At 43.4% G+C, this 110,926-nt stretch overlaps 4 protein-coding genes and 2 non-coding genes across 7 annotated transcripts; 2 read left to right on the top strand and 4 right to left on the bottom strand.

The window, feature by feature from the left end:
• Positions 1-6,156: 6,156 nt before the first annotated feature.
• On the top strand, positions 6,157-22,760 carry si:dkey-185m8.2 (uncharacterized). Its single transcript, XM_014207064.3, has 6 exons — positions 6,157-6,410; positions 6,626-7,160; positions 7,836-8,059; positions 15,414-15,625; positions 15,850-16,184; positions 16,320-22,760. Exons 1-6 carry the CDS (start codon positions 6,359-6,361, stop codon positions 21,859-21,861), a joined length of 6,900 nt encoding a protein of 2,299 aa, XP_014062539.3. The 5' UTR covers positions 6,157-6,358; the 3' UTR covers positions 21,862-22,760.
• Positions 22,761-41,052: 18,292 nt separating this feature from the next.
• On the bottom strand, positions 41,053-41,128 carry trnaa-ugc (transfer RNA alanine (anticodon UGC)). The gene has a single exon. It is a non-coding gene; the product is annotated as a tRNA-Ala (tRNA).
• Positions 41,129-55,006: 13,878 nt separating this feature from the next.
• On the top strand, positions 55,007-57,939 carry ankrd53 (ankyrin repeat domain 53). The gene is made up of 6 exons (XM_045721770.2): positions 55,007-55,230; positions 55,798-55,951; positions 56,143-56,342; positions 56,493-56,657; positions 56,944-57,064; positions 57,305-57,939. The coding sequence occupies exons 1-6, from the start codon at positions 55,169-55,171 to the stop codon at positions 57,887-57,889; spliced, it is 1,287 nt and encodes a 428-aa protein (XP_045577726.1). The 5' UTR covers positions 55,007-55,168; the 3' UTR covers positions 57,890-57,939.
• Positions 57,940-61,774: 3,835 nt separating this feature from the next.
• LOC106608873 (protein TEX261) lies at positions 61,775-69,242 on the bottom strand. Of its 2 annotated transcripts, none has more exons than XM_014207063.3 (6): positions 69,010-69,242; positions 64,486-64,565; positions 63,472-63,625; positions 63,199-63,266; positions 62,356-62,458; positions 61,775-61,991 (listed from the first exon to the last, which is right to left on the bottom strand). In XM_014207063.3, exons 1-6 carry the CDS (start codon positions 69,077-69,079, stop codon positions 61,876-61,878), a joined length of 591 nt encoding a protein of 196 aa, XP_014062538.1. In that variant the 5' UTR covers positions 69,080-69,242; the 3' UTR covers positions 61,775-61,875. The 2 variants fall into 2 exon arrangements, with proteins under 2 accessions (XP_014062538.1, XP_014062537.2); XM_014207062.3 differs by having other exon boundaries at positions 64,486-64,588; positions 69,010-69,210.
• Positions 69,243-69,985: 743 nt separating this feature from the next.
• On the bottom strand, positions 69,986-93,204 carry LOC106608872 (shootin-1). The gene is made up of 17 exons (XM_082977493.1): positions 92,912-93,204; positions 91,622-91,671; positions 91,375-91,435; positions 91,137-91,231; positions 90,682-90,862; positions 90,279-90,376; positions 90,107-90,188; positions 89,908-90,002; positions 88,087-88,233; positions 86,361-86,514; positions 85,389-85,533; positions 85,105-85,163; positions 72,212-72,309; positions 72,076-72,105; positions 71,920-71,973; positions 71,417-71,591; positions 69,986-70,912 (listed from the first exon to the last, which is right to left on the bottom strand). The coding sequence occupies exons 1-17, from the start codon at positions 92,943-92,945 to the stop codon at positions 70,761-70,763; spliced, it is 1,710 nt and encodes a 569-aa protein (XP_082833619.1). The 5' UTR covers positions 92,946-93,204; the 3' UTR covers positions 69,986-70,760.
• Positions 93,205-96,195: 2,991 nt separating this feature from the next.
• trnal-cag (transfer RNA leucine (anticodon CAG)) lies at positions 96,196-96,278 on the bottom strand. The gene has a single exon. It is a non-coding gene; the product is annotated as a tRNA-Leu (tRNA).
• Positions 96,279-110,926: the final 14,648 nt, after the last annotated feature.

Here is a 110,926-nt window from a genome sequence, read left to right as displayed (position 1 = left end):
TGTGTGTGTGTGTGTGTGTGTGTGTGTGTGTGTGTGTGTGTGTGTGTGTGTGTGTGTGTGTGTGTGTGTGTGTGTGTGTGTGTGAGAGAGAGAACCAGTCCCAGCATTAGTTGTGCGATGGGTTGTGTGTAGGAGGGGTTGAGGTTGGAAAGGACGGTATTAGGCCCTTGGGTGGCGGTTTGGCCAACTTGAGAAAAGGGTGGGGAAATTGTCAGCTCTGTTTGCCAGACAGTGAAAGACAGGCCAGCACTGGGGACAAGCCATGCTCAGTCACAATCCGTGTGAATGTCTCTCTAAAGCTTTGTTTTGATACTATTAGAGATCAAATAGAATGACGTAAACCTAACACACGTTTACACTGTAGCCTCCGAATACACAATTGCTACATTATCTTGTCAGTGGTAATGGGTCACAGTGATCTTCAGGAAATAGACAACATTCAGTCTTTAAGATAAATACATTTTTATCACACATATGACTGACAAATCAGAGTTTTCAATTTTGGCTGCTCAAAACTACAGTATGAACTACTATTAATAAACATGTTATGCTTATTGTGTTGTACAGTATGTGTGTTATAAACTAGCATGATGACATTGGTATGTAACATACAATACAATATAGGAGGCGTATATGTTATCTGTCAAATCTATGTATATTATAATACATTCTAAAAAAGAACTCTCCAAAACCAAAAACAACAGTCTGATTGTCTTAGCCCCACTAGTGATGCCAGTGGCAAATATGAATCATAGCAGTGAGCTAAGCTAACGATGGTGTGCTGCTGTGCTGTCTGGAACTGAGCAAGGAGAACAAACTGTACCCTATCATGACAGCCAGGACCACAACAGAACCAAGGTGTGAAGAAAAGTCTGTGAAATCCAATATAAATGGTTATAGCGTGGACACTATACATAATTACTTTTGAATGTGTATGTATACTTACCTGCAGTATAGTAGCATTACTATTCATATATGCATTGCCGTTGTTATTGGCATTGATCGAGTTACCACAGACACGTTAGCTGCAACCGATGAAAGCCAGGACCACAACTGAACCAAGGTGTAAAAAAAAGTCTGTGAAGCCCAACAGATGTGCTAGGAAGCAGACCAAGCAGTGGCGTCATGCCCATAGAAACAGAGACATTTCAATAGGCAGAGAATGGGGATCCTGCATGTGCATGCCCCTTCAATTTAATCAATATTTAAGAAAATTGCCTGTAAGATAGTTTCTCAATTTCAGTATTGCGCATCCCCCTCAATTTGATGATGTTGTAAAGAAAAAACTAAACATGACAAATCCATTTTATGCTTGTTTTAATAAAGTCATTTACATGACAATGAAAGTTTTATAAACTCTTGATAACAATAAATGAAGATATTGACCATTTATAAAGTCATTTTCCATAAAGAAGAATTTAAACATCAGATCACAATAGGTCTTATTTACAGAATGTTTTAGGTCGTCAGGACTATGATTTGTCCTGATAATTGACGCTAAACCATTTACAAACAAAGCAATAAAACATTTGAAACAAGGACAATGACCCAACAGGACAATGACCCAAAACAGACCTCCAGGCTGTGTAAGGGCTATTTGACCAAGAAGGAGAGTGATGGAGTGCTGCATCAGATGACCTAGTCTCTACAATCACCCAACCTCAACCCAATTGAGATGGTTTGCGATGAGTTGGACCGCAAAGTGAAGGAAAAGCAGCCAACAAGTGCTCAGCATATGTGGGAACTTCTTCAAGACTGTTGGAAAAGCATTCCAGGTGACTACCTCATGAAGCTGGTTGAGAGAATGCCAAGAGTGTGCAAAGCTGTCATCAAGGCTAAGGTTGGCTACTTTGAAGAATCTCAAATATGTAATATCTTTTGATTTGTTTAACAGTTTTTTGATTACTACATGATTCCATATGTGTTATTTCATAGTTTTGATGGCTTCATTATTATTCTACAATGTAGAAAATAGCAAAAATAAAGAAAAACCCTGGAATGAGTAGGTGTGTCCATACTTTTGACTGGTACTGTAAATATATAGATATACCAGTCCAATATATAAATGCATTTTCCTGCTCCACATACTATATACAATGCCTTCAGAAAGTATTCATAGCCCTTGACCTTTTCCACATTTTGTTGTGTTCAGCCTGAATTTAAAATTACATTTCGATTTTGTGTCACTGATCTACACACAATACCCCATAATGTCAAAGCTGAATGATGTTTTTAGACATTTTTACAAATTAATAAAAAATGAAAAGTTGAAATGTCTTGAGTCAATAAGTATTCAACACCTTTGTTATGGCAAGCCTAAATAACTTCAGGAGTAAAAATGTGCTTACCAAGTCAGATAATAAATTGCATGGACTAACTATGTGTGCAAAATGGTGTTTAACATGATTTTTGAATCACTACCCCATCTCTGTACCCCACACAAACAATTATCTGTAAGGTCCCTCAGTCGAGCAGTGAATTTCAAGCACATTTTCAACCACAAAGACCAGGGAGGTTTCCCAATGCCTCGCAAAGAAGGGCACCCATTGGTAGATGGGTAAAATAAAAATACAAACAGACATTGAATATCCCCTTAAGCATGGTGAAGCTATTAATTACACTTTGGATGGTGTATCAATACCCCCAGTCACTACAATGACAAGACAGCCTACAGGGAGGAGGTGAGGGCTCTGGGAGTGTGGTGCCTGGAAAACAACCTCTCACTCCTGAGGTTGAAGAGGCACTGTTGCACCTTCTTCACCACACTGTCTGTGCTGGTGGACCATTTAAGATTGTTAGTGATGTGTACGCCGATGAACTTGAAGCTTTCCAACTTCTCCACTGCGGTCCCGTCGATGTAGATAGGGGGGTGCACCCTTTGCTGTTTCCTGAAGTACACGATCAGCTCCTTCGTTTTTGTTGACGTTGAGGGAGACGTTATTTTCCTGGCACCACTCCACCAGGGCCCTCCTCCCTGTGGTCTGTCTCGTCATTGTTGGTAATCAGGACTACTACTGTTGTGTCATCTGCAAACTTGACGATTGAGTTGAAGGTGTACGTGGCCACGCAGTCATAGGTGAACAGGGAGTACAGGAGGGGGCTGAGCATGCACCCTTGTGGGGCCTCTGTGTTGAGGATCATCAGCGAAGTGGAGGTTTTGTTTCCTACCTTCACCACCTGGGTGCGGCCCATCAGGAAGTCAAGGACCCAGTTGCACAGGGCGGAGTTCAGACCCAGGGCCCCGAGCTTAATGATGAGCTTGGAGGGTACTATGGTGTTAAAGGCTGAGCTATAGTCAATGAACAGCATTCTTACATAGGTATTCCTCATGTCCAGATGGGATAGGACAGTGTGAAGTGTGCAGTGCGATGGCAATTGCATCATCTGTGGATCGATTGGGGCGGTAAGCAAATTGAAGTGGGTGTAGAGTGTCAGGTAAGGTAGAGGTGATATGATCCTTAACTATCCTCTCAAAACACTTCATGATGACAGAAGTGAGTGCTATGGGGCGATAGTAATTTAGTTCAGTTACCGTTTCTTTCTTGGGTAAAGGAACAAAACTGGACATCTTGAAGCAAGTGGGGACAGAAAACTGTAATAGGGAGAGATTGAATATGTCCGTAAAACACTCCACCCAACTGGTCTGTGCATGCTCTGAGGATGCGGCTAGGGATGTTGTCTGGGCCGGCTGCCTTGAGACGGTTAAAACGCTTAAATGTCTTACTCACGTCGGCCACAGAGAACGAGAGCCCACAGTTCTTGGTGCCTGGTTTTCCCGTTGTAATCCATGATTGTCTGTAGACCCTGCCACATTATTCACGCGTCTGAGCCATTGAATTGCGTCTCCACTTGGTCTCTGTACTGAGGTTTGGCTGTTTGATTGCGTTACGGAGGGAATAACTACACTATTTGTATTCAACCATATTCCCAGTCACCTTGCCATGGATGAATGCAGTGGTTTGCGCTTTCAGTTTTGCGCGAATGCTGGCATCTATCCACAGTTTCTGGTTTGGGTAGGTTTTAATAGTCACAGTGGGAACAACATCCCCTATACACTTCCTGATGAACTCAGTCAACGTGTCTGTGTATACATCAATGTTATTCTCAGAGGCTACCCGGAACATATCCCAGTTTGGGAGATCAAAACAATCTTGAAGCATGGATTCCGATTCGTCAGACCAGCGTTGAATAGACCTTAGCACGGGTACTTCCTGTTTGAGTTTCTGTCTATAGGAAGGTAAGAGCAAAATTGTGATCTGATTTGCCAAAGGGAGGGCGGGGGAGGTCCTTGTAGGCATCTCGAAAGGGGGAGTAGCAGTGTTCCAGTGTTTTTCCAGAGTGAGTACTACAGTCAATGTGTTGATAGAACTTCGGTAGCGTTTTCCTCAAATTTGCTTTGTTAAAATCCCTAGCTACAATAAATACGACCTCGGGATATGTGGTTTCCAGTTTGCATAAGGTCCAGTGTAGTTCCTTCAAGATCCCAGAAATATTCCAAACGCACAAAAAGCTTATTTCTCTCAAATTTGGTACACAAATTTGTTTATATCCCTGTTATTGAGCGTTTCTCCTTTGTCAAGATAATCCATCCACCTAACAGGTGTGGCATATTAAGAAGCTGATTAAACAGCATGATCATTACACAGGTGCATCTTGTGCTGGGAACAATAAAAGGCTACTCTAAAATGTGCAGTTTTGTCACACAACATAATGCCACAAACGTCTCAAGTTTTGAGGAGTGTGCAATTGGCTGCAGAAATGTCCACCAGAGCTGTTGCCAGAGAATTGAATGTTAATGTCTCTACCATAAGCCACCTCCAATGTCGTTTTAGAGAATTTATCAGTACGTCCAACCGGCCTCACAACCGCAGAATACGTGTATGGGGTTGTGTGGGCGAACGGTTTGCCCCATGGTGGAGGTGGGGTTATGGTATGGGCAGGTATAAGCTACGGATAACAAACACAATTGCATTTTATTGATGTCAATTTGAATCCATAGAGATACTGTGACGAGATCCTGAGGCCCATTGTTGTGCCATTCATCCGCAGCCATCACTCCATGTTTCAGCATGATAATGCATAGCCCCATGTTGCAAGAATCTGTACACAATTCCTGGAAACTGAAAATGTCCCAGTTCTTCCATGACCTGCATATTTAACAGACATGTCACCCTTTGAGCTTGTTTGGGATGCTCTGAATCAACATGTACAACAGCGTGTTCCAGTTCCCGCCAATATCCAGCAACTTCGCACAGCCATTGAAGGAGTGTAACAACATTTCATAGGCCACAATCAACAGCCTGATTAACTCTATGCAAAGGAGATGTGTCGCGCTGCATGAGGCAAATGGTGGTCACACCAGATACTGACTGATTTTCTGATCCACGCCCCTACTTTAAAAAAAAAAAAGTCATATGAAATCCATAGATTAGGGCCTCATTTATTTATTTAAATTGACTGATTTCCTTATATCACTTGTCGCAATAAAGAAAGTTTGACAAAATAAAAATCCACCCCTGTCGAATGGATAAAAATGTTGTCGATCTTTAAAATAAAATATCCTGTATCTGCTGTTTCCACTACACGTCACAATCACATTTTGTGTTGACATTACTATTGTCGAATACAACTGGGTCAATGGAAACCTGCCTACTGTCTGTGTTCTTAGGGCACATGGGGTGTATTCATTCCGCCGATTCTGTTGCAAAACGTTTCTTAAATGGAAACAAACGGAATGAACTGGGGAGGGACTTACCTGAATTTGTGTAATAGAAACTCTTGTTTTAGTTGCAAAACGAAACTGTTTGGTCTAATGATTACACCCCAGTTAACAGAATTCACTCCATACTGTCCTTGTTCATTCAAGTACAATTAATTATACAGTGACGTCAAAAGGAAAGTAGTTTTGAAACCCCGTAGAGTGCACAATTAAACCAAAATGCTAATACAGGGCAGTGTGAGCTACGGAGGAGCACAGCAGCACTTACCACAAAGCACTGTTTCTCTATCTCGCCACCCAGCTCAAAATGTGGTCTGACTTCACAAGAAGGCAAACATCCTCTGCTCTCTACTTCCTGTGTTGTAGAATGAGCGTGCTTCAAAAAAACCACAGGTGGGTCATGTGACTTGAAAGTTCCACATTCTGTGTTCCGCTATGTTCTGTGTTCTGTACATTGTCATTCAACCGGCTCTGTGTGATGCCTTTAATAAATGATTATGACTCTGCATTGTTGTGCAAGACTGAGGGAGTAGCTCTTTACCCATGAGTAAAGCCTTCCCATAAAAGAGAGGCTGCAACCAAAGAAAGAGCAAGAGGAAAGAGAGGAAGAAGAGAGAGTGAAAGAAAGAAAGAAAGGAGATGGAGTCACAGGGCGAAGGGTACCCTCCCTTTTCGGTCTCAACTGGTGGTGGTAAGTTCTGTATGAAACTATAGTAGATGGTACATGATTACTTTGACTAGAGTTTGAATCTGTTTGATTTAGGTGCTAAAAAAACATACACATTTGAAAAGTCATCAGTAAACGTCTAAATAACTGATGTCACAGCAGGCACAGTTCTGCTTTCTGTCACTCAATTTACGGTCACACTATGGAAGTACAATACAATTCTCTCTCTTTCTTTACAGATGAGAGTATGCAAGGTGTTATGCAGAAAGAGGTGAACCCCTCAACCAGTGCTCCTCCTCTCCCAGAACTTAGACTAGTCCTGCTGGGAAGGAAAGGAACAGGGAAGAGCTCTGCAGCCAATACCATCCTGGGAGGAATAGGGGGGTTTGAGAGTGGCAGACCAACCGAGGAGTGCTCGAAAAAGCGAGCCGATCTAACCGGGAGACGAGTCACCGTGGTAGACACCCCTGGCTGGGAATGGTACTACCCGCTCAACAGCACCCCCGACTGGGTCCGGAGAGAGACGTTGCGCAGCATGTCCCTGTGCTCCCCCGGACCTCACGTTATCCTGCTAGTGATACGTTCCTGCGCCTCGGTAACAGAGTCCTACAGGAAGCAAATAGAGGAGCACCTGGAGTCTCTGGGGGAAGGGGTGCTGGACCATACCATGTTGCTGTTCACCAGGGGGGACGAGCTGGGTGTGGTGCCCATGGAGCAGAGGATACTGACAAGTGGGGCTGCCTTCCAGCAGCTGCTACGAAGGTGTGGGAACAGGTATGAAATTAAAATATTGGCATTTTTTGGTTGATATTGTCATCTTGGAGGAGTGTACATTCACTTTTTATTACCAAATGTAATCTGCAACATGGACTTCAACATACAAGTAACTTAGTTTAGCAGACGCTCTTATCGACTATGAAAAGCCAACTGACTTTAATTCCTGAGGTGCTGACATTTTGCACCCTCTATAACCACTGTGATTATTATTTGACCCTGCTGAACATCTATGAACGATTGAACAGCTTGAAGAACGATCTGGCCTTAATGGCCATGTACTCTTATAATCTCCACCCGGCACAGCCAGAAGAGGACTGGCCACCCCTCAGACCCTGGTTCCTCTCTAGGTTTCTTCCTAGGTTCCTGCCTTTCTAGGAAGTTTTTCTTAGCCACCGTGCTTCTACATCTGTATTGCTTGCTCTCTGGGGTTTTAGGTTCGGTTTCCGTATAAGCACTTTGTGACAAGTGCTAATGCAAAAAGGGCTTTATAAATATATTTGATTGATTGATAATCAGTGCAATAAGCTAAGGAAGGTACTGTAGGCAAAACATCCACATATCACAACACATACCCCAAGTAAAATTGTCTACATAAAAAACTACCTGGAAATCTGAGTGCAAGAAAGGCAAGAACAAGAACAAGGTTTTTATTTCTGTTTTGTTGTCTTCCAGGTACCATGTCCTGGACAATAAGAGCCGGGGAGACGGAACTCAGGTAAGGGAGCTACTGAGGAAGATGGTGGAGATGGTGGAGAACAAGGGAGGACATTTTGGGGCAGATCCTGCCCTCCTGAGGTTGGAGGCAGACGGGAGGAGGAGAGCGAGGGAACGGAGGAAGAGGCAGAGACAGATGGAGGCCCAGACGCAGAGGGGTACCATCCGAGCTGTGCTTATGAGTGAGTTCCTTAAAAGTGTCTATGTAAACTCAGTAAAAAAAGAAAGGTCCTCTCACTGTCAACTGTGTTTATTTTCAGCAAACTTAACGTGTAAATATTTGTATAAACATAACAAGATTCAACAACTGAGACATAAACTGAACAAGTTCCACAGACATGTGACTAACAGAAATTGAATAATGTGTCCCTGAACAAAATCAAAAGTGACAGTCAGTATCTGGTGTGGCCACCAGCTGCATTAAGTACTGCAGTGCATCTCCTCCTCATGGACTGCACCAGATTTGCCAGTTCTTGCTGTGAGATGTTACCCCACTCTTACACCAAGGCACCTGCAAGTTCCCAGACATTTCTGGGGGGAATGGCCCTAGCCCTCACCCTCCGATCCAACAGGTCCCAGACATGATCAATGGGATTGAGATCCGGTTTCTTCGCTGGCCATGGCAGAACACTGACATTCCTGTCTTGCAGGAAATCATGCACAGAACGAGCAGTATGGCTGGTGGCATTGTCATGCTGGAGGGTCATGTCAGGATGAGCCTGCAGGAAGCGTACCACATGAGGAAGGAGGATGTCTTCCCTGTAACACACAGCGTTGAGATTGCCTGCAATGACAACAAGCTCAGTCCAATGATGCTGTGACACACCGCCACAGACCATGACAGATCCTCCACCTCCAAATCAATCCCACTCCACAGTACAGGCCTCGGTGTAACGCTCATTCCTTCGACAATAAACGCGAATCTGGCCATCACCCCTGGTGAGACAAAACCACGACTCGTCAGTGAAGAGCACTTTTTGCCAGTCTTGTCTAGTCCAGCGATGGTGGGTTTGTGCCCATAGGCGACGTTCTTGCCGGTGATGTCTGGTGAGGACCTGCCTTACAACAGGCCTACAAGTCCTCAGTCAGGCATCTCTCAGCATATTGCGGACAGTCTGAGCACTGATGGAGGGATTGTGCGTTCTTGGTGTAACTCGGGCAGTTGTTGTTGCCATCCTGTACCTGTCCTGCAGGTGTGATGCCGATCCTGTGCAGGTGTTGTTACACGTGGTCTGCCACTGCGAGGATGATCAGCTGTCCGTCCTGTCTCCCTGTACCGCTGTCTTAGACGTCTCACAGTACGGACATTGCGATTTATTGCCCTGGCCACATTTTTTATTTTTAGTTATTTCACATTTATTTAACCAGGTAAGCTAGTTGAGAACAAGTTCTTATTTACAACTGCGACCTGGCCAAGATAAAGCAAAGCAGTGTGACACAAACAACAACAAAGAGTTACACATGGAATAAACAAGCGTACAGTCAATAACACAATAGAAAAAAAAGAAAGTCTATATAAAGTGTGTGCAAATGCCGTGAGGAGGTAAGGCAATAAATAGGCCATAGTAGCGAAGTAATTACAATTTAGCAAATTGAACACTGGAGTGATAGATGAGCAGATGGTGATGTGCAAGTAGAAATACTGGTGTACAAAAGAGCAGAAAAGTTAATAAAAACAAAATGGGGATGAGGTAGGTAGATTGGGTGGGCTATTTACAGATGGGCTATGTACAGCTGCAGCGATCGGTTAGCTGCTCAGATAGCTGATGTTTAAAGTTAGTAAGGGAAATATGTCTCCAGCTTTCACAATTTTGCAATTCGTTCCAGTCATTGGCAGCAGAGAACTGGAAGGAAAGGCGGCCAAAGCAGGTGTTGGCTTTGGGGATGACCAGTGACATATACCTGCTCGAGCGTGTGCTACGGGTGGGTGTTGTTATCGTGACCAGTGAGCTGAGATAAGGCAGAGCTTTACCTAGCATAGACTTATAGATGACCTGGAGCCAGTGGGTCTGGCGATGAATATGTAGCGAGGGCCAGCCGACTAGCGCATACAGGTCGCAGTGGTGGGTGGTATATGGGGCTTTGGTGACAAAACGGATGGCACTGTGATAGACTGCATCCAGTTTGCTGAGTAGAGTATTGGAAGCTATTTGGTAAATGACATCGCCGAAGTCGAGGATCGGTAGGATACTCAGTTTTACGAGGGTATGTTTGGTGGAGTGAATGAAGGAGGCTTTGTTGCGAAATAGGAAGACGATTCTAGATTTAATTTTGGATTGGAGATGTTGGAGGAGTGTTTACAGTCTAGCCAGACACCTAGGTATTTGTAGTTGTCCACATATTCTAAGTCAGAACTGTCCAGAGTAGTGATGCTAGTCGGCAGGTGGGTGCAGGCAGCGAATGGTTGAAAAGCATGCATTTGGTTTTACTAGCGTTTTAGAGCACTTGGTGGCCACGGAAGGTGTGTTGTATGGCATTGAAGCTCGTTTGGAGGTTAGTTAACACAGTGACCAAAGAAGGGCCAGACGTATACAGAATGGTGTTGTCTGCGTAGAGGTGGATCAGGGAATCACCCACAGCAAGATCGACATTGTTGATATATACAGAGAAAAGAGTCGGCACGAGAATTGAACCCTGTGGTACCCCCATAGAGACTGCCAGAGGTCCGGACAACAGGCCCTTTGATTTGACACTCTGAACTCTGTCTGAGAAGTAGTTGTGACCAGCTCGAAAACCGGATTGCACAGCGGAGAAGATACGGTGGTATTCGAAATTGTCAGTGATCTGTTTATTAACTTGGCTTTCGAAGACTTTAGAAAGGCAGAGCAGGATAGATATAGGTCTAAAACAGTTTGGGTCTAGAGTGTCACCCCCTTTGAAGAGGGGGATGACTGCGGCAGCTTTCCAATCTTTAGGGATCTCGGACAATACGAAAGAGAGGTTGAACAGACAGGTAATAGGGGTTGCAACAATGGCGGCGGATAATTTTAGAAAGAGAAGGTCCAGATTGTCTAGCCCAGCTGATTTGTACGGGTCCAGGTTTTGCAGCTCTTTCAGAACATCTGCTATCTGGATTTGGGTGAAGGAGAAGCTGGGGAGGCTTGGGCAAGTAGCTGCGGGGGGTGCGGAGCTGTTGGCCAGGGTTGGGGTAGCCAGGAGGAAAGCATGGCCAGCCGTAGAGAAATGCTTATTGAAATTCTTGATTATCGTGGATTTATCGGTGGTGACAGTGTTTCCTAGCCTCAGTGCAGTGGGCAGCTGGGAGGAGGTGCTCTTATTCTCCATGGACTTTACAGTGTCCCTAAACTTTTTGGAGTTAGAGCTACAGGATGCAAATTTCTGTTTGAAAAAGCTACCCTTTGCTTTCCTGACTGACTGAATGTATTGGTTCCTGACTTCCCTGAAAAGTTGCATATCGCGGGGACTATTCGATGCTAGTGCAGTCCGCCAGAGGATGTTTTTGTGCTGGTCGAGGGCAGTCAGGTCTGGAATGAACCAAGGGCTATATCTGTTGTTAGTTTTACATTTTTTGAAAGGGGCATGCTTATTTAAAATGGTGAGGAAGGCACTTTTAAAGAACGACCAGGCATCCTCGACTGACGGGATGAGGTCAAAATCCTTCCAGGATACCCGGGCCAGGTCGATTAGAAAGGCCTGCTCGCAGAAGTGTTTTAGGGAGCGGTTGACAGTGATGAGGGGTGGTCGTTTGACTGCGGACCCATAGCAGATGCAGGCAATGAGGCAGTGATCACTGAGATCCTGATTGAAAACAGCAGAGGTGTATTTGGAGGACAAGTTGGTCAGGATAATATCTATGAGGGTGCCCATGTTTACGGATGTAGGGTTGTACCTGGTGGGTTCCTTGATAATTTGTGTGAGATTGAGGGCATCTAACTTAGATTGTAGGACTGCTGGGGTGTTAAAACCTGTTATGGCTAGGGGTTCCGCTAGCGGAAGGTTTGGACAACATCCGGTGAAAGTGCAGAGCACGATATTAAAAAAAAATTGGGGAAATATTTAACTTTCATACATTCACAAGTGCAATACACCAAATTAAAGCTTAACTTCTTGTTAATCTAGACACCATGTCAGATTTCAAAAAGGCTTTACTGCGAAAGCAAACCATGCGATTATCTGAGGACAGCACGCCATCAAACAAACACATGACAATCATATTTCAACCCGCCAGGCGCGACACAAAACTCAGAAATAACGATATAATTCAAGCCTTACCTTTGAAGAGCTTCTTCTGTTGGCACTACAATATGTCCCATAATCATCACAAATGGTCCTTTTTTTCTATTAATTCTGTCGTTATATCTCCAAAATGTCCATTTATTTGGCGCATTTGATTCAGAAAAACACCGGTGCCAACTCGCCTACAAAATATCTGACAATTTACCTGTAAACTTTGTCCAAACATTTCAAACAACTTTCCTAATCCAACTTTAGATATTTTAAAACGTAAATAATCGCTAAAATTTAAGATGGGATAAACTGCGTTCAATACCGGATGAAAACAAAGTGAAGAACGTTCCAGGTCGTGCGCATCAAAACATTAGAGTGCACTTGGCTGGACCCTCGTCCTGAATAGCCGTACTTCTTCATTTCTCTAAAGAAAAACATCAACCAATTTCTAAAGACTGTTGACATCTAGTGGAAGCAATAGGAACTGCAAACAAGTGCCACACAAATCTAGGTTCCCATAGAAAAACAATTGAAAACACAGTAAACTCAACAACAACAAAAAATCCTGGATGGTTTGTCCTCGGGGTTTCGCCTGCCAAATAAGTTCTGTTATACCCACAGACATAATTTTAATAGTTTTATCAACTTTAGAGTGTTTTCTGTCCAAATTATATGCATATCCTAGCTTCTGGGCCTGAGTAGCAGGCAGTTTATTTTGGGCACAGTTTTCATCCGGACGTGAAAATAGTGCCCCCTAGCCTTAACAAGTTTTAAGCATATCCCAGTTTAGGTCACCTAACAGAACAAACTCTGAAGATAGATGGGGGGCAATCAATTCACATATGGTGTCCAGGGCACAGCTAGGAGCTGAGGGGGGTCTATAACAGGTGGCAACAGTGAGAGACTTATTTCTGGAGAGATTCATTTTTAAAATTAGAAGCTCAAACTGTTTGGGCATAGACCTGGAAAGTAAGCCTGCAAAGTTCTGTCAATCTCTTGAGTAGATTGCAACTCCTCCCCCTTTGGCAGTTCTATCTTGATGGAAAATGTTGTAGTTTGGTATGGAAATCTCAGAATTTTTGGTGGCCTTCCTAAGCCAGGATTCAGACATGGCAAGGACATCAGGGTTGGCAGAGTGTGCTAAAGCAGTGAGTAAAGCAAACTTAGGGAGGAGGCTTCTGATGTTAACATGCATGAAACCAAGGCTTTTTCGGTTACAGAAATCAGCAAATGAGAGTGCCTGGGGACACGCAGGGCCTGGGTTAACCTCCACATCACCCAAGGAACAGAGGAGGAGTAGGATAAGGGTACGGCTAAAGGCTATCAAAACTGGTCATCTAGTGCGTTGGGGACAGAGAATAAAAGGAGCAGATTTCTGGGCGTGGTAGAATAGATTTAGGGCATAATGTACAGACAAGGGTATGGTGGGGTGCGGGTACAGTGGGGGTAAACCCAGGCACCAAGTGATGATAAGAGAGGTTGCATCTCTGGATGGGCTAGTTATGCTGGGTGAGGTCACCGCATGTGTGGGAGGTGGGACAAAGGTGGTATCTGAGGCATGTTGATTAGGACTAGGGGCTCCACAGTAAACTAAAACAATGATAACTATCCTAAACAACAGCATACAAGGCATATTGACATTTGAGAGAGACATAAAGCGAGGCATAAAGCAATCACAGGTGTTGATTGGAAGAGCTAGCTAAGACAACAATGGGTAAGACAACAACAGCTAATCAGCTAAGACAACAACAACAGGTAAAATGGCGATGAATGGGCAGAGAGGGTCAGTTAACTACACACAGGGCCTGAGTTCGAGGCTGGGGCAGACAGATAAACAAAAAATAAACAAAATGGAGTGCCGTGATTAATGAACAGTCCAGCAGGCATCAGCTATGTAGCCAAGTGATCATAGGGTCCAGTGAACAGCAATAGATGGGACAGGGAAGCCGCGGGGTAGTCGTTACTACGCTAGCATGCGGGAGACACGGCGTTTAAAGTTAGCAGGCCGGGGTAAGTAGAAGCGTCTGCTCCGAAGTCCGGCGAAGGCCGGTTGAGGGCACAGCGGATGGAGTTACATCGGCGGACCAGTCGTGGTGGTACGGCGGGGCGCCGTGTCGACAAAGGGTCAGATGACGAAAGGGGTATTGTAGTTGTAGTAATTTTGTTTGCTAGCCGGGAGATGCGCCTGGCTCGCGGCTAACTGGTGCTAGCTTCGGGGCAGGGGAATTAGCCACTATAGCCACTCGGTAGCAGCTAGCTAGCAGCGATGATCCGGTGGAGTAGTGGATTCTAGCCGTGTTGGGGTAGAGTGCGGGAGGCATCGGCTGAGTAGCCTAGTGATCACAGAGTATGCCGGGAGGTGGGCCTGGCTCGTAGCTAGCTTTGGGGCTGGGTCACTCAGTGGCAGCTAGCTAGCTGTGATGATCAGAAGTAATGGTCCAGGGTTTACAGCAGGAATCCGGCGTTGTAGAGGAGAAAACAGTCCGATACTGGCAGGCTGGCAAGTATTATCCAGGCTAAAAAATACAGCTGGTGTCTGTGCAGAAGGTAAAGGCCGCTAGCAGTGGCTAACAACGACTAAATAGCTAGTAGCTAATTAGCTGGTTAGCTTCTGATGGCTAGCCTCTGATGGAGGTTCTGGTCTAAACAATAGCGGATCCGTGTCACATTGGGTGAGGCGGGTTACCAGAATGTATATTTCATTTAAAAATGAAAAAGAGAGAAATGAGAGGACGGCAAACCACGTCTACAGTCCTCAAGCCTCCTTGCAGCATGCCTAAGGCACATTCACGCAGATGAGCAGGGACCCTAGGCATCTTTCTTTTGGGTTTTTTCAAAGTCAGTAGAAAGGCCTCTTTAGTGTCCTAAGTTTTCATAACTGTGACCTTAATTGCCTACCGTCTGTAAGCTGTTAGTGTCTTAAGGACCGTTCCACAGGTGCATGTTCATTAATTGTTTATGGTTCATTGAACAAGCATGGGAAACAGTGTTTAAACCCTTTACAATGAAGATCTGTATAGTTATTTGGACGTTTCTGTTTTTGCTGTGTTTAGTATGACCCATTTGATTATCTTCTCTGGGTTAGAATATTTCCTCACCAGCATCACAATGTATCAAAAAACATAAAGCGAAAATGATGTGTGATAAATACGTTGTTGTCTTAAATTCAAAACCTCTGATCATGTTTTTCAATCTATATGTCATTTTACTATCCTTACGGAAAATAGGACCTAGGGAGATACATAAGCTTAAACTAATAGGAATACCTAAACAGATGTGACATACAGTACACTCTGATAACCACTAAATATTCCAACCCTGAAATCTTGTGCCCCCTCTCCCTGACAGCTGACGCTGGATCCCAGGGCTCTGATTGGGATGGGAAACAACCATTCTCCAAGGGTACTCGTCGTCTCCCAGAGCTGAGACTGGTCCTCCTGGGAGAGAGAGAGACGGGGAAGAGCTCGGCTGGGAACACCATACTGGGTGGAGGTGGAGAAGGTGCAGGGTTCTTCCAGACAGGGAGAGTGACGGAGGAGTGTGCCCGGTGCCAGGCAGAGGTCGTTTTTACATTTACATTGTAGTCATTTAGTAAACGCTATGTTCAGAGTAACTAACAGTCAGTGCATTCAACTATGGTATGGGTAAAAACAACCACATATCATACAGTTATCTTCAGAAAGCCACTATCAGCATAATTAGTCCTAGTAATAAAATACAAAAGCGAGTCAGTGTGTTGTGAGACAAGTACAACACTAATGTGTATTTTATTTTGCCATTTTAGGTAGCCATGAGGCTGGTCACCGTGGTGGACACCCCCGGTTGGGAAGGGGGAGTAGCAGGCCCCACCCCAGAGAGGGTAAAGCGGGAGATGGTGTGGGGTAGCGTGTCCCTGTGTCCCCCGGGACCCCACGCTGTGCTCCTCACCCTGAGGGTGGACACCCTGGTCGGTTCCACACCTGTAAGAGAACACCTGGAGCTCCTGGGGGAAGAGGTCTGGAGGCATGCTGTCCTCCTGTTCACCCATGGGGACCAGCTGAGGGAGGGGGTGGGCATTGAGCAGCACATCCAAAGTGGGGGGAGGGACCTTAAGTGGCTGGTGGAGAAGTGTGGGAGCAGGTATGTCTGCTGTCCTTATCTCTCTGTTTTGGTTGCTGTCGTTTCTTGTTCTTATGTTTAATTCGTAATCTTCCACTGTAAGGCGTATTGAGACATTGTGATAATGCACTTAAAAGTAAAAACTTGACTTGACAGGTACCACGTCATCAGTAATGTGAATGGACGTGGGGACGCCGCTCAGGTGTCAGGCCTACTGGAGAAGGTAGAGAAGATGGTGGCCGGGAACAGATGCGAGGCCTTCTCGTCGCTAGTGCAGGAGGTCAGCGACCTCACCAGACAGAGGAACGAGAAATTCAACCAGCGTCTCAAAGAGGTTGGTGACAAGATGCAGCGTCAGGAGATGGAGCTCAAGAGGATGAGGGAGAGGGAGGTCAAGAGCATCCGCTGGTTTTTTGATCGGAAGAAGAAAGTTAAATCTCCGGGGAAGTCAGGCGTGGAAAAAGAGGAGGATGGAGGGGAGGAGGAAGAAGAGAAAAGGAGTGATGGGAGGAAGAATGAAATGGGTGAACTGGAGGAGAGGATTAGGTGGCTGACGGAGGATAAGGAGAGAGAGATTCAGGATCTGGGCGCGGAAAACTACAGATTCATCGCTGCGCTCAATCAGAGAAGCAGAGAGCTAGAGGAGATAGTCATCAAGCTCGAAGAGAAAGAGAGAGAGATTGAAGAGCTGAAAGAGCGAGTTGATGAGCAGCAAGTGAAACTGCTCGACCTTGAGCGTGTCATCGGGGAGAAAGAACGAGATAAAAAAGAGAGGGAGGAAGAGTTTAGAGGAAAGCATCAGGAATGGAGGAGGGAAGCAGAGGAGTTGAAAGACAGGATAGCCCTGGAAGAAAAAGAAAAAGAGGAATGGATAGAAAGAGGAAAAACGTCACAGAACGAGATGTATGAGTCAAAACAGTTGTATGAGGAGAGACTTTTACAGTATGAGGAAGAGATGCAGAGAAAACTGCATGAAAAAGACGAAGAGATGATGAGAAAACTGCATGAAAAGGACAAAGAGATGGAGAGAAAACTGCATGAAAAAGACGAAGAGATGGAGAGAAAACTGCATGAAAAAAAGGAAGAGATGGAGAGAAAACTGCATGAAAAAGAGGAAGAGATGGAAGGAGTGAGACTGCTATCTAAGACAAGGGAAACAGAAAGGAGGGATGAGCAAAGAAAGAGAGATGAAAGGGAAAAGAAAGAGATAAGCAAGCTGAAAGAAATCATTGAAAAGAAAAATAAAGAAATAACTTATACACAGCAATTGGTTACAGAGAAAGAAAAAGAGATTGTGGAAGTGAGGGCGAGATCTGTTGACAACGTAAAAGAAATTGAGCGGCTGAAAGAAAACAACGAACAGAAGGAGTCTGAGGTGGTGGCAATGCAACGGCAACACACAGAGGACAAAAGTAGGAGAGATGCCGAGACAATGGACAAGTTACGAGGGAAAGAAGTGGAGATCAACAACTTAAAACAAAAGGACGGGGAAAATAAGAGAGAACTCATCAGTTTAAGGCAAACCGTTAAACAAACAAAAACAGAACTGGAAAACTTAACTGCCATGATGGAGAAGGAAAGGATGAACATGATACAGGAATATGAAAAGGAAATCAAGACGAAGGAAGAGGAGAGGAGGTTGATGTTAGAAGACAACGAAAGTGCTATCGGCCAACTGCAGAAAATGGAGGAAGAAAGTAGAAGGAACATTTCAGGCGTGACAGAATGCTTAAGGGACAGCCAGAGGAAGGTTGAGGTACTGCAGGAGCTGAACGTGAAATTGAAGAAAGAGATGGACAACCTCAGGAAGAAGTGTCAGGAGTATGAGGAGGACCAGGGGGTTCAGAGGACCACGAGGGAGAGCAGGGAGGCTGACATCAGAGAGCTGCTCTGTGGATATGAAGAGCAGTTAAAAAACAAAGATGGGGAAATCCACCATGTTATGGAAGAGCGGGACCTGGAGGTTGCTGCGTTGAAACAGACGAACGATGAGAGACAGAAGGAGCTGGAGAAAATGAAAGAAGAGGAGAAGGTGAGAGAGAAACAGGTGGATGAGATAAGAGGGTGTTATGAGAAGAATCTGAGAGAAAGACAGAATGAGCTGAAACAGACGGCTGAGGAAAAGGAGAAAGAGCTTGAGAAAAGGGAGAGAGTGTATGATGAGAAGGAACGACAACAAGCAAGAAGTAAAGAACTGCTGGATAACAGAGGGCGTGAACTTGAGACAAAAGCGGCAGAGCTAGTGAAAAGAGAAGAAGTGCTAGTGAAAGGAGAGGAAGAGCTAGCGAAAGGAGAGGAAGAGCTAGCGAAAGGAGAGGAAGAGCTAGCGAAAGGAGAGGAAGAGCTAGCAAAAAGAGATGAAGAGCTAGCGAAAAGAGAGGAAGAGCTAGTGCAAAGAGAGGAAAAGCTAGTGAAAGGAGAGGAAGAGCTAGTGAAAAGAGAGGAAGTGCTAATGAAAAGAGAGGAAGAACTAGTGAAAGGAGAGGAAAATCTAGTGATAAGAGAGGAAAGGCTAGTGAAAAGAGAGGAAGAACAGGAGAAAAGAGAGGAAGGGCTAGTAAAAACAGAGGAAAAGCTAGTCAAAAGAGAGGAAGAGCAAGATAAAGGAGAGGCAAAGCTAGTCAAACGAGAGGAAGTGCTAGTAAAAGGAGAGGAAAAGCTAGTGAAAAGACAGGAAGATCTAGTGAAAGGAGAGGAAAATCTAGCAAAAGGAGAGGAAGAGCTATTCAAAAGAGAAGAAGAATTAGTGAAAGGAGAGGAAGAGCTAATGAAAAGAGAGGAAGAGCTAGTGAAAGGAGAAGAAGAGCTAGTGAAAGGAGAGGAAGGGCTAGTGAAAAGAGAGGAAGAGCTAATGAAAAGACAGGAAGAGCTAGTGAAAGGAGAGGAAGAGCAAGTGAAAAGAGAGGAAGAGCTAGTCAAACGAGAGGAAGCGCTAGTAAAAGGAGAGGAAAAGCTAGTGGAAAGACAGGAAGATCTAGTGAAAGGAGAGGAAAATCTAGCGAAAGGAGAGGAAGAGCTATTCAAAAGAGAAGAAGAATTAGTGAAAGGAGAGGAAGAGCTAATGAAAAGAGAGGAAGAGCTAGTGAAAGGAAAGGAAGAGCTATTCAAAAGAGAAGAAGAATTAGTGAAAGGAGAGGAAGAGCTAGTGAAAAGAGAGGAAGAGCTAGTGAAAGGAAAGGAAGACCTAGTAAAAGGAGAAAAAGGACTAGTGAAAGGAGAGGAAGAGCTAGTGAAAAGACACAAAGAGCAAGTTAAAGGAGAGAAAAAGCTAGTGAAAAGAGAGGAAGTGCAAGTTAAAGAAGAGGAAAATCTAGTGAAAAGACAGGAACAGCTAGTGAAAGGAGAGGAAAAGCTAGCGAATAGAGAGAAAATGCTAGTGAAAAGAGAGGAAGAACTTGAGGAAAGAGAGGAAGAACTAGTGAAAAGAGAGGAAGAACTTGAGAAAAGAGAGGAAGGGCTAGTGAAAAGAGAGGAAGAGCTAGTGAAAGGAGAGGAAGAGCTTGTGAAAAGAGAGGAAGAGCTAGTGAAAAGAGAGGAAGAGTTGGAAAGTAGAAGACGAGAAGTAAAGAACTTGGAGGAAGATCTAGAAATAAGACAGAAAGGACAAGAAAAACAGAAACAGGAGTTGTGGAGCCGAGAAAAATGCTTGAAAAGAAAGGAAGAAGAATCTGAAAGCCAAGAACAAAACATCTGCAGCAAGGAGCAAGATGTGGAGAAAATAGAAAAAGAGCTGCAAAACAGAAAGAACCAACTTGATAGTAGGGAATATGATTTAAAAACTTCGGAAGAAAATATGAAGAAAATCAAGCTGGATCTAGAAAACCTGCAGCGACAACAAGACAACCGTCAACTAGAGCTGGATGAAAGGGAAAATGAACAAGGGAGTGGGAAGATAGAACATCAGAACCAGAGAGAGGATCTGGAAAAAAGAGAGAGAGAACTGAGGGCCAGAGAACATGAACTCGACAACAGGGAACATGATTTGAGATGTGGAGAACAAGGGTTGGAAAACCAGGAAAAGGATATGAACAACCGACAGCACGACATGGACAAAAGACAAGAAGAATTGGAAAATATACAACAAGATCTTGAGAAAAGGGAGCTTCACCTGGAGAATAGAGAAGAAGAAATAAAGAAGCATAGACAAGCTCTGGAAAAAAGAGAGAAAGGGATCAAAGACAGCAAACAAGGACTTGAAAACAGAGAACACAATTTGAAGAATGGAGAGCAAGAGTTACTGAACTGGAGAACAGAGTTAGAAATTCAAGGGAAACATATGAACAACAGGAGCCAAGACATGGAAAAGCTGGAGGGGGAGGTGGAAAACCATCAACAAGAACTAAGGAACAGAGAGGAAGGTTTTGAAGAAAAAATGCAAGAGTTGAGGAATTGGGAGCAGCGTCTAGAAAGACTTGAAACAGAACTAGAGAGGAGAGAGCATGAACAGAGGAATACGAATAATGAATTCAAGGAAAAGGAGCGAGAAGTGAACCATTTTGAAAAAGATTATGACGTGGAGATTAGAGAGCCTAACGGATTGATACCAAGCCATGAAGCACATGGAGGAGATGTATGTGACATGACAGCAAGATATGATAATGTAACACTAGAGGGTATAGAGGATTCCCATATGATGTACCAGGAAGTAGGAGTGGTGGAGAAAGAAGGACGGGAACTGCAGGGAAAAGAACCAGAGAGGAGTGGAAGCATCACAGACCGGGAAGATCAGAAGATGATGGAATGTACCTCGTCTGCAATCTTAAACAATAACAGTCAGTTTGAAAGAATGGCAGCGCCAGAAGAGAAAGAGGAGGCTAGACAGAATCTGGAAGAAGAGACGAAAGAGGAGATAGAAGAAGAGGGAGGCAAGGAGAGAAATAGAGGGCATCCCAAAGAGGAAGGGGATTCTCAGAACACAGGGAAGGAGTGTGTTCTGTTAAAAAGAGGGAGCCAGGATGAGATATGGCCGGAAGAATGTAAAAAGAGGGGGAGAATGGGTGAAGAGGAGGAAGAGGAGGATAATTATAAGGAAATTGAAGATGTAAACGCTATCTCAGACTTAAAGTTAACTCCAAGTCCAGGCCCCAGTGTAGAAAACACTAAACACATCCAAAGGTCTGAGCTGAGGCTGGTACTGTTAGGGGAGACTTGGTCCTCCCGTCACCCAGCAGGGTACACAATCCTGGGCAGAGAGGCCTCACACCCAGGTGAGTCCATCTCCATGCCATGGCGGGGACAAATCGCTGGAAGACAGGTCAGTGTGGTAGAACCACTTGGGCTAAAGTGGCGTAACGGACCAGACGGCAACACCTCCATAACCACAGACCCAACACAGCTCCAGAACATCTTCCATAGTGTTTCCCTGACCCACCCAGGTCCCCACGCTATCCTCCTGGTCCTACCAGCCTACCTGTCATTCACACAGAAGTATCGGAGAGCAGTGGAACACCATATGAGTGTGCTCGGGGAAGATATTTGGCGTCGCACTATGGTGCTGTTCACGTGGGGGGAAGCTTTAGGGGAGAGTGCGGAGCAGCACATATTGAGGAATGGGGACCTCCAGTGGCTCGTTGGACAATGCGGCGGTAGATACCATATTCTGGCCAGCAGGAAGAACAACTCTCAAACAGCAGAGCTAATGGAGAAGATAGAGGAGATGGTGGCAGGAAACGGTGACTATCAATGTAATGGAGACTGATCTTCAGTTGGGATGAGTAGAGATGAATGGAGAGACAAAGGATGGACTGGGATGATATGAGAGGGAAATAATCAGTTGTTTGAAATCTTTGTGAATAGGCCAATGGCAGGATGTTTTATTTCATGTGTATTTTTTAAATATTTTTTTATATAAAATATCATTAATTGATGAGGAGATATGTTACAGTTACCAAATACAGAGCCAAACTACAGAAGCAAAAGAAATCACTGATGAGTCGTTCACAAATGTCACAAATATTCCAACTTCAATGAATTATTCCTTGACAATCCTTTTACATACAAATATCAAACATTTACCAAACATGCTTGCTCCATAAGGACTTTTTCATGTATTACATTTCAGAAAGATCCAAAATGTTGTGGTCTTTTTTGTTCCAGTTTCGCACGGAACGACCCCTAAAACTGCTTATAGGTAAAAAGTTGGATTTACAGTATGTGAGTTCATAGTTTCTCCACAAGATAGAGATCTTGTATCACTTTCTGTGGACGGCAGATGGAGTGTTTCAAGATCCTGATGTTCAACATGTTGATAATAAATTGTATTAAATTAGTTCAAATGTATCCAAGCACCAGTACGTTTAATGAAGACGTCATAAGTGAAATATGAAGTAGCCTAATGTATACAGGGTCATAGTGAGCCAGGGCCCGTATCCACAGTATCGAAGAGTTGGAGTGCTGATCTAGGATTAGGTCTCCCCTTGTCCATGCAATCGTATTAATTGAGATTTAAAAGATACAACTGATCCTAGATCAACACTCCTACACTGAGATGCTTTGTGAAAACAGGCACATTTATAAAAAATAGAAGATAAACTGGAAAAACGAATCCCATTGTTGTAAAATGTGAATTATTAAATATTACTGAATTGTTGCAATTCATCTTTTGAGATTTTATTCAACTGTGCTTCTCTGTGTTGAAGCGAACAAGGAACTGTAGCAGTATTTACCGACACGTTTAATAGACCTAAAACATGTGAGCTACATTCATCCTTATTAGATAGGCCAACCACACATTTTGCCATGTGTTTTCACAGGAATAAAAGTAGATATTTGTCGGTGGGCATTAGCCAGCCTTTCATAAAATCTAAATGTGTCTTTATGAAGATTGTTGACCTATATTTTGTTGCTAGGAGGGCAGGGGAGCTAAGTATTGCCGCAGGGAATCTCACCAGAGACAGCTCTGCGGTTGACAGGTAGAATATGATTCTAGATGAGTGGGTTATAGTCTCTATGGCTTTAAAAGCGTCAAGCTTTTATACCAAGGGCAAAATTAAGGTGTAGATATTGGGAGGGACGAACGGTAGATGGAGGGTCCATGGGGTCCTCCCGCAGATTTGTTTGTTTTTACATTTTAAAACGCATTTCCTGCAATTCTACACAGTTTGACATGACTTATTATTCCTCGCTTGGGGGGTATTTGAGGGGTATATGGAGGGGTATTTTGAAAACACAATATAAGTGGAAGGATAACAGGAAGGCCCCTCAAGAATGTTTTTTGGGGGGGGAAACAGCTAACTTCCTGCATTTCAACACATTTTGCCATGAGTCTGAAGAACATTTTTGCAGTTTAAAAGTAACTATCCAGTGAAAATATCACTTTTAAAAGTTAATATTCTGTTAACTCATGCCCCCTATAATGTTGTTGACTCATCCTATACTCATATCTGTGGCCAAAGCATAAATAAATACAAATAATACATTAAAAAAACACCTCAAACTTGTATCTCAAACAGACCGTTTTAAAAAAGGCTTGCTATTTTCTCATAGAGGATGATGCCATCCTTCTGAGGAGGTTTCTCATAGAGGATGATGCCATCCTTCTGAGGAGGATGAGCTGGCCAATCAGTAGTCTACTCGCTTGAATATTTTTTATGACCGGTATACGCTGTGATAGAAAAATTACGTATTTACCTGATTTATTTGATATTAATGGTTAACAATTAATATTTAACTAATAGTAAGACATTTCTGTCTTACTAGTGTCTGTGTTTTTCAAATAAAATCAAATTGTATTTGTCACATGTGCCTTAATACAACCTTATAGTGAAATGCTTACCTACAAGCCCTTAACCAACGATGCAGTTTTAAGAAAATACCTAAAAAAAAAAATACCACTCTAGTTCCCTGCAGCTAATCTGGGCGTATGGTCACTAGAGATGGCTTGAGCTGACAAATGAGTTAAAGACTGCATTACATATACAAGAATGTGTATTACTAGAGATAGTTTAGGAGTAGAACAATCTCTCATTGTCTCAAGATCATCCTTGCAACTGGGAAACTAAGCCAGGGTGGGGTTAAGACAACAACCCTGTGCAGATAACGACTGGATGAACCCAGAGTGGCTCCTTGGTCTGCATGGGAGGGGTGGAACCAACCATGACAAAGCATTTTTAGTGTCAGCTATATATAGTCCTCTGTATTTGTGTAAAGGTTAGGTTACTCGGTCCAACGCTCAAGGGTGTGGGATTTTAAAGAAATTACTGGAGGGGACGAATCGACCTGTTCTGAATTTTGGAGGGGAAATGTCCCCCCATACCTCATGGCAATGTTTTATGTCAACTTAAAAGACATGTGGATGAGTTGGTAAAGCATGGTGCTTGCAACGCTAGGGTTGTGGGTTTGATTCCCATGGGGGACCAATTTGGGAAAAAAATACAAAAATGTATCCACTCACTGCTGTAAGTTGCTCTGGATAAGTGCCTCTTCTAAATTACTAAAATGTAGTACAAAAATATGAAAGCAAACAGCTTTTCTAGCTCGCAGACCTCTAGGAGAGCCAAAACACTCAATGGTAATTGTGAAATGATTGACTTGTCGTTGCTGCAAATGTTTCCATTTCTGTAACCAATCATCATACAATGCCATCGGTCTGTCATTGAGCGAGGACTGGGTGTGTGAAATGCTCTCTCAAAGAAGTCAATTTTGACAATGTGTTTGAACATCGCTGCAGGGGGCAACTATCTTTCAAAGTGTTATTTTTTTATCAAGCACTTATTGACGATAAAAAAAGAGATATGGTTTGTCCTCATCTCTCCACTCCTCTTTCAATGTCCAATTGCAATGGATGTATCTAATGGCCTGTAGGCCGCCTACTGTAATTGCTCACTAAACTTGCAAATGTGAAATGTGCGGTGAAAACGAGGCTCGTGTCTTTCCAAATGTCCACTTTGTGTCATTTAAAGTCCACTCACCGCCAACGTGGGATAGCAGAGTCACGCGTTGGTAGTTCATGGCCTTGGTCAGAAAAAAAGAACGTCGGATGCTACAGTAGCTTAGCATAGCAGGAACCGCTGTCACCATTCTGTAACTCAAATTTCTAGATTTAATTAGAATTATATTTGGAATAAATGATGATTGGGCAACTCAATATTAGGAAGGTGTTCCTAATGTTTGGCATACTCAATATACTGTAGGTGTTCTCCTGGTTGGAAACCGACTGGAAAAAGCTGACAATCATGTTTAATCTTGTTTAAACACTTATTAGCACATCTAAGTCTTAAACACTGACATGTAGGTTCTAAATGTGTCACATGTTTAATGGTTTTACAGTGTAATAAAAGCATCAGACATACATGAAATATTTGTTATTCCAAAACCATGGCTACACTACCATGGAACTTTATGCCACAAATTTGCTTTGATTGCATTTGAGAGCCGTCAGAACCATAGTCTAATAGTACTATCGTTTTGTACCAACATTCTTTTCTTTTATATTTTTACCTCATAATAATAGTGAATCATGTTATGTGATAAAACCCCATTGCACTGTATCAAATCATATCGCTTTCCCACTGCCCTCTCTTCATTCAGGGTCACTCTCATGGGCTTCATTCCAAATGGCACCCTACTCCCTTTACAGTACACTACTTTTAACCAGGGCCCTATGGGAAGAAGCGCACTATATAGGGAACAGGGTGCCATTTTGGACACAACCATGATGTTAATGTAGTGGGACAAAGGTCCCATTCACATTCCACAGGTCATCCTGTGTATCCATCTACTCACATCAGTGTACACATACCTGATAGGTGTCTGGTCAAAAGTAATGCACTATGTAGGGAATAGGGTGCCATTTGGGACGACTACTGTGGCTTTGTTAAAACAGGAGTTAATGGCTTGGTTTATTTCTATTCATGAAAATGCACACAAACAACCCACTAGTTTGAATAATGGAAAAAGTAGCTTACTGTACGTGACAGACAGATGGTAAAGCCTACACATGTTTATTGGATGCTCAATGATAAAGAACAGATGGCAGATTTTGATAAGCCTTTACAGGATGGCAAATTAAAAATAAATGTTTTCAGCAATTGATTATATGCCTGATTTTGAAAGCCTTTTGGATTGTGGAGGTAGTGGCAAGCTAACATTCTGCTACAAGGGAAGATGGGAGATCTATAGCGGGCAGTAAAGCAGGAAAAGGTAGTGGCAAGCTAGCAGGAAAAGGTAGTGGCGAGCTAGCAGGAAAAGGTAGTGGCGAGCTAGCAGGAAAAGGTAGTGGCGAGCTAGCAGGAAAAGGTAGTGGCAAGCTAGCAGGAAAAGGTAGTGGCGAGCTAGCAGGAAAAGGTACTGGCAAGCTAGCAGGAAAAGGTAGTGGCAAGCTAGCATTCTTTTACATTCTCTCTCGCTCCATTTTTGGGGTAATTGATTATATCTTGTTTTGAAAGCATTGGAAGAAGAGATAGAGGTTAGTATAGTGGAAGGAAAGATGAGAGATTGGGCATTGGAGGTAGAGAGACGTGTATAGGGGAAGGGGATGAGAGACTGGTCAGACCAGACCAGTCTCTCATGGGGGTACGAGAGCTGATGGACCATGAGGAGGGGGGCTTATCTCCTCCCTCTCTCCCCCGTCTCCCCCTCCCCTCTACCACCCCCAAAGGGCATCTCTGAATAAGGAAGCTTGCTTGGCTTGGGGTACAGGCAGCTTTCTGCATGACTATTTAAACCCACCCACCCAGCCCTCTCTTATCGTCTCTCTTCTCTCCTCTCCTTTCTCTCTTCTCTCCTCCCCTACCAGGTCTTAGGTTTGGTCCTGTCTCATAGCTCAGAACAGAGCATCCACACTATCAATTTAACATATGGATCCAAACCCAAAACAAGCAATACTGGTGTATCACAGTAATATCCTTAGCACAGCAGCAAATTGGACAGAAGAGGAGACAGGAGACAGGAGGAGGAGAGATAGAAAGGGTCATTAGGAGAGAGACAGAGAGACAGCGAGAGATAGAAAGGGTCATTAGGAGAGAGAGAGAGCGAGAGAGAGAGAGAGAGAGCGAGAGAATGGACTGTAATATTCAGGTATGAATAAGCAGACCTTTCTTCTCTTCTCTTCCCCCTCCTCTCCTCTCCAACAGGAGAGGAAGCAGATGATGTCGGCCCCTCTGGACCGCATCTCTTCTGACTGAGCGCATGCAGTGGGCCAGATCCAGGTCCTGGAATCTAGCTAATGAGTCACACCCCAGAGGGTCTGCCTAGCTCCCATTGGCTAAAAGGCCAGAGAGGGGGCGGAGGGGGTGGGTTGGGGAGACCGTGTGTGTGGGCAAGCATCTGTCAGAATAGGTTCCAAATCAAATACCGCACTGTACATTCATATCCAATACAGCACAGCAATGCATCTAAATCAGAGGGGAATGATACTCTAGTCATCTAAAAATATAGCAGGCATTTACTATGAAAAGCTACATTTGTCTGGATTTGTCTTTGTGGATATACTGGTTGGAGTGTGTGTTGAAATCCTGCTGTGCTATTGTTTGTGAGCCTCATTCGTGTCAATTGTAAACTATTGGATGATTGCAAAGCTCCATTTGTTTTTAGTCAACATATGAGTACGGCATTTTGGTATAGATATATGAAAGTGATCGGAGGAGATTTTTCTGTTGGGCTTCGCGGCTCTGAAATGCAGTGACCGCTGTTGTCCAAAAGATGGTGTCACAGTGAAGTGAAATCTCCACCCCCCCCTCACTTCGTTCTTGAAAATATTTGTTCTGCTTGTTCTTGAATCGAAAATACATTTATTCAACACATTTTATTCTCCACTTCTGTTCATTCTTCTGTAAATATTGTCCATATTTTTGGTATTTTTAAGGGTGTTTTGTTACATTTTTTATTTATTTTTGGGGTGTTAGGCTGCTCTAGGGGTTTGCTCATTATGTCCTGTGGTCTTGACTCTCAGAGTTGCAGGATCGTGATGAAAAGTCTATATTTTGGCATGATAGCTAGCTAGCTGGCTGTTTGGATTCAAATAATATGTTTGGAAGTATTAAACCAAGGACTGCATGCTGTGTCCAGAGGTAACCAAGGAAGTTCAGGCACTGCTCAGGGAATGCTCCTTACCACTGCCAAGATGTGGTGGCTTTACGTGCGCTTTTCAGCAGCCATGGCATCACCCAGGTGGGTGTTACATTCCTGGCAATGGAGGACCAGTGCCAGAGAAGGGGCTTCAATGGAGTGAAGCAGGTGTAGTGCGCTGTTAAAGCTTTGGGACTAATGTTTTTCAGACTGTGTTTGTTTCTCCTTGGCTTTTCCATCGATGCCCCCTCCACTGAACCTCCACTGCATTTCCAGCCCAAACAGCCTCCATTTCATCCTAAACTGACCCGAGACTTTTAATCTCCACCATTAAAATTTCGTGTTTGTTATTTCACTTTTTACGTGCTTTGAGATTCTTTGAAAAGCACTACACAATTTCAAAAATGTATGTATTCTTGTATTGAGATTACGTAGAAGTTTCCATTTAAAAAATATATATATATGTACACCGAACAAAAATCTAAACGCAACATGCAACAATTTCAAAGATTTTACTGAGTTACAGTTCATATAAGGAAATCAGTCAATTTAAATAAAATCATTAGATCCTAATCTATGGATTTCACGACTGGGAATACAGATATCTATGTTGGTCACAGATACCTTTAAAATAAAAAAGTAGTGGAGTGGAACAGAAAACCAGTCAGTGTCTGGTGTGACCACCATTTGCCTCATGCAGCGTGACACATCTCCTTCACATAGAGTTGATCAGGCTGTTGATTGTGGCCTATTGAATGTTGTCCAACTCATCTTCAATGGCTGTGTGAAGTTGCTGAATATTGGCTGGAACTGGAACACGCTGTCGTACACGTCGATCCAGAGCATCCTTAACATGCTCAATGGGTGACTTGTCTGGTGAGTATGCAGGCCATGAAAGAACTGGGACATTTTCAGTTTCCAGGAATTGTGTACAGATCCTTGCAACATAGATCTTGTCACGGTATTTCTGTGCATTCAAATTGCCATCAATAAAATTGTGTTCGTTGTCTGTAGCTTATGCCTGCCCATAACCCAGAAATTCTTTGGATGTGCAAACCCACAGTTTCATCAGCTGTCCTGGTGGCTGGTCTCAGATGATCCCGCAGGTGAAGAAGCAGGATGTAGAGGTCCTGGGCTGGCGTGGTTACATGTTGTCTGCGGTTGTGAGGCCGGTTGGACGTACTGCCAAATTCTCTAAAATGACGTTGGAAGCAGTTTATGGTAGAGAAATGAACATTCAATTATCTAGCAACAGCTCTGGTGGACATTCCTGCAGTCAGCATGCCAATTGCACACTTCCTCAAAACTAGAGACATTAGTGGCATTGTGTTGTGTGACAAAACTCCACATTTTAGAGTGGCCTTTTATTGTCCCCAGCACAAGGTGCACCTGTGTAATGATCATGTTTTTTTAATCAGCTTCTTGATTTGCCACACCTCTCAGGTGGGTGGATTAGTTTGGCAAAAGAGAGATTCTCACTGACAGGGATATAAACAAATGTGTGCGCAAAATAAGCTTTTTGTGCGTATTGACACATTTCTGCTATCTTTTATTTCAGCTCATGAAACATAGGACCAACACATTACATGTTGCGTTGATATTTTTGTTCTGTATATTTTGGGACATGAAGTACACTGTCCTATACAGTGCCACTATAGGCTATGACCATGCATATTTCCCTGTTTGTGAACCCAAACCCCTATACACCACAAAAGTTGTATCCTCAGCAGTCTTCCTGCTTAGATTTATGATATAGATTTTAGAAGAAGAAGACAGGGGTGAGGCGCTGTTGCTCTTCTCTCTTCTTTGCCTCCTGAACGGGACGGTTTAGCGTCACCCCCGGCGGCGATGTAACGGTTCACGGTGAGGTCAGGTGGCGGGGTTGGGAGGGAGTTACGCAACGTAACGAGCGTGACTGCCGGGGTGGTTGCTGAGTTCAAGGTGCTTTCCTCGAATGAACGAAAGAACGAACAACGTCATCGCCGTAGACCACTGCGGAGCCTTGACAGGGAGCTCTGGGGCGGAGGAAGGAAGGGAGGAAGGAAAGTAGGAAGAACGGTAGGAATGGGTTCTTCTCCCGTGTTCTTCTTATTTCTTATTTTAATATGTTTTTATATGTGTTTTTGTTCTACCTTGTTATTTTTTGTATTACATTGTTCTTGATTTGTTCTTGATTACTGCATTGTTTGGGTTAGATCTTGCAAGAAAATTTAAACAAGGGACAAGGGATAGATAGAGATGTCAACAAAACTCACATGTCCTTCTACTTAAATGCCTGGGGTGCCATGACCCTAACCCTGTGGAGAAAGAGATAGAAGAAATAGGTAGGAAAGAGGGGGAGGGAAGAATGCATGAGACCTCCCTGGGTTCAAATTTTAATTATTTTCTTTCAAATTACTTTTGTGAGTGTTTGATTGAGCTTATTCTGGAGTGTCAGATAGACAGGATTGATTTGCACTTTTAAGGGACTATTCAATTGGTTACATTATGCCAGGCAAGCTCAATCAAGCGCTAAAGTACTGTGTACAGTACAAACAGTATATGAACCACCTTCAAATACTTTAGTTAACTTAAATATGAAATTAACTTAAATATGATTGTACTATATTTTACTAGTGTCTGTAAATAAATACATAGGTTAGTCTACTATGGTGAGCGAGCGTTGCACCTTTTCATTTTCAATAAGTATTGATTACCCATTTATTTGTCTCGGCCTGCAAATTGTCCTCCTGAAAGGTAGACTATATCCTATTGGCCTATGCAAAATGTAGCAAGGGTTGCTGTCATCATTCTTGCTGCTTCAAGTTCAGTAGCCATACCTGCGCAATCAGGTTCACGTGTGGTCTCAATTAAAAAGAATAGGCTATAGCATGGGGCAGTTATCTTTCCAAGGAAATGTACTTCCTAAATAGGCCTATGATTAGGCTATTAGTTTACTACATTGTCTAGAAAGGCCTAAATATTGATCACCCATATTTATCTGGTAGGCTATAAAAATAGCTCAAGAGAAAGTGTAAGTCTCTCCAACTCTGCTCTCTTCAAACAACATCTAGCATATTGGCTAATCCAGCCCAGTAATACAGATAGCTTAATATAAGGCCATGTGAGAATCTCTGGTAATATACCATATTTCTTAAGTGTTTTTTGCGCGTTTGATATTGCCTATAGGGCACAAAATTGCTGGGACCATGGTTGGCAAGTGAGATGTGTCACATACGCCTAAAAAAACATTGCGGGACTGTGCTTGGGTTTAGGACCAGTTCTTGCGGCTACCTGGTGGGAGTCGGACAGAAAGCCAGTGGATGGTGGTATGAAAAGCTGTGGGTGCAGGCAGGAGCGGGATGAAGAAATCCAACACAGACCTCTACCGTGCACCATGACAGTGAACCCTGTAACTTTAGAACTGCTTATTACTTTGTCAGTGTGAAAAGTAGAGAATTAACTCAGGGAAACTGACAGATAAATAACGTTACATAGCCATACTGACTAAATAAAAACTCACATTGCACTGAAAAAATGTCACAATATCAATCTTCAATCATTTGGCCGACGGCTTCATCGTTTGATTTACGTCTAGTGTCATTGAGGCAAAAAGAATAGCTAACATTTGCCAACTTTTGGCCAGCTCTCTGTTAAAACGGGACAAAACAAAGGCTACAAAACATGTCCCTACAAACAACAGCTGTTAGTAATAATAATAGATAGTAATAATAGCCACCTCATATCGCTATCTGACAGGTAACTAGAGGCTAGAGCTGACCTGGCTGTGGTAGCTACTAGCTAGCACAGCTAATTCATTCATCTCAGTTGAGAGGGGATAAAAACATTACACGTCAGTTACAATACTAGCTCAGCACTGCGCATAAATACTAGTTTTGTTTTTTATGTTAAGTTAAACAGCAGTTACCTTGTCAGCTACATCAGTCAACTAAAGAGCAGACCGTTTCTGCTCTACTTGCTGGCTTTTACATCTCGGTGAAAAAGCACAACACATACACACTGAACTATGCTCAACTCTCCCGTGCTGGTCCAGCCAGCCTTCCAGAGGCTTTGCCTTCACACAGCCTATCAACCCGCACAGTGGTGTCCGCACCGTCCTAAATCCAGCCGGCTAAACACTCCAAACAGTCTACCCGACCACTCTGAGGCGTCCACATGGTCCTAAAGCACACCGTTGCCTTTTTTGTATCACATTGTACTGATAAAACCCCCTCCCCAGTGAAAGTTGCACCCTTGGCTGAATGTATCTCAGTTTGATGTAGTCAGTGTTGGTGTGTGCAATTGCATTTGCCTATAAAAGGCTTAGCTGACAGATGTCACCCGAGGCCCTACCGCTGGGGTCAAAGGTTCACCGCGGTCTGGGGCCCTCTGCTGGACACATCTAAAAACAGCCTCCAATGCAACTGGATAATCTATCCGCACAGACACACACTTAGACGTGTGTATAGGTAGAATAGAAAGTAAACACACGCACGCATGCAGACCCAACACATTGAAGCCTTGGGCACAATTTATTTTGGTGTATTTGTCTCAATCTCCTCAGCTTTTCTCTCGTTCTTTCTCGCCCGCTCTCACACACACACACACACACAAACAAGTCCAAACACTGGGCTGATCCCATCCTCATCTGACCCTCTCACCCCATCTGAGACCTCCTTGCATAAAGTGTTATGCAGCTCTGCACAGCGCTTTGCAAAGCAAATCCCGATGACAGACTGACAGAGAATTAGATAGAGAGACACGCACATATGCACACACACACACATGCATGGAGGCACACACACACACACATACGCACACACACGCATGGACGCACACGCACGCAGCACACACACGTATGGACGCACTTGTACACACACACACACACACACACACACACACACACACAGAGAGCACACAGATTTACCTCAAACCAATACAGGATTTACTCTGTATGTAATTCTATATGTAACTGTAAAACGGTTCCTCCAAACATTAACAAAGTATGTATTGAAAATGTTACTTTTATCTGCAGGTAATGTAGGGATGTTGATTGAGGAGAATCCAAGCCAGAATCGGAGAACTTTCGAATGTTCTAGAAGGGTAACAAGAGTGTATTGCCGTAGTGTATTGCAGAGTGCTACTTGTGTTATGTATGGGTTATGAATGTGTTATGTATGGGTTGTGAATGGGTTATGTATGGGTTGTGAATGTGTTATGTATGGGTTGTGAATGTGTTATGTATGGGTTGTGAATGGGTTATGTATGGGTTGTGAATGTGTTATGTATGGGTTATGAATGTGTTATGTATGGGTTGTGAATGTGTTATGTATGGGTTGTAATGTGTTATGTATGGGTTGTGAATGTGTTATGTATGGGTTGTGAATGTGTTATGTATGGGTTATGAATGTGTTATGTAGGCACTCTTCAAATATCACCAGGTGTTACCGAAAAAAAAATCCTAATTCTGAAAGAACCATCTGGCCCTGTCTGATACCGTATTCATGTTTTCTCTCTTTTCTTGCAGGTTATGGAAGGGAAAGTTATTCAATTTGGTTTTATCTCGATTACCGGGATGAAAATATCATGGTGCGAAGAGCAACGCCAGTTTCAGGAGAGGAGATTAAACATTGATTATGTATGTATAATGAAGTCACTCTTGTCTGGCCTGGCCTGGAACAACTGTTTTCCTTTACTTAGGTACTGAGTAGAGTAGATGGGGTGTATAAAAGTGGTAGCGAAATAGATGGAGAGAGGGGATGCAGTGAGAGGGAGAGAGAGGGAGGCAGGGAACAGAGAGAGAGAAGATAGGGAAGAAAGAGAGAGAGGAGAGAGAGGGAGACAGAGAGAAAGGAGGGAGACAGAGAGCACAGAGAGAGATGAGAGCAAAGAGACAGAAAGAGAAAAGAGAGAGAGAGAGCGAGAGAGAAAACACAGGGAGCGAGCAGAGATGAGTAAAACGGACCAGAGGCAAATACGAGAGGCTAGCGGAGAGGGAGGGAGGGAGAGGAATCTCATTGGCTCGGTGGCTAGGCCGTGACGAGCGGATTAGAGTGTGTCTGCTCTGGTTGTGTTTGTTTGATGTATCGGTGGCAGCAGGCCTGAGTTTGTAGCCTACTGCCTAGCCTATAGACTGGTGCAGAGTAAGAGGCTTGGAGGCTTGGGGCTCCAGCCAGCCAGGGCAGAAATGGCTTTTGTCAGTGAGTGCCCCCTTAGCTCAATCCTCCACAGATTTTCATGAGTGATTTCACAACACATGGTCCCAGTGAAAATAGACTAATTAGGCCCTATATACACAGTGTGCAGAACAGGAACGTAATGCAGAGAAGAGCAGAGCTATAGCCTAGTCAAGTCAATTTGAGAGTCAACCCGTGAGCCTGCTGACACAATGGTATTTAGGTTATTTTAGAGTAGCTTAAACACATAGGCCTATTCAATGCCTGCTTGAATATATAGGCCTATCCTATAGTTGAAGTAGTAGGCTAATCTGCGATCTCGTGGAAAATGTACACAGTGACATGGTGTGCTGGGAGAATAGTAATATAGTGCATATCCTGCTCATAAAACCATATCCATTACTGGGGATTTTTAACAGCGAGGTCAAGAGTTCACACGGCATCAAACGGGAAGCGAGAGAGAGCGCTAGAAATATGCTGCCGATGCCATGGCAACTGCCGCCCGTGGTCTGGTCTTGAGTTTATCTGAAACTGAATCTGAGAGCGAGAACTCCAGAAACCACCGCTACACGAGGCTTTATATTTCAAGCTGGTGCAGGTGATGCGCTCTGACGGAGAACATGCATGGGCACGCACTGACGCAGGCCGGGTGCTTGCTCACTCCCTGCGCACCGCTCTTAGCGCAATCCTCTCGCGCACATGGTCTGTTACTGTTGTTTTCACAACATTTCGAAATAGGTTTTATTCATACGTCTGCTGGCGAAATGGGAAAGGGTGAATGTATTTCCGGTCTATATGCTCAATAGTCTGTGCTGTTGTTGAGTTAATTATCCCTTTGGAATAAAATGATAAGGATGAATTCCAGTAGAGGTGGAAGGCAATACGCCTTTGTCTGCATTATTTAATAAAAGGAAAAAAGCATTTTTTTGTCTTATTATAAGTAACAACATTTAATTGAGAATCTTTCTTGTGATTAAAAACATGTGGAGGGTAGCAACCCTTTCGACCGTGTGTGTGTGTGTGTGTGTGTGTGTGTGTGTGTTGTGCTGTACAATGTAGCCTGTGTACTGTTGCCCTCGTTATTCCATCACATAAGACCGAGGTCTGATAAAAATAGGAAACTGACGCATGAATAGTGACTACGCCTGTCGCCATGAATGTTAATTTAGTGAACCTAACATCAAAATGTGTTTTCATCTCACCGATGTGCAAACTCACCCCCCCCCCCCCCCCCCCCCCTGGCCTAAATGTTTTGGAAATGTAGGCTATAAAAAAGCGCTTATGAAATGTATCATTCTCCATGAACTTAGTATGACCTAATTGTGCTGTGGTGTAACAACACGTGCTAGCCTCTGTTTAACCTTTTTAGGTCAACTGCCATCGGCTGTTTAAAGGGGAAAGTGCCATGGCATTTTAGTGCCAAACATCATATCTGTCTCTTGCATTCTGTCTCTCGTCTCTGTCCTCGGCGCATGACATTCTCCTCGCGTGAACCGCATGTCCAGTAGGCCTAGCTCTGTAAAGAAAAATTAAATTATAGACTATACCATCATTAAAATTACATAAAATATGCTCACATTAGCTCCAGATCTCAATTGTAAAATATCTCCATATTTCATCTCAGTCAGAAAAAAACGGGTAAAAACTGGTTAAAACAATTATTTTGTGTTGCTTCAAATTTTGGGATTGCATTGTGCTTTTGCAATTATAAAAAATGTCACCCTACTAAATAAGCTGTTTTGTTTTCCTGTAGCAGAGTAAATTGATCTAAGATGTGTGCCTGTAAATATAATGTATACCGGTAATTCATATATATTTCATTATAATAGTCTAAATAATAGTACAACGCCTAAACAACAATATATTTTTGAAAATGTTTGAGCAAATCCACGGTGGAAAGAGATAACCCATAGGTTACCTACAGATATTCTGCCTATACACAATTTGAAACAGGTAGGCCTAATATTAAAACTGTAATAGAATTGTATAATTAATTTAGCTATTGTAATACTGTACAATTCAATTTCATATACAATAATATCTCGTTCATAGCCTATGAAATTAACGCAATACGTATTTATTTACCAGGTAGGCCTATTTTGCATGCTCCCTTTGAGGTGAATAAAAATTCCATTACTTTGCTCATTTGAACATAGGGTTACATTTGAATAATTAATGACATTAGAGGAAAATAGGAGAATGAAATGATCAGAACTGCACACTACTCAATGGTTTGCCACGAGACTCGAGCCTAAATTCTTCCTAGAATGTGCACAACCACACGCGAGCAGGCGGGCACACTACATGCTGAACGAACTTGTTGACGGCCCATCGGACACAACTGCAGAAAAACAGGTAACTTAAGTAGTAATAACAATAGAACATTATTCATTATTATTATGTTTTTAAAGTGAAAAATTTATAGGCGTTTGAAATTTCAAAAATTAGTTTAGACTTTAATAAAAGTGATTTTAGAGTGTGCTGAGATTAACTGCCATTTCGCCTTGTTGCATGCACGCGGATTTGTGTAGGATATGCTATGCTTTGTGACAATATATTTGAATAAACATATAATCTCACTTTAGTTGCACTTTGACTGAACATTATGTTAACATTAATAAAACAAAACATAATTACATTTTATTTGGGTTATTATTATTATTTTCACATTTCTATTTCATCTGGTTACTAATTAACTACGTTTTTTTTTTTTCAATTAATCCCTACAGTTTTATAACAAGAAAGGAAAACGTTTCTAAATAGAACATGGAATCACTTGAATTCGACGGAGCCAAGGACCCAGCGCGCAAAGCAAGGCAGGCACCTCTGCGCAACCCATGTCCCTGCGCACGGTGCATTCACAGTTCACGGGCTCCTCGACCTAAATGCGATGTGACGGGAGAACCTTTACTGAAACAAACGGGAAAATAGTATCAGGGAAGGCTGACCGAACTGTGAACCGAGGTCCTAACACGGATCAAATTAACAACAACGAAAATAGCACTGCGTTTTCAGATCGCTTATGCGCGAAGCAGCAAATGCAGCCAGCTGTGTCAGGTCTCCTTAGCGCTCGGATGCATAGTAAATGTAGCCTACGCTTCAAGTTCCAGGACGCAGGCGGGCACCCTCGGCGAGCGTCCTGGGACCGTGGTTTCTGAACCCCAGACACCAAGATGTAACTAAAATGAGTAGTTCAGGAAATAATACTTTCTCAGTCTGCATCCCTTTGGCAAACAGGGAGAAGGCTACAATAATAGTCTACTACATTATCTCTCTTTCATCGTGGCATCGGCTGAACTAAGTAACCTAGATGATGATGCCAATTATGAGTGTCTGTCCTAGTCCTTGCCATCTTTGGCATATAGCTTGTCATTCAAAAAAGTCTGTCCACTTACATAGGTGTACATGGTGTGAGAATGCCAAGAGTGTGCAAAGCTGTCATCAAGGCAAAGGTTGGCTATTTGAAGAATCTCAAATATAAAATATATTTAGATTTGTTTAACTTTTTTTTGGTTACTACATGATTCCATATGTGTTATTTCACAGTTTTGATGTCTTCACTATTATTCTACAATGTAGAAAACAGTAAAAAGAAAGTTAAACCCTTGAATGAGTAGGTGTTCTAAAACTTTTGACCGGTAGTGTGTGTATGTATATATATGATGGCACACTAGCCTGCATGTATTCTGATTACAAAGTAGCCTATACACCTTTTCAGATGTTGTGCATAATAATAACCAGTTTGGGACCTATACTTTCCATCATCATCATTCAATCCTGTCACTCAGTCATAATTTAGAGGTAGAGATGTTACACAACTCTTTATACTGAATCTTGACATGCAGGTTCACTTAACTGATGGGTCATCAACTTATCAGCCGACGGCTCTATAGGGACCTCTCAGATGACAATCATGCTATAAGAATGGCTATGCTGAGTTAGAAATGGCACCCTTTTCCATAGTGCACTACTTTTGAGCAGGGCCATGCAATGTCTTGGCTCAGTCCAAAATGTGCCGCTATGGGCCCTAGTTAAAAGTAGTGTACTACATAGGGAATAGGATGCCATTTCGGATGCTACCCATAGTGTGCTTGACCTGGTATCGGATCTGGGTTAAGTTACTATTTGAAATCTTTCAAATGCTTCAAATGTTTGCTTTAGGCTGCCTGGAGTGCCAGGTGGGTGGGATTTACAGTTTTTGAACTTTTCTATTAGTCCATTAAGCCAGGCAAGCTCAATCAAGCACATATAATGTACTTGAAATCATTTCAAATAGTAATTGAACCCAGGTCTGAGTGTTAGAGGACTGCAGCTGGATGCGGTTGGCTCGACATTCATGATCATCAGAAGGAGTTACACAGCAGCCTGTTATTAAGAAAATGCCTTGAAGTGCTTTGAAGCCAATGTTATGTATGTCATCAGCTAATTAATTCCACTGCTGGCAATCTGGGCTGGGGTAGAGGAGCAGTAAAAGAAGGAGGCGGAGGCAGAGAAGGACGGGGGAGTAGGAGGAGGACAGGGAGATGAACAGTTCACTCTCTGTTGTTTACCCTTTTAATATTCTACTTTTTAAATGATTTTTTCCCCCAGACAATTATAAAGACCCCCCAAAAAAGAATTATAATAATAATATAAAGATAACAAGCTAATATACATTATATATAAGTTAAACTAAATCAAATAACAAATAGCAACAGGTACCAGTATCAGCAGCAAATGCAGTTAGCTAATGTACAGTTAGCATTATAACTTGGAGACAAATAGCAGCAGATACATTTTCATAAAACAGTTATATTTTCAGAGCTTTTCCAGATCAACTAGTACAATTCTTCTTCTTATTACTATTATTATTATTATTATTATTATTATTATTATTTCCTTTCCCTCTCTTTCTATGAAGCAAGGATACTCGCTGGGTCTCAGGATGCCCAACACCTTTTAAAAATCTTTCCCCCCCCCAAAAAAACAGTAAAGAAACCCATACTTTCAAGAATGTGGGACCGCTATACTCTAAGTCCATTGTACATTTTTCGAATGGAAAAACATCTGCAACTTCTTTTACCCACAAGTGAAAAGCGGGTGGGTTTTCATTTTCCCAACACACAAGAATACATTTCTTTGCAAAGTATGAAGTAGTTATCAGCAACCTTGTCTGAGTCAAGAGTAATATTTAGCATGTAATTAAGGAGGTAAAGGCTTGGAGATTGTACCAATTCTAGATAAAAAAATGATCTGAGTGGCTGTATGAATAGAGCGCCAGTTGTTCATCCTTCTAATCACTTGCCCCCAGGCCTGTGTGTTTGTGTTTGTGCGCGCTCTCTACTAAACCCTGCCACCTAAAGTTTGCAAACGGCAGGATGGCTTCATGCATCCAAACATGTAGCCTCAGTCCATTAGCTAGAGGCACGTCACAGTCAGACTTGGTCACTCCCACAATAGGGCTGTTACAACACATCTATGGGAAGGGTGAACTCTTTCTCAATTAAGTTGGATAGATTATATGGGAATTACCTTTGCTACACATTATTTGAATACATAAAGCTACCTTTTACTTGAATTCAAATTAGCTTGAATAAGTGTTAGTAATCAAAGGAATGAATTTCAGATAAAAGACCAATGAGAGGGAGGGATATGGAGATTGTGAGGTGAGGAGCATATCGTTTTATCACCAGAGTCAAAAGCATAGTGAGAGAGAGAGCTCATTCATCGTCACAGAGGAAAAGTAATACATGTTTTCTGCTTTAAAGGAGAAGCTAAAGCAAGAGGGATGGGTATGAGAGAGCGTGAAAGAGAGAGGTCCCCTTCCCTTCCCTGCTTTAAAGCAAGCGATCCATTAAGTGGAGGGCAGAGCAGGGATCAGTGCTCTAGGGCCTGGTGTAATCCATGGTAAGACATGATGAAGGAGTAGGGTTTAAAAGCCTGCACAGGCTGCTGCGGAGAGAGGGAGATGTCACTTCCTTTAAAAGCGTAAGAGCACAATCTCACCGGTATAAATGCCACATTTGCATCTGCTGAAGGGGACAGGGAAGGGAGGAGCAGGGAGAAGGAAGAAGGGAGGGGAGAGGGGGAAGAAGAGAGGAGGGGAGGGTGCTTTCGTCTTCCTTTCCTTCACAGGTTTTCATTGTCATTCATTATCACTCACAAACAGGTACAGACCTAGACTGGCCTCATATACTGGCGTCCTGTTGTGTTATTGATCCCTATTGATTTCTCCAACCGGCTAATGGGGGGGTCACGGAGAGTACAGCTAGAATAAACTCACAAAGCATAGACATACTGTATGTCAGCAAGGTCCTTGCAATATTGTACTGTTCCTAGTATAAGGTGATAAGGGGAGGAGTGGGGTCGGGTGGAAAGGGGAGGATGAGGGGGTATGAGAGAGGACGAGAAAGGGGAAAGGAGAGAGAAAAGGGTGAGTCGGGAGGAGAGGGAAAAGAAGGGAGGGTATGTCGGGAGGAAAGGGGTGAGTCGGTAGGAGAGGAAACGAGCGAGAACAGTTGAGTCCAGAGAAAGGTAGGAGAGATGAGGAGGAGAGAGATAAGGCACTTTAACAGTCTCCCCGAGCCCTCCTTTAAAGAGCTGATCTTGTAACCCTCTCAGAATGGTTTCACACTCTGCTCGTGTTCTTCAGAATTTTTTTACATTTCAGTCATTTAGCAGACGCTCTTATCCAGAGCGACTTACAGTAGTGAATGCATACATTTCATAAAAAAAAAAATTCTCCGTACTGGTCCCCCGTGGGAATCGAACCCACAACCCTGGCGTTGCAAACACCACGCTCTACCAACTGAGCCACACGGGACCCATCATATAGCACCTCTCAGAAGACTGAAGAGCCATTACCTGAGCAGCACAGTATAATGTAGTGGATATGCATAGTGTGGTGGGCCTGCTCCGATCTGTCTCATATCTCGCAAAGGGTAATGGGATAACTCGAAAGTAGTCCGGCTACAATGGGCTGCCATGACATTAAAAAATATTATGTAGGTGACATTGTCTAATGAACCCAATTACACCTTCAAATAGTAAAAATGAGTATAACCTAAAACAATACATCTGTAATTGATTGTGAAGTTTTTTTGCTCAAGAAGTCTTAGTTGCTAAATTTGACATCTAGCTAAGAAGTTTGATTCTTGACGGAGCAGTATTTCTGGAGTTTAACAATGTGCACGACAACAAGCTAGCTTAAATTTGTCCATTAGTTGGCTAACATAGCTCTAAGCCAGTCACTGAAAGGAATAGGAAGCTAACCTAGTGCACACACTCAAGGCTGAACACCAAATGTTTCCTCCATAAGCTAGATACATTTAGCAACATTATTTTACCACAATGAATGAGTTATGAAGAAGCAGCTAGCGCTGCCTGTTCTGCCACGAGTCATAGCCTCCTGTCAGTTTAGCTGCTGCTGCGCTCAGCTGACCCCAACGTTAGTAGCAATTGTGGAGAAACATTCTGATCTACGGACTGTTTTCTGACAACAGTCCCTCTTCATTTTGGGACAGAGTGTCTACAACTTCAGGGCAAACTAAGCAAGCTGTTTATTTGTCAGTAAAGGTATAACTAACTAGTTATGTTCGTAAGCAAGCTACAACAAGTTGGCTAAGCAGCTGATCAAGTCATGGCGACCGACGTGGTTTCACATAATTTTAGCAGGACCTACCCACTGGCATCGCGTAGGAGTGACCTGGATGGAAAATTCTTGAGGATAATAGCGGATGATATTGCCACTCCGATATGCCACTGCCATATCTTCAATTTAAGGCTACTAGAAAGTGTGTATCCTCAGGCCTTAAGGGAAGCAAAAGCCATTCCGCTATGCTATTTTACTGTAAACAAATAATTGACAGACTTTCAGCATGTTTATTGGGAAGGATGTTCAACAAGCACAGCACTCACAGAAATGACTGAATGAGAGAAATTGATGATAAAAAGATTGTGGGGGCTGTTTTTGTTAGACTTCAGGGCGGCTTTTGACATTATCGATCATAGCCTGCTGCTGGAAAAAAATGTATGTGTTATGGCTTTACACCTCCTGCTATACTGTGGATAAAGAGTTATCTGTCTAACAGAACACATAGGGTGTTCTTTAATGGAATCCTGTCCAACATAATGGAATCAGGAATTCCCCAGGGCAGCTGTTTAGGCCCCTTACTATTTTCAATCTTTACTAACGACATGTGACTGGCTTTGAGTAAAGCCAGTGTGTCACGCCCTGACCTGAGAGAGCCATTTTTCTCTGTTTAGTTAGGTCAGAGTGTGATATGGGGTGGGCATTCTATGTATTGTATTTCTTTGTTTTGGCCGAGTATGGTTCCTAATCAGAGGCAGCTGTCTATCATTGTCTCTGATTGGGAATCATACTTAGGCAGCCTTTTCCCATCTGTGTTTGTGGGTAGTTGTTTTCTGTTTTGTTATTTGTTACCTGACAGAACTGTTGGCTTTTCGTTGTTGTTATTTTTGTTCTAGTGTTCTCAGTATTAAATAATTATGAACACTTACCATGCTGCGCTTTGGTCGCCTCCAGTGATGATCCATGGCGCGGAACCTGTAGTGACGATCCAGGGCACGGAGCCTCCTGAGATGGTCCACAGTCCGGAACCACCTGAGACAACCCACAGTCCGGAACCTCCAGCGTCGTTCCCCAGTCCGGAACCTCCAGCGACGGTCCGCAGCCCGGAGTCTTCAGCGACGGTCCGCAGCCCGGAGTCTTCAGCGACGGTCCGCAGCCCGGAGTCTTCAGCGACGGTCCGCAGCCCGGAGTCTTCAGCGACGGTCCGCAGCCCGGAGTCTTCAGCGACGGTCCGCAGCCCGGAGTCTTCAGCGGCGGTCTGCAGTCCATGGGCTCCAGCGGCGGTCTGCAGTCCGGAGTCTCCAGCGGCGATCTGCAGTGCAGTGCCTCCGGCGCTGATCCACATTCCGGTTCCTCCTCCGACAATCCACAGTCCGGCAATACAAAAGTGGAGGGATCAGCGGTCGGAGTGGGGGCTACGCCCCGAACCGGAGCCGCCACCAAGGGTAGATGCCCACCCAGACCCTCCCCTATAGGTTCAGGTTTGCGGCCGGGAGTCCGCACCTTTGGGGGGGAGGGGGGTACTGTCACGCCCTAACCTGAGAGAGACGTTTTTCTCTGTTTAGTTAGGTCAGGGTGTGATATGGGGTGGGCTTTCTATGTATTGTATTTCTTTGTTTTGGCCGAGTATGGTTCCAAATCAGAGACAGCTGTCTATCGTTGTCTCTGATTGGGAATCATACTTAGGCAGCCTTTTCCCACCTGTGTTTGTGGGTAGTTGTTTTCTGTTTTGTTATCTGTTACCTGACAGAACTGTTGGCTTTTCGTTGTTGTTATTTTTGTTCTAGTGTTCTCAGTATTAAATAATTATGAACACTTACTACACTGAGCTTTGGTCCCCTTCTTCTAACGACAGCCATTACACAGTGTGTCTATGTATGCGGATGACTCAACACTATACACTTCAGCTACTATAGCGACTGAAATGACTGCATCACTTAACAAAGAGCTGCAGTTGGTTTCAGAATGGGTGGCAAGGAATAAGTTAGTCCTAAATATTTCCAGAACTAAAGGCATTGTATTTGGGACAAATCATTCACTAAACCCTAAACCTCAACTAACTCTTGTAACGAATAATGTGGAAATTGAGCAAGTTGAGATGACTAAACTGCTTGGAGTAACCCTGGATTGTAAACTGTCATGGTCAAAACATATTGATACAACAGTAGCTAAGATGGGGAGAAGTCTGTCTATAATAAAGCACTGCTCTGCCATCTTAACACTATCAACAAGGCAGGTCTACAGGCCCTAGTTATGTCGCACCTGGACTACTGTTCAGTATTGTGGTCAGGTGCCACAAAGAGGGACTTAGGAAAATTACAATTGGCTCAGAACAGGGCAGCACGGCTGGCCCTTAAAAGTACACAGGGAGCTAACATTAATGATATGCATGTCAATCTCTCATGGCTCAAAGTGGAGGAGAAATTTACTTCATCACTACTTGTTTTTTAAGAAGTGTTGACAAGCTGAATGTCCTGAGCTGTCTGTTTAAACTACTAGCACACAGCTCGGCCATGCATACCCCACAAGACATGCCACCAGAGGTCTCTTCACAAGTCCAGAACAGACTATGGGAGGCGCACAGTACTACATAGAGCCATGACTACATAGAACACTATTCCACATCAGGTAACTGATGCAAGCACTAGAATCACAAAAAAATGCACCTTATGGAACAGCAGCTAGACTTGGCAGCAGCTAATGGGGATCCCTCATAAATACAAATACAAAATGCTGGGCACAGACGTTAATTCAAAGTCTATTCCACATAATTTCATAAAAATTACTTGGAAACAACGTTGATTCAATCAGTTTGTGCCCAGTGGGTAGCCACCACTTCGTTTCAAATGTTTTGCAAATTCAATTGCAAAGTATTAAATCACTGTCACGACGTGTGTGTAACAAGTGCGCCGAGAGCCGGGAAGCAGGTTCAGGGAGTGAGTGTTTTAATAAATAAATGCAACTAAATACCAAACAAGAAACACAAACAACGCACAGACATGACACTGGAACAGAAACAATAACGCCTGGGGAAGGAACCAAAGGGAGTGACATATATAGGGAAGGTAATCAGGGAAGTGAGTCCAGGTGAGTCTGATGATGCGCAGGTGCGCGTAACGATGGTGACAGGTGTGCGCCAAAAAGAGCAGCCTGGTGACCTAGAGGCCAAAGTAGGAGCACACATGACAGTACTCCCTCTCCAATGAGCGGGTCCAGCCACAGGACGCCGACCAAAATGACGATCCCGGGGATCAGGAGCAGACCGGACACCTCTGCAGAGGCGTGGGAAACCTGTCAATCCGGCTGAGACACAGGACCATGGCAACCTAGAGTGCCGGAGAGAGAGCAAACCTGACGGGACCCCTCCACGGCGCGTTCGGCTCCAGCCGCAGGACGCCAACCCAAGGCACGATCCCAGGGATCAGGAGCGGACCAGTCACCCCTGCTGATGCGAGGGAACCTGTCGCCGGCTGGGACGCGGGAACCCAACAGACTGGCTGAGGCAGGGGAGCCTGGCGATCCAGCTGAGGCATGAGAGCCTGACGAGCCGGTGGTCACAGGGGAGCCTGGGGATCCGACGAAGGCATGAAAGCCAGACGAGCCGGCGGAGGCAGGGGAGCCTGGTGATCTGGCTGAGGCATGAAAGCCTGTTGCGGCTCCCGGACCCGACGTCATTCCACCTGACACAAAAAAAAACGCTCCCTGATGCTTCCCTTAGGTGAGGTGTAATTCTGTAACGAGTGCGCTGAGAGTCGGGAAGCAAGTTTAGGGAGTGAGTGTTTAAATAAATAAATGCAACTAAATACCAAACAAGAAACACAAACAACGCACAGACATGACACTGGAACAGAAACAATAACGCCTGGGGAAGGAACCAAAGGGAGTGACATGTACAGTTGAAGTCAGAAGTTTACATACACTTAGGTTGGAGTCTTTAAAACTCGCTTTTCAACCACTCCACAAATTTCGTGTTAATTAACAAACTATAGTTTTGGCAAGTCGGTTAGGACATCTACTTTGTCTATGACACAAATAATGTTTCCAACAATTGTTTATAGACAGATTATTTCACTGTATCTCAATTCCAGAGGGTCAGAAGATTACATACAATAAGATGACTGTGCCTTTAAACAGCTTGGAAAATGTCTGAAAATTATGTCATGGCATCATTTAGAAGCTTCTGATAGGCTAATTGACATCATTTGAGTCAATTGGAGGTGTACCTGTGGATATATTTCAAGGCCTACCTTCAAACTCAGTGCCTCTTTGCTTGACATCATGGGAAAATCAAAATAAATCAGCCAAGACCTCAGAAAAAAAATTGGAGACCTCTACAAGTCTGGTTCATCCTTGGGAGCAATTTCCAAACGCCTGAAGGTACCATGTTCATCTGTACAAACAATTGTACGCAAGTTTAAACACCATGGGACCACGCAGACATCATACCGCTCAGGAAGGAGACGCGTTCTGTCTCCTAGAGATGAACGTATTTTGGTGCAAAAAGTGCAAATCAATCCCAGAACAACAGCAAAGGACCTTGTGAAGATGCTGGAGGAAACAAAAGATACAAAAGTATCTATATCCACAGTAAAACGAGTCATATATTGACATAACCTGAAAGGCCGCTCAGCAAGGAAGAAGCCACTGCTCCAAAACCGCCATAAAAAAGCCAGACTACGGTTTGCAACTGCACATGGGGACAAAGATTTTTTGGATACTTTTTGGAGAAATGTCCTCTGGTCTGATGACCATTGTTATGTTTGAAGGAAAAAGGGTAATGCTTGCAAGCCGAAGAACACCATCCCAACCGTGAAGCATGGGGGTGGAAGCATCATGTCGTGGGGGAGCTTTGCTGCAGGAGGGACTGGTGCACAAAATAGATGGCATCATGAGGAAGTAAAATTATGTGGATATATTGAAGCAACATCTCAAGACATCAGTCAGGAATTTAAAGCTTGGTCGCAAATGGGTCTTCCAAATGGACAATGACCCCAAGCATTCTTCCAAAGTTGTGGCAAAATGGCTTAAGGACAACAAAGTCAAGGTAATGGGGTGGCCATCACAAAGCCCTGACCTCAATCCTATAGAACATTTGTGGGCAGAACTGAAAAAGTGTGTGCGAGCAAGGAGGCCTACAAACCTGACTCAGTTTCACCAGCTCTGTCAGGAGGAATGGGCCAAAATTCACCCAACTTATTGTGGGAAGCTTGTGGAAGGCTACCCGAAACGTTTGACCCAAGTTAAACAATTTAAAGACATTGCTACCAAATGCTAATTGAGTGTATGCAAACTTCTGACCCACTGGGAATGTGATGAAAGAAATTAAAGCTGAAATAAATAATTCTCTCTACTATTATTCTGACATTTCACATTCTTAAAATAAAGTGGTGATCCTAACTGACCTAAGACAAGGAATTTTCACTAGGATTAAATGTCAGGAATTGTGAAAAACATAGTTTAAATGTATTTGGCTAAGGTGTATGTAAACTTCCGACTTCAACTGTATAGGGAAGGTAATCAGGGAAGTGAGTCCAGGTGTGTCTGATGACGCGCAGGTGCACGTAACGATGGTGACAGCTGTGCGCCATAACGAGCAGCCTGGTGACCTAGAGGCCAGAGAGGGAGCACACGTGACAGTGTGTAATAATTTAGCAAGCTATTCTGCCTATTTCATAGAGTCATACAAGAGTGAGGATATATAAAAAAATAGGAACTATGTTTTAATTTTTGAATGGCAAATTCTCGCTTGGGAATCAACACATTTTAGGATGAGTTCCGCGTCCTACAAGACAAATCAGTTGAAGGACGAGCGTCACATAGGAGTGACGAGATCTGACGTAAGACAATGGAACCATGCAGGTTAGTACAGTATGTCTCTACTGTTCCTGATCTAAATGCCAAAGAAGCCCCCCTTACGTGCCACATCGCACCACAATCTCACTTCTCTCTGAGGTAACCCCTCCGGTAGGGGCAGGGGGCTAAGGGATACACCACAAGGGCCCAGTCAGGTGAGGATGACTCATAAAGGGACAATCCTGCATCATGGCCTCACATTTACATTCAGTTACCGATCCCAGTCATCTGACTGATTTTAAAGGTTTTTTTTAGTCCTCAGAGTTTTTATTTTAATTAGAGGGGCACAGAACGGGGGTTACATCAGACTCCAGCTCCTGTAATGATTTGATAAGAGTCGATTCCAGTTTGAGTCATTGCAGTTTTAAATCAAGAACTGAAATTAGTCAATTTGTACAATAAGACATCATTTTAAAGGTGTCACTCAAACTAAACACTCGCATGCCCAAATCCTGGGAGGAGAAGAGAGGAAGAGCCGCCACGCTAAATTATCAAGTGTCTAATTAGGTGACTGAAGTGTCTGTATACTCTGGAGACACACACAGACACAAACAGCCACACACAAAGTTGCTAGACCATAGCCTTTGATTCCCTTATTTCTGGAGACTAGCCTCAGCTGAGTAGGTATGTAGTTGGTCTTGGCTCCTCTCCCAACCCCTCAGGATCAAGTCAATCCCCCTGAGACAGACTCTCTCTCTTTGGGGTAATCTCTCCTCTCCACCTCACCCTTGCTGTGTTTTTGAGTGTTTTATTTTAGCATGCCTGGACTGCCAACTGGGTGGGGTTTGCACTTTGGGGGATTTCTATTGGTTCCATTGCAACAGGCAAGCTCAATGAAGCACAGCTAAAGAATTTGAAATTATTTGAACCCAGATCTGCCATTTACAGCATCGTGATTAAAATAATGCTCTATCTTCTCACCTATATACATGTGACCAGTGACCCATAACCCCATGTGAGAATGCCCCTAATGTACAAAACAAGTGAAAACCTGCCTTGACAGGCAATACAAAAAATACTAAATATGTTTTCTTGTCACATACACCGGATAGGTGCAGTGAAATGTGTTTATTTACAGGGTCAGCCATAGTAGTACGATGCTCCTGGAACAAATTAGGGTTAAGTGCCTTGCTCTAGGATACATTTGTTTCACCTTCATGGCTCAGGTATTCGAACAGCAACAATATATACACAACACATTAAATGAGCACATAAGAAGGCCAAAATGGCTCCTACAGTGTCAATCCTGATATATGAATGCAATGGGGTTTTCTGCAGTCATGATATGCCCTTCTGGTGAACCCATGGTGAGGGGAAATGCTCTGTGACCTGGATATAGATGCCCTGCATCCATCCATCCACACTACTCAGCAGGGTCATGGTGTCTGTGTTCATACACGCACGCACGCACGGACACACACACACACACACACACACACACACACACACACACACACATAAACGCACGCACGCACGCACACACTTCCACCAGTGGAGGCTGCTGAGAGGAACCGTTAGAAAGGAGGAAGGGCTCATTGTAAGGAATTGACGGAACGGAGTCATGCGCGGTTTCCATATGTGTGATGTGTTTGATACCGTTCAATTGATTCCATTCCGGCCATTACGATGAGCCCGTCCTCCTATAGCTCCTCCCACCAGCCTCCTCTGGAATACACGTACACACAGATGCACGCACACACACACACTAGAACTACAGTTCAGAACTACAGTACAGCTCAGGGCAGGCCGCCTTTCTGGTTATAGTGACACCCAACAGATTGACAGAACAGCCTTCCAAGCATATCAACTACAGCATCATATCAGAAAAGGGAACAAGAGAGGCGAAGAGAGAGAAAGAGAGAGAGAGAAAGAGAGAGAGAAAAAGAACAGAAAAGAAAAAGAGAGAGAGCGAAAGGGAGAGAGAAAGGGAGAGAAACAAAACGTAACTCTCTTGTACAAAAGAGCACAGTACCAGCTTAAGCAACGTCATGTCGGCATTACACAACAGTTAGTGAGGTAGCTGGGTTTGGAGAGAAGCCAAGCGCTGAAATGAGATAGGAGACTAGTTTACCCTACAGTCCAGACTGGATTTAATGTTTCTGTCTTTTACTCCTGACTGCACAATGAATGATGCTCCCTGTGGGGACAATAACGTTTGAATTGGAAACGTTGGGCCTGGTTACAGGTTAACATTGCTGGTGTTACTGTTCGCTACTGTACCTCACCCTCTCCTCCTTGGCACAGAGAGGCGGTAGTGTGTGTGTGTGTTTGGTGCAGGTTTCCCATCGATCTGTAAGACGATTGGCAGATGAGTCACTGGGCCATCGTCCTTCAACTATGTTACATCGGGCATCCCACTCACCTGGGGGGCCAGGGACTGACATGTCATAGAAAGGTCATGGTCACCTGTCATTTCAGAGAAATGTCTCTCTTACCTGAACACACCCCCTGATCTTTGACTTCACTGCCCTAGTCCCATTATTATCTCTCTCACACACTCATTGTCACGTCGGTTGAAAGGAGAGGACCAAGGTGTAGTGTGGTGAGCGTACATATTATTTTTATTAGAAAAGACGCCGAACAAAACAATACCCAACAAACCGTGAAGCTAAAGGCTATGTGCCATAAACAAAGTCACCTTCCCACAACACAAGGAGGGAAAAGGGCTACCTAAGTATGGTTCCCAATCAGAGACAACGATAGACAGCTGTCCCTGATTGAGAACCATACCTGGGAAAAACATAGAAAATAAAGAACATAGAAAAAGGAACATAGAATGCCCACCCTAGTCACACCCTGGTCTACCCAAAATAAATAATAAAAAAACTCTCTATGGCCAGGGCGTGACACTCATGTCCTTTCCCGCTCTCTGTTTTCTCTCTCTCTCTCTGGGGCTCACCCCTGCCTCTTTCGTCCATTATATTGCACTCTTCATTTACTCCTTCAATTCTTCATTAACCCAGCGCCATCGGCAATTCTCGGTTGCTCTTTAAATCTGCTTCGCCTCAGCTATTATCTTATTTCCCTCATTATTGCCCTCTCTCTCTGTCTCTGTATTTCTGTCGCTCTGTCTATCTCTCTTTTCCTCCCTCCTGGGTGCTCCAGCTAAGGCAGAGAAAAGAGGAGAAGAATGAAAGAGGAAAGGAGTGGAGAGGGAAGGACAGGAAAGTAACAGAAAGAGGAAAGGGAGGAAAGAAAAGGAAAGGAGAAGAGAAGAGAGGAGATGGGAGGGTAATGGCAAACTCTTCACAGGGACCTCATGGATGAGGGAGCAGGACACAGCAGATTAGATGTGTATCCTGATGAGGGAGCAGGACACAGCAGATTAGATGTGTATCCTGATGAGGGAGCAGGACACAGCAGATGAGATGTTTATCCTGATGAGGGAGCAGGACACAACAGATTAGATGTGTATCCTGATGAGGGAGCAGGACACAGCAGATGAGATGTTTATCCTGATGAGGGAGCAGGACCCAACAGATTAGATATTTATCCTGCGAGGACCGAGAGAGACGACGGCGTGCATCAGAGGCATCTTATAGTAGGATCCCAGCAGGGGCCTCCGCTTTTCTTTTCTACACTCTAGAAAAAAGAGTTCCAAAGGGTTCTTCAGCGGCCCTCATAAGATAGAACCCTTTTGGATTCCATGTAGAACCCTCTATTGAACGGGTTCTGCAACCAAAAAGGGTTCTTCAAAGGTTTCTCCTATGGGGACAGCCAAAGAACCCATTAAGGTTCTAGATAGTACCTTTATTTTTTAAGAGTGTATAGTGACTTACACTGTATACTATACACACCACTCACTGAGACAGAGTAAAACAAATACAGTGCATATCCTTTGGAAGAGACCTTTGATCATCAACGGTCCAAAATATTTCATTTTTTACAATTAATACATTATATTCCATGTCTTTAGCTCCTCTAACTAATGTAATGTTCAGCACTCATAGAGATACATGGTTACACAAGCGCTGAAAGCTTACAATGTAACAGCCAGCCCATTGCATCGCATCACACATTTCCATATCTCAGTTCGCGGTCCTTCATTTGTCTCGCTGGCACTGTGTTGGATAGTACCCGCCGGGTGACAGAGACAGAAACATCGTCCACCCCTCTCTCCCCATCTCACTGCCCCTCCCTGCCATTCTCTCCCCTGTGCTTCCCCCTCTCTCCTCGTCACCTCCCTCCCCCTCCCTGCCATCCCCTGCCTGCCCCCCCCTTCCCTCACCCCTCCCTCCCCCTTCACCTCGCCTCACCCCCCTCGCCCCGTGTCTCACCCTCCTTGTACAGTGACAGTGCGTGGAGGCTGAGGGAGGTCATGGTACGGTCAATGCTTAAAGCCCGGCCACATTGTGACTCCGAGCTGCAGAATGTGCCAGGATGCATTAACACACTGCCGCCTGGCTGAGCAGAGAGAGAGAGAGAGAGAGGGAGATAAAGAGAGAGATAGAGGGTGGGTGGGTAGAGAGAGAGAGAAGGATTAGAGATAGCGAGAGCAGTAGAGAGAGAGAAAGAGAGAGAGAGAACAAGATAGAGAGAGAACAATTTAGAGAGAGAGAGAGAGGAGCGAGGGCATCAGCGCACTTACACTAACATAGCTCATAGGCCCCCAGGGCATGAGGTCCTCACGAGGTGGCTCATAAAATATGAAGGCGCTGTGAGGCCTATGAAGCTCTCTTCATCTTCTCTATCTCTCTCTCATATTCTCTCTCCTCTTTATCTCTTTCTCTCATTTTCTCTTTATCTCTCACTGTCATTCTCTCTCTCTCTCTCTTCCTCCCTGTCCCTTTTAGCTCTCACTCTCCACATCAGCACGAATACATCCTTAGGCTGTTGCCCATCTTTTCACTGCAGTCACATTTCCACACTGGCTTTGTGTCTCTCAAATGGACCAGCAGTGAGAGCATGAGTGCTTGGGGATGGGAAGGGTACTGAGTCTGTGTGAGTCTGTTTGTGTGTGATTAAACGTGTTTGCATGAGCACGGACTGACTACATAGTATTTGCTTAAATGTTGAGTTTGAATGACTAATTGGCCGATCTTCCCTCAGTGATCTCACCCAAAGCTCAGAACACCGCCTCTTAGGGACCAGACTGATGATCGGATGAAAAGGGGGAGCCAATGGCAAAGCACCACAGCTGGCCACTGCGAGCCTCTCAAGCTTCGGGGACATGAGCTCATTTTCACTCCTGCCTTAAGCAGGGTCGAACAGCTCTGATGGGCCTTTTTCTAAGCTGTAACTATAGCTCAGATCAGATCGAATGGTGCGACAGTGTTGGAGAGATCAACCTGTTGGGGGTTATATAGATAGTCTGTGGAGGGAGGCTTTGGAGCATTTGTCATCCACACACACGCATACACACACACACACCACTCAAGCAAGCATCTGATCTGTGTAGCCAAACAGAAATTGACAAACTGTATGAAAGGGTCTCTGTCCAGAGACTTCTGCTAGGAGCAAACATGAGTCCACAACATCGCACACATACACACACACACGCACGGACACACACACACACCGCACTAAGTGCTCCACACGACCCCCACCATGTGGCCAAGGACAGGCTAGGGAAGTCACTGAGGCAGGGATGCATTTGGCGGGCAGACTCCAGGGTCAAGCTGGGAGCAGAACCATCTCCGGCCTGACCTTGAACCTGTACTGAACGACAGTCAGTCCCATACACAGTAACTCTTGGAACCACACAACACACACACACAGGCACACACAGTAACTCACACCATAGAAATACAATTATAAGAACTCCTAGAACAGGTATCCATCGAATTCCATGTTTTATAGATCATACAGTATGGCTTCTCCTGACCAAGCATGAGATACAGAGGGAGTCTTTCTTCTGAATGGCTATCACTGGACAGGGGAACATATACGTTACACGCGGGGCGCGTAGGCCTACTTATAAAAAAAAAAGTGAGTTAGTACAGCAAACAGGTTTGAAGTGAAGGTACAGTATTGCCATGACACATACTTTGCAAAGTATTATCAGATTTAACCAAGGTCCATCTCTCCCGGGTATAGGCAGAGTCGACTCGGTCAATAATCAATGATCAGACTAGGCAACCCTACTGATGAGAGCATTGATCACACAGAAACATAGACAAACGCCCACACCTTAGCACGCACGATCACGCACACACGCATACACACCACAGGAGGTTGGTAGCACCTTAATTGGGGAGAATGGACTCTTGGTAATGACTTAGTGTTACGTTTGGTATGGTTACATAAGACAGAAGGTCACTAAAATGAAAGGAGGGTGGTTGGTTGGTTGGGGTGGATGGTAGGCATATAACGCAAATGTCTAGCCACCCAAAAGTTGCGTGTTCGAATATCATCACGGATAACTTTAGCATTTAGTTTATTAGCAACTTTGCATGTTAGCTAACCCTTCACCTAACTGTAACCCCTAACCCTAACCTTAACTTCAACCCCTAATCCCTAGCCTAGCTAACGTTAGCCACCTAGCTAATGTTAGCGTAAGCCACCAAGCTGAAGTTGCCCACAACGAATTAGAATTCATAATATGAAATAGATGATGGACCATACCAAACATAACAGACCATTCTCATTTGGGTGTCCCAAATTTTCGTTTGCTATGTTACATCTACCCCTGAGTCCAGGTTGTTTCAGCGAGGCAGGCCTCCAGTAGTGGTTCCATACAGAATCAGAATCGACCGATTTCATACTTACTTTGCTCTGAAACCTCAGACCCAAACACTGTCAATGACAACACGCGCTCCAGCCAATGCATTGTCAATGCCTCTGCCCAGGGCTTTGGCTTGAACTATAGAAATCCCATTGGTTCTATGGAAGTATCCATTTCCCAGTATCATGACACGAGACACTCCATCCTACCTAATGAAGGCAAAAGTGTCATTCTTTATTTAACTAGGCAAGTCAGTTAAGAACAAATTCTTATTTACAATGATGGCCTACCCCAGACGACGCTGGGCCTATTGCGCCCCGCCCTATGGGACCCTAACCACGGTCAGACGTGATTCAGCCTAAATTTGAACCAGGGACTGTAGTGACACCTCTTGCACTGAGAGGTGCAAGATATATAGAGTATATATTTATTTTAAGTATGCTAGAACTGCCATTGCTGTGAACTAGGCTATTTGTTTAATTCAACACATTTCATAGCCGTTACAAAACAAAGCCCAGTCGTCTGTAGGCTACGTGAGTGAGGAACAATAACAGAAGCAATAGGATCAGGCCCGGATTCCTTCTACCCGAGGGGTTTCTTGGCCACGCCTCTACATGCACATGCACACACACACACGCGTTTCATTCAGCATCAGTAAAATTGACATAATTTATTTGCCATCCACGCTGGACTGCGATAATGGGCCATGGGCTATAACTCGAAAGTATGTCTATATTCTTGAATTGGAACATTAACAATGCGCATGTTTTCAATTAATTCTCTTTTACAAGGACAACTTCTGAATTCTGGAAAGATAAAGTAAGTGTTCGAATCAAATTGATTCTAAATAGGAACGTTTCTATCTGTCATGCATCGTTCTGTTGCAATGTTCTGTTTTGGGTTGTTGAGTAATATAAATATAATTAATTATATTTTCGTTGAGATGTTGCGCTTAAAAACAGTGGAACAATATGAAGAATAACCATAGCAACCATGGAACATATAAACAAACGCTGAAAATTATCGACCCAAAGATGCCTACTACGTGGTAAAATTGTATCCTGATTTGCTAGACTACTTTGTAGCTATACATTTATCCCATTGAAACACTGTAACATTGTAGCCAAGCTTTCGTGCCTGTAATGTATCAGAACTTATAGCGCAACTTGAAGTAGCCTAGCCTAGTGGTTGCGCACTGCCCAAGGGCAAGGAGTCGCCTTAATGCTGGGAGACGTTTAGGCTAACCAGAGCCTGGGCTTAGTAGTTTATTTAATACTATCAAACTATAATTTTGAAAAACTAAAGACGAACTTTTTTTATTCCTATTCTCAACCTGTTCCTGGACTGATTGTTGTTATTGAGTGACTGGACAATGTGCTCCTCCAGTAAGCCCAGGGTAGGTGGTGGGGTGGTGCTGGTGCGGCGATTGGTGAAGGCTCCGCCGGACAGCGACATGTTCCAGGCGGCCACCTCGGGGGACCGTGACTGGCTGCGATTCAGCCTGAAGCGGGCGCTGTCCCCAGCGCAGCTCGACAAACAGGTGAATCAAGCACTGTGTCGGCGGCTTGACTCGATGTCAATTCAATAACTCCACCTGTTGAAGTGCTAGTCATTTGTTTACATTTATGCATTCCAACACGTTATCTGTGGCTGTACTGACCTGCTGAGTGTCTGTGTCTGTCCGTGCACCGTGCTCGCCTGCATACCTATATGTACACACACACACACTAGGGTCTGACGGTGCTCCACGTGGCCGGCCTACATGGGCAGCTGGAGTGTATGAAGCTGCTGTTGGCATCCCAAGCAGTGGACATAAACGCCAGCTGCCCCCTGGGCCGCAGACCCATCCACATGGTCCTCACTGCCAAGAGCAGACCCCACTCCCATGCCTGCCTCACCTACCTACTGGAGCATGGAGCCCTGCCAAACGTGTACGACGTCTCCTCTTGCTCTGACAACATTATCCCCACGTCTATAATGAGCGTTACCTTTTAGAATGGACGATGATGGTGATAATGACAATGAAGACGAAGGTGGTGATGATGGACTTTAAGAGAGTCGTGTATTGGGTTCATTTCCAGAGCCACTGACACGGGGTTGACCCCCATCCACCTGGCTGCCACCCAGGGCCTGTGGGAGTGTACCAAGACTCTGGTGCAGGCGGGGGCAGACACTGGTGCACGAGACAACAGAGGACACACGCCACTGGACCTGGCACGCATCTGGTGCCACAGAAGGATCGCCAGGTGTGTGTGTGAGTCAGTAAGAGAGTGAGAGAGAGAGAAAGACAGAAATAGAGGTATAGAGAAAGAGATGTGTGTGTTTGTTTGAAAGGTGGGGTGTAGTAGTAGTGGTAACAGGTTGTGTACTTACCAGGTAGTACAGCCATGTCAGAGAGACATTCGTAGATCAGCTGAGGGGCGAGTGGCACCTAGGAGTGGCGCCACCTATCAGAAGACAAGTTTGTTTACTACTTCTTAGCAGAAGTGACACTTTACTTGACTGTATGTGTGACTGACTGTGTGTGGCCAGGTTTCTGAAGGACTCCATGTGGCAGAATGAGAAGAAGAGAGAGATGGAGAGGCGCAAGGCGCTGCAGAACCTTCAGCAGGACCTGTTCAACATGCACAGGAGGGCCGAGAACATAGAGAAGGTTTGTCTAATCTACTGTGTGGAAAAACACAACGCAGTTATTATTACTGTTACTATTACCAATGCTGTGTTACTATTTTCCTGATAGGAAGTTACTCATGAGTTACATAGATCTAACATTGTTATCAATGTTAAAAAGTCCAAACCCTTGAATTTAATCAAAAATGAATCATTACTTTTTTCCTAACGATTGTTACCTGGTTCTCCGCCGTGTCCATGTTTCTATGGTGACCTCCCTCAGATGGAGAGACAGAAGTTGATGGAAGAGAAGGTCACGGCGTGGGCCGATAAGAAAGGCCTTCCCCTCCTCTGGGCCGAGCCTAGGGCCACGTGGAACCAGGCTCACGCCCACTGCCTCTCCCCAGGCCAGAGGCCACAAAGCCAGAGGACCAAGGCCTGCCACAGGCAGCATCCAGGGGCCCCACCTCGGGAGGCCTGGAACATCTCCCCCAACCCCTCCAAACCCCCACCGGCCTCTGTCTCCCGGCCCCAGGGGGTGCGTCTGAGCAGCCAGCCCGAGAGGTCCCCTCCAGAGCCCGACTTGAGGCGCAGCGTAACTCTCTGCAGGGCCCGTGGGGATGGACGTCCCCAGTACACCGCCAAGTGGGACGGGTCCCCCCAGTCGGTCCCCAACCTGCCCTGGGATGTCCTTCAGAGGGGGCTGTTCTCTGCTGCCTTCCCATCAAGGATCACCTCGCCCAACCACTTCCAGCCCAACCATGTGCTTGACCTGCCGCGCCTCGGCTGCTCCCCAGGACCCAACACCTCTCCCTGGACAGAGGTGGCCATGCACCTGGCTGAGGAGCTGGAGCCTGGCCACTACTGACTGGATGGAGAGGTAGAAGTTGCCCCTAACCAATGATCCAGAGTCAGATTTATTTCATCCCTCTAATTGTTAAGGTTAGAATGGCAGGTAGGGTAATCTGATCCTAGATCTGTGGTTGGGTGCAACTTCTACCTTAAGGAGTGGTGGAGATCCACTTTCTCCCAGTCTTTACTGTAATGGAGACACTGTACTGACTCTACTATGTCACAAAGCATCACAGGCGATTGGACAGTGATGTTCTGCAAAACATAAGATTTTGCATATTAGGAGTATTATTATTATTATTATTAAAAGGTGTGATATTTGAAATATTACTGGTGGCATTAATACTGTATATTCTCGTCCAATAAAAATTGCCAGATTATGAAAGGCGTACAAGGATTGTTTAGCAATGTCTGAGCTAACTCCCGAAAATGGTTACAAATGGGTATTGTAATTAGTATATGACTATCTATTTACATTTACGTCATTTAGCAGACGCTCTTATCCAGAGCGACTTACAGTAGTGAAAGCATGCATTTCATACATTTTTTTTTTTTTTCCCCCGTACTGGTCCCCCTTGGGAATCGAACCCACAACCCTGGCATTGCAAACACTATGCTCTACCAACTGAGCCACACGGAACTACATCTATGTATGTTGTTGAATACAGGAGAAATAAGGACTACCCTGTAACTTTCCACTCTGGGCTTGCTGTCCCAATTAAGTGCTTTTGTGTCATTATAGGGCTCCCCCATCCCAATGTCACACTGGCTATGCATAAGTGGAACAACAGCTGAGTTCACCAGTCTCCAGCTACTTCTCTGTCGTTGGAGCTCCTCGGTCTCCTGCGTGAAGTTAAGGGAGGGGTGACACAGGGCTGAGACCACAGTAACCTGGGTCACTTGTCACAAACAGGGGCCTGCTGTCTTGATGACACTCCCTCAGGGTCTAGTCTGGGTCTGCAGGTGAGAGCTTGTCAAAAGAAGGTAGGGGGTGGAGGTGGGAGTTGTGGTTTTGTCCGCTTACTTTGTCATCATAACGCTCACACTTCCTGAGAATCACTTCACACCCCAGCCATGGCATGTCCTGACCTCTGCTCAACCCCCCCCCCCCCCCCCCCCGGCAACTGCTGCTAGCCCCAGACCATACACGTATAGTGAAAGCAGACAATCAATATAGAGTACCTTGCAAAAGCGGGGTCATGTTCAGTTCAGTAGTGGGAGATCAATTTTTTTGGAACGGAGAAATGACTAAACATGAGTCCAATAACAACGCTTATTTTCTGTTAGAAGTTTTTAAACAATTCATACCCAGTGAACACAACCCAGGAAAAGAATTCCACATAACCGTTCACATATTGAGTCTCACACCAGGTTAACAGAAAGGTTGCTTGTTCGAATCCCTGAGCTGACTAGGTGAAAAATCTGTCGATGTGCCCTTGAGCAAGGCACTTAACCCTAATTGCTCCTGTAAGTCAAATGTAAAATGTTAACTGCCTCACCGCCAATCCTTGATTAAGTCAGAGTGGGGTCCGGAATTATTGGCTCCCTTGATAAAGATGAGCAAAAAAAAGTGTATAAAATATACTGTAAATTAGCTATTATTTTTTTTATTTAACCTTTAACTAGTCAAGTCAGTTAAGATCAAATTCTTATTTTACAATGACGGCCGACCCCCTAACCCGGACGATGCTGGGTCAATTGTGCGCCGCCCTATGGGACTACCGATCACGGCTGGTTGTGATACAGGATCGAACCAGGGTCTGTAGTGACGCCTCTACAGTAGCACTGAGATGCAGTGCCTTAGACCTCTGCGCCACCCGGGAGCCTATTATGACTAATACAATTTCTCAGAGAAAGAGATTTTGTTTAACAAGTAAAATCAACAACACAAATATAGGGGTCAAAATGATTGGATCCTGTTTTCAATACCCTAGCACGCTCCCCTTGCGAGGATAACGACGCTGAGCCTTTTTCTAAAATGTTTTATGAGATTGGATAACACATTGGGAGGGATCTTAGACCATTCTTCCATACATAATCTTTCCAGATCCTCCCCCGTAGGGATGAGGTATGTTCTGCATTGTTCTTTCGAAGGCCAAACCCACCGCTGGTGGGCGTGCCCAAAGAGCTCTATTTTTATGTCATATGACCATAGCACCGGTTGAAATTCAAGTGCCAACGCCATTTAGCAAACTCCAAGCGTTGCTATGGTCAGATGACATGAAAATACATACGCCGAAAATACCTCATCCCTACTGTAAAATATGGTGGTGGATCTTTGATGTTATGGGGCTGTTTCCACTGGTCTTGGTGCCCTACTTAAGGTTAAAGATATCATAAACTTGACCAAGTATCAGGACATTTTAGCCAAAAACCTGTTTGCAACACAATAACCCCATGCACACATCATAATCCACAAAGAAATTGTTAATTTACCACAAAAATCTATATTTTTCAATGGCCATCTCAGTCTACGGACTCGTACCCAATTAAAAACCTGTGGTTTGAATTGAAGAGGGAAGTCCTTAAGCGCAGACGAAAGAGATCCAAGGATCTGGAAAGATTCTATAGAGTAATGGTCTAAGATCCCTCCAATTCTCCAATTTCATAAAACATTTAGAAGAAGTCTGTGCCGTTATCCTCGCAAAGGGGGAGGGTGCTGGAGTATTGAAAACAGGGCACGCAATAATTGTGATTTCTTTTTGTGTTACTTGTCAAACAATGAGACCACATCATCTAGTATAAACACATTTTTAAGTTAGCTCAGTATTAGTATTTTTTACTTTCGTTTTTTTTTGCTCATCTTTATCAAGGGATCCAATAATTCCACACCCCAGCGAAAATACCATTTATCTTCCACACAATCAGTGATGAGTCTCACACCATATAACTGCCTCTTTAATAGCATTGCTACACATCACTTCAGCAGTTTCTCTCGCTAAACTCCACCCATAACAAGCGTACAAAAATGATTGCACGTCTACTACCTTATCACAGATTCATAAGCATTCGTGGGCATGTTAGTTTGTTTCTGTTTTTTTTATCAATTGACATACAGAAAAAATCCCTTGTATTATTTAAGCTTCCTTTTTCTTCTTTTGAATGGTTCAAGAGAGTGAGCAATTAGAGAGCCATGGAGTCATTGATGAACAGTAAAGACGTATACAAAATAAAAACTCATTTGTTCCTATGCGGCCACGTACAAACATTGGCTTTGTTGGCGACCCCATACTAGTAGGGAGTTAGCGATCCAGCACACAACACAAGGGGCTGCTTCCCAAAATGGTACCCTATTCCCTTCATAGGGCACTACTTTTTTTTACCAGGGCCCATGGGACTCTGCACCATGTAGGGAATAGGGTGCCCTTTAGGACGCACTCAAGTGATCAGGTCTGGCCTCGTTTCACGCCAACCCCGTTCCCCTCTTCAACCTCCCTCCACCCGGCTCGTATTCATTAGGCCCCAAACAGAAGAAAACTGACTAAAACAGAGAGGGGGCAACATGAACTTGTCCAATAAGAAACACTCGTTTTAGTTTTGTTGCAAAACATTTTGCCACGGTGTGCAGTAATGAATACGGCCCAGGTGACTCATACCAACGCAGTTTCATTAACAAACCTTTAAAAAACAGAACAGAATAGTCTGATGCAGAAGAGGGCCTATTTGAGACGCCTACTGTAGCTGGAGAACAGGAGCCAGAGAGGCCTTCAGTTCTTTGTTTGCAGTCACCATCATCACAGACAGACATGGAAACCCTATTCAGTGCACTATATAGGCAACAGAGTGCCATTTCAGATGCAGACAGAGCTAGAGAGAAAGAGAGCGAGTATGAGAGATGTACAAGTCCTGTAAACACACTGCTGCTAGTCCGTAGCAATAGCGGGAAGCTCTCGTCTGCTCTGCTACGATGAGCTCTTTCTTCCCCCTCTCCTTTCGTCCCTTCCCAAATATACCCTTGTACCCCTACCACCCCCGACCACCCCAACCCCCCCGGGTAGAGCCTCAGTACATCTTCTGTCGACTAGGCAACACTGCCTCCTTGAGGAAAGAGAAGATGAGCAGGATGCCAGACCTCTTGCCTCTCTTGCCCTTGGTGAAGTAATTTGAGACCACGTCATCTGGAGAAGGATGGAGAGGAGAACAATTCAACACATTTCAAATGTATTTATCTAACCAGATAAGTTGTTGAGAAAGAGAGTTAAATCATTTTTAGTAAAAGAACCTGGTTGGCTAAGAGGTGAACAACTGGGGGGAATGGTACCTGAACATGCTATATCTGGGTGGGGTCCAGAAGGGAGAAAACTACATTTAACTGAACTAGTTTTATAGGAAAAACATATTTTCCCGGTAAACGTTTTTCATTGTAATTAAGTGTGTGCCCTACTGAACAGGGCCAAGTATCCGTATCATGAGGCTCTGGTTAAAAGCGGCGCACTACACAGGAAATTGGGTGTCATTTCAGACTTAGCCTTAAGAGCTCACCTCCTTGCTGCACGGTGGACGGAAGCACGTTCTCCCCCGCCGATAGCGACACAAAGAAGGAGAAGGGGACGATCCACAGGCAGATGGTGAAGTACGCCAGGACCTTCAGGGAGAAGAAGACACGGATTTGAGGAGAGACGGAGGTGAAGAGAGGAGCTACAGGGCTAGGAGTGATTCCTGACAAGGAAATACTCTGCCTTTAGAGTTTACGACTAGGGCTCAGAGTTTTTCCTGATCATAACAAAACATATAGCCAGTAACTACTAGGTCCTAAGCAGCAGACAGCTGTTGTGTAAACACCAGCCTGAGAGGCTTGTATGAAGGTCAAAACAAAAAGCAGTGACTTTGTCACGTGCAACAGAATCAGTGTTCAGAGAATACAATAATAAATCAGTGAGCCCTCTGTTTTTGAATATTAACTTCATTCACTTTAAATATTCCCATTACACATAGCAACTGTCTTTGCCCTAGGTGAGGTATTTGCAGGGTTGGGGAGTAACTGATTACAAAAAAAACTGTCTTCTTATGAAGGGGAAAGTAATCCAAAAGTAACTGCAAGTAATCTGATTCCGTTAATGAGTTTGTGTAATCCATAAATGATGTTACTGATCACAATTCTGGACAGGTAACTAGTAACTGTAATGATTATATTTGGAACGTAACCTACCCAACCCTGAGTATTTGAGCCATCACTCGTATAGTTCCATTATGTCATTTGCTAAGTAAATAAATGATTATGTACCCTGCAATACTTTGCTCATAAGAGCTCAGCAGTAATCAACACAGATTAGGCTTACCTCAGAGGTGGGTGGGTGGGTGGGTGCGTGTGCGTCCTAGGCTTACCTCTGAGAAGGGGTAATACTCTTCAGCAAAGTACTGGAAAGCCATGTAGTGATTCAACACCACCAATACTGAGAGAAAGAGGGAGAGCGGGGGAGAGAAAGACAAAGATGTAGGAGGGATGAATACGGTGTATTTTAAACAGTTAAATTAGGCCACATGATCAGGGAAGAAACCCCAGGCCCTGCATATTATCTATTGGCGTTTACGTCTAGAAAAGCTATCGCTGCTATACACTTGTTCCTGCCTCAGCTGCTGCCCGCCTCCGATGCTCACCACAGGAGAGGATGAAGTTGGGTGAGCTCAGCAGTATGTAAGGGAAGGTCTGCAGGAGGCCAAAGTACACCAGGTTGGTGAAGAGACCACAGCCCATCATCAGCCATGGGAAGCCCTCAAACAGGTACAGGCCCGTCAGCACACCTGTAGAGAACTAAAGTACAGTACACAGAGCAGGGGTGTTAGTGGTACTACTCCCCTCTGTAGAGAACTAAAGTACAGTACACAGAGCAGGGGTGTTAGTGGTACTACTCCCCTCTGTAGAGAACTAAAGTACAGTACACAGAGCAGGGGTGTTAGTGGTACTACTCCCCTCTGTAGAGAACTAAAGTACAGTACACAGAGCAGGGGTGTTAGTGGTACTACTCCCCTCTGTAGAGAACTAAAGTACAGTACACAGAGCAGGGGTGTTAGTGGTACTACTCCCCTCTGTAGAGAACTAAAGTACAGTACACAGAGCAGGGGTGTTAGTGGTACTACTCCCCTCTGTAGAGAACTAAAGTACAGTACACAGAGCAGGGGTGTTAGTGGTACTACTCCCCTCTGTAGAGAACTAAAGTACAGTACACAGAGCAGGGGTGTTAGTGGTACTACTCCCCTCTGTAGAGAACTAAAGTACAGTACACAGAGCAGGGGTGTTAGTGGTACTACTCCCCTCTGCGGTATAGGACGCATCTGAAATGCCACCCTATTCACCATATAGTGCAATGTTTTAGTTCATAGGCCTCTGGTAGTAGTGCACATTTAGTAGTGCACATTTAGTAGTGCACATTCTGAATGCGGCCTAGGACATATGGGAATACTAGGTCACCTAACAAGTAAAAAGGGGAGAAGGGGAGAGTTGTTCAGAAGAGATGAAAGTACAAGTAGATGACCAAGATATTTAGACTGTAAGACTGATCGGTTAGTGTAGAGAGGTAGCTCTTTTGAATTTGTACACTGTAGGCCGAAGTGTTCAGGGAAATGATCGGTCAAATTCACTGTGTTAGATATCATCCAAGAGAAACTACTCACCAGTATCATGTACTTTATTATTCGACTAGTGGCAACTGTGTACTCTTCTATTAGTTCTGCCAAATAATACAGGCCAGCAGCTGGTGGGGGGAGGAGAGACGTACTAATAAATAAAATAAAAACATCCAACAAAGTGCATTTACCAGCTTGTCCATAGACCGCGCTGTGACATACAAGGGATGAGATCGATTGATGAATAAGTAAACAACATTCACGGCAGTAAACACACACAAACAAACACATATACACACACAAGACCCAAAATAACCCCTGAAAAACTGAAGGTAGCCTAGACAGAACCAGACATTTACTAGCACGCTTCCAGAAAAGGCTACTTGAGGCAAATGCACTAAAACAAGTCAGAACAATTATGTCAAAAGAGAAGGGGGTGACAGCACACACACACGAAGGATCTGCATCTCGTCACGTAAGGCAAAGTACTCCATGCCCACCTGGCCTTCTAAACACAGAGTGAGGAAATCTGGACAGAGCGCTGTGCACTTTTGAACCCTAGGCCCAAGTGCATCGGACCGCTCCCTTCTCTTCGTTCTACCACCTCGCTGCCTGCAGTGCAAACTCACTCACTGTTTGAACATGAGATTCAAGAGCTGTTTTGACGCACATTCGCATTAAATCCACATGGACTATATTAATTTACCGGTTATTAGTGATTACTACATTATTGCTGATGACATTAGTTGCTAAAATAGACACGCCGGATAATAAGTGGCAGCTGTCCAGTCAGATTGGATTTTAGGATAAAACTAAAACAGCCTGTGACAAAAGTTCACTCACTTGACTTTCAAACTAGTATTATCGTCTAAGTTTACAGAGGCACATGCATTTAACAGGTCCAAAAATATGTAGAATTTGTCAACCCATCTGCACAGCTAAACCTACTAGCCTAGTAGACTGATTTTAAACAAGGGCGTAAGCCAGATGACTTCCACCCCATTCATCTACCCCATTCATTCATAGACACTAACTGCTTTAGCGCCTATTGACTAGGATTTGCCAGGGTGCTCAAGATTATCATGATACTTAGGTGCCGATGCGATATGTATTGCAATTCTCACTAGTCTAAAAGGTATTGCGATCATCAAAAATAATAACCCGATATCAAACTATCGACTTTTTCCCCCATATCACTAATATTGCCAATAGTATCTTCCGAGTTTTCTCAAAACATTAAACACGCATCGTTTGCGGTACGGTTTTGGAAACATAAGGAGTGTATCTTCATATCAGCGCGAAATACATTTAAATTACTACACACCTTTATAGGGTTAGGGTTCCCACACAGATGGGAGTATTTGCCTGTTTTGGCTTCCAGAGCCAATTCGCCTTTAAACAAAACATCGGTCCTTGGAATCAGAGTATGTGAGCGGAGCGGAGCTGGAATGAAGCGTGCCCAATTTGAATGGAGTGCGGAGCCAGATTCCCAAAGGCTGGAGCGTCTGCCTTCTCGGCAACTCCAATTTCGTTCACTTCACGGGCTCAGGGCATGCCTGGCCCAGCATGCATTTGTAGTCTACTTGTGTACTGCTTATAGCCCCTTGCTTTAGCTACTGTCATGGTGTTCGCTAAATGTTTTCATAAAGAAACTGATAAAATCAACTGCAAAATCAAGGTGACTTACAAAGATGAGGACCAAGAGCAAGAGAGGGAGTGTAGTGATGTAGTGTCCACTAAAGAATCATTGTGGAATCTGAAGACACACATATCTCGAAAGCATGATGGTTTACTTACTACGTGCAAATGCTAAAAGAAAGGAACGAGGTGGGTAGCTAACTAAGTCATTGTAGTAAAGTATTTATAAACTAAAAATCAGATCTCTTAAAAGTTGTTGATTCTTGTTCTATTATCTATACAATAGCCCATAATTGATTTTGGCCCAATAGGCCTGGCGTTATTTCCACTTATAAGGTGTTTATAAAGTTATTTTGCATAACCCTTTTGGCCTACCTATAGAAAAATGTTAAATAAAACACTGCATCTCTGCCCAGCCTGCCAATAGAGGCCCCAAGGGTGTTTTAGCATCCCCAGTAACTGCAAGAGCGGAGAGGATATTCTTCATTGCTAGCCTGCTCTCCAAGCACCAACACATGAGCCTGAAGCCACAGACTCTGGCCAAACTCCTGTTACTAAAAATTAATTCAAAAGGCACTGTAGACAGAGCCTAATAATATAGGCCAAATAATTTATTTTCGTTACATCTTAGGCTCCCTGTCTGGCTCCTGACCTATTTAGTGTGTTTACAGTGCATTCAGAAAGTATTCAGACCCCTTGACTTTTTCCACATTTTGTAATGTTTCATACAGCCTTATTCTAACATTGATTAAATTGTTCAATCTACACATCTACACACAATACCCCATAATGACAAACCGTTTTTTAGAAATGTATCAAATGTAAAACTGAAATCTCACATTTACATAAGTATTCAGACCCTTTACTCAGTTGTTGAAGCACCTTTGGCAGCGATTACAGGCTCGAGTCTTCTTGGGTATGACTCTACAAGCTTGGCACACCTGTATTTGGGGAGTTTCTCCCATTCTTCTCTGCAGATCCTCTCAATCTGTCAGGTTGGATGGGGAGCGTCGCTGCACAGCTATTTTCAGGTCTCTCCAGAGATGTTCAAACAGGTTCAAGTCCAGGCTCTGGCTGGGCCACTCAAGGACATTCAGAGACTTGTCCCGAAACCATTCCTGCGTTGCCATTCCTGCGTCCCAGTCCCTGACGCTGAAAACCATCCCCATAGCATGATGCTGCCACCACCATGCTTCACCGTAGAGATGGTGCCATGTTTCCTCCAGATGTGACGCTTGGCATTCAAACCAAATAGTTCAATCTTGGTTTCATCAGACCAGAGAATCTTGTTTCTCATGGTCTGAGAGTTCTTTAGGTGCCTTTTGGCAAACTCCAAGCGGGCTGTCATGTGCCTTTTACAGAGGAGTGGCTTCCGTCTGGCCACTCTACCATAAAGGCCTGATAGGTGGAGTGCTACAGAGATGCTTGTCCTTCTGGAAGGTTCTCCCATCTCCAAAGAGTAACTCTGGAGCTCTGTCAGTGACCATCGGGTTCTTGGTCACCTCCCTGACCAAGGCCCTTCTCCCCAGATTGCTCAATTTGGCCAGGAGGCCAGCTCTAGGAAGAGTCTTGGTGGTTCCAAACTTCTTCCATCTAAGAATGATGGTGGCCACTGTGTTCTTGCGGGCCTTCAATTCTGCAGAAAAGTTTTGCTACCTTTCCCCAGATCTGTGCCTCAACACAATTCTGTGTCGGAACTCTACGGACAATTCCTTCGACCTCATGACTTGGTTTTTGCTCTGACATGCACTTTCAATTGTGGGACCGTATATAGACAAGTGTGTGCCTTTCTAAATCACGTCCAATCAATTGAATTTACAAGAAGTGGACTCCAATCAAGGATGATCAATGGAAACAGGATGTACCTGAGCTCAATTTCGAGTCTCATAGCAAAGGGGCTGAATACTTATTTAAATAAGGTATGTTTTTATTTATTAATTTGCAAACATTTCTAAAAACCTGTTTTCGCTTTGTCATTATGGTGTATTGTGTGTAGATTGAAGAGGATTTTTTTCTTCGTCCATTTTACAATAAGGCTGTAACGTAACAAAATGTGGAAATGCACTGTATATGCTCTTTAATACGACATGTAGCCTAATTGAGCGCTTCTTACATTCACCTTTTCACGTCTTTCAAAATAGTTTTCAAGTCACATGGTTTGTTTTCAATACTTCAAAACTTAATGGTAGGTCCAGGTAGTCACAAAAAAATAGATGAGTGTTGGCTAAATTGTGATCTCGATGAATGGAGCGGTGTGCAAGAGGGATTTACGACCACTCAACTCCGCTCGCATACTCTGCTTGGAATATAGGAGTAACGTTAACCGTCGGACAGTTACGTGGCAGACATTTCTATCCAACTATTGCGTAATACGATTGGCTTTGTAATAACGTTAGTTTGCGATTTTGTAAATAGCAGTGTTGTGGTAAAGATACTCGCTAACTATTTAGTTACTAGTAGCCCCTTGCACAACAACCAGCAATAGGTATGGACCAGCAAAAGGTAGTTAACATTGGGTAAGCTTTGTCACCAGTTGCAGGCTGGATGAAACGCCGCAGGTGAGCCAAGATATTACTGTAGTGATTACAATGATTAACTTTGCACGTGAAAACAAGTAGATTTGTTTAACTCTCATGGTTGGATTGTGAATCACATCGAACTAACGTTAGCTACCTAGTTGGTTGTTAGCTCACACAGCTAGCTGTGAGCAAGCTATGTGAATTTGCCACACTACGTTATGTGCATAGCATTGTTAACTAAATTGCTACTATTATCCTAACTGGCAAGTTAGTAAAGTTTATTCTGCCATATTGTGGCACTTTGCTTGCACCCCGAGCCCAGGCCGAATTGACATGCATCAATAGGCTGGGTGTGAAAGAAGGTAATGTGGCGATGCTAGCTACTGTAGCTAACAACTTCAAAAAGTAAACTCACCAATTGCTAGTGTGATGAAAGATATCTGTATCACCAACGACAGCCAACTTAGTAAATAAATAAACCACATCTCGTTTCATGTAAAACACCACACATATATATATTAAAAACAAAAGTGACAGTAAGTGCTATGAAATAATTTAGCTAACTGCTGGTTGGTCAAAGTTCCTCCCACTGGCAGTCGGACATTGAGGAAAGAGCTGCAGTCTCCAGGATCCAGTGTGCCCCTGTGGCTACAGCGCCAGTTATGGTCGGAGGAACTCCAGTGCGTTTGGACAGGTGGAGCTGCCTGCGCTCTGTAGTTTACAGCTAGAGCTGGAATAAATGATCAGAAATGAATGTGCTGCAATTACCTGTTGGTCTTCCAGGTATGCTGTAAATGATGAAATAATAGTAGAATCTTAATAGTGAGACGGTAGTAGACATATAGTAGAATAAATAAGCTACTTTATTTCTGTTGATTTCATCTCACACACACACACACACGGGAGTAGCAACATTATTTAAAAATCCTACACCTTTGAGATTGAGGGGCAAAAATAACTATGAAAAATGTATGCTGAATGTGAAAAGCAGACCTTTCTAGTAAAGGAGGTAGATTAAATAAATATATAATGACAGAACAGCATGCAGCAGAAACTAAAATGGTGTCAAAGTGTGAAAGTAATCCCCTCCTTTTCAAATGCTTTTAACAAAGAGCAGGGGTGTGTGGAAGTGTGAACTCAAAAAGCTGCCATCCATACAGCCTCCATTTCAGACACTTTCAGAAGCTGGAGGACCTTTAAGATCACCTGAGTGCTCTTAGCTCCTCAACACCTTGGCAACCCAAGTATATGAAGTGCCTAAATGGCAGCCGACACAATTCCTCTGTTGTGTGAGCTAATTAAGGCGCTAGGGCTCTAGCTACACGGAGGTCCAAAGCGCAGAATGAGAGGAAAGGTAGCTTTCCACTCTTCAAATGAAACAGTAGAAATCATTTGGTGGTGGTATGTGTATTTTTTATTCACTGGTACTGCATGTGTGCTTTCCATTTACAAATGGCAACTGAGGCGTGATGTGAATAAAATATTGTATTATTTCCACTTTGAAGTATTTTTTTTTACATAGCTGAAGCATAGCAGGTATTAGAGTGAAGTGACCCCTATACAAAAAGAGACAAGTATTCAGAGCATCAGGACAATAATGCACCAAGAATTTCACGATAAGAGCATCAACGCAGAACCATATTCTTCTCACTCTTTGCTTTTCTCGTTGCAACATTGAGTGTGAATTAAGAGAAATTCATGGATGGGTTATTAAAAAAGGGCCACATTGCCATTCAAATATTTGTCACACCCAGCACAAGTAGAATATCCTTGTACATTTTTACTGCCACAGAAAGGTCTTTGCCATTGGCCTACTACCCTTAACCCAGTGTTTCTTGATCCTGGTCTTGGTGATCCAAATCTAATTGTTTTCCCTAGCACTGCACAGCAGTTTCAAGTCATAAACTCATCATCAAGCTTGGGTTATTTCAATCAGGAGTGTACTGCTGTGGCAAAAACAAAAATGTGCACCCCTTTGGGTCCCCAAAACCCAAAGATTAAGGTCAAGCCTTAACCTAAGCCACTCACATTTTAGTTACTATTATTATTACAAGCAAAGGTTCCACATATACATCAAATATGTGGACTGGCTGGGGGTACTGAAGGAGAGGTTTGGGAAACACTGTGGTACAGTGTCCCAAAAATAGTCAACCGTTTTCCCAACTTTCAGATGTTCTCCTGGCAGATGATCAGTTCTGATTCTCTGATACGGGAGTTCCTCTTCTCTCTGTTTTGCTGGAGCCTCCGGAGTACAGGGGTGCTGCCACTCTCTCCTGCCCAGGGAAGTGCTCCTGCTGCTGGACCGCCCGGCTGGGGGCCTGGGGGAAAGACATATGGTATATAAGCAATTTTTTATATTTGAAAAAATTCTAAAATATTGTAGGTAAGTGAAAAACATCACTACGGCTGCGTTTAGAAAGGCAGCCCAATTCTGTTTTTTTCCCCACTAATTGGTCTTTTGATTGATCACATCTTTTAACATCAGATATTTTTCAGATTTGATCTGATTGGTCAAATGACCAAGTAGTGAAAATAAAAATCTGAATTGGACTGCTTGTCTAAATGTAGCCTGGGTAGGCTAATGATATGTCCTCCTGGTCCCTCGTTTGTTATCATCTGCATCAATCTTTCTCTTTAACCAACTTTGACCTAAAACCATTTCAAGCCACCCAAGACCAGGCCAGTCCATCTTTTAATGTAGTACCATCAATTTAGTGCCCGTGGACAAAACAATAACCAGAAAGGACACTGCAACCCTTAAAAAGCCAAACTGACTGACTGTCCCCCAATCCCTAAAACAAAGGATGGAGATGCTACTGCACCTTGTATTTTGGTAGGGGTTATGGCAGTGGAGGGGGCGGAGCTGGGGGTGTCCTGTCCATCCGCCATGGCCCGTCTCCTTCTCTGTAGCACCATCTGTAGCTCTGCCTCCCCCACGTTTCGGCTCAACCTATTCCGTGACCATGCCCTCCTGTGGCCTTGGTGCTTCATGGTGTCCTAGCAGAGGTAGTACAGTCGACAATCAGGATAGGTGAGGAGGAGGTTAAACCAATCAGGTCAAAGAAAAGAAGAATTCAAAAGTACAGTAAACCAATCAGGGTACATTATTAATCCCGTCGACCTATTAGACTCACTTCTCTTGTAGAATTGCAAATGCCAACATTTACATTTTTTGTTGTTGACGTTCTTATTTAACCTTTATTTAACTAGGCAAGTCAGTTAAGAACAAATTCTTATTTACAATGCACCGGCCAAGCACGGACGACACTGGGCCAATTGTGCGCCGCCCTATGGGACTCCCAATTCTTTTCTGATCCCATCTTACCAGCATTCCTTTCAGCTCCAGCACGGCTGACTTTCTCTTCTCAATTCTCTGGTCCTGGGATTAAAAGATTCATAAATTAAAAGCATTTTAATATTAACTAAATCAATAGTCTTTTATAACAATTATTATAATAAGAAAGTTATCAAAAGTGCTCACTCTCCAGGCACGGTCATCTTCTGATCCGAGCTGAAATAGGAGACAAAATGTCAGATGTCTCACCACTGTAATTGTAGATTGATTGACTGATTGGTTGATTGATTGATTGATTTATACATGCACTATCTAGCCCTACCTGTGGTCTCTGAGTGGGTCTCAGGACAATGCCTTTCTTTATCCTCTCCATCATCGCATCCACCGCTCGGGTCTTCATGTCCAAAGTAGGATCTGGCTCTGATGGAGAAATGGACACAACACAATAAATATGCTACTTGAGCTGTGCTATGTTGAACAATAGAACTGCTGATATCAGAACCAGGGTCTTAATTTACCTCCTAAACATGCCTTCAATATCAAATCAAATGTATTGGTCACATGTGCCGAATACAACAGGTGTAGACTTTACAGTGAATTGCTTACTTACGAGCCCATTCACAGCAGTGCAGAGTTAAAAAGTAAGACAAATATTTGCTAAATAAAAAAGGAAATGGTAACACAATAAAAACAATAACAATGCTATATACAAGTAGTACCAGTACTGAATCAATATGCAGGGGTACGAGGTAGTTGAGGTAATTGAGGTAATACAGTATGTACTTGTGGGTAGGGGTAAAAGTGACTTGGCAATCAGGATATATTATAAACAGAGTAGCAGCAGAGTATGTGAAGTGTGAAAGTTTTTCTATATGTGAGTGTGTGTGTGGCGTCAATATGCATGTGTGTGTGTTCTGTGTGTTTGAGCATATGTAGTGTGTGTGTTGGAGTGTCAGTGTAGTATGTGTGAGTGGGTGCGTAGAGCCAGTGCAAGAGTCAGTGCAAAACAATTAAGATAAAGAAATATCTGTGGCGCAGCGGTCTACTGCACTGCATCACAGTGTTGTGGTGTCACAACAGCCTTGGGTTTGATCCCAGGTTGTGTCACAACTGGCCGTGACCGGGAGTCCCATAGGGTGGGGCACAATTGGCCCACCGTTGTCCGAGTTAGGAGGGTTTGGCCGGGGGGGGAGCTTTACTTCACTTGGCTCATCGCGCTCTAGCAACTCCTTGTGCCGGGCCGGGTGCCTGCAGGCTGACTGCGGTCGTCAGTTGAACAGTGTTTCCTCCGACACATTGGTGCAGCTGGCTTCCGGGTTAAGTAAGCGGGTGTTAAGAAGCGCGGCTTGGCGGGTCACGTTTCGGAGGACGCATGACTCGAGCTTCGCCTCTCCCAAGCCCGTTTTTGGAGTTGTAGCGATGAGACAAGATTGTAATCGTGAAATTCGGGAGAAAAAGGGGGTAAAAATTCAAAAAATAAAAAAATAATAGAGGTGGTCAATGTAAATTGTACGGGTAGCCATTTGATTAACTGTTCAGCATTCTTATGGCTTGGGGGTAGAATCTGTTCTGGTGCCTTTTGGTCACAGACTTGGCACTCCGGTACCACTTGCCGTGTGGTGGCAGAGAGAACACTCTATGACATTGGTGGCTGGAGTTTTTTACCATCCTCTGGTATAGAGGTCCTGGAAGGCAGAGAGTTCGGCCCCAGAGATATACTGGGCCGACGCACTACCCTCTGTAGCGCCTTGCAGTCAGATGCCGAGCAGTTGCCATACCAAGCAGTAATGCAACCAGGCAAGATGCTCTCAGTGTTGCAGCTGAATAACTTTTTGAGGATCTGAGAGCCCATGACACATTTTCAGCCTCCTGAGGAAGAAGAGGCGTTGTTGTGCCTTCTTCACAAATGTGTTGGTGTGTTTGGTCCATGATACAGTTGAAGTCGGAAGTTTACATACACTTAGGTTGGAGTCATTAAAACTCGCTTTTCAACCACTCCACAAATTTCTTGTTAACAAACTATAGTTTTGGCAAGTCGGTTAAGACATCTACTTTGTGCATGACACAAGTAATTTTTCCAACAATTGTTTACAGACAGATTATTTCATTTATAATTCACTGTATCACAATTCCAGTGGGTCAGAAGTTTACATATACTGAGCAGCAGAGTAAACAGCTTGGAAAATTCCAGAAAATGATGTCATGGCTTTAGAAGCTTCTGATAGGCTAATTGACATCATTTGAGTCAATTGGAGGTGTACCTGTGGATGTATTTCAAGGCCTACCTTCAAACTCAGTGCCTCTTTGCTTGACATCATGGGAAAATCAAAAGAAATCAGCCAAGACCTCAGAAACAAATTGTAGACCTCCACAAGTCTAGTTCATCCTTGGGAGCAATTTCCAAATGCCTGAAGGTACCACGTTCATCTGTACAAACAATAGTACGCAAGTACAAACACCATGGGACCACGCAGCTGGCATACCGCTAAGGAAGGAGACAGGTTCTGTCTCCTAGAGATAAATGTACTTTGGTGCAAAAAGTGCAAATCAATCCCAGAACAACAGCAAAAAACCTTGTGAAGATGCTGGAGGAAACGGGTACAAAAGTATCTATATCCACAGTAAAACAAGTCCAATATTTACATAACCTGAAAGACCGCTCAGCAAGGAAGAAGCCACTGCTCCAAAACCGCCATAGAAAAGCCAGACTACAGTTTGTAACTGCACATGGGGACAAAGATCGTACTTTTTGGAGAAATGACCTCTGGTCTAATGAAACAAAAATAGAACTCGTTGGTCATAATGACCATCGTTATGTTTGGAGGCAAGCCGAAGAACACCATCCCAACCGTGAAGCACAATGGCTTAAGGACAAGAAAGTCAAGGTATTGGAGTGGCCATCACAAAGCCCTGACCTCAATCCTATAGAACATTTGTGGGCAGAACTGAAAAAGCGTGTGCGAGCAAGGAGGCCTACGAACCTGACTCAGTTACACCAGCTCTGTCAGGAGGAATGGGCCAAAATTCACCCAACTTATTGTGGGAAGCTTGTGGAAGGCTACCCGAAACGTTTGACCCAAGTTAAACAATTTAAAGGCAACGCTACCAAATACTAATTGAGTGTATGTACTGTAAACTTCTGACCCACTGGGAATGTGATGAAAGAAACTTGAAGCTCTCGACCCACTCTACAGCCCCATTGATGTGAATGGGGGCGTGTTTGGCCCTCCGTTTCCTGTAGTCCACGATAAACTCCTTTGTCTTGCCCACATTGACGGAGGGGTTGTTGTCCTGGCATGTTTAGCACTGCATATATTATGGTACGGCTACATGGATAGATGTCAGACACTGATTCTGGTAGTATTGGTAAGTATGGATAAATTCAGGGTGTCTAGCAGCTAGAACATAATGGTGCTTTTTGGTAGTCAATTTACAGGCATATATTATGGTAAGTATAAGTTAAACTTGTATCTCATTATGGTAAGGTGTGAAATAAGTATAGCTAGTTGTAATTGTAATGGCTTAGCAGATTATAAAAAAAGACGACCAGTCTTTACCTGGCTTAAAAGAAAGGAATATAATATCTATTGTTTACAGGAAACTCACTCTACAATTACAGATGAGGTTGTATGGAAAAAAGACTGGGAGGGAGATTTATATTTCTGTCATGGGAAAAGAAACTCAAAAGTGGTGATGATATTACTTAATAACAATTTTGATCCGAATGTGCAAACTGTCAAAACAGATCCGAAAGGAAGGTGGATCATTTTAAATATGCTATTGGACGATAAATATATTTGGCTAATTCATGTCTATGGTCTAAATACTGTGCATTCAGAAAGTATTCAGACAGCTTCCTTTTTTCCACATTTAGTTACGTTACAGCATTATTTTAAAATTAAATATAATATTTTCCTCATCAATCTACACACAATACCCCATAATGACAAGGAAAAAAACAGATACCTTATTTACATAAGCATTTAGACCCTTTGCTATGAGACTCGAAATTGAGCTCAGGTGCATCCTGTTTCCATTGATCATCCGTGAGATGTTTCTACAACTTGATTGGAGTCCACCTGTGGTAAAATCAATTGATTGGGCATGATTTGGAAAGGCACACACCTGTTTAAATAAGGTCCCACAGTTGACAGTGCATCTCAGAGCAAAAACCAAGCCGTTAGGTCGAAAGAATTGCCCATAGAGCTCCGAGACAGGATTGTGTCAAGGCACAGATCTGAGGAAGGGCACCAAAACACTTCTGCAGCATTGAAGGTCCCCAAGAACACAGTGCCTCCATCATTCTCTAATGGAAGAAGTTTGGAACCACCAAGACTCTTCCTAGAGCTGGCCGCCCGGCCAAACTGAGCAATCGGGGGAGAAGGGCCTTTGTCAGGGAGGTGACCAAGAACCCGATGGTCACTCTGACAGAGCTCCAGAGTTCCTCTGTGGAAATGGGAGAACCTTCCGTGTGGAGGAAACCTGGCACCATCCCTGAAGTGAAGCATGGTGGTGGCAGCATCATGCTGTGGGGATGTTTTTCAGCGGCAGGGACTGGGAGACTAGTCAGGATTGAGGCAAAGATGACCAGAGCCAAGTACAGAGAGATCCTTAATGAAAACCTGCTCCAGAGAGCTCAGGACCTCAGACTGGGGCGAATGTTCACCTTCCAACAGGACAACGACTCTAAGCACACAACCAAGACAACGCAGGAGTGGATTCGGGACAAGTCTCTAAATGTCCTTGAGTGGCCCAGCCAGGGCTCAGACTTGAACCCAATCAAACATCTTTGGAGAGACCTGAAAATAGCTGTGCAGCGACGCTCCCCATCCAACCTGACAGAGCTTGAGGATCTACAGAGAGGAATGGTGTGGAATGGAGAAACTGCCCAAATACTTTTGTAAATGTAATATTTCAGTTTTTTATTTTTAATAGATTTGCAAGAATTTCTACAAACCTGTTTTTGCTTTATCATTATGAGGTAGATTGATGAGGGTAATTTTTTTTAAATACATTTTACAATAAAGTTGTAACGTAACAAAATGTGGAAAAAGGGAAAGGGGTCTGAATACTTTGAATGCATTGTATATAAATGCCTTGACTATTTTAATGTTGAATTAAAACAAGGTTGTCCACTGTCGGCATATCTATTTATTATAGCCATCAAAATGTTAGCTATTCAAATTAGATCCATTAATAATATAGAAGGTCTAGAAATCCAGGGCTTAAAAACAAAGGTGTCATTGTATGCTGAAGACTCAAATTTCTTCTTAAATCTGTAATCTGCATCCCTGCACAGCCGCATAGAGGTTCTAGATAATGTTTCTAAGCTCTCTGGATTACAACCAAACTATGATCAGTGTACCATATTACGTATTGGATCACAAAAAAATACAACTTTTACATTATTGTGTAGTTTTTTACCAACAAAATGGTCTGAAGTTGAAGTGGACATACTTGGTATTCAGACCCCTAAAGAAATAAAGGAACTTACACACCAATTTTAACAGAAAGTTGGCAAAAAATAGATACGATCTTGCTACCATGGAAAGGTAAATACCTGTCTATTTGTGGAAAAATTACCCTGATTAATTCTGTAGGCATATCCCAGTGTACCTATTTACTTATGGCCCTGCCATTTATGCAAAACATATTTCACTTATTTGGAACAGACAAAATAAATGGAAGTTATTTATATAGTGAATATGAGTTCGGGGGGGCTAAAATTATTAAATATTAAAGCACTAAACCTCTCACTAAAAACATCAATCATCAGTCATACATATCCAAGCTGTATCACAACCGGCCGTAATTGGGAGTCCCTTAGCGTGGCGTACAATTGGCCCAGCGTTGTCCTGGTTTGGCCGGTGTAGGCCATCATTGTAAATAAGAATTTGTTCTTAACTTGTTATGGATAGGGGGCAGTATTTTCACGGCCGGATAAAAAACGTACCCGATTTAATCTGGTTATTACTCCTGCCCAGAAACTAGAATATGCATATAATTAGTAGCTTTGGATAGAAAACACTCCAAAGTTTCTAAAACTGTTTGAATGGTGTCTGTGAGTATAACAGAACTCAAATGGCAGGCCAAAACCTGAGAAGATTCTGTACAGGAAATTTCTTGGCCTTCTTTGTCATCTCTATCCAAAACAAAGGATCTCTGCTGTAACGTGACATTTTCTAAGGCTCCCATAGGCTCTCAGAAGGCGCCAGAACATTGAATGATGACTTTGCAGCCCATGGCTGAAAAACAGTAGCGCATTTGGTAAGTGGTCGATCTGAGAACAATGAGACGGGTGCGCACGTGCACGTGAAGAGTCCATTTTAGATTATCAGTCTTTTAACGAAAACAACGACTCCCGGTCGGAATATTATTGCTATTTTACGAGAATAATCGCATAAAAATTGATTTTAAACAGCGTTTGACATGCTTCGAAGTACGGTAATGGAATATTTACACATTTTTTGTCACGATACGCGTCTGCGCGTCACCCTTCGGATAGTGTCTTGAACGCACGAACAAAACGCCGCTATTTGGATATAACTATGGATTATTTGGAACCAAACCAACATTTGTTGTTGAAGTAGAAGTCCTGGGAGTGCATTCTGACGTAGAACAGCAAAGGTAATCCAATTTTTCTTATAGTAAATCTGAGTTTGGTGAGTACTAAACTTGGTGGGTGTCAAAATAGCTAGCCCGTGATGGCGAGCTATCTACTCAGAATATTGCAAAATGTGCTTTCACCGAAAAGCTATTTTAAAATCGGACACCGCGATTGCATAAAGGAGTTCTGTATCTATAATTCTTAAAATAATTGTTATGTTTTTTGTGAACGTTTATCATGAGTAATTTAGTAAATTCACCGGAAGTGTTCGGTGGGAATGCTAGTTCTGAACGTCACATGCTAATGTAAAAAGCTGGTTTTTGATATAAATATAAACTTGATTGAACAAAACATGCATGTATTGTATAACATAATGTCCTAGGAGTGTCATCTGATGAAGATCAAAGGTTAGTGCTGCATTTAGCTGTGGTTTTGTTTTTTGTGACATTATATGCTAGCTTGAAAAATGGGTGTGTGATTATTTCTGGCTGGGTACTCTCCTGACATAATCTAATGTTTTGCTTTCGTTGTAAAGCCTTTTTGAAATCGGACAGTTAAAGGAGAGTCTTGTCTTTAAAATGCTGTAAAATAGTCATATGTTTGAAAAATTGAAGTTTTGGGATTTTCGAGGAGTTTGTATTTCGCGCCACGCCCAATCATTGGATATTGGAGCGGTGTTCCGCTAGCGGAACGTCTAGATGTAAGAGGTTTAACTGACTTGCCTAGTTAAATAAATGTTAAATAATTAAAAATACAAAAATGATACTTAAACCTGAACTGGTTCTCCAGTAGAGTAAGAATGGCTCACCCCTTGTTCAAAAATGTCCTATTTTGCCTTTATCCAGATTACAACCTCTCACTTTCAGTTAATTGAAAATGGAACCTTTTTCAAAAAAATCGCCCTTTCTAAAACAAATCATACAAAGCTGGTTACAATTCCAGTTTCATCCTCCAGAAAATACAGAACAAATATTACAACAAATATGGTTAAATTAAAATATAATAATTTATAAAACAATAAAACATTATTTATGAGGAAAAATAAAAAATAAAAAAGGAAATATCTTTGTTAATGATATTATGAATAGGAAAGGTAGAGTTATGTCACATGTGCAGTTAACAAACATATATGAAAATGTTTGCTCTATCCTACAACCAACTGATTGCACCATTACCACAAAAATGGAGGAGGCAAGTGGACGGGGGAGAAGGTAGGGAACTTGTTTGTCTGCCCTTTATTAAAGACCAAAATTGGCCCAATTATTTTTATATATCTAAAAATGTCAGTTTTACTTGCGGACCAAAATGTTGAATGCGGTGCCATACAGGTTGCAAAATAGTTGGGAAGAGATTTTCAACCGTGCACATGGTTTATGAACTGATACGCAAAACAATGCTTGATTGAAAATGTAGTTTTTCAATTTAATTGATTATACAAAATTCTTGCCACAAAAATAATGTTATGGGGCATACAACCAACTTAGCTCTGCAAATTTTGCTATGAAGAGACAGAATCATTAGATATCTGGTCACAGGTTCAGGAATGGCTGAAAAATTGAATCATTTATCTAAAATTAACCCTACAAATAGCACTGTTGGGAGATTTGGAAAACCATTGTCAAGCAATCAACAATATAATAATATTTTTTGTAAAAACATGTATCTTTAACTTACAATCTGTGGATACTATACGTTTACACAGGTTCAGAATTGATGTGAAACAGAAAAATATGGAAATCTAAAGACGGCGGTTTACGGAAATAGGTGGGATTAACTGTGAGTAGCTGGTTGGAAGTTTAAAAGTTCATGTTCTATAATAGTTAGGACTGAAAAAACAATGTATAAGTACTATCTATCTAGATGCAATGTACAGTATATAGAAATATCAAATTACTTTATTCTTGCTATGTAATGTCATGAATGTCCTGTGAGGATCAGAATGGGTCAGATCAGACTGACGAGATTGTGACAGTAACCAGGCCTCTCTCTCCTACAGAGGGGAAGGGGGAGCTGCTGGATCGTCGACCGTTCACACTCGGTCGTAAATTACAAGAGAGGGAGATTCTTTAGTATCAACCAAAGGAATGTCTTTGTTCACAGACAGTTTTGCCTGCCCAAAACTCTAACATCCAAAAAGTGATAATGGAACAATATTTCTAATATAACAATGTGGGAAGTGGTCAGTGCAGAATTATGGAAAACTAATGTCATATTGTTTTTCATTTTGTAATGTTATTACATTTTCATCTATGTTGTGAACACAATATGAAAGTGATAAAGGTATTTGTGTTAAGATAGGAATGTGATTTTAGTTTTCTAATGAGATAATCGTTTTTGATATCCTTTGCACATTAAGTAGCCACACCCCGAGTGAGGTCAGAGAGCTTGACAGAATGACTGAACGCCCCTTTTTACTAAGAGTGCATAAAGGCTTGAAAGAAGAATCAATCTTTAGACCAGGAAACATGAGGCGGAGAGATGCACGTTTGGAATGGTTGACTCTTTGAACCTCAACACGAGGTGAAGAAATGAACTCACCTTCCTTTGGACCAGAGAGACGAAGAGTTGCAGCTCATGTCCATCGTAGTCTGAATCCTGAATACCCACACGAGGAGGAAGGGTCGAGAAGCTCACCTCAGACAATCACTGGACCAGCTGATTAGCTGTCTTAAGGCAGATATTGAGAAAAGCTCATCTAAGTGAGACTATCCTACTACGTTCATCACCAATGGGAACCGTCGACATGGCTGGTTATCGTCCAGAGTGAACAACAGTAGAAAACGGGAAAGGGGAGGGGAGATCCCTTTTGGACAATCAGAGCCATACAGCTGGAAGGCCAACAAATTTCAGAGAAGGTTTGGTTCTGACCGAGATAAACGACGAACGAAGGCATTTCACACGTAAATACACTGCTCAAAAAAATAAAGGGAACACTTAAACAACACAATGTAACTCCAAGTCAATCACACTTCTGTGAAATCAAACTGTCCACTTAGGAAGCAACACTGATTGACAATACATTTCACATGCTGTTGTGCAAATGGAATAGACAACAGTTGGAAATTATAGGCAATTAGCAAGACACCCCCAATAAAGGAGTGGTTCTGCAGGTGGGGACCACAGACCACTTCTCAGTTCCTATGCTTCCTGGCTGATGTTTTGGTCACTTTTGAATGCTGGCGGTGCTTTCACTCTAGTGGTAGCATGAGACGGAGTCTACAACCCACACAAGTGGCTCAGGTAGTGCAGCTCATCCAGGATGGCACATCAATGCGAGCTGTGGCAAGAAGGTTTGCTGTGTCTGTCAGCGTAGTGTCCAGAGCATGGAGGCGCTACCAGGAGACAGGCCAGTACATCAGGAGACGTGGAGGAGGCCGTAGGAGGGCAACAACCCAGCAGCAGGACCGCTACCTCCGCATTTGTGCAAGGAGGAGCAGGAGAAGCACTGCCAGAGCCCTGCAAAATGACCTCCAGCAGGCCACAAATGTGCATGTGTCTGCTCAAACGGTCAGAAACAGACTCCATGAGGGTGGTATGAGGGCCCGACCTCCACAGGTGGGGGTTGTGCTTACAGCCCAACACCGTGCAGGACGTTTGGCATTTGCCAGAGAACACCAAGATTAGCAAATTTGCCACTGGCGCCCTGTGCTCTTCACAGATGAAAGCAGGTTCACACTGAGCACGTGACAGACGTGACAGAGTCTGGAGACACCGTGGAGAACATTCTGCTGCCTGCAACATCCTCCAGCATGACCGGTTTGGCGGTGGTTCAGTCATGGTGTGGGGTGGCATTTCTTTGGCGGGCCGCACAGCCCTCCATGTGCTCGCCAGAGGTAGCCTGACTGCCATTAGGTACCGAGATGAGATCCTCAGACCCCTTGTGAGACCATATGCTGGTGCGGTTGGCCTTGGGTTCCTCCTAATGCAAGACAATGCTAGACCTCGTGGCTGGAGTGTGTCAGCAGTTCCTGCAAGAGGAAGGCATTGATGCTATGGACTGGCCCGCCCGTTACCCAGACCTGAATCCAATTGATCACATCTGGGACATCATGTCTCGCTCCATCCACCAACGTCACGTTGCACCACAGACTGTCCAGGTGTTGGCGAATGCTTTAGTCCAGGTCTGGGAGGAGATCCCTCAGGAGACCATCCGCCATCTCATCAGGAGCATGCCCAGGTGTTGTAGGGAGGTCATACAGGCACGTGGAGGCCACACACACTACTGTGCCTCATTTTGACTTGTTTTAAGGACATTACATCAAAGTTGGATCAGCCTGTAGTGTGGTTTTCCACTTTAATTTTGAGTGTGACTCCAAATCCAGACCTCCATGGGTTGATAAATTGGATTTCCATTGATTATTTTTGTGTGATTTTGTTGTCAGCACATTGAACTATGTAAAGAAAAAAGTATTTAATAAGATTATTTATTTCATTCAGATCTAGGATGTGTTGTTTAAGTGTTCCCTTTATTTTTTTGAGCAGTATACATTCATGATTTCTTATTCCAAATGGGCGGTGGTTCGTGTGCAAGATATATGATTAATGTGAAGACAGTCCTTGAATGCATCCACAATAAGTGTCCTTTTTCTCTCCCTCCCCCTCTCATCTATGTTGTAACAAGCTGTCATATCTTGTCAGTCCACTAGGGACCTTTGTCTCATGTAAGTGTGTGTGTGTGTGTATCCTGTGTTATTATTTAGGTAGCTAGTAAATAAGTGATTAAACCAATTTGTGTAGTGCTGAATAATGCGCAAGGCTGGTGTTTTTGCAGATCCAAGAAGGTTACGATCGTTCAGAATGAGTATTTGGTAAGAGGTAATGATTAATAAGATGACTGTTTATTAACGTTATAGGTAAAGATCTTATAGAGTTTAATTTGGGAGATGGTAACTCTCTAAACAACTTCTTCCGTGGTGCCCCAAATCTTAACCTGTTGGGGCTAGGGGGCAGTATTTGCACGGCCGGATAAAAAACGTACCCGATTTAAACTGGTTACTACTCTTGCCCAGAAACGAGAATATGCATATAATTAGTAGATTTGGATAGAAAACACTCTAAAGTTTCTAAAACTGTTTGAATGGTGTCTGTGAGTATAACAGAACTCATATGGTAGGCCAAAACCTGAGAAGATTCCATACATGACAATTTGACAATTTGTTCTCCTTCTGTGGCATCTCTATAAAAAATACAGCATCTCTGCTGTAATGTGACATTTTCTAAGGCTTCCATTGGCTCTCAGAAGGCGCCAGAAAGTGGAATGACGTCTCTGCAGTCTCCGGGCGAAAAACAGCAGGAGTTTTTGTGAGTGGTCAGGCAGGGAACAATGACACTGGAGTGCGCATCCACGAGAGGACTCCATGTTTTTCTTTCAATCTTTGAACGAATACAACGTCGCCCGGTTGGAATATTATCGGTATTTTACGAGAAAAATCGCATAAAAATGTATTTTAAACAGCGTTTGACATGCTTCGAAGTATGGTAATGGAATATTTGGAATTTTTTTGTCACGAAATGCGCTCGAAATGCACCCTTCGGATTGTTACCTGAACGCACGAACAAAACGGAGGTATTTGGATATAACTATGGATTATTTCGAACCAAAACAACATTTGTTGTTGAAGTAGAAGTCCTGGGAGTGCATTCTGATGAACAACAGCAAAGGTAATCCACTTTTTCTTATAGTAAATCTGAGTTTGGTGAGGGCCAAACTTGGTGGGTGTCAAATTAGCTAGCCGTGATGGCCGGGCTATCTTCTCGGAATATTGCAAAATGTGCTTTCGCCGAAAAACTATTTTAAAATCTGACACCGCGATTGCATAAAGGAGTTCTGTATCTATAATTCTTAAAATAATTTATGTATTTTGTGAACGTTAATTGTGAGTAATTAAGTAAATTCACCGGAAGTTTGCGGTGGGTATGCTAGTTCTGAACATCACATGCTAATGTGAAAAGCTGGTTTTTGATATAAATATGAACTTGATTGAACAAAACATGCATGTATTGTATAACATAATGTCCTAGGAGTGTCATCTGATGAAGATCAAAGGTTAGTGCTGCATTAAGCTGTGGTTTTGGTTTTTGTGACATATATGCTTGCTTTGAAAATGGCTGTGTGATTATTTTTGGCAGGGTACTCTCCTGACATAATCTAATGTTTTGCTTTCGCTGTAAAGCCTTTTTGAAATCGGACAATGTGGTTAGATTAACGAGAGTCTTGTCTTGAAAATGGTGTAAAATAGTCATATGTTTGAGAAATTGAAGTTATAGCATTTATGAGGTATTTGTATTTCGCGCCACGCGATTCCACTGGCTGTTGACTAGGCAAGCGTCCCACCTTGCCCAGGGAGGTTAATTAGTTAATTGTTACATGATTAATTTAATGGGGTAACAATTAAATAGTTAGTGGATTAAATAAATAACAGTCATCAGATTAATGAAAGTAAAGTCACGACAGTAACTACTGCAACAACAAAAAACAAGTGTCATGTATGTAAAATGCGTGTAGAATGTACATGTAACAACAAAAGAAAAAGCTATAATAATAAAGTTTATTTTTGTCCTCTGAAGAGGGTGGAAATGCGTAATCATAACATGGTAAGAACACTCACTATTCTTATCAATGTTGTTGGCTGACTCCTTCCTCTTGTTGCGAAGGATGACTAAGGGACTGAAGAGAGGAAGAAGAGAAAGTGTTGCAGAAGTAATTTGTTTAATCAAATTAACCAAATTATTTTATCAAATGTACCTATGGGTACTACCATCACCTTGCTATGTAACAAAGGTCTATAAGTTTTCATTTTCAATGTAAGTTGAAGTTGTTTGAAATAGTATACCTCTACCAGCTAATATAGTGGTTATGTATTTATAGCATATAGATATATAAAATACCTACTCAACAGCAGTACTGGAGGGAGGTGGGGGCAGGGGTGGTGGAGGAGGAGGAGGGGGTAGTGGAGGAGGAAGTGCAGGGGTTGAGTTGTCCTTCTCTGAAGCCAGGTCTTTCTCTGCGTCTTTCAGCCTGTCCTCGAGCTGTTTCACTAAAACAAAGAGAAAGTACCACCAACCACAACACTGTGTCATATTTGAATACCGTAAAATAGCATTTGTTTGAATATTGAAAATAGGGCAAAGAGAAATTCAACTCCAGACGGTTATAGTGTTGTTTTTTTGTACCGTAATTTCCGGACTATTAAGCGCACCTGAATATAAGCCGCACCCACTGAATTTTTTAAAAATGTATTATTTTCAACATAAATAAGCCGCACATGTCTATAAGCTGCAGGTGCCTACCGGTACATTGAAACAAATTAACTTTACACAGGCTTTAACGAAACACGGCTTGTAACAAAAAATAAACAATTTGCAGTAAACAGTAGCCTACCAAGAAAGTCATTGCTCCAGACCAAGCTCCCTTGCAGCAGCTCTATTTCCTTTTCCAACAGCCAGATCAATCGCCTTCAACTTGAAAGCTGCATCATATGCATTTCTCTGTGTCTTTACCATGATGAGGGTGACAAAATGACTACCGTAATCAGAATGATGGGAAGTTTGAGCGCGCTCGATTTAATCTAAACAGTAAACAAAAAAGTTTTTGACCTTAACCCGTTCGGCAATTTCATTGGTCTAATGAAAGCTTCATGCCGCCAAAAAACTGAGCACATCACAGAATGTGTTTTTTGGGGGTTTTTAATTTATTTGAAAGCGTGAAAAATCCATATATTAGCCATGTCATTGTTTAAGCCGCGAGGTTCAAAGCGTGGGAAAAAAGTAGCGGCTTATAGTCCGGAAATTACGGTAATTAATTATTTGAATTGTGCATCAGTGTCCTATGCTCACTGTGACCAAACTACATCTGTAAATATACCTTCCCCCTGAAGCTGGGTGACAGTGTTCAGAGCCTCCCTGAGCTGTGTGTCCGTGGTCCTCCTCTCCTCCTCACTGCTCTCCAGTTGGCCTCTGACACATTGCAGCTCAGATAGAACACTGCTCTCTTCCAGAGCACACTGGGTCGGTTTCACCTTTGATAGTCATGTACAGCGACATATATTAGACTTACTGACTTTTTTTGGGGTTTTGTTGTACTTTTACCCCCTTTTCTCCACAATTGGTAGTTACAGTTTTGTCCCATCGCTGCAACTCCCCTACGGACTCGGGAGAGGTGAAGGTATGGTGGAAATTACAAGATTATGTTATAATGCTGTTATTGCATCAAATGGTTGTTTTATTCAACAGAATAAGCGGTTGTTAGAACACTCATCTATGTGTGTTCTGAGGATGGGTCTTTGGAAGATTTACAATGTCTTTGGGGATACCGCATTCCAGAGCATGAGTTAATGTTTCTGTTCTATACAGTACCAGGGAGAGATGGCTCCTTGGAGTTGGGGTGCCAGACACTGGTCTCTACACAATGAGTTCTCATGTTTTTACAGCAGATACTGTCTGTATGATATATTATAAGTATCTTTCATACAAATCTTAACCTTGTGACCCATTCCATACATCTGTTGTGTGTCATGTAGACTGAAGGAGGATGGACTTTGCTATAAAATGCTGTGGCTCAAACCAGCTCTTTGAGTTCTCATTTTTTACCTCCAGGGGTGATTACCGACCAGCTCCATTACTGCAGTAATTAAATAATGAAGTTTGATTGTTTTGAAGAAATCTTAAAAGTCTCTCCTTTAAATTACAATAATTCCACCACAAAGGTCAAGAGCCATGCGTCCTCTGAAACACGACCCTGCCAAGCCGCACTGCTTCTTGACACACTGCTCGATTAACCTGGAAGCCAGCCGCACCAATGTGTCAGAGGAAACACTGTCCAGCTGGCAACTGAAGTCAGCTTGCAGGCGCCTGGCCCACCATAAAGAGTCGCTAGAGCGCAATGGGATAAGGAAATCCCACCCCTAACCCAGACAATGCTGGGCCAATTGTGCGCCACCGCATGGGTCTCCCAGTCACAGCCGGCTGGGATCGAACCTGAGTCTGTAGTGACGCTTCAAGCACTTTGATGCAGTGCCTTAGACCGCTGTGCCACTCGGGAGGCCTAGACCTATACATTTAAATGTAACCTATTCAGATGCATTACTCAGGTATTATATGCCAACAAATATACTATCGGTTTTTTTTACCCCCTTTTTCTCCCCATTTTGTGATTACAATCTTGCCTCATCGCTGCAACCTCCCAACAGGCTCGGGAGAGGCAAAGGTCAAGTCATGCATCCTCCGAAACATGGGTTAACCTGGAAGCCAGCCACATCAATGTGTCAGAGGAAACACCATTCAACTGACGACTGAAGTCAGCCTGCAGGCACAAGGAGTCGCTAGAGCGCGATGAGCCAAGTAAAGCCCCCCCCCCCCCCCGACCAAACCCGGATGACGCTGGGCCAATTGTGCGCCGCCTTATGGGACTCCCAGTCACGGCCGGTTGTGATCGAACCCCAGGCTGTTGTGACACTGCAACACAGTGCCTTAGACCACTGCGTCACTCAGGAGGCCTAATACACTGAAGTTTCAAAGAGACTCAAACATTGTCTCACACACACACACACACACACACACACACACACACACACACACACACACACACACACCTGGTTTCGGTAGTAGTGCTGTATTTCCTGTAGGGTACTGCTGATGTGGGCCACCTGTTCCAGAGCCTGTTGGAGCTGGAGCCTGGTTTCTGAACTCTGCTGCAGCACCATGCTCTGCCTCTGGGTCTCCTTCTGCTTCACCAACACCTGTCAGTCAGTCAATCAATCCATCAATCATGAATCAATCAGTCAATGAATCAATGAATCAATCAATTGTCAATCATTCATTTGCTTTGGCATATTTTGTTTTGGACTGTACAAGAGTTATGACCAGCATACAGTCATCAGAGGTTTGACTAGTGTAAAGGGGCGGTATGAAGTAAAATTAAATGAATATGGAATCCCATACAAATTCTCTTCCAGCAGCATATATAAAGCGGTAGTATGAAGCTGTAAATGGTCAAATGATAGTGAAACTAGGTTTAACAAAATAGTTATAGTCAGAGACAGTGAGTTTAGGAATTGAAAGTCAGTGAGTCACTTTCACCTTTGGCTCCCATGAAGTCGAACACAGTGAAGATGTTGCGACAGCAGTCATCTGTGTGTTTGACTACACATCATTACAGTTAACAAAACAACCTGTCCCATATTTACTCCCAATTACCCTGGTGTAAGCACTCTAAAGTCCCTATAGCACAAGGCTACTTTCACACAGCTAGGGACCAAGTAGGGAGTGCTGCTTGACAAGGAAAAGGGCTGCTGGTGTCCACACAATATACACACACACACACACACACACAATATACACACACACACACACACACACACACACACACACACACACACACACACACACACACACACACACACACACACACACACACACACACAGCTATTTCCTATTTGAGGCCCACATCATTATTATGCAGCACGACACACGCGGAGAAAGAAGACCTATGAATGGGGAGTGTGTTTTCAAAACATGTGAAAGTAGACAAATAGAGGCTTCATACACACACACGCGCACACACACCATCAAACAAATAATGCTTTGCATTACATTAAGAGTAAAGGGGGCTGAGTTGTGTGGTTGTCTCAGAACAGTAGGGGTCCTTTTCACAGGTAAGGACCCCTGCGAGGCGTCCCATTATGTGCCTGTCTGGTAAATAGCGAACAGCGTGCACAAAGGCGACAATTGCCAGCATTCAATGTAAAGTGTCAAGCTAAAGGCGTGGTTGTGTTTAAAGCTATAGTCCCCGTTCTCAAACTGCCGCCGTGATGGGTGCTCATTATAAAGCAGGGGGGGGCTCTAAGAGGGGAGACTACTTTTGTTGTCCTCCTAGACGCCCGTAAAAAAAAGAAGGAAAAGATAGCCACCTTTGTTTACAACAGGGCCAGCTGGGGAAACGTGAGTTGTGTGTGTATGTGTGTGTGTGTGTGAGTTTCTCGTTTACAAAGTGACCAGCATGCCTGTGTCCCTCCCTTCTCACACCTCTTTGTATTTGTTTGGCTAATTTGTCCTCTTTAATGAATACAGAATGAATGGGTGTATCTACCCCATCCCCACAATATGCCCCCCGTCTGAATGAGGAAGTGAGTGTCTGAATGAGGAAGTGAGGAAGTAGCCCTGCCCTCCCTCTGTCCAATGCTCCTCCATTCACTAGGACTGCCCCCGGGCCCTGGTTGAGGCCACTGCTCTCCTTGTCTTCCTATGGCATGCCACCTATAGGAGTGTGAGATGGGTGCACACTCGCATGCACACACACACACACACACACACACACACAGAAAACAGAAACACATATGCACAGAAAACAGAAACACATACGCATGTACACAAAACGCACAGAAGTACACAAACAGAAACACAGGGTTGTATACCTGGTGAGCGAAGACCTCTGCGTGCTCTCTGAGGCCCTGTTCCAGCTCCAGTTTCTGACTGATCTCTGTGAACTCCTCTGTCACTAGCTGGGATACTATGGACCCACATACACATAAAACATTGAATGTGACTTTGGTATGTAGGTGAATAGAGCGTCTATCATGAGGAACACTGATATGCGTCTGAGTGGGGTCTCACCTCTCTTCATCTTATTCATGTTCTTGTTCTGCTTGGACAGTTTCTTCAGTATGGCCTCTTTCACCCCAATCTCTAGGGCCAACTGAGTGGAACATGTAGAAGAGTAGGAAACAATGAATACTTATAAAGTTTTACTTAGTACACGCACACACACACACACACTGCTAGCTACCTGTTCTTCGAGCTGGCTCTGCTCTCTCTTCAGTGAATCGACCTGCTCACACAACTGCATCTTCTCCCCCAGCAGCTGTTCCACTGAGGCCTGCAGCTCTGACCATGATGGAGAGAGAGAGAGAGGGTGGGTGGGGGAGAGATAGCAAGAAAGGGGGGGAGAGAGGGGGAGGGGAGAGAGAGAGAGGGGGAGAGCGAAAGAGGAGGAGAAGGAGAGAGAAAGGAAAATGTGAGAGGAAGATGAGCAGGTATCTTATGTTCGGTCGGGTAAAAGTACAAAAACAATCCTTTCAAATCTCAATTCTATTGCCTTGTATACTGATATCTCTCATGATCATACATTATACAGTATGTGTTCAGGATGGTAGTTGTTGTGGATGGTGGATCTCAGAATGTCTCTATACCTCTGATCTGTGCCTGTTCTTGCAGCACAGCCTCCTCACCGCTGTCCCCATCAGGGTTGGGGTCGACCACCTGGTCAGACTCCAGGTCAAAGGTCATGGTGGCCATGTTTTCAGGAAGCTTAGGGAGGAGTGGCAGCAGAGCCTGGCTTCTCCTCTTCAGAACCTTGTTCTCTTTGGTCACCTTTGTGTTCAAGGAGAAAGATATCTGTTAAGAGCAGTGTTCTTTATTCCACAGGGCGTGCAGGCTTTCGTTCCCGCCTAGTAGTCATTCAATTTATGAACTAATCATCGAGCCCTTAATCATTAGCTGACTCGTCTGTGTTAGTAATGGGCTGGCACAAAACTTGCACACCCAAGTGGGACACTGACTGGTTTAGTGGATGACATCACTGAGACATTCTTTGGAGTTCCAACGCTGTCGCATGATGAACTACAGTAACCATAATACACCCCACCTTGACAGCGAGGGCCTCTGCACTCTCCCTGCAGGAGCGTTCAATCTGGAACTGCATCTCTAGAACATCCATCTCCTTCAACAGCTGAGAGGATACTGAGAAGAGAGAGAGAGAAAGCTGACAGGCTGCTGGATGAATAGACTCCTACAATGTGTGCGCATTTATTCTCATTACGGAAGCTTCATTGGAAAGCTGAGCTCCCACCATATAATCAAGAATGTTGATTGGTGCAGCTCACCTTCCTCTATCTCAGACAGCTTCTGACTGGCCTCATCCCTCTGCTTTTCCAGAATCTCACACTACACGACAGATCAAACAAACAGACACATGAACAGAGAAATCAGTCACATCTTACTTACTTTTTATTGCATAAGAAAGTAAATAAACAAAGTACTTGGAGTAATTAGTATAAGATCATTGGGGGGGGGGGGGGGGGGGGGGTCAATAAAGGAACACTAGGGCATCACAGATGCTATTGAAGATACCTGAATATCTCCTTCATCTTCAGAGGAGCAACTGCTTTCTCCACCAGAAGCTGAGAAAATTGAGAAAAAGTCATTCCAGAAACAAAATGTACAGTTATTACAGCTCTGAATCATGAATAAGTGGTTAATAAATGAGGAAGACAGACATTAGAATCCAAATGAGTCAGGTTTTCACTACAGATGTAGTGTCACGCCCTGGCCATAGAGAGGTTTTTGTTCTCTATTTTGGTTAGGCCAGGGTATGACTAGGGTGGGCATTCTATGTTCCGTTTTCTATGTTTTGTGTATTTATTTGTTTTGGCCGGGTATGGCTCTCAATCAGGGACAGCTGTCTATCGTTGTCTCTGATTGGGAGCCATACTTAGGCAGCCTGTTTTCCTTTGGGTTTTGTGGGTGGTTAATTTCTTTTTTGTGTTGCTTACCTGACAGAACTGTTTAGCTGTTGCGTTAAAATAAAGTTAAAATAAATACATGATGAGCACTCAACATGTTGCACCTTGGTCTACTCCCTGCAACAGCCGTTACATGTAGGATCTTGATTTGAGCCAGTTTGCTACAGCAGTAAAATAATTCTGCAATGTGAATTATTATGTGGATTAAAATGAATGGGCATTTTAGTATGGCTTGATACAGTTTTCATATGGGAAAATCAAGTCTGAAATTTCAAAGTGGAAATTACAAACGTCAGAAGCCTTTTTAAACCTCAAATACACTACAAGTTTAACATTTCCTGCAAAGGGTGATCAAATTAAGATTTTTTTACTTCTGTAGTACTTTACAGACCCTAAAAGAGGAAGCTCCACCTTCTGTGAGAATACAGGAAGAGATTCCGGAAGTCTCACTTTGAACAGGGATCTGAACCATGCCATTTCCATAACCACCCAGGATTATAAATAATGGAAGCATTATTAACACATTTCCTACCCAAAAGGTTAACATGTTACTTTTATGCAAAACATTGAAATGGAACATAGGCTATACAGTAGTTTATGGGACTGGCCTGCGCATTAGCAATATACAGTACCTGCAATAATGGATAGGCTTTGTCGTCATCAAGCAAAGCTTTACACAAGGCTAGGGATATCAGAAATGTTTACATAATTCACATGAAATATCAGATAGTCACTTAAGTATTTGTCTAAATAAGTCCATGCACCTTTCTCACTACCACATTCATTTACCCTCCAGTGCAGACCCATTTTCAAACAACAAAAGCTGTAAGTAAGGTATGGAATTTGGAACAGTTGATTTACCAATTTAGTAACACCCCTGAATCGTTGACAGTCTCACCTGCAGCGGTGCTGTTTTCCCCTTGGAACGACATGATTACCCAGCTAGCCTCCGGTTCTTTCCCCTTGGTTCTATAGCCTCTGGTTCTATAGCCTGTGGTTCTATAGTCTCTGGTTCTATAGCCTCTGGTTCTATAGCCTCTGGTTCTAAAATCTCTGGTTCTATAGCCGCTGGTTCTATAGCCTCTGGTTCTAGCCTCTGGTTCTAGCTTCTGGTTCTCTGACTCCCTGACAACAGTCTCCTTGTTCTGTTCTGACTCAAGATCTTACCCCGCCTTTGACCAGCACAAACACACACACCCCAGTTCCCACAAACACACACACCCCAGTGTGTAGAAAAGGGAACCGAAAGTCTTGCCTTGAAGTGACACAAGATGGGGAGTTGTTCACTCATACCAGTAGTGAAAAAACTATAATTGTGCATATTTTAGTAATTTAGCACAGGGTTTCCCAAACTCCGTCCTGGGTCCCCCCTCCTGGGTGTGAGTTTTAGTTTTTTGCCCTAGCGCTACACAGCTGATTCAAATAACCAAATCATCATCAAGCTTTGATTATTTGAATCAGCTGTGTAGTATTAGGGCAAAAACCAGACCTAGAAACCCTTATTTAGCAGACTCTCTTATCCAAAGCGATTTAAAGTGGTGAGTGCATCCATTTTTTTCCCCCTCTTCTGGTTCCCCATGAGGGTCAAACCCACAACCTTGGTGTTGCGAGGACCATGCTCTACCAACTGAGCCACACAGGTCCACGTCTTAAGGTTAGGACAACTACATTGGATTCTTCCATCCTAACATTGTCATCAGTGACATCTCTGCATGTCCTTAAAAGATCACCTTCTTCCACTAAACACCTGAAGTATCCCCAGCCTCAGTAAGAAATTGTGCCCTCCAGTTGACATCGCTAACGGGGACACTGTCTTTGTAAATCTACAGTAAAATCAAAGTGTGTCTGTCAGGAGAAACCATGCCTGGTATCTTCATATTACAGTAGAGGAACATATTGTGTACGAACCAAATGGCACCTTATTCCCTACATGACCCATTGGGCTTTGGTCAAAAGTAGTCCACTAGATAGGGAATAGGGTGCTATTTGGGACACAGACCTTGACCTCTGTTTGCAGTCTTAACAGAGATCTGCCATTAAAAACTTTTAAAAATCATCCTGGAAATGACATGACATAGATTGGGAAGAGGAACTCTCAATTATTCACACACACACACACACACGGACACACACACACAGACACACACAGACACACACACACAGACACACACACACAAACACACACACAACCAATTACTCAGACTATTCTCCCCCATTTGTTATTTATTCATAATCCCTAGAGTGGATAATGTTGTTTTTAGCAGCATACAGCTTCACAGGGACCAGGCCTATATCTGGTGAGGGCAGAGACCTCAGTTCCAGCCCTGATGTTCGGATTAATAATAAAACAACATGTAATAAATACCAGCATTGTGAAGGGAAAGACTGAATTCAGCAACAATTAACCCCAAAAGAACCGTACTGACTCTGTCATACTTTTCAGTGGTAAAATGATTTTCCAGCACTGATAGACTGACCCATGGCGCTACTTTAAAACTGGTTGGGTGGTCTCATTCGTTATCCTGAGAGATGGGTATGGTGGGACGCTGCAGCACTTAGCCTATGTTCTCTCCGGTAGAGTTTTTTGTGTGAGGTTTTTGTTAGAATGGATTGCAGCGGCTTGGGTAGCGTAGCTACATTGAAGCAAAACGTAATTGTGAACGTCATTACTTTACAAACAGACCCACAATAACCATGGCACAAATATAACACAAAACTAGAGTGGGACACACCAATAGGCTACCTTTGAAAAAAACAATATGACTATCTATGAAACAACTCATGCTTTTAATTTATCAAACATGCGTTTACCTCATCTCTTACAGTATAAACCATTGTAAATGTGCCAAAATGTTGTTGTTTTTTAACACATAGGTTTCTAGATCCATAACAATCATTTATGGTTTCGATCACGATGGCATTATGACTGACTCCACCCTTCCTGGCCACCGTGGATACGTGGCACATTGTTACATCAATTACAGCTGGGTGGTAAAGGTGAAATTGTCACATAATATCATCGCTGTCTGTTGGCATTAGCAGGGGACATTATCCCAGTGAAAGACTTGTGGAGCACTACTGGGCGCATAAACAAATAGGTGGAACAAATAGGTGGAGAGAGCGTATTGAGGTGTAGGCCTAACCTTAGTTGACCTGCCTGTAGGCTAGTTATTAAAAACTGTTATATGATGTTTTTCCTGAATCACTAATGAGTTGGTAACATTTAACACAAAGAAAGGCTAGCACAGTTGAATATAGTCACAAAGTCACTATTAGCCTACCCCCCCATACACTTTACCTGTTGTGCGCCAAAATTGTCAATCGAAAAAATCTACCCATCCACAGTTATTTTTCGCTCCCATTTGAACGTTTTGTAATCGTTGTAAAGACTGATTCCATGCATTAGAGCATTATCTATCTTTTATCAAAGCAAACCATTGTGACACATTCGATTCATTATTTTAAAGCCATAAGCAACATGGAATTAATTTAAGAAAATGATATCGCTTTGGAAGGATCACAAGGTTATACACGTCGGGGGGAATTATGAGGAAAATATTTTGATAAAACATGTTCAGAATTATTTCAGAACTATTCATGGTTCTACACCTTTGTAGTTGATAAAAGGCGCGCCATTATAACAATTGTTAGAGGTTGTCCATGGCCAATTTCTAGAAGTTCCATAAAATTGTTTAGTTTTAGAATTAGGCTATTCGACCAACTCATCTAATATTTTTGCATACGAAATAAGACTCTATTTACATTGATTGCTGCAAAATAAATATACATGTTGTTGCTGTTTTCAGATGTTTTTGTTAGTTGTATAATTATTTATTTATACATATTTGTTTATTGAAACATGAAGAATATATATATAGGAAAATACTTTTTTACATCAATATGTTCAAATAAACGAATTATAAGATTAATAACTATACAAACATTTATTCAGACAGCCTGGTGAAGATATTGGTCTACACCAATTATTGCAATAGTTATTGCACAAGACAAAATGTTAATTCATTATAATTCTGAACTTGATTGATTTCTCATATTTATGTTGATTATGTAACACGAATAAATGTTGTGCAATGAAACGAATAGAGGTAAAAAAAAAAAAAAAAATACGAGAAATTAGCACTATCATTCGATCTCTTTTCTCAGAATTAGCGCAAAAGGAGATGTCAGAAGTGGGATTCGAACCCACGCCTCCAGGGGAGACTGCGACCTGAACGCAGCGCCTTAGACCGCTCGGCCATCCTGACACACAAATCTTTGTAAAATATTCCAAATATGATTGCTTTTGATCAGCACGTGTTTTAACACACTGGGTTCGTACATCCTTTTGAGAGTCTGAACATTGACATTATATTGCAAAACATATATTAGCGACTGTCTCTGCTTCAAATGTTTACGTTGGGAATCAACACTGGGGTCTATCTGGCGATTTCAGAACCGACTTCAATGGAATGAGATATGTTACTACTGGACTAGAATAAAAACGTGCTAAGATGGATAATTCTTTAGTTAATAATATACAAGATAATATTGTTATTATAATAAGTCATTGATGTAGCTTATGGCTTAGGGATGATGCGTAGGACACTGAAAATGAACCCATTTTCATGTTCTATTTTTATTATAGGCCAACATTTTCTATTTTTAATAACAGGCCTACCATGTCTTGTTTTTGACCTCACTCATTGGATGCCATATGGACTCAACATCAGGGGTGAGAAGTTGCATTGTTGGAGAAATGAACTTATGAACTGTTTGTTTATTATCACCATCATGTCTTTTCTGGGTCAGCTAGCCTTAAAGGAATAGTTCAGCGATTTTACATGTTTTCGAAATTTGTTTCCTTACCTTGACAAAATATCTAAATGTGTCAAATCGCTGAACTATCACTTCATCATCCATCCTCACTTGATGTATTCAGACTGCTCACAACAAAACAACTTTATTTTTTATCCTCAAATCTCTCCATTACTCAATCATCTGGAATCCTAACCAATCCCGCCCTTTCCCGGCCCTGCCCAGAGATTTACCCCTAATATCAACGTGTTGTTATACATGTCTATTTACAAGCACAGATGTAATGCATCTTATGCCCAAGAGTGAGAGAGACAGACAGAGAGAGAGACTAAGAGAGATATAGATGGAGGGATGAACGGGAGGTGGGAGATGGCAGAAGGCAAGAGGGAGAGAGAGGGAAGACGAGAGAGCGAGAGAGAGAGAGTGGGGAGAGAGGGGAGGGGTATAGAGGAAGAGCGAGAGAGAGAGAGAGTAAGAGAGATATAGATGGAGAGAGAAACAGGGGGTAGGAGAGGGCAGAAGGCAAGAGGGAGAGAGAGAGATAGAGGAAGAGTGAGAGAGGAGAGAGAGAGGGGATGGGGGATGGGGCAGGGACGGTGCAGCCACAGAGGCAGCAGAATCTGTGTGTTGATAGTCTGTGGTGATAATACAGAACTCACTGGGTGTAGGGGATAACGATCTGATGCGCCGATTGAGGACACACACACTCCACCGAGCATCTGTCATCTGGGTGTGTGTGTGTGTGATTACAAGTTGTTTATTGCTTTGTATGGAGGCAGCAGGCTATGGATGGACCAGGGCACAAGGCGAGCATCTGGTGATGCCAACTGCAGCTGGCTGGCTTATCATAGTCATGAAACTAGGACTAATGCCCCAGATAGCTACGGGTTCGTTTGGGAAGAGTACGTCAATGTACAGTATACAGTGCATTCGGAAAGTATTCAGACCCCTTCCCCTTTTCCACATTTTGTTGCGTTACAGCCTTATTCTAAAATGTATTAAATATTTTTTTTCATCAATCTACACACAATACCCCAGAATGACAAAGCGAAAGCAGTTTATTTGAAATGTTTGCAAAATTAAAAACAGAAATACCTTATTTACATAAATATTCAGACCCTTTGCTATGAGACTCAAAATTGAGCTCAGGTGCAACCTGCTTCTATTGATCATCCTTGAGATGTTTCTATAACTTGATTGGAGTCCACCTGTGGTAAATTCAATTGATTGGACATGATTTGGAAAGGCACACACCTGTCTATTTAAGGTCCCACAGTTGACAGTGCATGTCAGAGCAAAAACCTAGCCATGAGGTCGAAGGAATTGTCCATAGAGCTCCGAGACAGGATTGTGCCGAGGCACAGATCTGGGGAAGGGTACCAAAACATTTCTGCAGCATTGAGGATCCCCAAGAACACAGTGGCTTTCATCATTCTTAAATGGAAGAAGTTTTGAACCACCAAGACACTTCCTAGAGCTGGCCACCTGGCCAAACTGAGTAATCAGGGGAGAAGAGCCTTGGTCAGGGAAGTGACAGAGCTCCAGAGTTCCTCTGTGGAGATGAGAGAACCTTGTAGAAGGGCAACCATTTCTGCAGCATTCCACCATCAGGTCTTTATGGTAGAGTGGCCCAGACGGAAGCCACTCCTCAGTAAAAGGCACATGACAGCCCACTTGGAGTTTGCCAAAAGGCACCTAAAGGACTCTCAGACCATGAGAAACAAGATTCTCTGGTCTGATGAAAACAAGATTGAACTCTTTGGCTTGAATGCCAAGCGTCATGTCTGGAGGAAACCTGGCACCATCCCTACGGTGAAGCATGGGTGGCAGCATCATGCTGTGGGGATGTTTTTCAGTGGCAGGGACTGTGAGACTAGTCAGGATCGAGGGAAAGATGAACGGAGCAAAGCACAGAGAGATCCTTGATGAAAACCTGCTCCAGATTGCTCAGAACCTCAGACTGGGGCGAAGGTTCACCTTCCAACAGGACAACGACCCTAAGCACACATCTAAGACAACGCAGGAGTGGCTTCATGGCAAGTCTCTGAATGTCCTTGAGTGGCCCAGCCAGAGCCGGAACTTGAACCCGATCGAACATCTCTGGAGAGACATGAAAATAGCTGTGCAGCAATGACCAACCTGACAGAGCTTGAGAGGATCTGCAGAAAATAATGGGAAAACTCCCCAAATACAGGTGTGCCAGGCTTGTCGCGTCATACCCAAGAAGACTTGAGGCTGTAATCACTGCCAAAGTGCTTCAGCTGAGTAAAGGGTCTGAATACTTATGTAAATGTGATATTTCCTTTTGGGGGGGGCGTAAATTGATGAGGGAGGTCTGAACCTGAATAAGTCAAAGTATCTGAATACTTCCCATTTGCACTGTAATACGTAGCACTCACTCACTTTCTGTCAGCTAGTTTATATTTTATATTTATATTATTTGTCTGTTGATAAGTAATCATTAACACATACACACACACATGTGGACATGAATAAACACACAAACACACACACAGACACACACTTCACCTGCCATGCCTTGCCCTGATCCGCCCTGCCTCTCTCAACAGTGATGACAGTGTGATAGGATTATCCAGATTTTGGCAGGACCACAGCTGCAGATGACTGAGAAGCTACCCAGCAGAAGTCACCCAAAGGTCAATGGGGTCACGACCCCCCAGGGCAGACAGGACACAAGACAAACTGGCAGGGGTAAGGGGAGGAGGAGGGGGGAGAGCGGCTTGGAGGAGGAGAGGAGGGGATGGCTCAGTTAGAGCTAAAGATAGCGCAGGGGAGAGGTCTGAAGAGTTGAGAGGGGAAGTTTGTAAAGAGAAAGGAGGATTTGTTGAAAGAGTGAGTGTTTTAGGGACGGCGGAGAAGAGAAGAGGATGAGAAGAAGTGAATGGGAGGATGATACGGTATAACAGCTTTTATGCCTGATGGTACTGGGAAGTACAGTAGAGAGCGAGGGAGGGAGAGAGGGAGAGAGGGAAGAAAAGGAGGGGAGAGAGGGAAGAGATAAAGGGGGAGAGAGCGAAAGGGAGGGAGGGAGAGAGGAAAGAAAAAGAGAGAGAAAGGGAGGGAGAGAGCAAAAGAGAATAGTAGAGGGAAGAGAGAGAGAGAGAGAGAGAGAGAGAGAGTAAGAGAGAAAAAACATAGTCTTGCTATTGAGAAGAAGAAGACAGGCTATGTGCACAATGCCCACAAAATGAGGTGGAAACTGAGCTGCACTTCCTAACCTCCTGCCAAATGTATGACCATATTAAAGACACATATTTCCCTCAGATTACACAGACCCTCAAAGAATTTGAGAAAAGAAACAAATCCAATTTTGATAAACTCCCATATTTTTTATTTTATTTTTTTATTTCACCTTTATTTAACCAGGTAGGCCAGTTGAGAACAATTGTCATTTACAACTGCAACCTGGCCAAGATAAAGCAAAGCAGTGTGACACAAACAACAACACACAGATACACATGGGATAAACAAACGTACAGTCAATAGCACAATAGAAAAATCAATATACAGTGTGTGCAAATGTAGAAAGGCAATAAATAGGCCATAGTGGCGAAATAATTACTATTTAGCATTAACACTGGAGTGATAGATGTGTAGATGATGATGTGCGAGTTTTTTAATGTTTTTATTTCACCTTTACTTAACCAGGTAGGCTAGTTGAGAACAAGTTCTCATTTACAACTGCGACCAGCCAAGATAAAGCAAAGCAGTGTGACAAAAACAACACAGAGTTACATATGGGATAAACAAACGTACAGTCAATAACACAATAGAAAAAAATCTATATACAGTTTGTGCAAATGTAGAAAGGTTAGGGAGGTAAGGCAATAAATAGGCCATAGTGGCGAAATAATTACAATTTAGTATTAATACTGTAGTGATAGCTGTGTAGACGATGATGTGCAAGTAGAGATACTGGGGTGCAAAAGAGCAAAAATAAATTACAATATGGGGATGAGGTAGTTGGGTGGCCTATTACAGATGGGCTGTGTACAGGTGCAATGATCGGTAAGCTTCTCTGACAACTGATGTTTAAAGTTAGTGAGGGAAGACTCCAGTTTCAGTGATTTTTGCAATTCGTTCCAATCATTGGCAGCAGAGAACTGGAAGGAAAGGCAGCCAAAGGAAGTGTTGGCATTGGGGATGACCAGTGAAATATACCTGCTGGAGCGCGTGCTACGGGTGGGTGTTGCTATGGTGACCAGTGAGCTGAGATAAGGTGGGACTTTACCTAGCGAAGACTTATAGATGACCTGGAGCCAATGGGTTTGGCAATGAATATGAAGCGAGGGCCAGACAACGAGAGCATACAGGTTGCAGTGGTGGGTAGTATATGGGGCTTTGGTGACAAAACGGATGGCACTGTGATAGACTACATCCAATTTGTAAATGACATCGCCGAAGTCAAGGATCGGTAGGATAGTCAGTTTTACAAGGGGGCTTTGTTGTGAATAGGAAGATTCTAGATTTAATTTTGGATTGGAGATGCTTAATGTGAGTCTGGAAGGAGAGTTTACAGTCTAACCAGACACCTAGGTATTTGTAGTTGTCCACATATTCTAAGTCAGAACCGTCCAGAGTAGTGATGCTAATCGGGCGGGTGGGTGCGGGCAGCGATCAGTTGAAGAGCATGCATTTAGTTTTACTTGCATTTAGTTGGCCACGGAAAGAGAGTTGTATGGCATTGAAGCTCGTCTGGAGGTTAGTCAACACAGTGTCCAAAGAAGGGCCAGAAGTATACAGAATGGTGTCGTCTGTGTAGAGGTGAATCAGAGAATCACCAGCAGCAAGAGCGATATCATTGATATATACAGAGAAAAGAGTTGGCCCAAGAATTGAACCCTGTGGCTCCCCCATAGAGACTGCCAGAGGTCCGGACAACAGGCCCTCCGATTTGACACACTGAACTTTATCTGAGAAGTAGTTGGTGAACCAGGCGAGGCAGTTATTTGAGAAACCAAAGCTGTTGAGTCTGCCGATAAGAATGTGGTGATTGATAGAGTCGAAAGCCTTGGCCAGGTCGATGAAGACGGCTGCACAGTACTGTCTTTTATCGATGGCGGTTATGATATCTTTTAGGACCTCGAGCGTGGCTGAGGTGCACCCATGACCAGCTCGGAAACCAGATTCCATAGCGGAGAAGGTACGGTGGGATTCGAAATTGTCGGTGATCTGTTTGTTAACTTGGCTTTCGAAGTCTTTAGAAAGGCAGGGCAGGATAGATATAGGTCTGTAACAGTTTGGGTCTAGAGTGTCTCCCTCTTTGAAGAGGGGGATGACCGCGGCAGCTTTCCAATCTTTAGGGATCTCAGACGATACGAAAGAGAGGTTGAACAGGCTAGTAATAGGGGTTGCAACAATTGCAGCGGATAATAATTAGAAAGAGAGGGTCCAGATTGTCTAGCCCAGGTGATTTGTAAGGGTCCAGATTTTGCAGCTCTTTCAGAACATCAGCTATCTGGATTTGGGTGAAGGAGAAGCGGGGGGGGGGGGGGGGCAAGTTCCTGTGGGGGGTGCAGAGCTGTTGGCAGGGGTAGGGGTAGCCAGGTGGAAAGCGTGGCTACCCCTAGCATGGCTACCCCCGTAGAAAAATGCTTATTGAAATTCTCGATTATCGTGGATTTATTGGCGGTGACAGTGTTTCCTGGCCTCAGTGCAGTGGGCAGCTGAGATGAGGTGCTCTTATTCTCCATGGACTTTACAGTGTCCCTAAACTTTTTGGAATTAGTGCTACAGGATGCAAATTTCTGTTTGAAAAAGCTAGCCTTTGCTAACCTGACTTACTGTGTGTATTGGTTTCTGACTTCCATGAAAAGCTGCATATCGCAGGGGATATTCGATGCTAATGCAGTACGCCACAGGATGTTTTTGTGCTGGTCAAGGGCAGTCAAGTCAGGAGTGAACCAGGGGCTATATCTGTTCTTAGTACTACATTTTTTGAAAGGTGCATGCTTATTTAAGATTGTGAGGAAAGCACTTTTAAAGAACAACCAGGCATCTTCTACTGACAGGATGAGGTCAATATCCTTCCAGGATACCCGGGCCAGGTTGATTAGAAGGGCCTGCTCGCTGAAGTATTTGAAGGAGCGTTTGACAGTGATGAGGGGTGGTCGTTTGACCGCGGACTCATTACAGACGCAGGCAATGAGGCAGTGATCGCTGAGATCCTGGTTGAAGACAGCATAGGTGTATTTAGAGGGCAGGTTGGTCAGGATGATATCTATGAGGGTGCCCATGTTTACAGATTTAGTGTTGTACCTGGTAGGTTCCTTGATAATTTGTGTGAGATTGAGGGCATCTAGCTTAGATTGTAGGACGGCCGGGGTGTTAAGCATATCCCAGTTTAGGTCACCTAACAGTACGGACTCTGAAGATAGATGGGGGGCAATCAATTCACATATGGTGTCCAGGGCACAGCTGGGGGCTGAGGGGGGTCGATAACAAGCGGCAACAGTGAGAGACTTATTTCTGGAAAGGTGGATTTTTAAAAGTAGAAGCTCAAACTGTTTGGGCACAGACCTGGATAGTATGACAGAACTCTGCAGGCTATCGCTGCAGTAGATTGCAACTCCGCCCCCTTTGGCAGTTCTATCTTGACAGAAAATGCTATAGTTGGGGATGGAAATTTCAGAATTTTTGGTGGCCTTCCTAAGCCAGGATTCAGACACGACTAGGCCACCAGGATTGGCGGAGTGTACTTAAGCAGTGATTAAAACAAACTTAGGGAGGATGCTTCTGATGTTAAAATGCATGAAACCAAGGCTTTTACGGTTACAGAAGTCAACAAATGAGAGCACCTGGGGAATAGGTTTATTACTGGGGGCTACAGGGCCTGGGTTAACCTCTACATCACTAGAGGAACAGAGGAGGAGTATGATAAGGGTACGGCTAAAGGCTATAAGAACTGGTCATCTAGTGCGTTGGGAACAGAGAATTAAAGGAGCAGATTTCTGGGCATGGTGGAATAGATTCAGGGCATAGTGTACAGACAAGGGTATGGTAGGATGTGAGTAGAGTGGAGGTAAACCTAGGCATTGAGTGACGATGAGAGAGGTATCTTTTTGGTGAAATATCAAGTGTGCAATCACAGCAGCAAGATTTGTGACCTGTTGTCACAAGAAAAGAGCAACCGTGAAGAAAAAAACCATTGTAAATTCAACCGATATTTATGTTTATATATTTTCCCTTTTGTACATAAAGTATTTGCACATCGTTACAACACTGTATATAGACATAATTATTTTGGAACTTGTGAGTGTAATATTTACTGTTCACTTTTTTTTGTTTATTTTACTTTTGTTTATCCATTTCACTTACTTTGACAATGTAAATATATGTTTCCCATGCCAATAAAGCCCCTTGAATTGAATTGAAAGCCTGATGTTACTGGGGGAGTACAGTAGAGAGAGAGAGAAAGAGAGAGAGAGAAAGAGCGAGAGAACGAGAGAGAGAACGCCTGATGTTACTGGGGGAGTACAGTAGAGAGAAAGAGAGAGAGGGGACGAGAGAGACATAATGAAATGTGACAGCGCAGCCTCACAGATACTTGTGAACCCTCGTTGACTCCGCTGTGCTGTGAAAACAAAAACAAACTAGAACGACGCCGCGAGGCCCTCTATTTTTCTGTTTCTGTTTGTGCATTTTTTTTTGTCCAAACAAACAAAAACATGCTTTATATATTTGAACCGAACGGAGAGCCATATCACTTCCATTTTGACCTCCAACCATTTTGTAAACCATTCTGATACGATTTGGATTACTATACTGTAAGGACCAAATGATTTGATGTGGTCGTGATATGACTTTGAGCCATTCTAATACATGCACGTCTCATGCACATACAGCAAGCTTCAAAAGTGTTGGGACAGTGACAATTCTGTTGTTGTTTTGGCTCTGTACTCCATAACTTTGGATTTGAAATGATACAATGACTATGAGTTTAAAGTGCAGACTGCCAGCTTTTATTGGATTGTATTTTCATCCATACACATTTTAGGGGACTAAAAGTATTGGGGCTAATTCACTTATATGTGTATTAAAGTAGTCAAAAGTTTAGTATTTGGTCCAATATTCCTAGCACGCAATGATTACATCAAGCTTACGACTACAAACTTGTTGGATGCATATGCTGTTTGTTTTGGTTGTGTTTCATATCATTTTGTGCCCAATAGAAATGAATGGTAAATCATGTATTGTGTCCTTTTGTAGTCACTTTTTTTGTAAATAAGAATAGAATATGTTTCTAAACACTCCTACATTAATGTGGATGCTACCATGATTATGGACAGTCTTGAATAAATCCTGAATAATGATAAGGGAGAAAGTTACAGATGCACAAATATCATACCCCCAAGACATGCTAACCTCTCACCATTACAATAACATGGGAGGTTAGCATTTTATATCATACCCCCAAGACATGCTAACCTCTCACCATTACAATAACATGGGAGGTTAGCATTTTTTTTGGGGGGGGGGGTTGATATTTGTGCCTCTGTAACTTACTCTGTATAATTTCAAGTCCAAACTGCTGGAGTACAGAGACAAATCAACAAAAAATGTGTCACTGTCCCAATACTTTTGGAGCTCACTGTACATACATACATACAGGCAGACAGACAGACAGACAGACAGACAGACAGACAGACAGACAGACAGACAGACAGACAGACAGACAGACAGACAGACAGACAGACAGACAGACAGACAGACAGACAGACAGACAGACAGACAGACAGACAGACAGACATACAGACATACATACATACATACATACATACATACATACATACAAGAAAATAAATAATAAATAAAGAATCTGAAGAGTATGGAATTCAAGAACTAGGCCAGAACTGGTAATGTCTGCTGACTGAAATGTCCCAGTGTATTATTCACTGTTCACTGTCTACTACTAGACTGGAGTAGAGAGAGAGTGAGGTTCTACTGCTCGGAGGACTGTAGGTGGCGCTGTAACTCTGTGTTCTGCCACCAGTTGCATTCTCTGCATTTCTCCATGCAGAGTCCCGGACCAACCAACCAACAGCAAGCCAACATTAAAACTGAGAGGCCACAGACCTAGAAATAAATATAGAAGCTGTTGTTTGTTGCACATATTTAATTAACTATATGAATTATGTTGAATTCATGGAAATATATTATAATATATGCATTTGGCCATTAGTGTCCCCCTCAAATTTGGTGTTGTGTTCAATTCTATTACTATTACTTTAATTATACCTGCACCTAAGAGACTATTTTCATCGGCGAGACTATACGCACCTTAGAAAGTATCTACACTGACTACCCACACATCCAACCCTTACACACAAAATAACACACAAAACACACACACAAACATGCATAAACACACACACACACAAGAGCACTCATAGCTGACAAATGGCACACACACTCACAGTCAACACCGCTGTTCTAATATATACTATTGATTCCACTACCCACTTTATATCTTTATATGTGTATATTGCTTCTATTACTTGTTGTTTTTGACGTGACTCTTTTCATTGTTCTTTCTGATTAATGCGTTGTTGAAGGCGCTAGCACATAAGCGCTTTGCTGAACCTTTTATACCTGCTGTAAACTGTGTATGTGACGAATACATTTGATTTGATTTAATATTATAATCATTCAAATACAAATGTATTCAATGTTGAGTTCAATTACTCCGAATGATTTGGAACTTAATTCATATTTTAATGTTGCTTTGATAATCTTTTATTTATCTCTACCAAACTATTAACAAATGTAGCACTTAAATGCAATTAATTTAGATTTATTTGAGCGAATATTTCAGGTAATTGAAAAGCTGACAAACATCAATGATCTGAATTGTTTGCGTGTGTGTGTGTGTGTGTGTGTGTGTGTGTATGTGCGTGTGTGTGTGTGCGTGTGTGTGCGTGTGCGTGTGTGTGCGTGTGTGCGTGTGTGTGTGTGTGTGCGTGTGTGCGTGTGTGTGTGTGTGTGTGTGTGTGTGTGTGTGGTGTGTGTGTGTGTGTGTGTGTGTGTGTGTGTGCGTGTGTGTGTGTGCGCGTGTGTGGGTGGGTGAATGCATGCGTGCTTTGTGAATTGAGAATGAGAAGGGAAATTATGCTGCTGTGTGTGCACGTTGAAAAAAAACGTCATAACAGCACAAAGAGGTCATCTCTAGTCTAGAAAACGCCTTTAGAATCAGCAGACGGACAAACAATGTCAGTCAGCCAGTGAGCGTCTTATTGACCTAGACTTGGTGGCATCACACACCGTGGTACACCATCCTCATCACCACCGTCTCAGGATCGTGAGTTTACAGAGGAAACCGTCTGTCTGCTGGAGTCGACTGGCACACAGTGGCACAGACAGCTGATCACCGTCTCATACCCGTAATGGCTGATCACTGTCTCAGAGTAGAGCCAGAATGGTGGCAGAGGAAGCTGGCATCTGGGCAGGCACAAAGTGGCACTGTCAGCGACCGCCAACCAGACATCCCTGGCACAACAGTCGACAGAGAAACAGACTGGGACGGAGTTGAAGGAGACTGGTTGGCTAATATGACTGGGCTAGTAGTTTATTTTACGGTGAAGTAATTAATTGGTGTTTACCTGGTAAATTATAAGGTATCAATGAGTACTTTCTGGTGCTTACTCCAATTAATTGAACACAATTAACTGTAACTACCTGAAACCAAATAGTGCCAAATGGTGACTATTGCAACAAGTCCCAAAGACACAGTAAAGTAATTAATAGGTTATTCCTTTGTAATTACCATGTTACTATGCAGTTTCCAAGTAAGTACTAGGTAATTTCTGTCAAATAAAGTGCTACCATGAGTGGATACACACACACACACACACACACACACACACACACACACACACACACACACACACACACACACACACACACACACACACACACACACACACACACACACACACACACACACACACTAGGAGGATGATTTATGGGTGACTTGCTCAAAAGTTTACTTTGCCATGGAGCTGAGATTAGGACTGCTACGGTGACCGTATTACCGTCACTAAGGCGGTCACGAGTCATGACCCGCAGTCAAATTCCACATGACCGTTTAATCACGGTAATTAGGCTTCTCCAAGCTCTGATGCTGCTGATGGTCGTTAGCAGCCTACCAAACTTCCTAACTGCCTGGTACTCAGCACTCTATTGTCCCTCTAATCACTCTGACATCAATGCAAATGTTTTCGAAAATCAAATCAAACACTTTATGATAGCCCGTGAGCTCACGTTGCATCAACATTTCTATAGGCTATGCAATTGCGGGAGAAAACAGAGTGATGGCCTCTACTAAAAAGAGGAGGGTCTGATCTTCTTTATTTAGCGTAGGCCTACTATATTCATTTATTAATTTTCCTAATATCAAACACATTGGTTTGCTTTAAAACAGGAGTATAGCCTACCTGGCTGGCATGAAAATGAACCACAGGAAAAAAGTCCTCCATTCGCTATTTAAGTACATAGATGACATGTATTTTATTCCCCATGCCCCTGTTCCGAGACAGGTGAATGATAACGGTCCAGGTCCATTCTAAATCAAAACTAATTTCACACATATATCATTTAGTATGTGTAAAAACGACATTAAATTAAGAATAGTCTGATGGGTGACAATATTAGCCTATCACTTGTGAATGATGTATTATCACTTGTGAATGATGCCCATCGTGTTCAGTAAGGCAAGAAACAGTGCAATACCTTTTTTTTTTTTTTTCAAAACATAGTATCACACCTCATGTAGCCTAGCCCATAGGCCTATATGTTTTGATAAGGTTCGTATCACAACTAAAGTGGCCAAATAACTTCTTAAAACTAAGCTTTACAACCGGTGTAGAGCCTAACTGGCATATATAGGTGGCGTGTGAGTTTCATGTTTAGGGAAGATAATTTTCACAAATAAAAAAATCCCCTTTATATTAAGCATTATATGTATAATTGCATTTGCGGTCACTTTTGAGAACAGTGTTTTCCAGATAATTGATTGCGTTTTGGAACATTCACACTTATAGCCTTCTGCCGTGTGTGCATTGATGCACTTATAATGTGAAGAAATAGCCTAAAACAGCCTGAGATCTTAATCAAATTCACGGCATGTCTCAGTAAAGCTGGATTACACACTCTCTCTCTAACCTTCACCCTCCCCTGCACTCTCTCTCTCTCCTTTCACCTTCTCCTGCCCTCTCTCTCCTTTCACCTTATCTTGCCCTCTCGCTTTCCCTTCACCTTCTCCTGCCCTCTCTTTCTCCTTTCACCTTCTCCTGCCCTCTCTTTCTCCTTTCACCTTCTCCTGCCCTCTCTCTCTCCTTTCACCTTCTCCTGCCCTCTCTCTCTCCTTTCACCTTCTCCTGCCCTTTCTCTCCCCTTTCACCTTCTCCTGCCCTCTCTCATTTCACCTTCTCCTGCCCTCTCTCCGTTCACCTTCTCCTGTCCCCTCTCTCCTTTCACCCTCCCTCTCCTTTCACCCTCTCCTGCCCTGTCTGTCCCTCTGCCTCCCTCTGTTATTTGTTAATTAACAAACCACAAGTGAACCAAACGTTAGCTAGCGATGACGTAATACCCAATTTTCCACTTGCTTCACTGTCTATCACATCACTAGATCAATACTCATCCATTGATATCGCAGAAGTTTCACCTAAATCTACCAATCAGTTCCACTGATTCCTCACAAATCAATTCTCTCACCAGCCGAAAAGTTCTTTCCCTTCCCTCCCGCTCCCATCCCCCCCGCTCGTTAATCACACACAATCACACGTCGACAAAGACAATGAGAATCAACCAGAGAGGTGGCGGTAATAATGACAGAGCTCTAAAGACTATACTCTACTCACCCCCTGTGTGCTCTGCTGCACTAGCACCTGTGTTAAGCCCTGTGGCTCGAAGCTCCCCCACTTAACACTCTCTGTAGTGTCCACTGAGCTGCCGGGAGGAGATCTCCAAGCCCCTCTCTACTCTTTACTTCCCAGACAGCTGTGGGGGCTTCAGTGTGTGAACCCCCCCTCTCCCTCTCTGCCTAGCCTCTTTCCTTCCCTCTCTCCATCTCTCCCCCCTCTTTCTTTCTTTCTTTCTTTCTTTCTTTCTTTCTTTCTTTCTTTCTTTCTTTCTCTCCCTCTCTCTCCCCCTCTCTCTACTATCACACTCTCTCTCTCACCTCGCCGAATCTCTCCGTCTCTCTCACTCTCTATCGCTCTCTCTTCCTTCCTCTCCCCTTCCCTCTCTCTCCCTCCCTCTCTCTATTCCCCCCTCTCTTTCTCCCGCCCTCTCTACCTCTACCTCTCTCTCTCGCCCTCCCTCCCTCTCTCCCTCCATGCAGCTGGTGTTGGTGGAACCTTGACCTTTATTAGTTCTGACATGCAGGAGCACTGATTCTGTAAAGGTCGTGACCCCTCACAGTAGGCCTTGGCAAGGCTTAGTCCAGAGAGACTCACACATCTGCGTGCCCCAGTCATGTTCCACAGAGCTGCGACTGTCCCACTGTGTATGCACACATCCCCTTCACACACACACACACATACGGGTATATACGGAAATTCGCACACATACACAGGTGTACACGCATATATGCACACACACACATACAGGATTACACATGCAAAGACATTTACATATACGAGCATGCACACACACACACACACACACACACACACACACACACACACACACACACACACACACACACACACACACACACACACACACACACACACACACACACACACACACACACATACATACATACACCCTCCCCACCAACCCCTCCACTGGCCCTGCATTCAACATGCTGACAACATCCCCTCCCTCCTCCTCCTCCTCTTCTTTCCCTCCTCTTCTTCCCAAACTGCACCAACTGACCGCGCGGCTTCAAGGGCCTCAGATGTGCAGTGAGAGAAATCGCCTTTAATTGGACTACTGCTGCAAGGCTTGGGAAAAGACCTGCTCCCCATTCTTTCTCTCTCTCTCTCTGTTTTTCCTATTTCTCTCTCTCTCTTTCTCCCTCTCTGGCTCTGTCTTCTCTCCCTCTCTGGCTCTGTCTTCTCTCCCTCTCTCTATA

The sequence above is a fragment of the Salmo salar genome, chromosome 07 (genome assembly GCF_965601325.2).
Source record: "Salmo salar chromosome 07, fSalSal1, whole genome shotgun sequence".
In the NCBI taxonomy this organism is placed as follows: domain Eukaryota; kingdom Metazoa; phylum Chordata; class Actinopteri; order Salmoniformes; family Salmonidae; genus Salmo; species Salmo salar.
This window is presented reverse-complemented; position numbering and strand designations above follow the sequence as displayed.

What these genes read in the sequence shown, in the direction of transcription:
- si:dkey-185m8.2 (XM_014207064.3), top strand. Translation starts at nt 6,359, where the DNA reads ATGGAGTCACAGGGCGAAGGGTACCCTCCCTTTTCGGTCTCAACTGGT. An exon ending in CTACGAAGGTGTGGGAACAG is followed by an intron (nt 7,161 to 7,835) that starts GTATGAAATTAA and finishes GTTGTCTTCCAG; the next exon opens with GTACCATGTCCTGGACAATA. An exon ending in GTGCCCGGTGCCAGGCAGAG is followed by an intron (nt 15,626 to 15,849) that starts GTCGTTTTTACA and finishes TTGCCATTTTAG; the next exon opens with GTAGCCATGAGGCTGGTCAC.
- ankrd53 (XM_045721770.2), top strand. Translation starts at nt 55,169, where the DNA reads ATGCGCATGTTTTCAATTAATTCTCTTTTACAAGGACAACTTCTGAAT. An exon ending in CTGAATTCTGGAAAGATAAA is followed by an intron (nt 55,231 to 55,797) that starts GTAAGTGTTCGA and finishes GTGCTCCTCCAG; the next exon opens with TAAGCCCAGGGTAGGTGGTG. An exon ending in CATGGAGCCCTGCCAAACGT is followed by an intron (nt 56,343 to 56,492) that starts GTACGACGTCTC and finishes GTTCATTTCCAG; the next exon opens with AGCCACTGACACGGGGTTGA.
- LOC106608873 (XM_014207062.3), bottom strand. Translation starts at nt 69,089, where the DNA reads ATGAAACGAGATGTGGTTTATTTATTTACTAAGTTGGCTGTCGTTGGT. An exon ending in TAATAAAGTACATGATACTG is followed by an intron (nt 63,626 to 64,485) that starts GTGAGTAGTTTC and finishes ACTGTACTTTAG; the next exon opens with TTCTCTACAGGTGTGCTGAC. An exon ending in AGTATTACCCCTTCTCAGAG is followed by an intron (nt 62,459 to 63,198) that starts GTAAGCCTAGGA and finishes TTCTCCCTGAAG; the next exon opens with GTCCTGGCGTACTTCACCAT.
- LOC106608872 (XM_082977493.1), bottom strand. Translation starts at nt 92,945, where the DNA reads ATGTCGTTCCAAGGGGAAAACAGCACCGCTGCAG. An exon ending in GCTGTCTGAGATAGAGGAAG is followed by an intron (nt 91,232 to 91,374) that starts GTGAGCTGCACC and finishes CTCTCTTCTCAG; the next exon opens with TATCCTCTCAGCTGTTGAAG. An exon ending in AACCCCTACCAAAATACAAG is followed by an intron (nt 70,913 to 71,416) that starts GTGCAGTAGCAT and finishes TCTTTCCCCCAG; the next exon opens with GCCCCCAGCCGGGCGGTCCA.